Source organism: Mangifera indica, unplaced genomic scaffold (genome assembly GCF_011075055.1).
Source record: "Mangifera indica cultivar Alphonso unplaced genomic scaffold, CATAS_Mindica_2.1 Un_0016, whole genome shotgun sequence".
Taxonomy (NCBI): domain Eukaryota; kingdom Viridiplantae; phylum Streptophyta; class Magnoliopsida; order Sapindales; family Anacardiaceae; genus Mangifera; species Mangifera indica.
In genome coordinates, this window is record NW_025401108.1 from 338,755 (window position 1) to 470,327 (window position 131,573).

Sequence of the window (131,573 nt, forward strand, 5' to 3'; positions counted from 1 at the left end):
TGGACACTTATGAAAAGATTTGGTTTGTTTGAAATGTCAAAGAAATAAATAAATTAATAAATGTTTGAATAAATTAAACAAATATTGCACGTGGTTTCATGCTCATTCAAAGGAAAAGGCCAAGATGATAAAGTTGGTCTTTCACAAAATAAAAATTTGGAAATATACGGCGAGAAAGGCAGAAAATTCTTTGAAGACTTTTTGTCTGACATTGAATTCAAAAATAAGACTGGTTGGAATTAAACTAATTAAAGTTTAAGTTTGAATTTATTTAAATAAATTTGAATTTAAATTTAAGTTCAAAAATTTAATATTCTTAAATTTGAGTTTGAAATTTAAGGGTGTTAACTCGATAAACTCACAAATATAAAAATTTCGATACGAAACAATTAAAATAATTTTGTTTTAACCAATACGTATCAAAACGATATTATTTTAGTATTAAGTCAAACTCAAAACTTGATTCAAATCGAATTTTTCAAATAAATCAGACTGAAATATCTTCAAAACGAGTTTGAGCTTAGCTCTACTCAAATCGAATTGAGTTCAAATTGACTTTACTTGATTCAATTTAAATCTAACCCTATTCAGAAAGATGTGATGATGTGTATCAAAGATATTCATGGGTTACGGAGGCTATGTTATAATATTAGCATACATAAAATGATAACGAAATTAAAAATATAATGAGTAATTTATGAATTGAAAAAATAATGAGAAAATATATGAATTGATATATTTCATGAAATAAAACTATATGTAAAAATATTTATTATTAAATTAATAACAAAAATTGTCAAAAATTTGCAGATATAAAAATATTTTTTGGAATGAAAGATTAATATATATGTTAAGGGTTGACCACAATTGTTTTTTCCTTGGGATATTGGAGTCAATTAATGGAAGTTTTTAGTTATTTTAAAAATTTTGTCAACAATTTAGATAGTGATTGAGAGGGATAGATAGAGGTAATCGTCCCTGGTCTTGGCATATTGCAGCGATTTTTTGAATAGTCGTTGCCGTCTTTTAAAAGAATTAATTATTCTTTGTAGCTCATTTTCAAGCCTTTGAATCTCCACCTTCTTTTTACTAGTAGCCATTTATCAAAAATACATAATGCTTATCAGAATGTAGAAGAAAATGTTTTTTCAACCAGAATTGGAGGGATTTATTACAATTTTCCCAAAAATTTTCCACCAAGGACTTGTCGATGGCAGTTTGCACAGTAGAGTTATCTGACAAATGTTCGATCCACTCCAGTAAACTTCCCTTGAAGCTCTCAGGCGCATTCACCAAATGGGTTGGTTTCTCACCTGAAATCAACGCCAGGCTTCTAGCCTCTCCAATGGAAACTTTGAGCCTCAATGTCCATTCCAAGCTTTTGACCTCTGGTTCCACAGGATGTAATTTGTCGTAAATTGTCCCATTTTCTGTGTACTTGTACATTATCCTTCTTTGCCATGGAAAAACGCGGAAGGGGAACCAAGTTTTGATGCTCAATGCTGCCAAGTATATTCATCTCAGACACAAATTCTTTCTCAAGGGAACCTTTTAACCATAAGGGAACAACCATCGGGAAGCAAATCAGGACACATTGTTCAGGTTCTTCCCCTTCTAATGATGTTCTTATAGCTAAAGTTGTCAGTGGCCTTCATAAGATCACTCAACCTCATTTTCGAAACAGACTTCTTAAACATCGAAACCCGAAAACAATAACAATCTTATTAGTTAATGAATAAGGTGGTGCCATTAAGTATCAAAACTATAGCAAATTCAGTAAAACAAGACGCAGAATATTGAATCCGATAACTTGCCTTGATGCCCCTAGTGCCTTTGATGCTTGTTACCCATCTGTTACCTGTAGGATCATCTACCTTCTTCTTAACTTCTCCACGCAACAAGTAATACAAAACGATACCCATAATGAGAACTGTAAAAGTTACTCCAACAATGGCGGCTCTACAATACCACCAACACGAGACTTCGTGGGAGCACGAGGGCAGGGACTCAAAAGTTTCCTACAAAGTCCATGACTGTTGTCACCGTCTTAATGACAAAACAACTTTGAAAGCAGGGAACTGGCCCTGTCAATAGATTGTTGGCTACCATAAATTCCTTGTTACGGTTAAGCAAGCCAAGTTTCAAAGGAATTTTGCTAGCAAACCTATTGTTATTGAGCTTAAGCAACTTCGCGAAAGTACAATTCTCTAAACTTATGGAGATTTCACTACAGAAGTTATTCGACAAAAGATTACGGAATGTCACAAACTTGAGTCTATTCGAGATATCAGAAGGAACAGTCCAAGTAGATCGTTGTTGGAAAGATCTAAGTCAATCAAGCTTGAACAATTGATGATGCCGTGAGGAAACTGGCCTCTCAGACCCATAAATGAGAGTCTGATATTGAGAACTTTGCTCTCATCAGGGTGCCAACACCCCACACCAGTAAACTTGCAAATGAAACCTTCATTAGCATTGTTGAATTTCATGAATATGTCAAGTAATCCAACGGGTCTTCAGGAGAACTCTTAATGATTTTAAGCACCATGTATAAATCAAAGTGGCTTGGCTTATGCTACAAGTAACCAAAATTACCAACCCAATCAAAATCCTCCTCAAAAAAGCCCTGTAAATGCTACAAAAAATCCTCAGAATCAACCTCCAAATTCCCAAAACAAAGAAAAATGGAGATTTTTTTTCCATAGAATTGGAGCATAAAAGACAACAGAAATTCATTGTCTTAAAAAATAATAAATAAATGCCCACCTTGAGAAAATTGGTAGAAACACACTTGAGAAAAAAATTATAAAGTCATGACGAATTTTATTTGCATATTACATGCGTTTGTTATACTTTTCAAACATATTCTGTCATATCTTTGAACCTAAATAGTGTAAAACACAATTTTTATATATTTGTCATATTAAACCTGTATTAAACATTAGTATTATATGTTGTTATATTTTTTTAATTTTTTTCTTTAACAAAAGATTAAATACATTATTTTACAAAATAGAAAAAACGTTGTTTTACATAAAGTATATAAAACTCAACCCAAACAATGTCAAGTTGCAATCATTTTATTTCAAAATAGAAAATCTCTTACAATCTTATTTTTTTTCTTCCTAATTTATATATTTCACACCAACTTATCATTTTATCCTTTAATTATTTGATGATTGGAAACAACAATTCATATCGTTAACCTGGTCAAGGTAAGAAACTTTTTGCTGTATAAGATTTTTACTAGATTAGTATTGCAATGATCGAATTTGGCTTCATTGTTTTGGTTGTAAAGAAAACTTGAACTTGATTTATATTGGTTTGATAAATTCTAGTTTATCTTTATTATTTGGCATTAGAGCCCAATCTTGATACATATATAGAAAAATGCAAGTTTGATTAATTATATTTTGTAACACAATCATTAAAATTTGAAATTCTTTTCAGCTAGGGAAAATGATGTATGATAAGATATAAATTTTAGAAATATGATATGATTTTTCTAGAATTTTTTTAATTTAGGATTTAGAATTTTTTAATATTTACCGTTAAAGTGTTTTTTTATTCTTGATGATGATATCTATCTTAACTATAAAGGATAAAAATGGAATGTAAATAATCTATTATTATTAAATTTATTCATGTAAATAGAAAAAAAAAAATATTGTGCTTTATCAATTAATTATTCAACCCTCAAAGATCAATTAAGAGAGGAAATTCAAGTCTCAACAAGTGTATCATTGGAATCCAAGTAGGAGATTATTTTCACTTTTAATTTGATATATGAATGTATGAATGATTGAGGAAGTTGTGGTAGATAAGAGTTATGGTATTCCAGGATAAATAATATGATTTGCAAGATCAATATTTGATAACTAAAATGTTTAGATGTTTATATAATTTTTTATGGTATGCATAATCCTATGACTGTTGATAACTACTTGGATTATGAAGAATTCGAATTACGTATGAGATCAAATAGATAATGGTCTCATTTAGGTGTTTTACATGTTGTCATTGTTGGAATTGCACTTTTAGATAATAGGAAATTGTTATTTATTGAATTGGGATTAAAAATTCTGATGAAAACAAAAGATTTTATCAATACAAACTCGATGGAACAACCATTTCAAGGATATGGATGGTTGTTCCATACATATAGATTAGGTTAAAATAAAATGTATATTTTAAATAGAAAAATGACCATTCCATATTAGTAAATTTTGAATAAGGCTACTCTCCTTCAAACCTTTTCCACTTTTGAAGAATCTTTGTTTCTGAGGCGCATTTTCTTCTCTAGAAAACTCTAAACCTTAAAACCTTCAAAATAGCATAACGCCCAGTCAATAAAGTAGAGCGAGAATGCATGTTTCCCAATTGTGAATACCCATTCCATAGCCAAATAGATGAACAATTGTTTTCAATGTATTGATACTTGTTCTACAAGTTGTTCCATAAGTTTAAAAATGACATTACAAATACATAGAAGAATGAAGCATGTTGAAGTTAGTACATGAGTCATGAGCAAGTTATATAAGAGGTGAAAGTGTTAGCAAACTAAAAAGATAAGTTTAATAAGGGCTTGAGCATAAGTTTATGTTTTTATAAAAACATATCAAGTATTTATATATGAGATGATTTAGAAGATCTTACATGTTTTCTAAGTTCATCAGGATGTTGAGCCATATGCAACTTGTTCCTATTGCTATGCATGTTGGACTTAATCCCGTGAGTTATATAGTTTTATGACACTTATGAAACCATGATTTCTTATGAATTCTAAAGATATATTTTCTAAAGGGTTATTACAAAAGAGCACCTGTAAGATTTTTCATATACGTGCCTACAGTAAGGCACACTCCCAGTAATGGTGTTATGATAGTCTAATTATATTGTGTATGAAAAGGGAAACTACAAGAGTTTATGATACTTATATGGCCAGAGTGTCAAACCCCTTCCTCAACTTAGTTTGATTGACATAGTTAGTATAGTATTCAACAAAGTTTTATGAGAAAACTTTCATCAATTTGTAAATTGTTTTTATGGTATGCATACATTACATTCTATGTCATCATAATTTGAGTCAATATGTGTTTCATTGATGACGACTTCATGAGATAGGGATTGTAAGATGATAAGCAAGGAAATGAAAGAAGAGAAAAAGAAATGCATGGTATAATGGTCTTATTCGTACTGAGTGTTCAACACTCACACATTTCCTATCTTTTTTGTGAGTAACAGGTGATTCGTGGTTATGAAGATATGAGTCAACCAAGATCGTGCATGAAGGGATTGTTTGAATTAGTTTGTTTATGTAAAGTGAGTATAAAGGGCAATCCAGTTATTTCATTATTATCTGGTGTTACATTTTTTTTTTTTTTTGCTCAAATTTTGGTTTTTAAATTGTGGGTATGTGCCCATATTTAGAGATTGTGTATGATATGCATATATATATATATATATATATATATATATATATATATATATATATATATAATTATGGGAGATTACGCATATATTATAATTGGAATTTGGGGATTAAGAATCATGATCCCATAAATCTTGCACCTTGATGATCATGACTTCCAAATTAATTTGCGTCAAGATAAATGTGAATAAGGGAGAGTTGCCTTGTAAAGCATCACCTTCAGCTTATATTCAAAAGCAACGGCGCCGGAAGGGGGACTAACGAATATATTTTGACTTACACAACATCCACACTCACAAGGGAGAGAGGGGAGAAGCTATTGTGCACCAACCAGAAAAGTAAATCGTTGAAGAAACCTTTGCCACAACAAGACCATTGTAATCATCGGAGGAGAGGTAGGCCTTCAATCCCTCTTTCTTCTTGTGCCAAATTCTGTGATTAAAATTTTTGTATATCTGAATGCACAGTCCAGTCATATGACGATGATGTTTGTTATGGTTTGTGTGTGTACACTTTTGACATTAGGATACATGTGTAAGATGTTTGTGAATGAACATATTTGGATATGAGATGATGATATATGCGGTGATGAATTGAAAGTTGCATGTTGGGATGAGTCTTGGGTTTACATGAGAAATAAAAGTGACGATCATGTGTTGGAAGCTTATAAAGAAATCTATAATAATGGTTATTCCAAATCGGAATACGAGGGGTGTGCGCTACGGTAGCAACCAGGCATGATAACGCATGGGAGTTGATTGGTCGTGCCTTGGCTGGGTCACCGCCGAGAGTTGGACTCCTAACAGGTGCAAGCTCGGCATTCATATGAATGACAATTGTGCACCTCGATCGTCAAGACAACGCACACTGCCTAGACATAACAGCGTGCACGCTGGATGAACGACGTACACGCCAAGCAAGGACGAAATCTCTGATCAACTTTAAACAAAAATAGCTGCATTTTAGGAATGTGTTTCTTTTAGGATGAGGTGCCATTTGCACAACCACAGGAGCACCTGCGTCATTTGAAACTCATGCAGCTCATAATGCACCCACGCTGAGTATGTCGTGATTCGCCTCAAATCTCGGGAAGGTAATTATCGCTCTATTGATAAGCATGGGACGTATTTGGTGTCCATAAGAATTCGCAAAGGATCGGGCCGAAAACATAATCATGATTTTGCAAAGGTGGTTACAAATTATGTAGAAGGTTAGTTGATAAGACATTCTGATATTAAAAAAAAAAATTACGGCCAATTGTTGAGACGTCTTGATTTTGGGTAATGAAAGCGAAATTAACTTAATAGGCAATGAGGACGTAAGTGGTGCCCGAGACGGGCATCTCTGGGTGGTAAGCAACACTCAAGATGAATGTCCAAGTCAATGGTAATTGATGTAAGCAGTATTTGAGACGCATGCCCTTTCCAATACGAGCGTATAGGAGACACTTGAGATGGGTGTCTAGCCAGTTGCACCTAAGGAACATTTGATGGTGAGACTATCGAAAAAGTTGATAAGGAATAATATTAAAAACATGAATATTTACTAAGTGTTTCTACTCACTGTGTGTTGTGTTTTGTATTTGCATGTAGAAGAAATGGCAGGGCAGACGAGAAGACAATTTGATCGGCATGCTAAGCTGTACACCCGACTATAGTTATTTTTATTATCTTAGTTAATATTTTATGAGATTTAAGCACCTTGGAATAAAAAAATAATAAATAATAATTATAATAAATATTTTTGTAATTATTGAATTTACATTTTTGGACAACTATTGGCACGTTTAATTATTAATAATAAATGTATGCTATTATTCTTCATGAACATTAAATTGGTGTCTCTCTTTAACTTAAGTATTCACAAGTAGCACACCCCTTTGGGATAATTACCGCTAGGGGTATATACCCAGGTGGGGTGTTATAATTTATATTATGTTATGTTTTTATAATATAGATTAGATCTTACATGCTACACATATTTTATTGTCGCTTTGTTATTTGGAACATTTTTTGTATGCTTCCTTTTATACTAGTTATTGATGCTATGAATTTAGTTAAAGGTCGTTTTAATTTCAATTACTATTCATGTTAAGTAGTTAAGAGTATAAAAAGTCATCTCTTTGGAGAGTAGTTTGCTAGAAAAGGGTATTACGTCAGCTAAGATAAAACATCTCTACATTCATAACATACTTATCAAACGTAGAGGTGTTCATGGGCCGCCGACCTAGCCTATCAAGCCCATAGGTTGGGTTGAGCCTAAAGCTTGGTACAATAGCAGACCTTCGAGTTAGACTGACCTATGAGATGTATAAGGTTTACAACTCAGCCTAATATATATGGGGTCGGACTTTAAACAAACCGACCCATTATTTTAATAAATAATTAATTTTTAATATTATAATTATTAATTAATTTTTTAATATTATGTGAACAGTATCATGTCACCCCACGGGCTTTGTGTCTAGGCTTACGACCCCATCTGGAAGGCTTAGAGGTTGGGCCTAACACACTACAGTACGAGCTAGGCCATATTCTTGGGCTTTAGGTCTAGCCGTGGGCTAGTCGGACTTAATTGACACCTCTAATCAAGCAATTAACTCAAAAAAGAGAGAGAGAGAGTGAGAGAGAGATTAAAAAGCTAGACATGCATAATATAACATTAGTTGAGAAAAAAATTCCTAAAGAGGTTGTCTGATGGATATCTAGTTCCTATCGAACCCTATTTTACCCAACTTGACAATATAAACACAGAGAGAAGAATGATATCAATTAAATTGAAGAATTGAAACAAAAAACCCTATAGGTAAGGGAAAATCAATCAATTGATTAGTTGTTGATATGACAAAAATTAAAGATTTTAGATATAAGAATTGTGATGAGAGGTTGATATTAGATTGAAACTTTGAACGAAATCAAACAACTTATATTTTCTTAATAAGCCAAAAGACTTATTCTCACCCAATGTTTAGTCCATTTTAAAAATGCAACTCACAGTGTTTCAAAAACTCACATACTCACTTATCATCCAACTTTTATTAAATTTTTTTGTTTATTGTAAGGGTAAAACTATTATTTTATCACTAATATTAAAATAAATAAAATTATATCTCATTTTCTCTCTAAGATTAAAAACTAACAATTTCTCCTTTCAAAAGTTTAAAAAGTTACATTTTCCTCCTACTAGAGTTTACTTTCTTTCCCTTCGTTCTCCAGTGATTGGACTCTAGCCAAGACTATCATTATCCCATCTTTCTCCCTTTGTCGTTGCCAATCACACTAGATAAAGGCCAACAAAGCCCTAACACGATTAATCCTCAAAACGGATAGGCTTCATCAAATCAGCTCCAAACAACAAGAATCCATCACATTTTCTATTAATTTAGCTTCGAACAAAGACACATTGCACACAAAACCTCCTTCTAGAGCCAATTTGACTGAAAATGCAACAGATATGGAAAAGTTGGCCTCTTCATCTTTGGACTTTGTTGACCTTCGTTTGGCATCATTGGCAGCGACAGAGAGAGAAGGACCAGATGACGAAAATTTCGATCGAAGTCTAATAATCGAAGATCAAAGAAAAAGTAAAGGAAAAATATAATTTTTTAAACTTTTGGATAGAAAAAATTATTAATTTTTTTAAATTAAAGAAGAAAATAAAATATAATTTTATTTACTTTAATATTAATGATAAAATAATAATTTTATCTTTATATCTAATAAAAAAAATTAATAGATATTAAATGATACATAGGTATTTATGTTTTTCAATATCCCGTGGATGGGATTTTGGAAATAGATTAATCATTGGATGGGAATAAATCTTTTGGTCTTTCTTAATATGTTGAATCAATGTCGTTTCTATTGCGGTGAAACGCGTCATTTCAATAAATATGTCACCACTCATTTTGGGTCTTATTTGGCTTTGGGATTAAACAGTCGTAAACATGATGTTCTTATTGAATAAGAAATTTGTCCAAGTCCGTCTCAGGCTCAAATTATGTTTGCTCTGGAATGCTTTGTTCCGGACCCAATAATTGGACCTCAGGTTTTCTGGGTTCAGTCAGGCTTGTTTCTTTCTTCACTGTTCGCTAGTCTTTATGCCTCAAAACTTTACGTACAAATCTAACGAAAAGTGAAAACTTTCGTAAATTTGATTACTAAAATTTCCCATTCTCTTTTCGAGCTCTGAAAAACGGTTAAAAGCTTTGGGCTTTTTATTTTTTATTTTTTGGGTAAATAAAAGTTTTGTGCTTTGAATGTCGATGGTTTCGTTTCTAGGGTCAGTGAGGCCAGCCCCGTTTGCCATGTCCTCTTTTGGACCATATCGGCGCCAAATATCTCTCTATAGCTCTCCTCTTTCCTTTCCACGAACTGGGTTCTTCCCGTTCAAGAGGATTCTCCATGCTTGCTTTCAATCTAGTACGTTCTTTTTTATTAATTTCTTGGTATGTGAATGGTTATTTTTGTCTTTTTTGTATGCAATTGATTAGTTTCTTCATTATTTAGTACATTGCTATATGAGATTTGATTTATCTTTTCTGGTTTAGAATGGTTTCTTTGGATTCGTGAATTCAAATGATGCAACTGGATTTAAAGCTTTAGGGTGACAATGGTTTTGAATTTCATGTGCCTTATATTTCAATTGATTAAGATATTTGAATTCGTCAAGCTCAGGCATTGGCTGCAATAATCTCCTCTTTGGCTATAACTGCATTGTTAAAGAAACATTTCTTCTAAAAGTGTTGCTTTAATTTTTTGTTCACATGTATTCTTAAGCAGAACAGTGTTATTTTCAGGGAGCCTGATGGTATGATTTATTATAAAATGTTATAGAAGCTTGTTGGATATTATGCAGCCATTAGTTGTTATAGATGCTTATAAGTTGACCCCGTACTGCATTACAGATTCAGCAAGTAAGGATCTTGGAGTTCAGTTACCTTCACATCAATCTGAAATCATATTTATTGGGACGGGAACAAGTGAAGGGATCCCTCGTGTGAGCTGCCTAACAGATCCTTTAAAGAAATGCCTGGTATTGTAACAAAATGTCTGTTCTTGAGCCACTTTGCTATATTATATTCATGATTAGATTTAGTGACATGGATGGCAAAGATTTTTATCTCAGGTCTGCACCAAAGCTGTGGAACCTGGTAATAAAAATAGGAGACTCAACACTAGTATTCTCATTCGCTACTCTGGGCCATCTGGAAGACGCAACATTCTGATAGATGCTGGAAAGTAAGTGAAAGATTCTTCTCCTTTGTCCATGCTTATGTTCGAACATGATTAAGAAAGAAAATGAACGAAGTTCAAGGGTTCACTCCTGTTTTTGAAATTTTGTTATCTTTTTTAATTTTGTCGCTTCAACTATTTTTGCAGTGTATTTGTTTTATTTCAGTAGTTTTTCTTATAAGATATGCTAAAATTGTAATATATATGTGTCAATGTTTTTGAAGTTGCAGTTACACTAAATATGTTTTTCTTATTGCTTGTCCAATTTGTTCCTTATTTCTAGGGAAAAATGAATTATTATTCCTTATGACTGAATTTGGCCTCTTGAAATATGGCGAAAGTGTCTATTAACGCAACATTTTTTTTTTTTTTTGCTTCACAATCTCTTTTGCTTATTTTCGAAGTTCATTCTTTTAATCTCATTTTGCAGGTTTTTCTACCAAAGTGCTCTACGATGGTTTCCTGCTTATGGGTTAGTTTTGATCTCATTGATTTAGAATTTTTTAAGCCTCTCTATTCAATCTAGATAGACATCGTTTGACCATTATGTTCAATGATTATATGATTGTAGATGTGAGAATATTTTATGTGGCTATTGAGTCATTGCAAAAAAATTGCATGTGAAGAGAATATGATTTAGGTGTCAGGGCACTTAAGAAAAAGTATTAGAATTGGATTTAAGATCTTGGATTGAACCTGTATAATCTTCCAAGATAATTTTTGAATATTTGAATTCATTGGCTTGAAGAGACACTTGCCCTTACTGTAGCACATTCTTTATCTCTTTCTTAGCATTATGTTGCTGTTTCCTTGAGGTTCTTGGTTTTTCTTATTGTAGTTTCACTATTTCTGTGAGCTCTATCGCGATATCAGCATCCAAACTTGTTCTATGCATTTTAAATTGTATATATAGAAAATATAAATATTTGATTTTTCCTATTAGTTTGTGCAGTAAATGTGCACATGCTAGGATAATTAATTATGCATTTATAATTGGCCCAAACAATAATAACTATCTGTTTTGGAAGCATAACTGAGGAGTAGAAATAAGCTATGTATTAGATCGTGAGATCGATGTTAGCTATAGTCAAGTATCATGCTATGTTAGTATAAGATTTCTCTCAGGTTATAATTTGCTCATTATTTTGATCCATTGTCACAAAACTCTAACCCTGCTTCTAAACTTGATGGGAGTCCAGTCCTTACATTCTATTAACAGTGCCGATAATTTAGTTATTAATGCCTTAATTATCCAAAGAAGGTTGAAATTGTTAAGTTGTACTTTTTTTTTAAATCCCATTATGGTATATTTGTCTATGTCAGGTATTGGTCTTATTGTAACTAGTTGCATTTCTGTCAGGATAAGAACAATTGATGCGGTTATAATTACTCATTCTCATGCTGATGCAATTGGAGGTCTCTGACATGAACACTTTCTAGTTTCATTTTATAGTCAAATAAACAAGTTTGTGATTTGCATTAAACTTTTTATGCCTTCATCTTGTTATTTCTCTTGTTGTAAGGGATTCGCATATTTGATTGTGTATAGAATTCTTTTTCTCTTGTATTCAGGTCTTGATGATCTTCGTGACTGGACAAATAATGTACAGCCTTACATTCCAATTTATGTTGCAAGGCGCGATTTTGAGGTCCAGCCCAAATCCTTCGTCCTATCTCTTATTGCTTTTTGCATTTTAATGCTGCTGGTGCACAAAATGCAAATTATTTGCATGCAATAAGTAATTCATGAAATTAATACATTTTGTGTAAATTTATCATTAGCCTTCATTTCATTTGAACTCTGATAAAAAACGTTGATTGAGAATCCTTGTATATTGAAGCATAGTTAATGAATCCTGCCATGTAACTGTTAACAACTAGGAATCACAACTTCAGTTCAATGGTAATGGATATGACAACTGCAACTAGCAAATCAAGTGCCATCTCATAAATCAAATTATTACATAGCTGCCTTTGATTGTGTGGGTCACAGTTTGTTGTAATTTTGAGTTTTGCCGCTTACTATGACTGTTTATTTTCCAAAAACTGAACTCAAGCTTCTTTCCTCTCATTTTTCTGCCTTTACCATGCCCATTAAATTGTATTGAGTTACATAACATCCTGTTTAGTTTACTGTCTGTCAAATTTTTTACTTATCTGGATAAATTGATAATTAACTGATACTGACGGGCACTGTCTGAAACTTCAATAGTCTGAGCTATTATTTGGTCTTAAAACTATTTCAATTTCAACTGTTAACATGATTTCAGGTGATGAAGAAGACTCATTATTACCTAGTCGATACAAGTGGCGTTATCCCTGGGGCTGCGGTTTCTGAATTGCAATTCAATATCATAAACGAGGAGCCATTTGTTGTTCATGACGTGAAGGTGAATGATATTCACAATTTTCTTTTTCTGTTTCTTTTTTTTTTTTTTTAATTTTAGGATAGAAAGGTGACTTCCATTCACTAATGATTGAAAATCTTTCAACCCTCAAACTTATAAGTTTCTGAATGTGCTTAACCCTATGAGTTTAATATTTAAAAATAAATGAATTAATGCCCTAGCTGAAATAATTCATCAAATTCTTTGACCTAGTTGCTTGATAGCTGTATAGTGAGACTACAGACCAATTTTGAAGATTGTGGATTTGTTTGCTTATATCTGGATTTTGAAGTAGAGGAGGAAAACTTGAAAATAGAGAACTTGAAGCTCTGATGGCTTTGTGGTTTCTACGTAGCAAGGATGTATAATGATCATTTTAAAGGTCGTCTAATATCCAACTTGAATTCTGAAGTCAAATGTCTGGTCTGTAGACGATCAACTTATTTTTGCTTGACTTCAATGGGATATCTCATTAAGAATCATTCATTTAACTTGCTTTGCATAAATAGAATAAAAATGTCTTCATCTAACTTGATAACAGTAGATATAATGATTTAGGCTTTCCTCACTGAAGCATTCAACATGAAATGGAGTCATCATAGTCTGACTTAGTTCTAATATGCATCTTATCTGACTTGACTCAAATGTGGTGTTTCAGATTACACCTCTACCAGTGTGGCATGGCCATGGATATCGTTCCCTTGGGTTCCGTTTTGGCAATGTTTGTTACATAAGGTTGTCTAAATTTGATGCTTATGTTTAACATTATGCTTGCATTTTTCCTAATTTTATCTGGATTTGGAAGTCGATCCTCTCTATACTTATGCTTTGCAGTGATGTTAGTGACATACCAGAAGAAACTTATCCACTTCTTAAGGACTGTGAAATCCTGATTATGGTCTGCTCTCTCTCGCTTTCACGTGTGCACAAACACAAACACATGTCGTATACTTCTTTCCTTATAATTACTTTTAGCTTATGCAAAATAAATTTTCCAGGATGCTTTAAGGCCTGATCGGTCTTCTGCAACACACTTTGGGCTTCCAAGGGTATGAATTTTGACTTCTTCTGAGGATATATACCTCTTATTTTAACTGTTGATTTATACTTTTCTTTCAGGCCTTAGAGGAGGTGAGGAAAATCAAACCAAAGAGAGCACTTTTCACCGGTATGTTAACCTTTTCATTTTGTCATTAAATCAAGTTAATGAGCATTCTCACTTATGAATTTGCCCTTTTAAAGGTATGATGCATCTCATGGACCATGAAAAAGTGAGTGAAGATCTCACAAATTTGATGGACACAGAAGGTCTTGACGTACAACTAAGTTATGATGGATTGTGTGTGCCAGTAATGCTCTAGCCTTTTTCTTTATTTCTAATGTGGCCACAATGAGCTGCAACATCATTTTTATACAACAATATGACCCCATTCTTTCCCCTCGATGTTACCAAACACAAGGTTGAAACTGCAACTCTTACCAAACATTTAAATACATGGTGAAATAAGAAACTCATGACTTTTTGGCAAAGTCCCCCGACTTTGACAACACCAACTTTTGGCTCACCCTTCAAGTTTTACTTTTAGTATATGCTATATATTCTTTTCTTTCTCTTTTCCTGGCATACACATGTTTGAAAACAAGAGAGGGTGGCTTCATTGCCTCACTACATGTCACCGTGGGACCTGCTTAAAACCTTTTCGAAATGCATGTACAATAATTGCGGTAGTAGTCAACACAAGATTCTCCTGCTTTTGGCATGCGTGAAGGCGGTACACATTCACTCAACAAAAGGTGATTGTTACAATTTTTTGGACCATCTACACCAAAGCATGTTTTACAAAATTTTTGGGAAGATTGGTTTGAGTGTCCATTCTGGGTTGAATTTTTTGCTTATGGTTAAATCTGCTAGATTTTGATGATGACAAATAGTTTGTTCAAGCTTGGACGAACTTCCAGAGGGCTGTGTTCATTCAAATATGGTTGAATAAGAGATTGCATCTCTTTCCTTCCATAATTTTGTTTCCCATTGACCACTACAAAATTGGCTGATATGTAATTCACTTAACTGTTTATAATTTCTTGAATTCGAGATAAACTTTGAAGAAATTTATGGAACACCCATATGGAGGGAATGGAGCTGTTGAGTCCCCGACGTTTTGGTTCTAGTTCTTATTCCAAATCGGCTTATCACAAGTGGGTTTTGTTCTGGACCTGGTTCCAATTTTGTAAGGAGCTGAAACTGACCCAGGAAACAAAATCCAAGACAATATTTTAAGATACTTGGATCCGGATTTGGTCATTTCTTATATTTTATTCAAAAGAGAGAGAGAGAGATGAAGTAAACCCAGATATGATACTCGTAATCCTGTTCCTTGATCTATGGCATATTTTTCGTCTTCTCAGCATTAATCATCTACCTTACCAAATGGATATATCATTCTTCGATCATCGGCAAACATCCTCCATCACCACCGAAGCACTCAAATCTTGGAAGCCTCCACCAATTTGGTCTTTACCCGCATCGTTCACTCCACTCACTAGCTCAACGTTATGGCCATCTCGTGCTCCTTCATTCAGGCAGAAAGCGAGTTCTCATCACGGGTATTTGCATGTGAGATCTCATATTTTCAAACAGACAAAATTCACCATCAGTGATAGGATTCTCTATGGTTGCAAGGACGTGGCAGCTGATCTTACAGTGAGTATTGGAGACAGAGGAGAACCATTGTGCACGCCAACTTTTAAGTAATCCAAGAGTCCATTCATTTAGAACAGTCTGAGAAGAAGAAATTGCACCCTTTATCAAGAAGATTGGAACTTGTGCATCATTGTCCTTGTTACTATCAATTAGCATGATTTCAGTCATAACTTTAGCCATTAATTAGCATTCATACTTTATCTATATATAAGAAATCAATTTATTCATATTTTATCAGTCATTGGAAATGAACTTGAGCGAAATGTTCGTCTTGCTTACGGATGGTGTGACTTGTCCGGAGGAAGTATAGTAAGTATAGTGGAGGTGAAGGTGGGAGAAAGCTGAAAAGTTGTTAGGGGAATTTACAGAGCTACAAGGTGGTTTCAATGTGGGGGACTTTGTCCCATGGATCAACTGGGTAAATCTTTTCAATGGCGTTGATGCTACAGTGGAGATAGTCGCAAAAGAAAAGAGTTTGATGAGTGCCTGCACTAAATATGATGTAATTGTCAGGGATTATCCGCGACAGTATGAGGGTTGCCCTCTCCTTCATTTGTTCTTGATTCGATAATTTTCTTCGAATTTGTGAGAGCCGGCTTATGATAGGGAATAAAGAAAATATTATTCTTCTGCATTGCAATAGAGGGGTTGACAGTTATTGGGTTTCACAAACGTGATAAAGGCTCAAATCCAAGACTTGTCCCTAGAAGTTCGAACACTCCAACTACTAGTAGCTATTAACGTTTCTTCCAACTATTATGTTGTGCACTTTTCCTTTATTTTCTTCATTATTTCTCTTTTCCTATTTGCTTCATCTTTTACTCTAAATATTGTGCTTTTTTACAAAATCTCAACATTCATCAATATCAAACTTTGCAACTTTGATTCAAAGAACATCACAAAAGAGACAACCTGATTGTACCCCGAATACAAGTCATCAAGAACAAATCTCTATTATATTAAGGTGTGTAGATATTCCAATTGTTAGACTTGAGGCTCTAGAGCCAATCATTTTAGCTACTATTGTAATTTTACCATATATACATTTGTATATAGTGTATCATGTTTATGAATTAATAAAAATAATATTTCTTCGTTCTTCTTTTACATATGTTTTACGTATGAAATGAATACACTTGGAATGATTAAACCATAACAAGAGTATTCATGTTTGTCTTTCATTATGAGGGTCTTATGATCACATTAGATGACCATTTTGAAACATACCAAAAAGTATTGATAAGTCTTACATGTCAAGATTGTTTGGTGATAATTTGGTATAACTTATGGGTGCTTGTGTTGTTTACCTGACTAACCCACTAAAGGATTTTAAATAGATAACAACTCTAGTGTCAAATGAAATTTATTCTCTAATGAATACTAATGCATGTAATCTTTCGACGTTAGATCATGGGAACATCTTATGCATCAATCGATATAATTTAATACTAGTCTAACATATTTTATGATAATATGTATTATATTCAATAATTTGATCTTGGCATAGAATTTTAAGGTGAAGATCAAAATTTCGTTTTATATACTCATTACTTTCTTCTTATACAAAACAACGAAAAAGTTTGCAAGATCATGCTTCAAGTTTAACACTTAAGCCATTATCACAAGTTCGTTGATAAAGTCGTGTTAAAAGTGTTATAAGAGATGCTTATATAAATTAGTAGAAACTGAAGATCCTAAAACAAAAAGTGAAGTCCTTTAGCAACATATCGGATTGAAAATTTTAAATATATATTAGACATGATTATTCGGTATGATAAGTTGTTTGTTGTTAATACGATTAGCAAACATTTACAATCTAAAAATATGGACATTGTTGTTGCCATAGATCACTTAAAAGGTCTTGTAGGTCTTGCTTCTTTTTTTGAAAAACTATAGTGAAAATGGATTTACATATTTTATGACTTCTGCTAAAGTGGTTATGTAATATTCATATATACATCTCAAGCGCATAATAGTCTTTTTGCTTATAGTTATACTTATGTATGATTGTGGTTTGAGTTTGGTTTGAGAATAAGTAAACTATTAAGTATTTAAAGCAATGTATGACAGTACATCAAGGGTGTGATAGAAATTTTTTTATGTGAGCTAGTATTAATTATGTTTTTTTGATTAACGTAAACTCATCTTGTTAAACTATCTCCACAAAAGCAAGATAGCAAACTATACAAATATTCATTAATTATAATTTTAGTTTAATAAAGCCGGTTTATTGGATAGTCTAATGTGAATTTATAGAATGAGCTTAAGTGGGTAATAAAAATAAATTCAATACACTTAAAAGTTATGATCTAGGTGGATTGTCTGGTATGAATATTTGGGTTATTGGATCTTTGATGAGAGGATCCAAGTAATCTTTTTTATAAATTGATTAGATATTTACTCTAAAACCTAATTGTTCTAACTTTTTCTATTGAAAGTCGTCATAAGAGAAGTTTCTAAAGTAGAAGACCAATCATAATAAATCTTCAATTTCAGGTGATTCTCAAAGGTTTTTTTGATTCAAATTGCATGACATTAGAGGTATTCATATAACTCTGAAGTTTAATTCAATATTTTATAACCTTTGTGTAGATATTGTAAAATTAAGGTTATATGATTTTATTTAGTTTATACAAAATCAATCTTATATGGTGTACATACCAAACGTTTATTTTAAAAAAAAAAGAAAGACATGTTTGCATTGTTTTTAGGATATTTATTGTGGGTTTATTTAGAGTGAAAGAGAGAGTTTGAGTGATGTATGTCTGGTGGTCATAGTAGTCTTCGATGACAGTTTTTCCGAATTTGAAAGTTGTTGCTTCTAGATTTGGAGGCGACTACCCCTTCGTTTTGGATAAAGTTATCAAGATTCAAAGTTTCAACCGTCCAAATCCAAAGCCAAGATCCAAGGCTTCCACATGTTCTAGTGGTGGTAGTATCAGCGTGGTGGTGCTTATGTTGACAGGTGATGCCTGATACGGGTGTAGGAGATAAGTTAGGTGGCTTGTAATTTTGATTTAATACAAGAACATTTTTCTCTTGAAAATTGTCTATGGGTAAAGTAGTCACAACAAATTTTTAGGTTTAATTATTGATTTAATTGAATATCAAAACATTTCTATCCTAAAAATAAAATTATAACAAAATTAAGATATATTATTAATCTTTTAATATATGTTTATTATTTACGGCATTATCTTGGGTATAAAAGATTATTAAAATGTTTTATTATTAAATAAATTATCTTAATATTAAAATAATTCGGTAGCATATATAAGATAAATTATCACATACCCAGAAGATTCCTTCGAATGAAAAGGTATAGTAAGTAAAATAAAAGATTGAATCCAAAATTTAAAAAAAAAAATTTTTAAATTCATCAATTTTACTAATTTTTTTTTAAAATTATAACAAAATTTAAATTTAAAACAGAATTATTCTATTTTTATAATATATGTTATTGAATAAATATTATGAAATTGGATCGTGTAATATGATGGAGATTAATGTGCGTGAGAGTTAAAAAATTTGAAGGGCAAAAGGGGTAGAATCTTGGTCTAGGAAGAGTCATTGTCTGTAGGGGCGGCAGGGTAAGATTTTGTGGGAAGGTCGGCATGACAGGTGTCGAAAGGAATATTGCTGCCTTTTTGACAACGATCTCCTCCAGAGAGAAAAAAATTGTGGAGTCACGCACTCTGCATGAATCTTTCAGACTCTCTCCAATCAGCCACGACTCCTTTTCACGGGTGCTTGCAATTATTTTATGTGAAAAAGAAAAGTTACCGAATATTTTTTAATAATTTATTTATTATTATTTATATTATTTTATTTAATTTATAAATAATAAAAAGTTTTGATAATTTATTATTATTAAAGATAATATAATAGATAATATAAGTGATAATTTGATTATTATTTTTATCTTAGATATAAAAAAATTATTAAAATAATTCTTATTTTATGATAATTATATTTTTTATTAATTTTTATAATTCAAATAATCTTATTTTTAATTAATATAATAAAAAATATTTTAAAATAAAAATATTTAAATAAAATAATATCTTATTACAATAAATCAAATATAATAATTATTCATATCTATTTATCTATATTAATTTTTATTAATATAATAATAATTTATATCTAATTATTTTTGAAATAATTTTGTAGTTTTAATAATCCAACATTACTGAAATTAAATCTATTTTTAAATGCTTTTATAAGTTCATAAAAAAATCAAAAATATAGTTTTATTCCACACAGGTCTTGTTGTACATCAATGAAGTGTTTGTGTACGGATGGGATGATTGTACAGCCGGATGTGCATGGAGGATGATGGAGGTGGGGTGTAGGTGAATCTTTGACAATCGAAGTGGGCCCAAAAAATATTCAATCATTTAGCTGTGGGCCTTCTGCTTTTGGGTTGTCCCTCGTGAACTCTGAGTGCACACATTCACATTTGATAATGATGTTGATTTTGATTTCTTTCATCCATTTTATTTAAAATTTAATTTTCCTTTTTATTATTTTTAATTTAATATAATTTTTTCTTTTGAAAAAATAACTTGACTTGCAATCTGGGGCAACAGGAGAAATTGATATTCCCACAAGCGAAATTACCTATAAATAACACAAACCAATCACAAAATTTCCTCTCATTTTTTATATTAGTATCATTATACTTTTTTTTAAATTTTTTTGACAATTGGGATATTGCCAGAGTTCACCAGACAGATAAATCCAGAATATAATGATCGAACCTATAATTACTTTATCAAATACATCAAGATTTTCATTTGGGCATTTTGCTAATAATTTGATTAGAGGTCACAAAACTAATTAAACTTTAATAATAACAAATTAATGCCTATTATTGCATTGGTTGTTGCCAAATCAAAGCAACGAAAAATTCATGAAATCATATGATTTTGTCTATCAATTTATTTATTTATTTAATTTTCATGGCCAAAAAATCATCATGTGCATGGAGCCATAGTATGTTAATTTAATACCAATGATATTGCATGAAAAATTATGTACGGTTTATACACATAATTAATTATTTAAAACTAATTAATACAAAGATTTTATAACATCGTTATAAAAATATATGAATAATATGATATAATTATTGTATCATGTTTTACATAATTTGGTTAAGTTTCCAAACATAATTTCTATCCTATTTTTAGCGATGAAAAAGGAAGTACCTAATAAATTGACAAATTTCGGTCTTTCTCATAGGAGAAATTATATGAAGGAAAATGCTATGAATACAATTTTTTATGTATAAATAACGACGTGTTATCATATGATTAGATAATTAAAAATTAAAGATAAAATAATATCTAATAATATGATAATATGTCATTATTTATACACAAAAGTTATATGTATAATTTTATTGTTATATCAAATGATACTATTGGAAGGTATGACCTGAGAACGAATATATTCTATTTTTTCTTTTACAAATGACACTTTGTCAACTAAATATTCTTGCTACCAAATATATTATTTTCATCTTTACTAATCACAATATTCACTCAATCCTCACATCTTTCCATCTTCATCGCTTTCTATTTTCATCAGATCTCATGTCTTTCATTACATTTTTTCATTTAAGGTAACATTTTTCAATTTTTATTTTGACGATAGATTTGTTGTTGTGATGTTTATTGTTGATTGAGTCATAAAAGTTAGTTGAAACCCATGGATTAATGGTTTGAACAGTATTTATGGTTTTATTAATTATTGTTTTTAAGCTTGAGTTTTCTAGTTGAAACCCGTGGTTCCAGCTAGAAATTAGGGTTAATGTATGAAAAAAAAAAAAAAGCCAAAAGAGAGGGACCAAACAATTTTCTTTGATAATATAATCAACAAATCCATGTGCTTAGCAATATGATCCCTTTTTGCTTTTTTTGGTTGTATGGCACCTTAAATTTTCTTCCTCCACTTACATACTCAGTATGATAGTTACATGTTGCCTCATCGCTCCTTAATTTATGTGTTGATTTACATATGAAGTATCTCCAACTTATTATGTATATTTTACAACTTTTTGCAAGCACCATTATATTCACTGTGACATGTCTAATAATGTCTCTACTATGCTTGTGGATTGAATGTAATATGAATTAGAATTCCCTATGCAACACAAGAAGAGAAATAAACCCAAAACTTGTATGACGGGTATTAAATTTTGTTTATTTTGGATATATAAAACAAACTATTTTGTTAGAATTCATGTAAAAGTATTTAAATGAAGTTTGTTGAATGTAACACTTACAAGTATGAATTGAAGGTATTTTAAGTCTTTTGCTTTTATTAAATTATTTTCAGTTAAAACTCTTAGGGTAATCGATGTTTATGTAAATTTATGGGTGAAAATCGGTAAGAGGACAAGGAGAGATTGGTTAATTTGCCATATTGTGAAATGAAAGAAAGATTGGTGCTAACTTAAAGGGGTAAATAAAAAAATGAGGGAAATTAAGTCTAGAGGTTTGTGTGAAACTTTCTGAATTGAATTTACAAAGGGGTTTTTATTCACAATAATCTCATAATTCCATCCAATATGATTTTCCTCTCAAACATACTCTCTCACACTTTAAGTTATTTCTGTTCAAGGGTTTTGAATTCTTGAAGTGATCAAAGGAAATTGAAAGTGATTTTGATCAATTAAGGTTCTATATTTATTTTATGAAAATTGTCTCTTTTGAAATAGAATCTAAGAACCTTAATTTTATAATTTGGTGATTATGTTTAAATTGATGGAATTGGTGAAATTGAAGATTAGATCATAGAGTTTTGAGAGGTAATTTAAAGAAATTCACCAAAGGTAAGTAAAATCTTTGCTATTAGGTTGAATTAAGATACATGGTATTTTATCTTGTGATTGCTGTGCTAATTGGGATGCATGTTATCATGGATTGTTGAATTATATTAAAAATATGGAGTATACATCATATTATAAAGGAAATTTTGAATAAAAAAATTGAAAGTTGAAGAAGTTTGTAAATAATGATTTGATTTGGCATTATTGTAAACAAAATAATTTTGTATGCATGAGTTAAGATGTTGAGAACTAATGTTAATTTTTGGGAAATTGGCCAATTGTTCATATTTTGTGGTGTTAGGGGAGGTTATTTTATCCTAGAAAGTGTAGATTTGATTAAAAATTAAAATTTGGTGGTTTAGACTTGTTAGTGCAAGTTTTCATATCAATGTTACGACATGAAGATTTTATCATCATAGCATAAGTTTCCCCGCGTTGGGTAGAATGTCAATGTTTCAACATAAAAAAGTAAATGTTGCAACATAGGTTACCAGCATTAGGAATGCCACAACATTGAAAAACGCAAGTCATAATATTGCCTTTTTTTTATTTTTCAAGGAAACTCATTTGGGGGTTGTTTTAACGCTCCTTACAAAGTAATGAGTGCTCGAAGGACATGAATATGATAAAAAGAAGGCACAAATGTTATTAATAATGATTTTATATGAATTATGGATGTGTTTATAGAAAAGTTTATGGTAGAGATACCATCATGATTTATGCATGTTCATAAAACATTTAATGAAAGGTTTAATTCATGTAAAAGTTAAAGTGAATGCTTTTCAAGTTAACATGAGTGTTTTCATATGTAAAAAGGAAACTTTTTCCCATGTGCTATCTAAGCTTGAAAATTCTCACAAACGCATGTTTTACATGAAAAGTGAATGCTTTAACGCTTTTATGAAGATCATTCTTGTGGGGTAACCATTAGGTATCCTTCATGCACACCACCCTCAATAGGGCAATTTTTTCGCAATCCATATGTTGTGTGCATGAAGAGAGGGAATGCAAATATGAAAGGTCAAACTCTTGGCCCTTATGCCTCAAAAAGTTTAATCGATAGGCAAAAAACCTTTTTAAGAAAATGTTTCAAAGAAAATAAAATGTTTTCTCATTAGTTGCATAACTGTTTTCATACATACATTACATTATAGCATGAATAACTGAGATGTCTAGATGACTTTAAAAGTTAGTTGCAATGAAAGGATATTGCAACCATGCATTAAGGATGATGATTGACATATGATATGAGGTTTACAAGGATCTATTACTTACTGAGTGATTAACATATATTTTATCTTAAATAATGTTTTGCAAGTAATAAGTAATAGAAAACAATAACATACAGTCAATCATGACATGAGAGGACCAAGTCAAGATAATGTTAATAATGTTATAAGTTTATCTTCAAGAGTTTATAATTCTATATGACCAAGAAAAATCTTTAAGTTTTATTTTATGCACTATGTTACTAATACTTCTTGTTTTCACAATTTTTACTTCATTATATTGAACATATTAAATGAGTTTTAAATAGATAAAGTTATTAAAGTTAAATAAAAACTTCTACGCACATAGAAATATTATTATTTCAAGTTATATATGTTTTTGTAATATAAACTTCCCAAACGTGAATCTTCTAAGTTCCCTTTTGGTAACGTTTAAAGGGCACTCAATTGGGAGAGGTTTTACATTAAATTTGGGTTAATTTGGTTTAAACATTCAATTGACCAAATGGACAAACCTTTGTTGGTTTAGTCTAACTGACACCCATTTATTAACTAATTTTTCATACAATTAAACCTTTTTCTTCAATGAAACCAAAGATTTCGACAAGAAAACTTAAGCTTCAAAAACCTGGTTTTCTGGTTGAAACCCATGGATTTAATGAAAAAACATTAAGACTAAACTTAAAACACTCATAAAACATTAATAATGCAAGTGTTTCAACTAGCTTACATGGCTTAATAACCCAAAAAAAAAAACTTACTCATCTTAATCAATAATAAACACCACAACAATAGTCCATATTCATAATGAAAGTTGAAGGATGTTGCATTAAATAATAAAAAAAAGCATGGTAAGAATGGAGAGATCTGGTGAAGATGGAAATATGTGAAGATAAAGTGAATATATGAAGTAAAGATTATAAGGGTTTATGTTATTAGATTCAAAGGTATTTTTTATTGTAAGAATAATTAACAATGGAGATGTAACACTCATGAGTACACCAAAAGGTAATTTTGCCTTTTTCTTTATTGGTTGTTATTTATTTTTGCGTGTAAAAGGACCATTTACGATCGTACACATGTAAATGTACACCCATACATGGGCTGAGAAGAATAGGATGGTTATTTTGTATCTAGCATATGAAATTGGCTAAGTATAAAGAGGAGTATGCCTATACATCCAACAAGTTATAAACAATGCCAACTAAGTTGTGATGTATGCTTGCGAGAAAGTGTACTATCATATATGACATTTGAATAGTGGATAATGATGTTTATGATGATCATAAATCATGATTTTGGCCACAAAACTATTGGTAAACCCATGCATGAGGTTGGCATGACTGTACATGACGTTATTTCATCAAAATAATGAGTTGTTAAGGTTATGTGATTCATTGGTGTGTTTTTATACCTCAGGGCAAAAGAAAGAGAAAGCAAAGAATTATGAGTAATTTCGAGAGTGTTAGAAGAGAATTAGGGGTCACCAAAAACCATTCATAGCCACATGAAGAGTTGTTTTACTTTGGAGGACAAGTAAGTATTGTGATTGTGTTGTTTTCTTATTTGACTAGGAATGAAGCATGATCAAGTGATTTTTTGTTTGTGAAATCAGTATCTAATGTTGATAGCACGTTGAACTTGGATAAAATATGACTTTTTTGGTGAGATTGCTTGGTGGAAAATAACATTAATTAATCTATGATATTTGATGATGGAAATATGTTTTAAAGTGCTAGAGACTTATTTGGCATGATTTAAAAATAGAGAATGTATTGACTTGGCCAGAAATCATAAAAATAGTAAACAACATAGTTATCAGTATCCTATGATATGATACGATATAGGTGAAAAATAATATGTATTATAAAATGTATCAAATTAATAAGATTTAATGAAATATCTTATGATATAGTACATAGTATCGATATAAATCGATACATTTTTTTAAAAAAATAATGATGTTATAGGGGTGTTATGAAAAAAATTTAAATTTTAGAGGTGTTTATGAGATTTTTCAAAATGATAATATGTTAGTTTTTTCTATTATTTTATTTTAAAAAGACATATCATATAATATGATACGATACATCATACATGATATAAAAAATTATGTTTGTGATACATGATACAATACATAATTTGACTATCATGGTAGGCAGATGATGATGTACAATTATACATTGCAGGATGTATGCCTATACATGCCTTAGATAACGAACAATCTTCCTATAAGTTGAGATATGCCTATAAATGCTATATAGAAGAGTCATGTATGATCGTACAATATGGGGTGTACACCCATATATGTGCACACTCAAGAGAGTTGTAGTGCACGACCATGACAAGCAATTTAGGATAACAGACATTAGTCAATGTTAGAGAATTGCTAGTCAAAATCTATGATGTACGATTGTGACCCCAAGGTATATATACCCATTCATAATTCAATAGAGGTACGGGTGTGTAAGGCTAGTCACACCCATGCAAGGTAATTAAAAAACAATTTTACCTCTATGTTGTGTGCTATTACACTCAATTTTTACGCATATTTTACAATATAAACTTATAGATTTATTATCATTTTAAATAAAATCATTAGGGTTTAGGATTATTTTTATTTCATTTTATGTTAATTTTGTGATTTAATATTATTTTCTATCTTTTGTTGAAAAAGCAAAAAAATAAAGGGAAAATAAGCCAAAAATGAGGAAAATGAGAGAAGTATGGATTGCATTAGGAAAGGGGTTGTTGTAGCATGAAAAGAGTACAAATCCGATTAGGAAAACTAATTTGGATACAAAGAGGAAAACATTAGATATCGACAAATTCGTAGAATCAAAATAAATCTAAAATTCTTAATTTTATGTGAGTTGTCACAAGAAGTTATAAAAAGACCACTTAAATGCAAAAAGAGGAGTTTACCTTTACATAGCTTAGACAGAAGACTTGCGCTTTTATCTCTTAAATTTCTATAAGCCACCACGAATTCAAGGTTTATTAAAGTGGTAGAGTTTATTAAGGTGGATGATAAAAACATTATTAAAGTGGCTCCTTAAAATCATGTGATGAGGTTTGAGAGAAAAGCAAAGTTGACTCCAAGGTCTATTAGTTGTTTTGAAGTGTTGAAAAGGATTGGCAAGATAACATATAGGCTTGTGTTGCCAACAAGCATGGATCATATTCATAATGTGCTTCATCTTTTGTTGTTTTATAAGTACGTGGGTGATCCCTCCCACATTTTAAGGATGGAGTAGGTAGAGTTGAAGAATAATTTGACTAAAAGGAGACATCATCCCATGAATCTGATAACTTTATACATATTCAAAAATTTTAAAAAATTTTATCTTATTTTTTTATTGATTTCTAGTTGTCAAAGAAGGAGAGCATGACCGGTGAAGAATCGACATCGAATTCATCAACTTGGAATCAAAGTAAGTAAGAGAGATTTTATTTCTTATGTATTAGAATTGGTAAATTTTATAAGTTAAACATATTGTTCATGAATTAATGAAATTATGGTATGAAATTGATATATTGAATGTGTAATTCATGTATGTTTCATTGCGGTGTTGACTTAACATGAAGAATTGTATGCATTGGATGAGATGGATAAATTAGAGTGAATAAAAATTGAATGGCCATGAATTAGTTCTCTAATAAGTTGATTTAGGTGTGTTATGAATGTCTTTTGGTTTAGAAGTGTTTAAAGACTTAAAACACATGAACTATAGTTACTTGGTTATGAGAATTCCAACAATAACCTACCAATTTCATCCCCTCAGATGCGATAGGACAATCTTTTTCTAATGAAATTAAGATTTTCAGTTTGTGATGGAATGCCCATCACAAGAATAAGTACAATCATTCCTATTTTCCACACTAACTAGCTCACAATGAATTCCCATATTAAAGTATAGCACAACCTTTTATGTAAAAAAAGACTAAAATGCCTTTAAAGAGATTAATGGTCAATATAGAGAATCGATGTAAGCATGTAGGAATAGAAAGTGAACATTGTTTTCCCAAAGTCATGAACAGTTGTTTGTAGGAGAAATGCATGAATGGTTGATCCATAAAGACACCCTTTCCAAAAGTTGTCCCACAAGATTTTTTAAGGATATGTAGAGGCACCAAGACATGCCTAAGATAGTTTATGAGATAAGGCATGAGTAATGATCATGATTATGAGTGGTGAAAATGAAATGCAAGTCCGAGAAAAGTTTATAAAAAGCTTGAGTCTTAGTTCATAATTTACACGAAAAGATATTATAGTATGCATGAGGCTAGTTAAATGTTTTACATATTTTTTAAGTTACTGAGGGTGTAAAGTCATGTAAGATCTAATCTCATAATACACATATGGGCCTAGTGTTCTTATAGTACATGTGAGGGACTTGATCCCGTAATACAGATATGGGCGCAATGTTCTCATAATACATACGTGAGACTTTATTCCATTAGTTTTTAAAAAGTTTGATGACACCAACAAAAATATGTTTTCTTATGAAAGTTTTTAAAGATGTTTTCTAAGAAGGTTTTTGTGTGAGACACCTATGAGATTTTTCATACACATGCCCATGGTAGGGCATACCACCAGTTATGAATCTAATATGTTTGTGTGTATGGAAAAAGGGACTGCATATCTATGTTACTCACACAACCAAAGTGTCAAAGTCTTGTCTCAACTTAGTCTGATCAACACAATGTCAGTTTTTATAAAATAATTTTTTTTTATAAAAATACTTTCACCAAAGTTTAAAAAATGAGTTCTTCATGCATTTCATTTCATATCATATCATCCAAGTTCTTGATTCGTAAGTGTACCCCAGATGAGTAAGTTCATGTATTAGTGGAATGTAAGTTCTATGTATGGAAAGGAATTATGAAAAAAGAAGTGTAAGACCTAGTATTTTCTATTTACTAAATGATTATCACCTACTCATTTTTTTAATGTTTTGCAAGTAACATGTGATGATTATGGCTAGGTCCTTCATGAGGGAATATTTTATGTTCACATTATAAGTTATTCCATGTTATGTTTTATAAGTTTTGATTATGCTACACCTTATGTAAATGTTTGATTATTGAAGGACATCTTTTGTCTACTTTCTGCATTTCATGATTATATGATATGAGCACATTTCGATATATTTAAATGTTTTAAAATTCTTTAGGTATTATGTTAAGTATCCATCATGCATAAGTAGTCAAGTTTAGTAGCATCTTTCTCTGTGAGACAATTCTTTCAAAAAAAGGTGTCACATGGTAGGTCCATGGCAAGATACATATTGGAGAGGATCCTAAGGCATATACTTAGAAAAATTATGTTATTGCCCTTATCAATGAAGTCGAGAGGCAACTGCATGATAAGTTTGAGATCTTAGGACAACCAATTGTTAAGAATGGACTATTGTCTCTAATGATGTTGTGAGAACAACATTATCCAATTGTTGAATTATGGTGTTGATGGTGAAGGTCAAGCCACCAATGGTGTCACGAAGTTGCACCATCATGTCAAGTATGATGTCAAAGTAAGTGGATGTTCAGTGATAATTTTGGTTCCTTTGTGAGAAGGACACCATTTTCAATTTTAGTAGTTTGCTCAGTTAAGACTTTATTTGACTTCTTTTCATAGGGAGGCATGAGAAAAGTTATCAAGTTTGAAGAAAGGACAAAGAAAAGTACACAAGACTAATGGTATAACTATGCGCAGGTGAATAAAAAATGAATAGGAATAATGGTGGTATGATTTTGTATAAGCAAAAAAAATAATGAACAAGATATTAGTAGTTTAACCCATTACACAAGAGTTTACTTCCATTATTATGTTATTTACATTTATAGAAAAATAACAGTAGTTATTACAAATGAGAAAAATTTTTATATAATTTTTTATTTATAAGATAAGATAAAGAGTTAATAAAATAAAACTATATAAGAGATATATCTAAATTTAGTGCATATCTAAAATTGAATATAAAGATCATTATCATCACGTTCAAATGAGATAAATGATGTTGTAATCATTATTTTATATCTATTAGAGATAAAAATAAAATGTGATCACATAATTTTCAGAGATTGAATTTAACATATCAAAGAAATAATGAGATATGAATGATGTTATCAAATTCTGCTCTTCTTGTTATATTTTTAACTAAGAGAGTTTTACTAATATTTTTATTTTTATGTATAAATGACTACTCTGATCATTGCAATGTACTCATATAGTTAGTCGCATCTTTGCATATTTTATTTTTAGTGAGTTTGACCCATAATGGTAATGAAAGATAATTAATAGATTCAAGACAAATTAAAGATGTAATATTTTATTGCATATTGGAACTATTTTAAAACATGTTATAAATAAACTACCGCACTATATAAGATGTCTCATACAAGAAAGCTCTAATTAACATCTTTATCAAAATCTCCAATTTGTTATCATGACTTAGGGTAACTAAAGGACAATAAAATTATAATTACATATTTTTTATATACAATTTATATATAGATGATATGTTATTATTTAATTATATAATTTTAAATTAAAGATAAAATAACATTTAATCATATAATAATATATTATTTGTACGTATAGTATTATTCATTAAAGAATTATAATAAATAAAATTATGTGTATAAATAATAAGTATAATTTTATATACAAATAATAATATAATATCATGTGATTAGGTAATTTTGAATTAGAGATAAAATAATATTTAATTATATAATAATTTATTATTATTTATATATAAAATTATACTTATTATTTATACATATAATACTTCTCACTTAAAATTAGTTGAAGGGTCAAGGGTATCTTAATTATTTAATTTATTGATAACAGTTAATTATATAACTGGTTTGTCTACGTCTACCTACCAAAAAGGACAATATTATCATCATGGATTGGCCGACCTTTAGATGATTGTAAGACTATACAATTATCATGTATTATTTGATGGATCAATCACTCTTAAACTATTCAACCATCTTCAAATTATTTTATATTATATGGTTTACCTAAAATTCTCTCTCTCTCTCTCTCTCTCTCTCTCTCTACATGTATATATATAAAAATAAAATAAAATTGTTTGATGAAGGAAGAACAAGTACAAAGCAATTTGGCTATGCTAGTATGTGAGGCAATATGGCTCACAAAATTTGGACATGACCCTAGCTTGGTAAAATTCACAAATTTATGAGTTGTGTCAAGCCCTAAGAATCTTGGGGTATCACAAGAAAACCCACGAGCTAACACAACAAGACAACAAAAATTGAAATAATAAAAATCAATTATGAAAATTTAAAAAATGTATGCTTTTGTGAATCCACCCGCAAAGCATTTGGAGTAACCTACAAAAGGCTCACAAAGGCACAATCAATCATTTCATGGGTCTTGAGATTTTATGAGTTGGTTTGATGTGTAAAGACATATATTTCCGATCTTTGACATGACACAATTCATGACTAGGATTAGATTTAAACTGAGTTGAACTCGAGCTAAAAATCTTTGACATGACATAATTCATAACTAAGGTTAGATTCGAATTGAATTAAGCTCGAGCTTGAGCTCGGCTCGATTCATATATTATTGGCTCGAGTTCAAGTTCAAGCTCGATCGAACTCGGTTAAGGTCGATTCAAATTCAGTTTGACTCATTTTTCATTATCAAAACTATGTCGTTTTAATACATATTGATCAAAACGACATCGTTTGTATAAAAAATTTTAATTAAAAAATCTGATAAGTAGCTCGAGCTCGACTAAAGCTGGCTTATTTCAGGTTTGACCAAGCCGAACTCGAACTGGCTCGGTTCGAATCCAACCCTATTCATGAGACAATAAACTTTGTCATTTTTTATCTCACATTGTACCATTGAACCACTAATACCTTGGATATTCCAAAATTCACAATCACACTCAGTTTTTAACTAATAAAGGCATAACATGATTTTTTGATTTTTAATTTTGATTTGCTTTGTCTTTCGATAAAGATGTATTAAAAAGGAATTTCAAAACTTCGAAAGTCTATTAAAAAAATAACTTGTATATAATTAGGATTTACATATTTGTTTATGAACCTAAATTAAAATCTTAATATTCTCTTTATGTTTTAAATTTAAATATCAATGGATATAGGTTAATAATTTTTTATTAAATTACATTTTCCGACTCAAAATTTGATCTAATAATAATACTTTTCACTTCTAGATGACATAAATAAAACTTTTCTACAAAAAATGAAACTCTATTTAAAAAAACTAATAATGAAAATGTAAAATAGTAATTTCACTTTTAATTAATTTTGAAAGATAATAAACAACTATTTTACAAATCAAACTTAAACATTTTAAATATGACAATTTAATCTTAAAAGTTTAAAAATTTATAAATCAATCTCTAAAATATTCAGAAAACATTACATCAGTTTTTCACCACCGCTACAATCTCATCATTGTTAGTGTTCACAATCCTCTCTTAAATTGTGATATGAGTTATTACTGACAACAACTTTGATTGATCAAGTTGTTAATGACTTAATCAACTAAAAGTTATAATCGGTGATCACTTGAAATATTCCAACCAAGGAAAAATATGAAAAATGTTGAAATAAAATGGGAGAGAGAAATATAAAAAAAGAAAAAAAAAAAGTGAAATTGACAATGACTTGAAATTAGAAAGAAAAAAATGAAGAATTTATGCTAACAAAAAAAGGGAAATAAGTGAATTCTTACTAAATTTATATATTTTTATTAACCGAATTTAATTTTAAAATGAAAATATTATTTATATTCTTCAAAATTAGAAAAATATATAGTTAACCCAAATCTCGGTGGGAATATGTAATTTACTCGTTATTTTAATAGCGTGTGATCTGGGGGGGGGGGGGGGGGGGGGGTGTGTGGGGGAGTACATTGAGACTGGGGTCGACAAAGATCCCATTTCAAAAACAAAATCATTATTGAGGAATAAAAGAAGAAATGACAAAACAATAACATTTATTTATTTTTGTGACAGGGAACACAAACTCATCGAAATCATGAACAAATAGAAAGGCAATGTACCTCCATCAAGTTGCCACATTATTTTTTTAATTTTATTCATTAATTTATTTTGATCGAAATATTTAACAACTTTTTCAAATTCCTCATGCCCTTAGAGCTATATATTTATTATTAATTAAATTATATTTATTTATTTTAGATATATATATATATATATATATTTATATATATCATTATATAATTAGATAATTTAAAATTTAAAATAAAAATAATATCTAATCCTTTAATAACATATATAAATGTATACATAATTATATATTTAAAATGAATACATATAATATTGTTCATTTATTATTATTTTCATAGTTGTACCTAATTTTCAATTAGTCTTTTTTATATTTGAAGTAAAATAATTAGACTTAAACCAGTGGAACTATTAAGTAAGAGTATGGGGGTCAAATAATTGTGTTAAAGGATCATAATATATAGTGAAAATTGATGAGAAACTATTTCAACCACTGGAATTCATTCATTTTGATTTCATCACTACTTAATTCTCTATTAATTAATTTACTCTATTCTTTATTTCAATCATTACCACAATTATTAAGGCCAAGTTAGAAATTTTTTTATAATAAAAATATATCTGTCTATTTTGAATACATAAATTAGTACATATTTAATGTGTATTATTATATAATTAGATAAAATAACATTCAATTACGTGATAATACACATAAGTGTATACCTATTTATATACTGAAAATAGGTATGCATAATATTACTCTTTTTTTTAATACAACATCCTTAGGAAATTTATGTGTGAATAAATAATAGATGAAGCTTGGGTGGAGTATTAAAACTTTTAGGGAGAATATATGAGTTTAAATCTTTACTATTCTTATGAAACTCTAACTTATCTAATACAGTGGTTGTGGATCTAATTATTATATTTTAGATTTACTCATTCAACTAATATGAGTGGTCCTTGGTAAAAAAAATATATATATATATATATGTATGTGTGTGTGTGTGTGGGTGTGTAGTTACATTGTGTGAATATACTTATGTAGAAGAGAATATGTAGTCATATGAGCAATGAAATGAGTCCAGATTAAAATAGAAAAAAAAATGTAGGAAACAAGAAGAAAAGTAGCTGGTGAAATAACTTTTAGCCATGCCTGTTAAAAAATTTTAATCAATGAATCAATCATATCTCTGTTAATGTAGAAAGCTGTGAATCATGTATGGGTCTACGAACCATAATGTAAATAAATATATATATATATATACATTTATACACCTACGCACAGATCAACATCCAACTCTCTCTTTCCCATTACTTTATGTAACAAGGGAAAGTAGTTTAATCTTGAATAAAAGAGATTACTGCAAAAATGAAAATGGTAATATAATTAAAAAGCAAATAGGTAGAGAATAAAGAGAGAAGAGATTTTTCTGGTGTTGAGGAAGAGAACAAGGGAAAAGACAGAAAGTGTAACGTCATGAGTTAGCAGTAGGGTTTCCCTTTGTTGTGTATGTGGTTTTGGAACTTCTTCAGGATTACACAGAGATACCTTATCATCCCACATCTCTCTCTCTCTCTCTCTTTCTCTTTCTCACTTGTGTGAGAGACTGAGTGATTCTTTTTCTTCTTCGTCTTTTATATTTGTATGGTGTTTTCTTTGACTTTCTTTGGCATGTTTCATACATGAAGATCATAGTTCTAAGCTAGCTAGCTAGCTGTATATAACTTCTACTTAATTTGTTTCTTTATGAGTTTTCAAAAAAAAAAAACAAAATACTGTCTCTTGGGTTGAAGCCAAACAAGGAAGGAACCATGCCAATTTATGATGTAAATTATTGAGAATTAATTTTTTCTTTCTTTCTTCCTTCTTCTTTGTTAAGTTTTCTTGTCTTTGGATCTCATCAGCAGCTTGAAACTTAAGCCAGCTTGTTGCCAAGATCTATATTCAAAGTTTGTCATGAGTTTAGAATTTTTTTAGCTTAGAGAGATGATGAAAGGTTTGATATTCCACCAGCAACATCAACAAGTTTTAGAAGAAAACATGTCTAATTTGACTTCAGCATCTGGTGATCAAGCTAGTGTTTCTTCAGGAAATCATCAGCAATACTTTGCTTCACCACCACCATCTCAAGTTCAACCATCTGCTAAAAAGAAAAGAAACCTACCGGGAAACCCAGGTTAATATGTATATTCAATTATGTTTGTTGTTGTTTTTCATTTGGAAATTGTTTTTACTTTGTATTTTTTTCTTCTTTTGGGAATTTGGGTTAGACCCAGATGCAGAAGTGGTGGCTTTGTCGCCCAAAACACTGATGGCAACAAACAGATTTGTGTGTGAGATCTGCAAGAAGGGTTTTCAGAGGGACCAGAATCTTCAACTTCATAGAAGAGGGCATAATTTACCATGGAAATTAAAGCAAAGAACAAACAAAGAAGTGAAGAAGGTGTATGTTTGTCCAGAAGCAAGCTGTGTCCACCATGACCCTTCAAGAGCTCTCGGAGACTTAACAGGAATCAAGAAACACTTCTGCAGAAAACATGGAGAGAAGAAGTGGAAATGTGACAAATGCTCCAAGAGGTATGCAGTTCAATCAGATTGGAAAGCTCACTCCAAAATTTGTGGCACTAGAGAGTACAGATGTGACTGTGGCACCCTGTTCTCAAGGTAACTAATTATCCAAATTAATGTTAATGTTATTCTTCTCATCAAGCTATGAAACCCCACTTAATGAAAACATTCTAAAATCTTCATTTATTGAGATATCTGTAGACAAAGTGAATGTCTCTTTAAAACTTCTTTAATATCACACTCTTCACTTGCAGCTAGCATATAGTACTGTAGAGAGACCCAGAGAGAGAATATAATGCTTAGAATGGATAAATTTAATTGAAGTTGCCAATGTGGCCAATCTGTCCTTAGCTCCATAGAGTTATACAAAAAAAAAAAAAAAAAGGGCAGAAGGAAAGAGAGAGAGGCAAACGAGAGGAAGAGAGAAAGAAAGTAAAATATTTCTGGCATTGTCATGGGCATACTTTATGACGGTTTTGCTTTTGTTTGTTTGTGTTTGTGTTTTCACATATTCATTTTCTATTTTTCACAGGAGGGATAGTTTTATCACACACAGAGCTTTCTGTGATGCTTTAGCTGAAGAGAGTGCAAGAGCAATCACAGGAACGAACAATCCTGTACTACATCAGCCTGGCTCTAGTTCTTCCCCTCATGTCAACCAATTCGACCCACAAGACCTTCAAACTTTTGCACTTAAAAACGAGCAACAAAGTTTTAGCCTAAGACAGGAAATAATACCAACCTGGCTTGCTACTAAAAATCAACCAATTCCTGGACCACCATTCACACAAGGTTTAGATCTCTCTTCATCATCCTCATCAGTCTTCAACACTCATCATCAACATCAAGAGTTTGTGCATCCAAACCCTAATTCTAGTCTTAGCCCCACGCTTCCTCCATATCATCAAACAGTTGCAGCAGCAGCAGGAGGAGCTTCATCACCACACATGTCAGCAACAGCATTGCTGCAAAAAGCTGCACAAATGGGTGCAACAATGAGCAATAACAAGACTAGTACTCCTGCGCCTTCATCACATTCTCATGGCAGCTTGATGAATGTCAGGCCCCACCACCTCCATCAACAGCAACAAGCTCACGTGTGTGCGGATTCCGCAAAAAACATTACAACAGCTGGTTTTGGTCTCAATTTGTCTTCACGTGAAGGCCTTGGAAGCAGTGGTGGGTCTGGCTCATTTGTCCACGGGTTAACACCCTTTGCGAATAAAGCTGCAACTGCTCCTCCTACTGCAGCAGGCTCAGGCGCCCTTCTTCAAGAAGTGATGAATTCTTTGTCTTCAGCTGTTTCATTGGATAATGTTTTTAAAGCTTCCGCGAATTTCAATGCAACAACAGCAGCAAGTCATAGTAGAAATGATGACCATCATCATCAAACCAGAGATTTCTTAGGGCTAAGATCCCTCTCTCAATCTGATATTCTCAACATTGCGGGTCTGGGAAATTGCATGAACTCTTCTTCTTCTTCTTCCTCTCATAAGCAACAACAACATACTCATCACTCTCAGAAAACATGGCGAGGTTAGGTCATGTTTGTTTATTTATTCGGCTTTAATTAATCACTTTTCCTTCTCACTTCGTTATCTCAAGCATCCAAAATGGAAGGAATCTCTCAATATGATGATAATATTCAATACCCTAGTACAGTTATTTTATAATTTTTTTCGCTCTTTTATTTTTTTTTTAATTATCATTATTATTTATAGCATGTAACTCTTTTTCCATTTATGTTTTGAGTAATACTATGTGTACACATTTTTAGTACACAACTGGGTATATGGATGATGTATCATCATGTGATTGAGTGTCACTTTATCTTTAATTCAAAATCATCTAATCACATGGTAATATATCATTTGTGTATCCAACTTTTCTACAAAAAATGTGTATGCATAATTTTATTATTTTGTTTTATATTTATATTAAATATGTGTGTACCTTAATAGAATCACATGAGATCCAAAATATATGCATTGCAAGATAGATATTAATTAATCATGCAATAAAATAAAATAACAATAAATCTATGCATATCCACTTTAAATACATAAATATGTATACATTTAATACATGTTATATATGATTGGATAGTGTATATCTAATCACGTGATAAGTATATACTTATTTGTGTGCTCAAAGTGAGTATGCATAGTCTTGCTAATAAAATAATCAAAACTTGAAGTCCCTTTTGTTATTCCTATCTAACATAATTATTTTCAAGAATCCTTTTGCAAATTTGGTATGAGTTGATACTATATATGATTAGTGAAATAAACATATTAGCTTTACAACAACTAAGACAAGTTAATTTAGAGTAATTTAACCCTTTTATGCAAAAGGCAAAATCTCCTATGAACAATTTAATATGCACCTGTTTTTGGTATACAATTCGTATACACAGTTGATGTGTTATTATATGATTGGATATTGTTTTATTTTTAATTTTAAATTACTCAATTATATAATGATACATTGTCTAAGTATACAAATTATATACTAAAAATATATGCATATAATTTTATTGAGCTGATATTCTTTGTAATTAACCCACTAATTAATAATCCTTGATATGCTTTGGTGGATCGCACTAAACCATCACAAAAATAGACATTCTCTCTCTCTCTCTCTCTCTCTCTCTCTCTCTCTCTCTATATATATATATATATATATATATATATATATATATATATATATATATATATATGATATTAATCATCTTATAATATGTCATTGAAGAGATGTAATATGAATAAGTGTGTTGAAATGAATTAAAGCATTGGATTCTGAAATGTAAAGGATGTGCATAAATAGAAGTGAAAGTTTTTGAGCTTAGGTATATATGACAATTTTTATTATAAAAAGGAGATGATGTTTGACACCTACTATGGGTGCAAGTGGGACTCAATCCCGAGGGAAGATCACTCAATGTCATTGCCCTACATGCTACACACAGATAACACTATGATGTGAATATAATTAGGCCAAATGAGTATTTCCCACCCAAAGTTTAGTGTAAGCACAAACTTTCACTCATTAATTATCAAAAATTTAAATATCTATTATTATGTTAAATTTTATTACTATGATCAAACGTAAAATTATTATTTATTAAAAATATTTTAAAACTTAAAAATTTATCACATTTTCATCCCTACGTTTAAAAACTAACAAAGTCAACCCTATCGAAACTTTGAAAAGCTTACATTACTCCCTAGGTTTTTGTAGCAACTGCCAACAGCCGGAGACGAAGACAGCGGTGGCATTCTGCCACCCTCTTGGCTTATCTCTCAATCGCGGTCCATTGCTAACTATCATTAGCCATCTTCTCCTCTTACCAACAGTGTGACAAAGATATTGAAATCTAGGTTTCTTCATCACGTCGTCGTATGAAAAAGAGATCTTAGTGTCTTCGTTGCTTCGTCGTGAGACAAAGAGACAAATGCTTCTTTGTCACACAATGAAGAGATCTAGATCTCAATCTCTCCTTCATGACGTCGATGAGGGGAGAAGATGGTTAGAAATGGAGCACAGCTGAAAGAGAAACCCAGAGGGAGAGAGAACGTTGTCATCTCCGGTTGTCGACAACTGTTGCAAAAACCCTAGGAAAAATTTTGATTTTTCAAACCTTGGGTGGGTGAAGGTGGGGTAAAATTGTTAGTTTTAAAACTTGGTGGGGGTAAAATGTAATGAATTATCATTTTAAAAATATTTTTATGAAATAAAAATTTTACCCCTAATAGTAATATTAAAATTTAATAGAAAATTAGGCATTTTAATTTTAAATAGTTAATGGATAGAAAATTGAGTTTGCACCAAACCTTGAGGAGGAAATAGTCGTGTATCCACATAATTATCTAATTTAATTACAACTTTGGTTTTTAATTAAAATTCAATTATAAATAAGTAAATTAATTAGGTGAGCTTTCCTGGAAAAAGATTAAAGAAATGCAAGAAAATACATGAGAGATTAAGAGTTAATTATAATAGTTGATGTGATTTGCCCGTGGGTTAGAGTTAATGACCTAATTAAGAATCTCTCTCTCTCTCTTTTTGTGTTATTTTTGGGATATTAAAGAGAAGAAAAGTGAGGTAAAATGTGTATATATATAAAATTACATTTATAATAATAGAGAGAGAGAGAGAGAGAGATTAAGTAATGAAGTAGAAATGATATTATTATAGGAAAGGTATGATTAGGTTATCATAAGAAAAGGTAGTTCTGTGAAAAGTTATAAAAACCAGAAATGTGAGAAAGAAAGAAAGAAAGATGCTTATCCCTAAGATATTGCATTGTAAGGTCAATTTAAATACATGTGACGACTAACTTTGAAAGTGGTGGCTGGCACCTGTCATTCATTAGTTTTTAAGAAATATGTGATATATATATATATACACACACACACCACAAAACATAAACTTTATTTCCCTTCTAAATATATTAAAAAAATGAAAAATGGACAACTTTGTTGATCAATGGAGTTGTTAAATCGCAACAAAAAAGATGCAATCTTGTAGGAATCACATTCACACCTTTTTGAAAGTAATTCAGGCTAAATCGTACTTAAAAAAAGTGTGATCTAACCGAAATTAAACTTAGAATGGTATGATCTTATTAGCTCACATTTGTATTGTGCAATCCTATGACTTAACAGCTAATAGAATTACACATTTTCAAGTGAGATTTAGGCTAAATGGCACTTAGAATGATGTAATCTCGTCAGACATGTATCAAAAAATGTGCAATCCAATAATATTTATTTATTTTGTGATTCTAACTACTGAATTCGATCAAATTATTCTTATAAAGAAAAATAATAATTTTTAAAAATAAAATAGTTATGAATAATATAATAGTTTACTTTTTTTTACCATTGTGTAAGATCTCATGCCTATTTCGGAATTTAAATTTGTAGTAATAGATTGTCATTAAAAATGTAGGCTCAAATTTTAAAAATATCAAAATGTCTACACCTAAATGTTTTTTTTTATATATATGGTACTCATTTATTTTTTAAAATTTAAACCAATTTCCTAAAGGCTGTGTTGCAATAGAAGATTTTTTTTTTTTAATTTTTGTATGCAATAATGTTGTCTGAAATTATGTCTTTTTAATACATAATTATCTATATACGTAAGTCCAGATTATAAAAAATTATGAACATATGCACTTAAGAATATAAATATACACACACAGATACACACACCATCTAATTTTTGTTGCATAAACGCATGACATCAGACATAACATATCTATACCCATCAAATATGCTTTTTCTTTTCTTTTTTTAACCCTAAGGGTTAACAAAATTGATGGAGAATTTAAAATTTCAATATAAAGGTTTGAAATTGAGTTTTTGTCACACTTGTAAAATTTTTTACTTGATGGAGTGGTGTTCCTCGGATTTATCCATTCAACAAATAATGGGTGAAGTCCCCAGTGCAGTAATTATGAGTTTAATCACCTGGCCCAATTATTAAAAACATTTTTTCTTTTTTTGGGTCGGGGGTATTTGAAATTATATGTGGCATGCATTCACTTTATATATTTGGAGATTGGGAATGTGTCATGTTTATCATAATATTTCTGACATACATGCATGTAAATGTATAGCACTTTGCCTTGTTGGTAATGGAGATGAAGATAAAAAAGATAGGAGTGGTGGGCTACAAGAGAGCAAGAAATCACATGCTCCAAACCCACATAAGTTATTTTTTCTGATATATGCAATATGAATTGCTTTATTTGTTATTGTTGGGAGCTTTTTGTCTGGTGATGGCATCTATATATATCTCTCTCCAAACGCTGGCCAATAAAGGCCAATTAAAGCGGAATGTGTAAGGCTTGAAGGTCTCTCTGTGTTGTTTAATTTGGGTTTACGTATTTTGATAGTGGGTGGTGGCGCATGGCTAAAAACCGATTGACTTGTCATTCCAAAAGATGCTCCTGCCTTTGTGCTAATAACAGTACTGTACCTTTTTCTTTGACTTATCATTTCTCTCTTTCTTCTTTTTGTTTCTGTTTTTACCTTGGTTACTGACTTTCACGTGTTAATCAAAGGTAATTTCTGTACTGGATGTCTTTTATAAACCCTACTTTTCATCCTACATTGAAGTTTTTATGCAAAAGTTTATAAGCATGCTTTTTTTTTAAACCAGAAATCTTTAGGCTTTATAAACCTGAGTTCAAAATTGGAGCTTCCCCCAAACTTTAAAATCTTTGAGAAGTGATAAATGATGATCTTTGATCATATGTGTTCATGACGGGGATACAATGCCTAATTTACAAAAACACTTTAAGAGCATATAACTAATTTTGTAAAAACAAGCAAGACAAAGCATCGAAGTCGATATATATGTACCGAATGTTGCTTGCTTACATCAGAAAACATTTTCCACATATTCTTTGTTTTAGAATATGTTCATGGTAAACAAGTACATAGATTTCTTTTTTTATGTTTTGGTTCTTCCTTTCAGTGGTTAATTAGAGTTCAAAGAATTATCCAAGGAATCAAAGAGAGGATGCAAAGATTTAAAAAAATCCCTTGCCCTTGTACCCTCCTGCTTTGTGGCCAAGTAATGAGGGCATTATAATGATCTAAGGACACATAAGCTTTTTACTTTGCTAAGTCTACGTGTCCATTTGATCTAGGTGATCCATGTACAGTCATGATCAATGCATGCTAGAGGTTGTAAGGTGTTGCGCCACCACATTACACTTAATGCGATACATATTATCTGATCAACTCATCCATTTTACTTTTAATGTGCTACTAAAGTGATGCATCCATTTTGCATTAAATGCAACATAGTTCACTTAGTCCTAATGATGATTAATATGTCTAATTGCATATTTAGACAACTGGAACACCTTGTCCATTGGTGGACACGTGATCATGATCAAACAACTTAGATCTTTTCTCACTTAAAGGGGATGTGTTTTGTCCATTGCTTTGGGATACAAACTCATATATTTGCACTTCCCTACAAAAAAAATTGGCAATAGCGAGAGAAAAATAAATATTCAATTGTTATAAGTACTATGTTTATAATTTTAACAACTAATTATTTATACTCTTGTTAAAAATAAGTAAATTAAAAACTTTCACAAATGAAAAATTATTGTTAAAAGCCTATTTTTTATCGTTAAAAAGTTTTAACAATGAAAAAATCTTATCATTGTTAATTGTTATAGTTTCTCTCATTAAAAATATTTATGTCGTTAATACTTTTAATGAGAAAAGTTATAACAATAAATAATAACGTAAGTTTTTTCCTCATTAAAATTTTTTAACAATGAAAAATAGACTTTTAACAATCATTTTTTTTTTGTTAAAGTCGTAAATTTATTTAGTTATAATGAAAGTAAAAATAATTGATCACTAAAATCATAAGAATAATAATTATTATGACCAAATATTTACCCATTTATTATTTTTCTCTTGCTTTACTAGTTTTTTTTTTTTAGTGGTTTGAGATAACATGTGTCTAGGTTACATGAATTATGCACACAATTCTAATAATTTGTTAACTTGTCAGATTTTTAGGTATATCATCGAATATCTATCTAGTGATAGGTAGACACTACTTAAAGAACAATTCTCGAAGGGTTAAGTTTACCCAAATGATTATTGCCCCTAGGTTTCTACCCAAATGTTAAACTCTTGCGTGCATGGGTAACATTTGGGTAACATGTTACACATTTGTCTTGTGTGGATGTATAACATGTGTATGGCTAAGTCTCATACACGTAGCAATAATGACTCTTGTGAAGTTCCCACTTTGCATTTAATGAGGGGCAAGCCTTGTGGATTGTGTGCTTTTCATATATTTTGGGAATGTGTTTTACAATGGTACATGAATACCCATTTGATCATTAACACTTGATGACGATTTTATTTGGATAGAAAGGATTTTCCCTCACTCAAAGGCCTTTGCCTATAAATTATGCCTTGAAAGTAGTTTTCCACTTCTTTATTATTACACTTTGAAAAAAAAAAAAAATCAACAAATTTCTTGGCTATTCAACTTCCAAGTCTTGCACTTCTTTGATCTTTACCTTTCATGATTAGAAACCTTTTAATCTTGTATTCACACAAGAATGAAGTACCTAGAAATAAATGTCTATTTTGTACATAATAAGATCTCTCAAAAGTAACTACTTTATCTTTTTACGATAGACCAACTTGTTAACGTACTCATAAAAATTTTGTCATAAAACCGATTTAATTAATTGAAGAACAAGTTAAGAATTTTTTTAAAAATAGCTTAATTTGAGGGAGAGTAACGGGGATAAAATTAAGATAACATAATCTTAATTTAAATTATTTGTATTTCAAAAGCATGATAAGATTAATTTTGTTGTAACAAAATCTTTGTATCTATGTATTTCTAGAAGATCAATGATAATAGAAATATAACTTTTTAGTCTAATTCTATATGGTATCAAAACATTAGTCTAACAATTCTCTTTCCATATTTTTTTTGTTCTTCTTTTCTATCAATCTATGAGAACCAAAGTTATCATCACAATTGCTACCTCTGGATCTCTTCTTTCTTCAAATAATTTTTTTCTTCCATCTCCAAATGTTTCTCAAGAACTCTTGATCAAACCCAACTCATCTAATTATCTTTTATGAAAAACACAAACTTTTACCTTTACTAAAAGGCTATAATCTAATCCATCAAATAAATGGTTCTTAAGAGACTCCTCTTATCAATCTATCAAATGGAGATCTAAATCCTACCTATTTAATTTGGTTAAGACAAGATCGAATTAATTTGAGCTGGTTGATTACATCAACTTCAAAAAGCTTACTTACCCAAATAGTTTGAGAGGAGACCACATATTCCTTCAATACCCAATTAGCAACAATTTATGTCTCTGGCTCATGAACACATGTGCAACATCATAAAGGAGCATTGCATAAACTTTCTAGAGGGAATGATCAATTACTAGCTGTATGGAACGTGTCAAAAGCATTGTTGATCAATTGACTACACTAAATAGTCCTATCAATAACAATGATTTAGTTGGGGCAATCCATAAAAGCTTGGGTATGGTCTATCTTCTTTTTGTACATGTTGCGGAAGTGTGCCTTGAACCATTTTCCTATGAATACTTATAATAAATAATTGTAATTGAAAAATGATGGTTTTACTATTTTAGAGGTTGTTCTGCCTATTACACAATATAGAAATCACCAATCATACTTCTCTTCATCTAGAGGTGGTGGTCGAAATTCTCAAAGGGGTGGAAAAGCTAGGGGATGTAATTATACACTTGATAATTACAATTTTGCTTCTTCCGAGAATTTTTCCAACAATGAAAATTAGAGTTATGATCATAGGGGCATAAATTTTTTTTTAATTCCTCTTCCACTATGAATGCAAATTTGATTAAATTCTATAATTGCCAAGGATTTGGGCATATTGCTTGTACATGCCCTAGTCTGAAATTTTAAATAGCTAGCTTCACATCCAATTCCCTTCAAGTTTGTGTCCTATTTAGCGTCAACTACCAACTTTGTTAACTCTCAATCTTAGATTGCTAGTTATGGAATGAATCATCTTTACAAGGCATTGATGAGATCACAACAGGTGATGGTAAAAGAATTCCCATCTCTCACATTGGTTCTTCTATAATTTCACTCTATTGGGTTTGGTCCACCCTAGTAGGTTGACTTGACCCAAGCCCAATCTGCATTTACATTTCCATCCATAGCAGTTGCGAGAGGTTGAAAGCAGTTGAGACCTTATTTAAAAGTCTCAAAACTACCTCTCAACTATCCAATTAATGCAAAATAGACACAAAACCAAAATCAAAGGATTGTTCTTTTCTTCTTCTTCTCAGTTATCTCTCAAAAACAAAATACACAAACTGTGTTGCGGATACGAATTAATACTCCGCATCAAGTCTAATTTGTAGAATAACAATCAAAATCATAGAACTTCAATCTGGGTATGTAATTTAATCTTGTATTTTAATTTCTAACACACTCAATAATAATTCATTTTTTCTTAATGATATCTTATGTCACTACATGAAATTTTTCTTTTAGTGATGAAAAACAATTCGAAAAAATATATTGTCATCATAAAATAAGTTTTTGTGACCAAGGTTGAATGTTTATCACTACATTCATTGAACAATATGATTATTTGAATTGTAATAAATTGTGACATCTATTTGTCATTAGAAGTTGTAATAATAGTATAATAGTAACAAAAATTATTTGCCACAATAATTTTATCTATAGCTTTTTTATGGGAATTTTTCACGCCAAAAAAATTTGATAATATGATAAAATATTTGTCACTAAAAATTATTATGATCAATTAATTGATAACAATTGTAAACACATCACTATAACAATAGTTATTGCAACGACAACTTATGTAGTAATCATGGTATGTGGAAACATGTTGTGGCAAGATAATTCGTCATATGAAATTGTGAAACTATAGTTAAAATAATAAAATTGATATTATCATAACAAGACATGTTTATATGTAGAGAGAAAATTAGACATTAAAACAAAATGGATAATATGACAATTTATCACCAACATACAATTATTATAACCAATAAAGTATGACAATTTTAAACTCGTCATTATAATAATATTTATTGTGACAACAATTTTTCCTCATCGCAATATACTAAACAATGGATGAACTATTTAAGTAGAAATATATTGTGACATGATAGTTCGTCATATTAAGTCATGAAAATATAGTTAAAATTATGAAATTTATATTGTCAAAATAAAACATGTCTACATACAAAAGAGGGAAGATTTGGCGTCAAAATAAAATAGATAATGTAACAAAACTTATCATCAATATACAATTATGATTAACAATTAAATTAATGATAATTGTAAACTCGTTACTATAATAATATTTATTATAATAATAATGTGGTTACAATATATTAAACAATTAATGGATGAAACATTTAGGTGGAAACATGTTGTGACAAAATTATTTATCATACTAAATCATGACAATAAAATTAAAGTGATAAAATCAATATTGTTACGGTAAGACATATTTATTTTTAAAGAAGGGAAGTTTAGTATAAAAAAAATAGTGATGTGACAAAAATTTTTGTTACTATAACATTATTGTATGCATTAATCAATGATGATTGTAAATTTGTTACTATAACAATATATATATTGCAACAACTTAAGTAATCACGGTATGTTATACAATAACAAAGTCATTTAGGTGGAAACATGTTTTGACAATATAATTTGTCATACTAAGACATGAAAATATAATTAAAATGATGAAATTGATATTCTCATGATAAGACCTATTTATATGCAAAGGACGGAAATTTTGACACCAAAATAAAATGTATAATGTGATAAAATTTATCGTCAATTTATAATTATTGTGACAAATAAATTGATAATAATTATAAACTTATCACTATAACGATATTTATTGAGACAACAACTTTAAATAGTCACGAAATGTTACTAGATGAACCATTTAGATGGAAACATGTTATGACTAGTTTATTTGTCATGTTTAGTCGTGACAATAAAATTAAAGTGACACATTAATTGGTAAATGAGAGAAATTGTTAAGATAAGACATATTTATGATAAATAAGGGAAATTGTACAACAAAAAAATAGTAATATAACATAATTTTTTTTCTCATGACATTGTTATTGTTATTGTGACGTATTTATTAATGACAATCGTAAACTAGTCACTATTACAATATTTGTTGAGACAATAATATAGGTAATTACGATATATTAGACAATTAATGACTAAACTGTTTAAAAGAAAACATGTTGTGGCAAAATTATTTATCATATTAAATCATTAGAATATAGTTAAAATGATCAATGATGTTATCATGATAAGACATGTTTATATAAAGTGAAATTTTAACATTAAAATCACTATTGATAAGACATGTTATGGCAAGATGATTCGTCATATTTTTTGGTTAATTAAGTAAAAAATAATTTAATTGGTTGTCTATTATATTATATATATTTTTAATATTTTTTAATTTTTAATTATTTAAAAGTTTTTATTATTTTTTATGAATCAGTTTGCAAGAATTATCCCATAGCTCTCTACACAACCCTACATAACCTGTGAGCTTGGTATAACTCATAATTTTGTTGGTCATGCCCATATGGACTGTGCCAAAAAAGACTCGAGCCATGTTGTACACATCTAAATACAAATTAAAATAAAGTCAAAATCTTATTTATATGCATTCCTTAATTTTTTAATATTTTAATAAGAAATCACATCTAATTGTCTTTATCTACCAACACAAAGTTTTGACATCCCCATCAACATCCCTTATATTAATTAATAAACAAAACCAATCAATCTAACCATACTCGAATAAATTGGTTTTGAAAGGTGAAAGGTGTTTGAACCCTTTTGTAGTTTTATTTAATTTGTATGAAAACTAAAGGTGTCAAAGGGGCAATTTTAGAATGATCCATATGGGTCTGACACAAAAAATTACAGATTGTATTAGGTCCGTGAGTTTAGTGGGTCATGCATCAGGTTATCAGATTGGGACAGCAAGCCACCCAACACAACCCGCTAAAATATATTTAAAAAAAAAAAGTTTTTAAAAAATTAATTAAATATTAAAAATATTAAAAATGACAATTTAATGGGGTGGCCCGCGTGCTTAAGGGCCATGGGGCATGACCTTAGGGGCTGATGAGCATTCTTGGTAGGTCTGTTCTGTTCTGTTCGGTTCTGTTCTGTTCTGCTTCGTGAGGACGAATCTCTGGAGGCTGAGCGAAGCATCAGTATTCTGGGAACAAATTGTGGCCCCTGGCTGCTGAAGTGTTGCCTTAAAAACCGGGAATCCCGTATGTGCTGCACCAACTTTCTTTCATTATGGGACATAATTCTTATAACCCTGTATGCTTCACTCAACTATAACTTGGATTTTTATTTTCCTTTGCTATGATTTTATGCACTATTTTTCTTCTTTTACTTCTTTCATGTCAAATTAATTTGGTTTAATTTTAAACTGAAAACAACTCTTGCATATGATTTCTAAATTAAGAGCAGTGTTAGTTCCCACCTAGCATCCGCTGCCATTCTTTTGTTTTATTTTCTTGAAGAAAGTGAAGGTTGGTAGTCCAAGAGATTTTGGTCATGGAGTAAATATTTGGATTGCCAAATTTTGTGACCCAAATTAGTAATATGGATCATGGTTGGGCTTCCAAGTCATATGTTTTGAGAATGATGCTATTTAAATGTAATCTCAATTATTCTTTCATTCAAATATATTAATTTAATGTGTTTTAGTTGGGAATAAAACACAGTAATTATAACATCCGAATTCAAGTGTGTCAGTAAACTCCACTTCTAAAATTACCCCTAGAGTTGATTTTATAATTTGTTGTTTAAAGAAATTGTAAAATAATTATAGAAAACTACTAAATGAGTAATAATTTTCAAAGTGGGAATTAAAATTGAATAGCACACTTGAAATTATATAGTGGTGCTAAGGGTTTTTGGTAATTGGCTAAAGATAAAATAGTTATTTATGGAAAAGGTTAAGGGTAAATTGGTCCAAAAGGCTTATAAAACCCATAACCTATTCGTTTTCTTCTTCATTTAGCCGAGAGCCTCCATGAATTGAGCTAAAGCTTTCCTTCAAGCAAAAATTCACCAAAAAATCTAGTTAAACCATCTAATTTCTAGAGCCTCCAGTTATAAAAAATATAGATCTGTAAATTCTGGTCAGTTCTAAGATAAAAAATTTAATTTTTAAAATATGTCAAATTTAGAGTTTTGATGAATGATTATATTTTTGGTTGATTAAGGTTGCTAGGAAGAAGAAAAGAAAGAGAATAAGCATAAATTATTTAAGTAAATTTTATTATATAAAATTATTTACACAATGTCTAAATATTCTAAATAAGGTGACAAAATATATTTGTATTTTATATTTTTTCAAATAATGTGATGTAAAATTTTATAAACTCTTATATAAAGTAACTGCAAAAGCACATGAATTATGGCTCTCTTATTTTCTTATTTGCTCTCCTATGTTCTTTGTCGTAGATATAAATTAAAAACAATTTAAAGAGTGAACTGCGTAACCATTTTGTGAGTGAACACTTCCAAATATTTCTTGATTAACTTTACTTGTTTCTCACATATAATCATAGTTCAAAGATGATAATTTGTGTATTTTATTTATGTTAAAACGAAGTGAGATAAATTAAGAAAACATAAGTAAACCACAACAGTACATGGGATGGGTTCAAAATCTTATATCTAACGTTCATTTGAAATGGTAAGGCTCTATCTTAGAAAATTTTGTATCAATTCAACAACTTATTTATTATAACAACCCATATTTTTATTTTTTATGAGTATACTTTTCTTTTTTTGTGCATAAAAATTCTGACTTGACTTTTTAAGTACCCTTGTGAGTTAAAATTATATCACAATTTTCATTTTAAAAATAGTATATGGCTTGATGAAAAGGCAAAGAGAACTTATGTAATGATATTAATTATTTTGTTTTAAAGACATATATTAAATAATTTTTAGATAATTCTCACTTTCTTTGATATCGTCTCTTTATAGGAAAAAAAATAGTTAATTTGTACAAATAGACAAATGAGAATGGCATAGACATGAATGGAAGCTAAATTGTTAAAAAAAATTTGAAACCAAAATCTAGTTATTGTCGTGGATTAGGATATGAGTCAAAGTCAAATACATCAAAATCATTAATAGCATTTTCGTATGAAAGTAAGCTTCAAACTAAAAAGAAATCTTGTAAAGATCTTAATCCACAAAAATAATTAGATTTTGGTTTCAAAACTTTTCCAACAATTTGGCTTCCTTTTATATCTATGTCATCTCATTTGTCTTTTTGTACAACTCAATCATTTTCTCTTATAATGGGACAATTTTAAAGAAAATGAAAATTGTCCAAAAGTTGTTTAATTTAAATCTTTAAAACAAGTTAATTAATATCATTACATAATTTCCCTTTGCATCGTCATCAAGCCATTTGTTATTTTTAAAAAAACAATACTATATATATTCATTTAGAGTATATAAATTATATATATTTATGTGTGTTACTCAATTCTTAATTTAAAATCATTTAATCACATAATAATACATATAAATATATTTATTTACGTATTTAAAATAAGTATATATAATTTTATTATTTTTAAAATACAAACCATGATACAACTTCAACTCACAAGGTTCATTAAGAAGCAAGTCAGAATTTTCCTACACTAAGAAGAAAAATATACTTATCAAAAACTAAACTATGAGTTGTTATAATAAATAAGTTGATGAATTGATATAAAATTTTCTTATATAGAGGCTCACCATTTCAAATAGACATGGGGCATAAGATTTTGAGCCTTCCCTGTTCACCACTTTTGATTTGTTTCGATTTTCTTGATTTGTTTGACATCACCCCTACATAAATAAAATATACAAAATTTCATCTTAGACTATCTATGATTATTAGTGAGAAACAAGTAAAGTTAATTAAGAAATATTTGTGAATTATCTTATGTTTATGATAAAACATTTAGAAATAGATTTCCATTTTGTACATGACACGGTCTTTCAAAAACAACTACAAGTTCTTTATGATATATTCATAAAGGTTTTGTCAAAAGAATAGGTTTATTTCCTTGAAGCATAAGTTGAAAAATTTTGATAAAAATAGTTCAATTTGAGAAGAAATAATAGAGATAAAATTAAAATAACATAATCTTAATTCAAATAATTTGTATTTCAAAAGCTTGGTAAGATTAACATTGTTGTAAAAACCTCTTTGTATCCATGTATTTATAGAAGGTGAATGATAATATAAAGAGGTGGTTGCGGAGTCAGAGAAGCAGCCGAGGCACCCAAGTTCTCCATAGTCCATATGATATTGTGGGCAAATTTATGGTGGATGCACAAAGACTGGTTAGGTTTGACTGTGTACTACAAACACAGGAGCAAGTTACAGACCAAATGTAATCAAGCTAAAAAGGCAAGCAAGTCACAGAGAGACTGACCGTTCATATTGTCTCTATGGATACTCAAATTAAAGCGAGTAACCCTCTCTAGAATTGGCAGAATATGAGGGATTAACCTGTCACTTGGAAGTTTTTATAACACAAATACTTAGGGATATTAAATTTTCAAAAACTAATAAAATCTCCCCTCACATAATCACATATAATCTCTAAATATTTATGAACAACAAACTCAAATTCTGTTCTAGCAAACACAATCTTTAGACTCATTCTTGAAAACCCAAAGTTTATAATTAGAAATTAGGCTGATTGTAATTTCCCACTCGGATTTTGATAAAAAGACATTTCTCACTCTTAAAGTTTGAATAGTTCATTTGGACACTTGTTATCTGTTTTTGTTAATGAAAACTGTTTATGTGAAACGGCAAAAAAGTACTGTTAATTACCTTGACAAACCTGCACTCCCCTCTCCACACAATTTTGGCACCCATCATTGAGCCCCCCTATGCACCCCTTCTCAGGTTTTTCTTGATTTAGTTTGTTGCAGTGACATGGATGGACTTTAAGTAAAAGAGTAATTTTTTTTTCCCCCTTTTTTTTTTCCTGGAATTGGGTTTGCTTTTCCGATGGTAGTTGGTTTTTGTTTGTAGTGGTGAATGTAGGTTTCACTTTAGAGTAATGTTATGTGTACCTATTTTTTATATACAATTTATGTATACAGTGATGTGTCATCATGTAATTAGATGATTTTAAAATATGTGTCATCATATGATAAAGAAACATCCAATCATATAATAACACCTAATTTGTGTACATAAATTATATACCAAAAATAGGTATACATAGTTTTATTGTTCACTTTATTTCTTATTTCATTACTAGATGCACTAACAATATTCATTACAGAAATTAATGCTGAACTTGGGTTTGTCTCACTTCCATTTCTCATCTTTAAATACAATTAACATTTTTTTTTTCTTTAAAAGCAAAAGTGCATTAAGAAAGGAAGAAAAAACACGCGAGCCTAAAGAGGCACCCACCCACAACCTAAGCTCACCTTACCCATCGGCCAAACAACAAGAGAGACTAGAAGGGCTAAAACCAGCAACACCACCCAAAGGGCAACACTAAAAGAAACAAATGGGACACGCAGGCTTGCCCAGGAAACAAAGAAATACAAATATTAAGATAAGAACAGACCACCAACGCTGAAGAAAACAAGAAAAAGAAGAGGAAACTAGAGCAATCGGCTTGGAATGAATTTTGAAATAAGAAAGGGGAGGTTGAATGGGCGGGTCTGGTGTGGCACAAGAAGATGATTCGAAGATATTCCATTATTCTTTTGCTGGCTATTAGACAAAAGTTGACGACAATGGATAAGCTTTTGACGTATGGGATTGTGTCTACTCCAACTTGTGTGCTATGTAATAGACAGGAGGAAGATATCAATCACTTATTCTTCCAGTGTGGGTTCAGCTATTTTATATGAGAAAAGGTTCTTGAAATAAGCAATTTTAGCTATGGGGATCAAAATAGGGAAAGGTATATAGAGGACATTTGCTTAGAGTGAAGGGGAGACAAGTAAAGTTCTTGATGGGGAGGTTGTGTCTTGGTGCTACAGTCTACGTCATTTGGAGAGAAAGAAAAAACTGAACTTTTGCTAGAGGTAGTCAAACTAAAGAAAGGATAATCGATAATGTTAGGAGAATTGTGCAAGATAAGGGCGCTGGGCTTCTTAAGGTTCGGCCAACCATGAGCAATGTGTTAATAGCCAAAATATGGCGATTACCTATGTGCATTTTCAAATGAATCTGCAGACACAATTCCCGGATTGATGGTGCTGGGATGTTTTTTTGCCCTCTTACTGGTGTTTTCTTTTGCAGGTGTTGCCCCTTTTGGCTTTATTTTGCTGGTTTGCTTTTTGGTCTCCAGTGCTTGCTTCTTTGCCCTGTTTTGGAATCCAGTCTGAGATCTAGAGTTTAAGCAAATGGTTCTTGCTTTCAAAGTGCGTTTCCGTCTGCCTGGTCCTGCCTCCAGCCGTTGCTTCCTTTCTGGTCCTGAGCTTCAGTTGCCTCTGCTGAAGTGTCTCTGTGTGGGTTGCTGGTGTGTTGCCTCTGTGCCGAGGGCATCTGGTGTTCATTTTCTTTTTCCTGTGCTGGGGCTTTCCTCCCGTGTGGTATGCCTGGCTGTTGTTACTACAATATCCAGTTTCTGCAGCAAGCTCTCCATTGCTGCTTCTCTCCCTGGTGGTTTTCCCGGTTCTCCTGCCAGGATTTTCTGCAGGTTTAAGCCCTTCCTCTTTCAGAGTGTTCTGACTTCCCTGGGTGCCAAGTTTGGTTATGTGCTCTAAAGTTACCCAGCTTTTTCTGTGCCTCCTAGTTTCAGTTGGTTTATCTCCAGGGTCGCTGCTTCTCCCACAGCAGCTTCTGACCCATTATTCTCCTATGCTTCCGCTCCAGCGCCTTCTTCTGTCCTGCAGTTTGATTCCAGTCTGTGTCTCCCTGTGAACAACAATTAACATTGTTTTGTTAGAGGCAATAATGAGAGAAATTGTGACAATTAAAGTGGGAGGTTTTACCAACTTCATTGGCTCTCATTTTTAACTTCCAAGTGCAAGTTTGAGAAGTAAAGATTGGGTTGAGGTTTCAAACAAAGTAATGGAAGAGGAAGATTATAATGAGGAGTCTTCTACTTCATTGATGATGTTGGCGGATTTCGTGAAGAAATTTGGGGGGGAAATTAATTAAAATAAGAAAAAATCTGTCCGTTTATACGTTTTTAAGCCAATATAAAAAAGTTTCACTAAACTAAGCAAATACTAATTTTTTTATCCTTTTTACCCTTATGTTGAAAAACCAAGTAAAAATCAAAAGTGAAACACTTTGAAAGTTACTTTTGCCAAAAACGGAAAAGAGAAGGGCGAAATCAAAAATATAAAAATACAGAGCAAGAATTACCGGCGAAATAATCCTTATCGATCTGGTATAAATAATCTATTGTGGGTATGGTTTAATGTTGGGATGTTATTGATTGGATGAAAAAAATATTTTTTTCTGAGAATGTGCATCGGTTTATGGTGGTTATGATAGTGGCTACGGATTTTACAGTGAAACCCTAAATATGTCGAATTATGTATATGAATGTTTTTGAATGTTTCGAATAGTATAAAATGATGTAGTTTCGATGTTAATAGATGTCTAAAAGTGTAGCCATTGAGAGACAAAAGCGCGCAAATTTACAGTGTCGCGCAAATCGCACAAACATTGTTCACACCACGTAAATACTGTTTACATTACGCAAACACTGTTCAAACCGCGCAAACTGCTTGCAAAATCGCGCAAAAATCCTGTTCACAGACTATGATATCTGCTTTGCGTGATGTGAACAGTGTTTGCGCGATGTGAACAGTGTTAGCGTGATTTGTGCAGTTTGCGTGTCACTGTAAATTTACGTGCTTTTGTCTCTCAACGGCTACACTTCCAGATATCCATTAACATCGAAACTACATCATTTTATACCATTCAAAAATATTCATATACATAATTCGATATATTTAGAATTTCACTGTAAAATCCCTAGCCACCATCGTAACCACCATAAACCGACGCACATTCTCAGAAAAAATATTTTTACTTGGTTTTTCAACATAAGCGTAAAAGGGTAAAAAAATTAGTATTTGCTTAATTTGATGAAACTTTTTTATGTTGGCCTAAAAATGTATAAATGGACAAATTTTTGTTTATTTTAATTAATTTCCTAATTTTGGGAGATATATGACAGGACCGTCTTGACCCACTAAACTCATAATATCAGAACACCCTCATGAGATTTAGGAGGCCAAGACATATTCTGTAAAGCTACTCAAATATTCTACAAAACACACACGCACACATATATATAAATACATCTTAATTTCCATTCAACATGAGAATAAGTTTTTGTTAGGCCTCTAGCCATTCAATTTTCGCATAAGTTTACAAGATCCACATACACAACAACCTTTCGTAGAGTCATGGCTTGGCACAGCCCTGGAAATGTCTTGAAGGGGAAATTTCTATAAGGATGTGCTAAAAGCTCAGTGAGTAGACAGTTATAAAACAATTCTAGAATAATTGAATGTATATATATAAAAGAATATATAACAGCTTCATAATATATTAACCAACCAAGATGTTAAATTTTTAAGAAGCGTTCAAACCATCACCACTAAAATAAAAATTATTTATTGTTGATAATTTAGTTTTATTAAGAAACATCATACTTAAATTACTGTTGGAGTTCTTACCAAAAATTTACAATGACATTTCCCCAAATAAAATTTTCAAGCTGCAATTACAACTAAACCAAATTGTAGCCACTTCTAGATTTTTCTTTTCTTTTTTTTCCTTTGGCAACATACTCATGACAACAAGATTTGTTAGTGGTTCTATGCATATTAAAATTTTGTGAAATGTCACACTAGTGATAAAAATGTTTGGGGAAGGTCATATTTAAATAAAAAAATTGATTATTAACAACTTATATTTATTTCTTTCTTAATACGAACCCCCCCCCCCCCCCAAACAGTAATTTAAATTGTACACTACTACTTATATTCTTAAGAAGAAATCTGTCATACCTGATGAGTATTTCCTACACAGGCAGAGTGAGGAAAACTGTCATACCCGACATCTTGTAATCTTGCTCGGGTAGGGCACTAAAATCTGTCATGTCTGACATAAATACATAGACAGAGCAATTGTAATCTGTCATACTTGACATAAAACACTATACAGGCACAATAATTGAAATCCGTCATACCCGACATAAAACATTGTACAGGCAGAGCAACTAAAATCTATCATACCTAGCATAAAATACTACACGGGCAAAACAACTAAAATCTGTCATACCTGGTATAAAACATTGTACAAGTAGAGCAACTTATCACATGATATGCATTTGCCGAGAATATTTGAGTGATACCATCTTTTAATATCATGTTCATTATACAATAACTCACTAATAGATTTAAAATAATCATTATCAAGTAGTCACGCTCTCACAATACTGAATTAACTACATTAACTCTACATCAAGTTACAACACCAATTTGATAACATTCAACAATATAACCATTTCATCACTGAGTTAGGCCAACCGCCTAGTCACATTCATTATTGAATTAAGATTATTCGATTCTACAGTTATGCATAATATTAATAATAATTTATTCAACAATTTCAATCATCTATGAAATTGAGTAATATAACCTTCAACTGTACAGTCTCACAAAATATCAATCCAAATAATATTAGCAAATTTCAGTCACTTATAGAACAAAACTAAATATCTAACTCTACAACTACAAGCAATATCAATAAACAATTTATTCAGCAATTTCAATCCTTCATGGAATTGAATCATAAAACCTTTAACCATAAAATCTCATAATATATAAATTCAAATAACATTTAGCAATTTCAATCGCATAAAACTGAACTAAACATCTTTTAGCTCTACAACTACACACAATACCAAATCAATCAACTCTTAACGATTTTCTTTACTCGGCAAACTGAACTAAATATCTTCCAACTTTATAGTTACACAAAATATCAATACATTAAATATCCAAATTTTCATTAAATTATAATTAAATTAAACAACTTTGGCTTCTCAGTCACACATACAACATTAATTAAATTAACATTCAGAATTTATAATAATACACAACATTGGATTAAGTGGTCTTTCACTTTATGGTTACCCATAATCAAAATCAATAACATATATAATATTTTATTCTTTATAAGAGATTCCATGAAATCAATAATATCATTTATTAGAGATTTAAAATAAAAATATAAGATTTGCATAAAATAAAATTTCAATTCAAAGTTTATTTCCCACTCACAGATTTGAGTAGACCCAAAGCCAATATTGAAATTCTCTACGAATCCTTTCTCCTTCCTCACATTTTCACATTAATTTAAAGCAATATGTTAGAATTTTGAAAACCCTCAATTTAAACAGTAATTTAAAACCTAAAACTAAAATGAGGGGAAAATGGGTATCCTTTTCTTCTTTTCCATCCATTCCTCTTCTATCTCCTTCTTTGTCTCTTTTCTTTTTCTTTTTATTTATTTTTTTCTTTTTCTTTTCTTTTTCCTTCTTCTCTTTCTTGCCTCTGCTTCTGTTTTTCGTTCTTTCTTTCCTTTTGAAAATGTAAGTCTGAAGGCTTTTTCCTTTATTTAATGTTTCAATGACAATTTTTCCTTAAACCCCCAGACATTTGCTTAATCTTTTTTACCCCAAACATTTTCACTACTATAAAAATATTACTTATTTTTATATCATTTCTCATTTAAAACACTCTACCAAAAATATTGGGCATTTCATATATGAGAAGACAGAGAGTAGCAGGAGGGAATAAATGTAGTTGGAGAGGATGAGGATTATTTTCATAGGGAGATGGAGTCGCAGAAGAAGCAAATTCTGGAGAGGGCATATTCTAGACGGAGATCGTCAGCAACGATGGAAGAGAAAGACCAAAAAGCAGCTTAAGAGAAAAAACTAAATTAGATTTCTATTATTAGTTGCCAGTATTTCCATGGCTACTCTTTTCAATTGTCACCGTGGCTTCTTCAAACTTGAGTTTGAGTTTGAATTGTGATTTAAAAAATTTATTGGGCTCGATTCAAGGAAATTAATCTCAAACTTAGAAAAATATTTTTTTAATTTCAAAAAATTATTTTTAATTTATGTTTTGTAATAAAAATAATAAAAGAAAGTTAAGTCATGATGAAAAATAAAAAGATGTGAGTAGAGGTGCCAGTGAATTGGGTTAGCTTTGACGCAATTTATTGGACCCATGGGTTAGATCAAGTCTATGGTTTGGACAATAACTATTTTTTATATTAGGCTAAGTCACAAAATTTATAATACCCTGGTCTAATATACAGGGTCAAACGATTATTAATTTTAATAAAAAATAAAAATTTATATTATAATTATTAATTAATTAATTGTTTAATTTTTTATTAATTATGTAAATAAAAGCAGGCCACCCCATAGACCTTGTGTCTAGCTTAAAATCCAAAAGATTCATCAATTTGCCCAATATACTATAGTAGTGGATTGATCTGACCTAATTGACATCTCTAAATGTGGGTTATATTAGAATTAAGTTAGTAATTTATTTATTTGTAAAAGTATTGCATTGGAAAAATACATTTCAACTAACACATTTTATCTATTATAAATCAAAACTCAATCCAATAGTCTCACATCTAGTAAGTGGAATTTCAAGGCATAATCTTTTCATTTTTATTGTACCCCAACTTTCTTTCCTACTTTCTTTTATTAAAAATATAAAGTTAAATTTAATATTATTATGATATTAAATCGAATTTGAATTTGTGCTCAATTTTATCAAAAAGTCATCGAACTTGAATTCTTAAATAGAGTCGAACTCGAATAAATATGAGCTCAACTTATATTTACCTCCATAGGAAATACATTTGGCCTTAAAATTATTTTGATCTTGTGGTCATGCTCGGCCATCGGGTACTCAAATTGACGTCCAACTCTGTAATAGTAGACTAAACTTTAAGGACGAAAATGTTATTCGGGAAAAGATTCTCAATATTTGGAAATTTCTAAAATTAAATTTGAAACATAATTGAATAAATACAAAAATAGTCTTTACCTCAGTGTGACCTTTGAAAATGGCTGGCACTGTATCAGAGTCAATGACAGGGAAGACCAAATTCTCTGCAATCTCGGCAATGCGAAGGCGGCGCACCAGAATAAGAGCGTTCCTCTCCGTTATTATCTTTCTAGTGCTGTTTGGTGGCTTGGTCCCTGTGTTCGCTCCTCTTCCTTCTCTTTCACCTCTTCATCATCGGCACCTACACAAGAGGGTAAAAAGAGTCTCTCATGTTTATATGAATTGTTGTTTATTGATGGATAAAGGCTTCATTTTTATGATAAAGCTTTCTTTTTTTCATTTTCGTTTGGTTGGTGAGAACCAGGGTAAAAAAGATTGAATTTTCGATGGTTCAATTACAGGTTAAACAATTCTCTTTTGGAGAAAATTTTTAATGAATAATGAAAATTTGCTCTTGAGTAATAGATTCTTGCACCGTTATGAAAGTTGGAGTTAAGTTATATTTTTTTGGTCTTATATTAGATGAATGATCGAAAATTTGAGGTTGCTGAGGACATGTTCTGGAAAGATGGTGAGCCATTTCAGATTATTGGTGGCGATGTGCATTATTTCCGGGTGCTTCCTGAGGTATTGTTCTCCCTTGTCCTATATTTGTTTGTCTTCTAAAACTTTATTTTTCCAAGAGAGTTGGATCTCTATGATGGAATCTTATCTCTTTAATCATTTGTTATGTAGTTTTTATTATGAACTTGTTTAAAATATAACTAATCAAGTTTATTGCAATTTTTGCTTGTAAGTTTCATTTTTTTTGGCGACATGATAATGTGTTGAATATATATCTTATGATGCAGTATTGGGAGGATAGGCTTTTTCGAGTTAAGGCTTTGGGTTTAAATACCATCCAAGTTTATGTTCCTTGGAATCTGCATGAACCTAAACCCGGAAAGCTGGTTTTTGAGGGTATTGCAGATCTAGTATCATTTCTCAAACTCTGTCAAAAGCTAAATTTGCTCGTTATGCTTCGAGCTGGACCTTACATTTGTGCTGGTCAGTCTTAACATTTAGATTCTTTTCCCACTGTTAGCATGTTAAATTGACATTTTCGTTTCATGGATTATTAGTAGTAAATTAAATTCCAATATTGATATTGCTATACATCTAGAACAGCTGAAAATTACTATTTCTGCTATAAAGTTCATGTTTGTATATTTTTTTCTCTTTTATAGTTGCCATGATAACAAGTGTTTCCTTTTAAAATATCTTTTTGTTGTAGAGTGGGATTTTGGGGGTTTTCCACCTTGGTTGCTTGCCATAAAACCAGCTCTCAAACTCAGGTCATCTGATCATGTTTACCTTGGATTGGTATGTTCACCTATACTTTTGTTTGCTCAAAATTGTGTCTCATGATTTAATTTTCATACGAAGTATGTGGTAGTTTCTTTTTATGGCTTTAAATGTGACCATTCACCATGCTGTGCATTAATATGATTATGTGACGATGTGAAATGTTGTAGGTTGACAAATGGTGGGGAGTCCTACTCCCAAAGATATCTCCTCTTCTTTATGAGAATGGAGGCCCTATTATAATGGTTCAGGTATGTGGATATTTTACTACAGTAGCCTTCCAATAATGAATTTTGATTGATAAATACTGTGGAAAGTTGTTAGATCAGTATGAGAATCCAAATTCCAATGTGCAGTACTGAACTCATTACAGTTAAGCTAAAAGATGTTTTCTTCTTACGGTTTAAAGAAGCTATTGAAATTTTGAAATTACAACAATATTTTTTATGGATGATGAATCTCCATGATTTGCCAACTTGTGATGATGAATCCTTCTTTGATTGTTATTATTGCCTATGGGAAAGACCTATGTTTTGTCTTGATGTGAATGGGAGAACCTATTTATTTGAAAACTTGAACTTTAAATTCCCCACTTTTAGGTGTCTTAATGTTAATGATATTATTTTCACAGATTGAGAATGAATTTGGTTCATATGGAGATGATAAGGCCTATCTTCATCACCTTGTTACATTGGCCAGAGCACATCTCGGGGAAGAAATTGTTTTGTAAGTTGTTTTATAGACCTCATTCCAGATTATTTTCTTTTTGCGGATTATTTTAATTAACTTGAATTTAGTTTCCATTCCAACTACCTGGGTTTGAATATTTAAGACTTCCTAGTTTAAGTTCTACTAATAATTGTAGGCTATTATGTTAAATTGTTCATTTGGTGTATCTAGTTGGTATTTCTATTGTTATATATGGTAGAAAGGTGTTCCAAGTGTATACTTTGAATGGACTTCTGATACTATTCTTTCCTTATTTGATTATCCATCCTTTCCTTCACTTGATTTATAGGTATACAACGGATGGAGGTACTAGGGAAACTCTCCAGAAGGGGACTATAAGTGGAGATGCTGTTTTTTCTGGTAAAGTCAATAGTAATATATTTTATTTTTTAAGTTCTGAGCATAAGGGGGTGAAACAGTGGGCTTGTTGATTTTGAATAAATTCTGTCACACAATTTTCACTAAACAATGGAGGAATTTATGCAAACAATCTAGGACCTAAAACTAGGAAGTGAAATAGAAAAAGGAAATATGCAATAAAAGATAAAAATATCCCAAAATAAGAAGATTTTCAATCAACCAAATCGACCTTCCAACAGGGAATTGATACTCTTTTAAGACTCAGGAATTGCAAATATCAATCTTTGTTTGTGTTTTTTTTTTTTTTTTTGTGGGGGGGGGGGGGGGGTCTTGTTCTCTTTAGAAGTTATACAGCAGTTGAGATACTTCATAGAAATTTTCCTTTATTTCTCTTCAAAAAGGCAAAAAGTATAGAAGCTTTCCACTGTATAACTTGATTATTACTATTATTTCTAAATTGCATACGTAACATAACTGAGATTTGCACTGGGTGTAAGTTAATATGATCTTATGGTTAAATAATATGATTTGCTATAATCTATTCTGTTTTGTGATTTGTAGCTGTTGACTTCTCTACTGGTGAAGAGCCTTGGCCTATATTTAAGTTACAAAAGGAGTTCAATGCCCCAGGGAAATCACCACCGCTTTCTTCGTAAGTGTCGCAAATTATTATTTCTGATCAATGTTTCATTGCTCATAATACTTGTAATTTCAGGGAGTTTTATACTGGCTGGCTTACACACTGGGGGGAGAAGATGGCAGTGACTAGTGCAGATTCCACAGCATCTTACCTGGACAAGATTTTATCAAAGAACGGTTCTGCAGTGCTTTACGTATATACTATAGTTTCCCTTTTTTGCTGCTATCAAGCCGCTGTTTACTTATTGATAATTCTGACTTAGACTCATAATTTCAGATGGCGCATGGTGGGACAAACTTTGGTTTTTACAATGGAGCAAATACTGGTGTGGATCAGTCTGATTACAAGCCTGATCTAACTTCTTATGATTATGTGAGAACAATATTGACTTGCTTATCAGGAAAAGCAAACTGGTTTTATGCACTGAATTGACAGTCTTATGCCCCTTTATCCTAGGATGCACCAATTAAGGAATCTGGTGATGTCGACAATGTAAAATTCAGAGGTAATTTTAATTTCTTTTTTTCCTTCTGTAGTTGGAACTTGGAATAACCTGTATTTGATTCTTTTTTCCCACTAATCTAACCATGCGATACCTGTTTTTATTCTCATTTGATATGTTTAGGCTTCCCAGATTTTTTCCTTGCCATTAATCCTTTTCTGCAAGATATTTAGTTGACTAAGACCATTCTGCTTTCAGCAATTCGGAGGGTGGTAGAGAAATATAGTGCCACATCTCTTCCTTCATTTCCTCCTGATAATGCAAAGGCAGGATATGGACCAATTCAGTTACAGAAAACAGCATTGTTGTTTGATCTACTTGATACAATAGATCCTGCAGATGTAGTTCAATCTGAAAACCCAATTTCAATGGAGTCTGTGGGTCAGGTGTGTAAGAATTTATGATCATGATTGTAAGTTTCTTTACTCTGCATTTTATAATAATCCAAGGGTGCTGAACATTACTATGGCCACATTTGGATTTCATTTTTCACTCCAGATGTTTGGATTTCTTTTGTATGTATCGGAATATGCTGGAAAGAACTATGGCAGTAGTCTCCACATACCAAAGGTATAGATGTCATTTGATTCATATTTATGCTAAGCAATTCAGTTTCTAGTTTTGTAGCTATGTTCATTATTCTCATATGTGGTTTCAGAATTATGTAGTTAACAGACATTCAATAGATAATGCAAGTATTTTCTTTGCAGGTGCATGACAGAGCTCAAGTGTTTGTATCATGCCCATCTGGAGATAATGGTGGAAGGCCAACATATGTTGGCACAATTGAAAGATGGTCAAATCAAGCACTTAGCCTCCCTTATGCTAGATGCGTCTCCAACATTAGCTTGTATATTTTGGTAACTGGCTTTTATCTTTCATTGAACAGTTTGCTTAGCTAGTTAGGGTTGTGGACTTACTACCCCTTTTTTTATTTAAGAAGATAGTAAACTGGAAGTATTATTAAAGATTCATGAATAAGTTGGGGATGTGAATACATGATTTTCATTTTACATATGATGGTTTTTAAAGCTCATAAATGTAGAAATGCTTATTTATATTGAGTATCAATTATGTTTTGTGGCTTTTAGCACCAATATTGTAAGTTGTAACACCAGTTCACCTTGGTATTCTTGTGTATAAATAGTTATGGAACCTTGGGAACTCATGTGATTGTTTTGACCATTTTAGCGATTTCTGTCTTGGAAAGAAGTTAGCAGAACAAATGCAAACTGATTGTTTCCATGCACATGGACTATACTTGGTGTATGTTAGTTCTAATGGCTTATCTGCTGTCATCTTAATTTTATGATGCATATGATATAATAATTCTTTCCATTCCAATGTGATATATTTTCCTTCTTCAGGTTGAAAATATGGGTCGTGTAAATTATGGGCGATACCTATTTGATAAGAAGGTAAGTTGCTTATGAAGTTGGAAATTTAATGCTTGTTTCTCAAATGCATTAGATCATTGTTCAATATCATTTAGAGACTATATATCTATCTGTCCCAGCCAGCATTGTAAGCTTTGATTGTTCATGTAAGATATATGGTCATGCTGAATTTTCTTGGTTGTAACTAGAAAGTTCCTTTCTATGTCCATCGATTTGAATCTTAGTTGTTTGTGGTTGATTTTCCTGCATTATAGGGTATTTTATCTTCGGTTTATTTGGATGGGAAAGTTCTGCATGGATGGAAAATGTATCCTATTCCTCTTCACAACCTCAATGAGGTGCCAAAAATCAATACCATTCAGGTTGTATCTTCTGGATCCATTCAACAATCTGCTCGCAAAAAATTAGAACATAAACAGGGTATGACTTTAGAGCCTGAAAAGGCTGAAAGAAGCTCTATCATTTTTGTTGCATTCTTTCATTTCTGGTTCTCCAGTCAACAATGACTCTTTGCTGTTTTATCTCCTTGACAGAGAGCCTTTCAAAAGAACCCGCTTTCTTCACTGGCCGTTTTAGTATTGATAAAGTAAACCAAGTTAAAGATACATACATATCTTTCAGTGGTTGGGGTAAAGGGATTGCATTTGTCAATGAATTTAACATAGGAAGATATTGGCCGGTAAAGTTATTCCTTGTCCCATCATCTCTTGTATGTTTTCTGCAGTTGCATTTATATTTATGGTCAATTTCCTCTTTGAATCTTTACTTGGCCTCTTTTGCAGTCTTTTGGACCACCATGCAATCTTTATGTCCCTGCTCCCATCCTTCGTGATGGGGAAAATGTTGTGGTACGAAATGTTAAATATCCTTTTGCTTTATATTTTAATAATTTTGAACTCTATATTTATAATATTTTCACCTATATATTTATGTTGGCATATAAATTAAAATTTTGATTTTCCTCTTTTAGAAGCTTTCTGGTACCTTGTAGAAGTCCAAATGAGCACAACCTAAAACAGAAGTTTTAATATTATATTTCTGGTAATGTTCATTTTCATTATTTGCAGGTTGTATTTGAGTTAGAATCTCCGAACTCTGAGCTCTTGATACACTCAGTTGATAAGCCAGACTTCACGTGTGGTTCAAGTAACTCAAATGTTCATACACTTTAACACTACCCGCACTCGGGCATCCAGTTGTCTCATGCCAAGCTGACAACGCTGAGAAGGTAGAGTTTGACATATATACATTATCAGACCTTCTGAATCTTCCACATTCACAGTATTTTATTACCACAACTATTACATCCCATCCCCGTGGAGAACATATTGGATGATCGACAGTACTTGAATAGAGACAAGCCTGTCGATGTGGAGAAGAATCTGATTTGGGAAAACCGTTGTATAGTCTGTATGTGCACAGTATGACTCTTTTAACATTTTTTTGGCAATCAGTTGATAATGGTAGCTAATATTGTGGAATCTAAACGGGCATATATGATTGTTTTACACCTTTTCTTTTCGATTTTCTTCTGTTACATTGAATACATGTTTGCCTAAGCAGATTTAAGTTGTCTCTGACGGCACCATTTTGGCAACTTTTATACTTGGGCGGAAAGCAGGGCCTTAAGGCAACTTTCGCAGCATTTTCATCATTCACGACTGTACTCAGTGCCGGCGGCCATTCACTATGTAATTTTATGCACGGCCGTGCATCTCTTTATGCATGATAGTACTTCCTTATCTAAATGTTTTGCAATCGTACATCCATGCACGACCACTTCATCTTCAACCTAATGAATGTATAGCCATTCACCTATAAGAGCACAGGCATCATCGACTGTAATTAAATTTCTAAAACTTTCGGCAACTGTTTCTATGCCCTAGCGCTTGGAAAGTAAATCTCTATCCTAGGTGGTTCATGACATCTCATCTTACTATATTTTGCAGGCATGAACCATTCATTCATATATTACAGACATGCTTGTACCCATATTCATCATACTGATTTACAGCAGTACATTCACCATTTTTGTCCAATAGTCAACCTCACACACAGTTGTATTCTTTTTCATGCATGACAACCAATTACGTACTTTTTCCTTTCCATCAACTGTATAGATGTGCACTTTTAATGGCACGACCATACATTGCATCTAAGAATAACATTGTCAAAGCAACCCATGTACGAGCTTACACTCTTATCATGCACGGTCATATAATATCTCAAAACATACAATAAATTATTCTAAATATGAAAATAACTAAAATGTCTGTGGGACATATATGTTGATATAATACTCTCTTTCTAATATCAAATTATTGATGTGAAATAACACAAACGAAAAGAACACAAATTGTAAGGTGCAATTCTATGCGACTAATAGTAATGAACATGATGCTTTTAAAACGACCCAGTGTGTTGCTTGGAATCTTAAATTCATGGTTAAGTTATTAATTTTCAAGTGTAAATTTGGCGAAGTAATTGTAGCAATTACAAATTTTATCCCTAATTCTTCATACAATATTGTATTTTCAAAACAAGAGGAAAGAAAATTTCAATAATCTTATAATCAAATTTCAATATAAAGAATCTAGACACATATAAGTATGTGCATGTTTATGTATCCAAAGCGGATACAAATAGTTTTATTGTTTTTCAAAATTGTTAAATATTGGCATTATGTTATCTTTAAGAGGGCTAAATGGTTAATTCCCACCTAAGGTATAGTGAAAACCCAAAATGACCCTCGTTAACTTTCAAAAACTTAAATATCCACATATCTATTAGTTTTGGCTGCTATAGTTAAGGGTAAAATTATCATTTAAAATTTTTTATTTAAACAAAAAAAGTTACTTATTTTTTCCCCTTTAATTTTAAAAACTAATCATTTCCTCCCAACTCAAACTTTGAAACATTACATTTATACCCCAAAAACTATATTTTATCTTTCTAACGATCATTCTCTTGACGATCCTCTTTGGTGGCATCTCCCCTCCCTCTGTAGTGGTTTTTCAATGCGAAAACCACTAAAATTTTGATCTATTGTAACATATATCGTGTGATTTTTGCACAAATTCGTGTTAAAAAATTCGATCATTTTGATCAAATTTTCGATGGTTTCCATGTCAAGAAACCATCATGGAGGGAGATGAGATGCTGTCGGAGAGATATGTCAGGGCGGGAAAAATAAAATGAAGTTTTTAGAGTGTAAAGTAATGTTTCAAAGTTTGAGGAGGCGGCTATTCATTCAAAGTTTGGGGTATAAATGAATGTTTCAAAGTTTGAGAGTACAAATTTTAGTTTTTAAAACTAGGGGGTTAAAAAATAATATTTTTATTTAAATAAAAATATTTAAATAATAATTTTATCTCTAATAGTAGCTATGAAAACTATCAAATAAGTAGATATTTAAGTTTTTAAAAGTTAGTATGATTACTTGTGATTTTCGCTATACCTTGGGTGGGAATAAGAGTTTTGGCCTATCTAAGAGAGAACCTCCTGTATCAAACGTATTGACCGTAATGTATATTTGCAGTAAAGCTAAAATATAGAGTACCCTAATTATATTATTACTACTGTACACCTTCAAGACACTATCTCGTAGTTTAGCTAAACTCTTCTTCTTCTTCCTCCTCGCTCTTTAATCCGTATATAATCGTTTGATCAAATCCCCCGGTGACCGGAGAATCCCAGTTCCCAAAATGGATCCATATTCGGGTTCCGGGTCCTGGACAATGATCCCCACCATCCAGACCCACGCAAACTCCCCTGCACCCTCGAATCAAGACCATTTATTCCTCTCCCCACAACACCATCAGCAACAATTCTACCAACAACCTCAATTTCCTCAACAACAGCAGTTTCAACAACAACCGCAGCTTCAACATCGTACGATTCAGCAGCAGCAACAGCAACAACAGCAGAACCAGCATCACCAGTCACTCGCCTCTCACTTCCATCTCTTGCATGTGGGCTGTTTTTCATGTCCTCTTTCTGTAAGCTTTTCACTCTAATTAGGTGCTTTTTGTAATTTTGAGTTTCTTCTTTGTGGGGTTTTGGTTTGCAGTTGGTGGAAAATTTAGCCGACGCTATTGAGAATGGAACAAGGGACCAGCACTCGGATGCTTTGGTATATATATTTTAAAAGATTTTTTTTTTTTAAATTTTTCATTGATCCTTGTAATGTTACAGGAAAAATATCAAATATTGTTTGGTAACATTTGGAAGATTAACTTTTAATGGGTGTTAATTTAATTCATGTTTGTATTTATTTGTGTTTAAAGGTTAGTGAGTTAAGCAATCACTTTGAGAAGTGTCAGCAACTATTGAATTCAATATCAGGATCAATCAGCAGTAAGGCAATGGTATGTTTAATCATTTTTACTTTGTATTTTAGATATTTATAATGTTCCAAGGATGGTGTTTAGATTAAGTTTTCAGATATATAATTCCATCGCAATGGTCTGTATAAAGATGACATCTTTATATTTGAAAAATGAAATGGAGGTTTGGTAACAACTACAGAATATCTGACATTATTTGAAGTATCTAAACAACAAACTTTGGTGACACAAGATGTAAGACTTGTAATAAATTAAGTAATACTATATGTATAAACAAATTATACAAACTTATTCATATAACCTGGTAGCATTTGATTGGGTGATTTTGAAGTAAGAGAAAAAGTAAACAATTACATCACCCAATCATTAGCTACCACCTCAGTTTGTACAATATTTGTACACATAGTTTTATTCATAATAAATTATACTAGTAACTTTTTATTGGGATCTAGTCACAAGATATACAAGCGGACATTGAGTGCTACAATTGTGACGTTTCACGTGATCATAAACTTTTTTCTGATAGCATTACCAAGATTGTGCTTCCTGGTCTGTAGTGTGATTTTACCAGGCTCACTGTTGCGATGGTGGAAGTTCCAGTATGATGTAACATTTATTTGACATTTGGAAAAAATGTATATAAGCCTGCCCAATTTAGTAAATGATCTTGTTGATTGAGGCCTTCGTGGGAGATAGTGTTTCAAGGTTTGCTTTTTTTGGGTTTAGATAGAACTAGTTGGGTAGATAGATGATGTACAGCAGAATACTGAGAATTCTTTTTCCCTTTTTGTTACAAAGCATTGTATGTATTCTGATGTAATTAGTTTCTTTTTGGTTGATTTAAAGTTACTTGGTATGATTTGGGGATTTTTTTGTCTTTTTTATATTGGATGCAGACAGTTGAGGGGCAGAAGCGAAAGCTGGAGGAGTGCGAACAACTGCAGAATCAACGGAGGTTGTGCATGGTTTATAGTTTTGTGTTTTGTGTTAAGTTCTATGATTGCTCAGCAAGTGACTTGTTTTATGGTTGAATGCCAGGGAACTGATTGGCAAGTATAAGAATTCTGTGGAAGAGCTTATCAAGTCTGAGCCTTAACTGTTTGTCTGCATTCTGACATCGGGTAAGAAAAGTTATTTTAACCGCTGAATGATGGGGAAGTAAGTTGCAATTTTATATATATATTTTGGGAGTGTAAATCTTTGAACAAGCTGATTACTGGACTCTGTTATTGAAGAGAAGAGTAAAAAATAATAATTATTGAATGATAGTTTCTTCTTAAAAGAAGTTTATATAAATTATTAATCCTATCTGAAGAATGAGCATGTTGTTCAAAAATTAAACTTGGTAACAACAAAACCAGCTTGCAACATTTTGATGCATCATTTACTGGTGAGTGAGGAAAGAGCTTTTCAATCTACTTGCTTTACTGTTTTTTTTTTTTTTTTTCCTTTTTGGCACATCATTTACTGGTGATAGTTAACTAAGTCATTCGAATCAGCTTCCAATGATAAAATTTTCAGTCTTTATTTCAGGTTGAATTCCGCAGAATTCAAAGTTTGAAGTGAAGGCAGCGGTTTCCATTTTTGTAGAATAAGATTGGTTCTGCAACTATTAGTTCACTGAGAAAAAATTATATCTTTTTGTTTACTTCCCTTAAAAACATTTTCAAGCAAGAGACCAGCTTATTTATCTTTTCATCCATGGGATATTTTTATATATTTGTTCATAATGTTTCTTCAACAGAGCTCGAATCCAACATGTGTCAAGTGAAGAAGAGTACCATTGACAATGATAATAAAAATTTTGTAAAAGAATACATCTGAATTACCGATTGATAGATAGGGATGCAAATGTAGATTTGAAAAGGACTGTAAATGGGTTACAAGTGAAGGTGGATTGTATTCGTTTCAATCATTTTATGGTAGTTAAAAAGTCACAAATATACCCAATCCTCAACTTGTCTTATTTAACTAAATGTCTCTAGAGATCATGATTATAATAATACGGTTCTTCTTTTTTTTTTTATACCTAAATCAGAAATCCATCTAAGTAAGTTAGTTTGGGGCCGAAACAATTATATTGAACAGGTAAAATCTTGGATCAATTTTTTTTTTATAACAAGAAATCTTATTTGAGTGTGTCTTCATAAAGTTGAAATAATTACATTGAATAAGTGAAATCTCAAGTCAAATGATCAAATTTATAATCAATGCACCAAATAAATAAAAGATTAATCTTAAAATATGTCATATGAGATTTTAACTCATATGACCTTATACCTTGTTTCCATTGTCAGTCAAGCTAACCCCAGTTGCCACCCTAATGCAGTTGTGTGTAAGTAGCTAACAAGCCATCCATTTTGACTAGATCTAGATAAAGTCCATAATGGCTGAATTGAACTATATTCCCAAATTTCAGCTAAAAAGAGTAAACTCTAACCGATCATATTACAACACTAACTCTATTTTTAGGCATCTCTCCAAAATGTCCAAGTTCCAACCCATTAATATAATAAACAACAATTTGTCTGTCTCTCCATTCATTTCTCTCCATCTCTTTCTCTTGACACTCAAACCATAACAAAAACCTTACCTTTCGACCCCGCCGGCCACGCATCCGAATTCTTCACCCTTCTCAACAACATTAAAAACTACTTCTCCCATCAAATATGACCGCCCTGCCGAGACTTGGCAATATCAATGCCTCCACCAATGGCAGCACCACTCAGGCATGCGCTGCATGTAAATACCAACGTAAAAAATGTGCCCCTGATTGCCTTCTCGCCCCTTATTTTCCTCATGATCGCCAGAGACAATTCCTCAACGCTCATAAATTGTTTGGCGTCAGTAACATCACCAAGATCATTAAGAATCTGCAGCCTGCAGAGAAGGATGAAGCAATGCGCACCATTATTTTCCAGTCTGACGTGCGAGCCAGTGACCCTGTAGGGGGATGTTATAGAATTATAAGAGAACTTCAACGTCAGATTGAGTTACACAAGGCTGAGCTGGATTCGGTCCTTCATCAAGTGGCCATTTGCCGGGCACAAGCTCAGCAACAGATTCAAGAATCTGATGATTCAGGTCTTAGTTATGAGAACATAGTCAACTCTGAGTCCTTTTTTATTAATCATAGGCAATTGGAGAATGATAATTATGTTGTTCCGAATAATATAGAAGATGACATAAATGTTACGGCATGGACCATGCAAGATCCGACCATGGAGGTAGTGCCGGTGATGGAGACGACTCAGCTTGTTGAGATACCGTATGAGAGACATGAGGTAAAGTTTGAGCCTGATCACGAATTGGTTGAGAGGAGGTTTGTGCCGTCGACACAGTTGCTTATATCATCCTAGATTGTGTAATGGGAATTGATGGAAATCAATGAAAATGTATGAGTATATTGGAGATCAAATATTATATAGGTCGTCTTGTTGAGGATAACGGCATTTGAGGAAGGGGAAGTCATGTATGTTCATCAATGTTTAATGATGTGTTGGATTTGATGGCATGTTTTGTGTTAATATGTGATCTCTTTTTGGTTTCACTATTATCTTACAAAAAATAGAATGTTGTAAATCGTAAGTGCTTCCATTGATTATGCAAAGAAAATGGTTACAACTTACAATTGAATGAATATGAGTGAAGACAATAAAATGACCCATATAAAGTTTTAGCCTAGCTTTGAGCCAATCTTCCATGCGCTACCCATTTGCAAATTACATCAAAACAAAGCTCTCTAAACATTAGAGCTCTTGTATTTCAGAAAAAATTGGCGCAGGTTCAAAAGAGTGAGAGCCGGTGACTATTTCTATAACGTGCTCAGCATGGTTTCTTCCTCTGCATCTTCTGCAATGATGTTTTCATCAGTTATATGGCCTTCACTCTCCATTTGAAGAGCCAATTCCTCGAGAATTCCACAAAAATCATTCAAATCCGACTGCATACTTTTCCCTGAAGTAAACATATGAACCTTATTTTTCACCTCAATCCAACTCTGTCCAACAACTTTCTTTAAGCCCTTTGTTTTGGCTGAGACTCTTACCCTCGCAGAATCCTCCCACCTCCCACTTGCAGCATAAATATTAGAGAGTAGCATGAAGTTCCCGGTTGAGTCCGTGTTTTCTCTAAAGATTTGGAAAGCCAATGCATCTGCAACGTCAGTATTTCTGTGCATGCGACATGAGTTCAGAAGAGCTCCCCATACACAAGCATTAGGTTCTATTGGCATGCTTTTAACAATGTCACTTGCCTCTTGCATCAACCCAGCACGACCAAGAAGATCGACCAAGCAAGCATAGTGCTCCATATGGGGTTCAATCCTAAATTCTTTCAACATCATATCAAAAAGCTTACGACCTTCGTCAACAAGCCCAGTATGACTACAAGCAGAAAGAAGAGAAATAAACGTGACTCCATCTGGCTTGAATCCAGCTTCAATCATCTGCTCAAAAACTGCTATTGCAATTTCACCTAGTCCATTCATGCCATATCCAGTAATCATTGAGTTCCATGAGATCAAATCCTTTCTGTTAATTCTCTCAAACAATGTACGTCCTTTCTCAAGACATCCAGACTTCATGTACATATTAAGCAAGCTGTTTACCACTAGAATGCTAGAATCCATCAAAGCTTTAACTACATAGCCATGGATTTCCCTACCAATATTCACTGCAGCTAGCTCAGCACAAACTGATAGAACACTAGATACTGTTACAGAATTGGCCATGACTTTTGCATGCTGCATCTTGCGAAAAAGATACAAAGACTCCTCACCTCTCCCCTTGGAAGCAAAAGCACCAATTACAGCACTCCAACTTATCACATTAGGACTCTCCATAGAACCATTATCTAAATTCTCCAACTGTGAAAATATTGCAAGTGCCTCATCACATAAACCAGTCTCTGCATATGATGTTATCAACACATTCCAACTCACTATATCCTTATATTTCATTTCTGAAAACAATTTCTCAGCCTCTTTTACATCTCCATGCTTCCCATACATACATATAAGTGCATTCTTTACAAACAAGAAATTTTCAAACCCACAATTTATAACACACCCATGAATGACCATACCCTTTTCAAAGGCAACTAAATCAGCACAGACAGATAAAACCACAGCGATTGCTTCAGCACTAACTCTAACTCCTCTCATCCTCATCATATCAAACAAATCAATAGTATCTTCAAGCCGCCCGCATCGAGCATGGCTTGACAAGAGTGAAGTCCATGTCACAATATTTGGCTCCAATCCCTCAAGTTCCATTCTCTGAAACATCTCAAGAGCACCATCACAATCGTGATTCAATGCAAAACCAGAAACCATCGAATTCCATGAAATATGATTTCTCACTCGCATTTTGTCGAACATCTTATAAGAATAGTCAATCCGTCCCATTTTCGCAAACATTCCAATAAATTCATTCACAACATGAACATTACTTTGAAAACCCATTTGCATAACATGATTATGAACAATCCTTCCAAAACCAAAACGACCCGTTAATTTACAAGCTCTTATAGCGAGCGGGAAAGTAAACCCATCACCCAAAACCCCTCGCTTTCGCATTTCAACATACAGTTTAAGTGCCTTCTCAGGGCACCCATATGACACGTTTACTCTCAAGATAGAGTTCCACAATAAAGAGCTCGACAAGCAATGAACTGGAGTTGTTTCAAACACGTTTTGCGCATCAGGAAGAAGCCCAAAACTAGCATAGACCGAAATAACTCTAGCTGCCAAGAAAGCAGAGTTATCGAATCCACTGACAATGACTTGCGAGTGCACTTGTTTAAGGAGGTGAAGTTTCGTGCAATGTTGGAGAAGGTGGTCAAAGACATCAAGAAGATCATTTTGGTGAGGAATTTTTGAAAACCAACGGCGAGACTCGAGACGGAGACAAGCAGCCGTATGGAGCATATGAAGCACGACAGCCAACAAGTGTGTGTATAATTTTCAGTGGCCCCACGAATTTATTTTACATATATATATATAAAAAATAAATTCAATTGGATTTGAAAAAAAATTATTTAAAAAAATAATAATATATTTGAAAAATTAAACATTATTAGAAGAGACTAGTCAACTAACTGAGAAGGGCATTTTCGTTATTACACTAACAAAAGAAAAAATAATTTCAAAGAAAGTATATGACAAATGGAAAATTAAGTACACTTCCCAAATTTAAAAGGCTTAACGCAATTTCAAATGGTAGATTTCTTTCTGATTTGTTTATAGCTACAACACTGTATCTAATCCCATACTTCATAAGTGCTAAGATAATGCAGAGCACTGCGTTTTGATATAATATAAAACGCACCGTTTTACTGTGGTTGATATTTTGCACTTGTCTTGGCGTCCATTGAGATTGAAAGGCAGAAGTCAACAGGTCACTTGCATTTCTCATCTGAAAACAAAAATAGAAGAACGCGTGGGTTATGGCTGAAGATCAGACGGCAGCAAATCGGTGAGTTAGTTAAAGATCGACGATGATAGTTAAGTCTAGTAGTCATGTTAGCTGGCAGTTAGTTTTTATTTTTCTTTGTATAAAAACATCTGGAATTTCTAATTCCATAAAATATAAATATCTGAGGTATTTTTTCAATGAATCTTGGCTCTCTCAATCTTGATCTGAGACTGTGCACTCTAAATAAAGATTTCTTTACATGGTATCAGAGCTGTTGACCTACGTCTGATGTCTAATTTGTATTTTTCTTCTGTTTTGGCTACTTCTGGTGCATCGGAGATGGATCTTGGTTCCAGCGCACGAAATTATAGTGGATCTGACTCACAGTTATCAGGACACAGTAGCTATCCAATCTCCAGTCTTCAAGCAATCAGTCCAAAGCTAACAGAAGATAACTATAGGCATTGGCGAGCTCAGGCTCTTCATTCTGTTGGTGCTCATGATCTCGAGGAGCACCTCACAGGTCTAATTCCTTGCCCTTCACCTTTTGTTATTGAGAAATCTAGTGATGACTTGAGTGAAGTTAAGAAAAGAAATGAATTGTATTCTGTGTGGAAACGGTTTGATAAGATTTTGTTGAGTTGGTTGATGGCCTCCATATCAGAGACCATGTTTTCTCATGTAGCAAATAGTAGGACTGCTAGTGAGGCTTGGTCTGCCCTAGAGCACTATTTTGTGACAGAATCTAAGGCTAGAATAGTCAGTCTTCGAAATACTCTTCAAACCATGAAAAAGGGAAGCTTGAGTGTGCATGAGTATATTCGAAGGATGAAAGATATTTTTGATGCCTTGGCTTCCAGTGGTCAAAATATTGTTGAAGACGAGTTGATTAATTACATATTGGAGGGGCTAGGACCTGAATTTGAACCTGTTCTCATGCATATCATGGCTAGGATAGATGCATCAGTGGAGAAATTAAGTTTACCAGACCGTAAACTGATTTTACAGAAGTATGAAGGGAGACTGAGTAGATTTCCTTATGAGTTGAGTCATAGTACAGCAAATTTGGTAAATCAGAGTGTCAAAGGCCCTAGTAGAGGTTTAGATGTGGGTTACTCTCAAGCTAGAGGAAGTGTTAGTGGTTCTTATTCCCAGATGACAAATAAGAGTTCACTGAATGCAGGAGAATTTGATGAAAATAGAAACATAAGGCCTGGGGTACCTGGTACAGGCTACTCATATCAAGGAAGAGGTAGGGGTAGGTTTGGAAATAAGTCAAAAGTAATTTGTCAATTATGTGGTAAACCAGGACATGTAGTTCTACAATGTTACCACAGATTCGACATTACCTATTTAGGCCATTCTCCAGCTGAGCAGACACTAAATTACCATCAAACCATACCACAAACACACTCTTTACCACAAACACAATACCATTCTTTTCCACAAGTCCCAAATTCTCAATTTGTCACCTCATCATACACTCCACCTTTACCACAAACACAATTCCATTCTTCACATTCACACCAACCCAATCCTAAGTCATCTACTCAGCCCACTGCCCAATTGGCAAATCCTGCTCCTATGTTCAGTGGTCAGTTATCTGGAACTAGTTTACAAGCATTAGTGGCTAATCCCAATACAGTGGAAGATATAAGCTGGTATATGGATTCGGGAGCCTCAGATCATGTCACTTCCAAATTAGAGCAGTTAGCTGTGAAGGAGGACTACTCAGGCAGTCAGCAACTTCAAGTTGGAAGTGGTGAGTGTTTGAGGATTTCCCATAAAGGTTCATCCTTTTTACCCACCTCATTTGCCAATAGATTTTTGCACTTAAAAAATATTTTGTGTGTGCCTAGAATAACAAAAAATCTTCTTAGCATTTCCAAATTTACCCAAGATAACAATGTCATTGTTGAGTTTCTAAAAGATTGTTGTTTTGTCAAGGACAAGGACACCAAGCTGGTGCTGTTGCAAGGGATACTTAAAGATGGATTGTACCAACTCCAGTTCCCTTCTACAGTTTCTAGAGCTGTTGGTTTTCAAACAAATACAATTTCTGATATTTCATTGAGTTCTGCAATAAATGTAAACAAATTTTCAGATTTTCAATCAAATAATATGTCTGATTTTTCATTGAATCATGGAGTGAATATGGATGAATTTTCTGATTTTAAGAGTTTTGGTTTACATGTTAATAAAACTGAAGTTTCTCTTTGGCACAAAAGGTTGGGTCATCCTAGTGAAAAAATCATGAAATGTGTTTTAAATTCTATGCATATTCAAAATGATATTACTAATTTTGCATTCTGTGAAGACTGTCATTTTGGTAAACACAAACAGAGTCATTTTTCAATCTCAAATTCTAAAGCTTCTAGAGTCTTAGAACTAGTCCATAGTGATTTATGGGGCCCAGCCCCAGTTGTGTCAAAAGAAGGCTATAAATACTATCTCCATTTTTTGGATGACTATACCAGATTTACTTGGCTTTTTCCCTTAAAAAGCAAAGCTGAAGTAGGGCAAGTTTTTAGAAATTTTCATAAGTTTGTTGAAAAACAGTTTGACCAAACTCTGAAAAACATTCAAATGGATTGGGGGGGAGAGTTCAGAGCCCTGGTACCATATTTTCAGCAAAATGGTATCAACTTTAGGGTGTCTTGTCCTCATACACATCAACAAAATGGGAGAGCTGAGCGCAAACACAGACACATTGTAGAATTGGGCTTAGTTTTGTTGTCCCAAGCTGGTTTACCTCTTTGTTTCTGGTGGGATTCATTCCAAACTGCAATCTTCTTGATCAATAGGATGTCTACACCTATTCTCGAAAATAAGAGTCCATATCAACTTTTGTTCCATAAATGTCCTGATTACTCTATTCTAAAAGTCTTTGGATGTGCTTGTTATCCCTTCCTTAGACCATACAATAAACACAAATTTAGTTTCCATACTCAAAAGTGTGTACTTCTAGGATATAGTTTGCAACATAAGGGTTATAAATGTCTTAGTAAATCTGGTAAAATCTTTTTGTCAGCATCTGTTAAGTTTAATGAGATTGATTTTCCTTTCAAAACAGATAAGGAATTTACTGAGTTGATATTTCCAGTGTCCACGTCAAAGCCTTCATTTTCTACTTTAAATTTTTACTTGCCTTCTGTTTCAAATGGCTCTAAAAACAGTGGTGGTGTTCCGGTGTTTACAAATTCAGCTACTGCAGCTTCTCACAATGCACATGACACCAATACAACTAACCCTCAACCTTTGTCCTCTATAGATCACATCTGCCCTCATACCTTACCATCTACAGACCACAATCCTACATCAGCTAAACCTATTATCATAAATAATTCTCAACCTTCTACATCTAAGCATCCTGTCAATTTTTTTCCAGATTCTCAATATGCACACACAAAATCATCCTTACCACAGACCATACCTTCCTCAAGCACTCATACCACAGGTCATTTAAAAGTTGCACTCCCTGAGAGTTCAAAATTTATAGCTACTACTCCTAAACATGCTTCCATTCATCCTATGCTCACAAGAGCCAAGACAGGCCATCTTCCAGCTCCTAGAACTTTCTCATTCCTATCAGAAACAGTGCCTAAGGAACCTATGTCAGTATATGAAGCTTTAAATCACCCTAGTTGGTTTAAAGCTATGGAGGTGGAATATGAAGCATTGGTGAAAAACCAGACATGGGAATTAGTTCCACCCACTAATGCTCAAAACCTAGTTGGTCATAAGTGGGTTTACAAAACAAAATTAAATGCTGATGGATCCGTGCAAAAATTAAAGGCTAGGTTGGTGGCTAAGGGGTTCCAACAGACTGCAGGGATTGATTATCTGGATACTTTTAGTCCTGTAGTTAAGGCAGCAACTATTAGGGTAATTTTTACACTAGCAGTAACTTACAATTGGGTTGTTCATCAGATAGACATTAACAATGCCTTTCTTAATGAGGATTTACAAGAGGAGGTATACATGAGTCAGCCTCAAGGGTTTGTTGATAGTTCTAGACCGCATTATGTGTGCAAGCTGAAGAAGGAACTGTATGGACTAAAACAGGCTCCTAGGGCCTGGTATGAAAAGTTAAAAAAAGGCATTAATTGATAGAGGATTTGTGAACACAGTTTCAGATTCTAGCCTTTTTGTTCTTGGGACCCAGTATATTACAGTGTTTGTTCTCATTTATGTTGATGATATTCTCTTAACAGGATCTGATAATGCCTATATTAAGTCTCTGATTTTGGATCTAAATAGCCAGTTTTCTTTAAAAGATCTAGGGGAGTTGAATTTCTTTTTAGGCATTGAAGCTCACAGAAATGAAAATGGGTTATACTTGTGTCAAGCAAAATATGCTGCAGAGTTACTGGTTAAGACACAAATGGTGGATGCAAAGGTCTGTACAACTCCTATGGCTACTGGGGTAAAGTTGTATGTGGGAGACAGTGAGTCTTTTGGTAATCCTACACTTTTTAGAAGTATTGTTGGAGCACTTCAGTACTTGACTCTAACTAGGCCTGACCTGTCGTTTGTTGTAAATAAATTGAGTCAGTTTTTAAAGGATCCTTCATTGTTACAGTGGCAAGCATGCAAAAGAGTGTTAAGATACATTAAGGGGACCCAACATTATGGGCTATTCCTTAAACCTGCCTCTGTTTTTAATATAGAGGCCTATGCAGATGCTGACTGGGCAGGAAGTTTAGATGACAGACGATCTACTAGTGGTTTTGGGGTATTTTTTGCCTCAAACTTGGTTCAATGGGGTTCTAGAAAACAGAGAGTGGTAGCACTCTCATCAACAGAGGCTGAGTATAGGGCAGTGAGTCAAGTGGCTACTGAGATTGCTTGGCTGAAAAGTCTGCTGCAAGAGATCAAAGTTTCTTGGTTCTCCACACCAATAATTTGGTGTGATAATACTAGTGCAGGGCATTTGGCATCAAATGTTGTCTTTCACAGTAGAACAAAACACATAGAGATTGATGTTCACTTTGTTAGGGAGCAAGTAGCTGCCAAAAACTTGAAGGTACAGTATGTTCCAACTCAGTATCAAATTGCTGATATTCTCACCAAGTCTTTGTCTGTTGTAAGATTTCAGGAGCTTAGGAACAAATTAAATGTCTTGAGTTGGCTGAGGTCTTCCTCAACTAAGGCAGGTGATGCTATAGAGGAGCCTTTAGATTCAGCAGAATCAACAGAGGCTGAAAAGTCAACAGTACAGGTCTCACAAACTATGTTGTGTCAGTTAGTTGGTTGAGTGGTTGAAGATTTTTTTTCTGAGAAGCAAGATTGAAAGCTGGTTTAGATTGGTTGATTGAAGTTCAAATTCTTACTTGGTGATGATTTGTTGGGGCAATGGAGTGTCATCTTAGGGAGGATTTTCTAATTAATTTTGGTTGATGGTATTCAGTCATTCGTCCTTGATGATGAGAAACAGAATTTGGGTCCTTTTGTTGACTCGGTTGATGAATTTTGAGAGAAGGTTCTGGTTGATATGAATTTTGAGAGAAGGTTCTGGTTGATTTTTCTTAAAGCTGATGAAGCTTCATCTTAGGGAGGAGTGCATTTTTGGTGGTGTTGCAAATATTAATGAAGTTTCAACTCAGAGAGAAGTGCAAAGCTGCCTCTGGGACAAATATGTTCTACTTCTCTTCCAATTTTTTTTCTACTCTCTTCTTTGATATAGTTTGCATTGCAGTTCCAGACTTGGCAATTAGAATGCATTGGTGAACAGTACTTAATACCAATCAGAGAGCTTGCTGCGTGTTTTTTTTTTGGTTATTGGTGCAGAAGTTTGGATTGGTTTATTCATCAGCAAACCAAATACTCTACAAGTAGAGTTATTAGGTTTGAGGGAGGATGTTCAGACTTGGTAATTAGAATGCATTGGTGAACAGTACTTAATACTAATCAGAGAGCTTCAGAGAGCTTGTTGCATGTTTTTTTTTGGTTATTGGTGCAGAAGTTTGGATTGGTTTATTCATCAGCAAACCAAATACTCTACAAGTAGAGTTATTAGGTTTGAGGGAGGATGCTAAGATAATGCAGAGCACTGCGTTTTGATATAATATAAAACGCACCGTTTTACTGTGGTTGATATTTTGCACTTGTCTTGGCGTCCATTGAGATTGAAAGGCAGAAGTCAACAGGTCACTTGCATTTCTCATCTGAAAACAAAAATAGAAGAACGCGTGGGTTGTGGCTGAAGATCAGACGGCAGCAAATCGGTGAGTTAGTTAAAGATCGACGATGATAGTTAAGTCTAGTAGTCATGTTAGCTGGCAGTTAGTTTTTATTTTTCTTTGTATAAAAACATCTGGAATTTCTAATTCCATAAAATATAAAGATCTGAGGTATTTTTCAATGAATCTTGGCTCTCTCAATCTTGATCTGAGACTGTGCACTCTAAATAAAGATTTCTTTACAAGTATCCCAAATTGTACTTGCAACTTAATTCTCTCCCCTTTACCTGTCAAAATTCAACCTCCTGCATGCAATTCAAGGCTGTGTAATCAAGAATCCAGGTGAGTATTTTAATGCCTCAGTAATGTTACAGTAGATGTTATGTTTAACGCTTCTGAAACTTGTAATCAATAGCCCATGTCATCCATTGCTGGCATACGACTTGGAAGCTTATTTTTGTCATCAGGATTCTCCATGACTGTTGCTTCGGTTGTCGTCAACAGCATCGACACACTGCAATTGGAAAGCACAAGAGTCTGGCTTAAAATACTAGTCTTGTTCAATGCACAACTTTGTGACATTAAAGGATTTTAATTATAACCTTGCAGCATCGACTAAGGCTGTTCTAATGACTTTAAGGGGATCAATGATTCCGGCTTTCACCATGTCAACATATGAACCTGTTGAGTACAGTCATTACAGAGCTCAAGCAATCATGGCATGAAAGCAATAGGGTAATGAGGAAATTATTAATGTTTTGCTGAGAGAGACTACAAAACAAAGAAAGTCTCATTGTAAACTCACAAGGAGTTGAAGAAAAACCACAATTACAATTATGGAAAAATGCATGTCATATTGTATTTCATACAGGAGCAATGCTATGCGTATCTACTTTTGGTATAAAATTCATGTATACAGACAATGTGTCATCATATAATTTAGTGATTTTAAATCATGTGTCATCATATGATAAAACAGCCCTTAATTGCATGATAACACGTCATCTGTGTACATAAATTATGTACCAAAAGTAGGAATACATAGTTTTATTGTCCATACAATCACAAGGAACACACCTTTGGCAGCATCAAAACCCACATTAAGATCATCTTGGTCCAATAATTTTCCAACAACAACTGAACCATCAAATCCAGCATTTGAAGCTATGGTGTAAGTAGGAGCCTACAATACACCAACATATACTGTCAGGAAATATGGATTTGCATCAAAACTATGAAAATTTTGAGAAAAAATAGATCCAAACAAACTAGACCTTAAGAGCATTCTGAATTATCTGGACACCTCTTTTCTGGTCTTCATTTTGAGTTTGAACATTCTCCAGAGACTTGCTTGCATACAAGAGAGCAACACCACCACCTAAAAAGGGTTATGTTATCAGGTTAAAGAAGAAAATATACACATATTAAAGCCTATTAATAATAATGCCATGCATAGGTATTCACAAAACATTAGTCAACTTACCAGGTACAATACCCTCTTCCACAGCTGCTTTTGTAGCATTTAAAGCATCTGTAACCCTATCTTTTCTCTCTCCAACTTCTGCTTCACTCGCCCCTCCAACCTGCAAGAAAATGAATACTTACATAGGAGGTTGTAAGATGCACATATCAGAGGAGGAATTTGGTAAGATGAATATTTAACCTTAAAAACAGCAACACCACCAGATAGCTTGGAAAGTCGTTCTTGTGCTTTTTCCCTGTCAAACATAGCATCACTCTTCTCCATGGCCGTCCTCAGCTGTAAAATATTATAAAGCAAAAGTCACTTTCACAAAAGCATTTGCTTCTCTCACACAATCTAAATTTCCTAATAGATTGAAGAATACAAATTCTATTAATTTGATTGAAGAAGAATTATTAAAGAAAAATCAACAAAGAGAGCATAATCAACCACCAGCATACCTGCTTGCATCTCTCTTCGATCAAATTCTTATCCCCACCACCATGTAGAATAACAGTGTCATCAACAGAGACAGTGACCTGGTACGAACTGTGTCAGCTGTACTACAAAAAGAACTTGTAGCACACATAAGCCTATATACAAACCTTTTTTGCGGTGCCAAACATCTCTACTTTGACTTTATCAAGAGTTAGACCACGATCTTCAGAGATAACCTAAATATTAAATAGTTAATCATGCCATCACAAGCATTACTATATGGGGGAAACACAAATTTAAACCTGGAAAGCTCTGTCACCTCTCCACCAGTAAGAACAGCAAGATCATCTAGATTTGCTCGTCTGTTCTCCCCAAAGCCAGGAGCTTTGATAGCACAGACCTAAAATCATAAAATTATCAGTACAATAGTAAATGTTATTCAATTGGCATTCACCAACAATAGGAAGAGATTGCTTTTGTCTTTTAGTATTCACATCTGCTCTTTATCAATAATTGACAGTGTTGCAATGGGGGATGGCAAATATATTCTTCAAATACAAAATAAGATCATCTGGTTGTGGCTATAAGTGTGGATATATACAAGTACGTATTTATCACGAGAGCAATTTAATCTGTTGAAATCTTCAAACAGTAACATTTTGCACCATCTAATGCTGTATGCCTATATAAGTAACTTCAAAGGAAAGCCAATCAATCACCTTAACTCCAGCATGATGCTTGTTGAGAATGAGCATGGCCAGTGCTTCACTTTCTACATCCTCCGCCACAACAAGGAATTCTCTTTTTTTCTGTATATAATCAAACAGCAAAAGAAGAAAGGAATGAGAATTCTTCCATGAATATCTTAATAATTTACCTAACATTGCTCATAAAAAAAAGAGAGTTAAAAGATATGTGAAAAAGTTAATTACATTTAGAGCCAGCTCCAATATTCTCACAAGTGAGTTCATGTCTGATATCTTCTTCTCACAAACAAGAATGTAGGGATTTTCTAGTTCCTGCAACATTTGAATAACAGTATTATACATTTCAGCATTTTTTAACTTTTATGAAAAGGATCATTTTATTATGTTAAATAAAATTTTCCACATAGTAGTTATATCTAGTGAAACCCCAAACAATCAATGGTATAAGTGAATAGCAATCTTATAAACTTGAAAAGAAAAGGAACAAATTAACAAGAATTATCATTTCACCACAATACAGTGAGAAATTCACCATTAAAAGTAAAAATCATCATTTAGAATGGAATTGTTCTGAACTTACACATTTCTGTGTCTTTTGATCAGTAATAAAATATGGAGATATATAGCCTCTTCCAAGCTTCATTCCTTCCACCACATCCAATTCATTATCCAAAGTATTCCCATCCTATGAAATTTGCATAGTGCATAAGCTTGACCTATTTGTAAAAGTTAATTGGCATAATATAGTTAAATGCATAAGTGTTCTTACAGCAACAGTAATCACTCCATCCTTTCCAACTTTTTCCATTGCTCTTGCTATTAATTCTCCAATCTCACGTTCACCATTTGCAGAGATAGTGGCAACCTATTCATAATATACCAATATATTTGAATTGCTACTGACAGACAAAAGTGAGAATAATTGGGATTCAGGATTCATAGAGTAGAAGCAAATTTGATAAGCAATTTTAATTAAAAATGACTTTGGAACCTAGAAGCATTACTGATAATTATTCATAAAGGCTACATTTTTCAATTTATTATGATAGATAACATCTTTAGCATAATCTCTAAAAAATCTCATTTTCTCCTATATTCACTTCATCATGCTATAACTCTCTAAATGAAGCACAAGAAATCATTTTCATAGCCAGGACCTTTTACCATATTCACAAGAGGATGTTGGGGATTTTGGAACACTAAAACATCATCAATGTCTCCTACTCTAGACTAGGTAAGAATTCTAAAAGTTATATCTTAGCTCAATGCTTCTAGCCATACACAACTTATACGTAGTATTTTAAATAAATTTCATTACCTGTGTAATCTCTTCTGAGGTACTAATCATTTGTGCTTTTTCTTTTAAGTCAGATATAACTGCATCAACTGCCATGTTAATACCACTGCGTAAATCCATGACATTTACACCAGCAGCTACAGATTTGCAGCCTTCTGTTAATATCGCCTGAGTCAAGACAGTTGCACAAGTTGTACCTGCAAAGGAGATAAGTAGCAAATCTCCAGTGACAAGAACAAATTAAATGATGTGAAGGAAACCATATTGAAAAAGATTGTTCGCTTCTGAAGGCTGCTAGTTCATACTGACACCATGGCTTTCACAGTATCATCCTATAACCACTAAACTGGACATCATAAAACAACACTCAAGTTTGTGATTTCAACATGAAAAGTTTGTGCCTAGCTATAAAATACTGGTTTTCTTTAAGTCATGCATGCAAAGAATCTATTAGAGTGTCATCAGAAAAAGAGATATAACTTCCATTCAAAGATACTCATGCATCTACACTACAAGAAGGTCAAAGTCAGGACATTACTCAAGACTCTATTTAAAAAAGAAAGCAAAACCCAAGCAACTTAACGTTGAGGATTTCTTGAGGTTTTGTGATATTTTTTTCTTAAGTTGCTCGGCTTTTTGTTAGGCCCCAACAAGGCAAGTTTACCAAAGAGCTAAGAATAGGAGGGAAATTTCCTAATTAAAAGTCTCAATCAGAGACTAATTCCAATCTCCAAGCAATCAGGAAGTCCATGATTTCCTACTTAATCAATTTAGAGTCAACTATCTTAGTGTCAATAAAAAGGGAATATGGGTATCAACTAGAGGTATTGGATTTCAGAGTGTTATTGGGAGGTGACCTAGCTCCTCAAACTACTAGAAGAGTGTGTTTTCTGTTTTATAATTTCCTCTGTGATAAGAACCTTACAAGATCCCCATTTCTGTAGTAATAGAAAGAACTGTCCTATAGTGACTCAGTTAATTGTGTTCTAGATTCCTATCACTTTTCCCACCTGCCAGCCAAAAAAGTCTCAATCCAACTCATCAACAGAATCATATGAGTCAATGAAAAATCACAGTAGGTAACCACAATAAAATCAAGAAACAATAAGAAGATATTACCATCTCCAGCAGCTGTATTAGTTGCACTGGCAACCTGCTTTACAAGATCTGCACCAATATTTTTGGCTCTGTCCTTGAATTTAATGCTCTTTGCCACAGTGACTCCATCCTTTGTAACCTTGGGATCTCCTCTACTTTTTTCAATAATCACATTGCGACCCTGAATCAATGAACCAGGAATGGAGAACACTAAGAAGAACACAAGAAATTTTCTCAATCTATATTAAGCCTCTATTTATCTTATTATAAGGGATCAAAACTATATTATCCTAATCGTAGTATGATTTTTCAGGAAACATAAGAAAGAAACGTTACCTTAGGTCCCATTGTAACTTTCACAGCCTCTGCAACCTCAGATACACCTTGCAACATTGCTGTGCGGGCCCCAACCCCATAATTTACGTCCTTAGCCACATAGTTCCTACTGGATATAACCCTACTGTACACCTGTTTTTCCATTTGAAACATTAACAGAGATAGGAAAGAAAGTCGAAACTACTTCAGACAGATCAGAGCAATCTTTTCAAAAACAAAAGAAAACATAAAAATTGAAAAGTTTTCTTTGCACCAATTCAATAAACAATGAACAGTAAATAACTTTTAAGTCATTATTCAAAATCCAAAATGAGATGACATTAACTTGAATGTTGACTTTGATTAAACAGAGCCGGATGCAACTACTTTGGCCTTAACAAGTTCACACAATTCTCCTCATTAAACTAAAAGCCCATATCATTATTGAAATTAAGATTAAAATCTTACTTTTCCTTTAAGTTTCTCATATTTTCCCAGGAATGCAATACAGACAAAGCTCATAAGGTCTTACCAGTTTCTTTGATGCAGATGAACTGTAAATAAGATATAAACAAAAAGAACGAAAAGAACCATCAGAATGTATGTATTACATAGCTGGGAGTAACAATTAAATTCCATATAATATATATACACACATATACAAACATACCCGATTGAAGAAGCTAGCTTTGTAGCTGCCCTATACATAATTGGTATATTATGCACTTAAAAATTGTAGAGATAAGGAGAGATGAGCGGGTCTTCCGAGAGAAGAAACGAAGGGCTTTGCTCGGTTTGACCTGAAAATGCGAAACTTTACGCGGTTACAAGGAAATCAAACCTTTCGATTAGAGACTAGTGAAGTTGGTTCTCTGGAATATTAATGTAGGGTTTTAGGCTTAGCCGGGAGGTTTTACACTTGTGGATCATAACAAATATTGGGCCAATTAGGCCCAACGAGCCTCTTTAATGTCCAAGTCTTTGGACCGGGTTTGATGCTGGTCTCCAAAACTGAAAATTTTCCAAATTCTTTCTATATATTATTTTTTAGAACGGGTACATAATTAATTATAGTAATATTATTTTATTTTTAATTTAAAATTATTCGATCATATAATAATATATTATTTATATATCTATTTGTATGTTTTATGTATAATTTTATGCTATCAGTGTATAACAAAAAATTATAAAAGATATTATTTTATCTTTATAAATGTTCTTAAATTCAAATAAAATTAGAAACAATGAAATGATTCATTTCAAACCCATATTGAAAAAGCCTAAAATTTGTCCTTTGTATTGGTTTATAAATTTTTTTTTTTTTTGGTTTAGTTTTCAGCCTTTGTCATGGTTTGATGCCATTTAATGTTACACCCGAATGAGAAAACTTGTCAATAGAATATGATATGTGTGTTTGGTGAATCTGAATTTTTGGGGGCATTCAATTAACTTCTACAGGAAGTGATTCCTTGCTTAGTTTCTTTCCTTCTTTCTTTTCTTATTTTTGTGTCATTATGGGGCATGATGTTTGTTGCCACCTCCTCCAATTCATGAATGGTGAATTAGAAAAAATACTCTCAATTTCATGTGGGCAAGTTTTAAATTTCTTGTTTTATTTACTATTCGATATATTTTGAAAACATATTTACATTAATAGTTTATCAAAGTTTGTTATATAATCAATTGGTTAATTGATTCATGGCAAAAACTTTATTTTGTGACCAAATTTTCCAACACGACTTAAACACATGGGCATATAAATCCTATCAACCTTAGCACCCACCACTATTGTTTCCACATTTTTGAGTGATGTCGTTGCCGAAGATGGCAACCGGAAAGGGAAGAAAAAAACTCTGGGATTGTGAAAAAGTCATTTTTCAAATGCCAAGACTTATTCCCACCCAAAGTATAGTGAAATCCCAAATTGTCACCTTTTAACTTTCAAAAATCTAAATATTCATCCATGAGCTAAAATCTATTAAAATTTTCAGTTAAAGTTTAGGATAAAATCGTCATTTAATAATAATATTTAAAAAACTAATAATTTCTTTCTAAAATTAAGTTTTGAAAAGTGGCACTCCCCCCTACCTAGGGTTTCAAATTTTGTCAACAAATTTTCGGCTAACAATGGTTGATCTCTCTCCTTCCTTGTGATGTCTTTCCCTCCACGCTTTCCCTTCGACCAACAACATCTAGAGGAGGATGACTTCTTGACTAGATCATTATTGTTATCATCCAGAAGAAGTCTACTTAGTTTAGATGATGAAAATCTTGATGAAGAGTTGAAACTCTTTATTTATATCTTCGTTGTCTAGACTAGGGATGACAATGGGGAGGGGTGGGGAGGGGATATCAATCCCCATCCCTGTAGGGGATATCAATCTCTGTCCCCGTTGCGGGGATAAAAAATAATCTCCGTCCCCTCCCCGCGAAGGAAAATCCCCTCCTCATCCCCTCCCTGTCGTCGCGGGGAAAAATCCCCTCCCCATACCCATAAATATAAATTTTAATTCTTTTATATATTTCAATAAATAAAATAAATCATATTTTTTCCAAAATATCACTTGCTACAAGAGTTACAAAATATTCTTTGTTATTTTAGTTCAAATATAAAGTTTTCATAAAATCTAATAATATGCAATAATCTATCTCTTCATTAGTAACTCTTCATGTATGTGATTTAGGGTAATTTTATAATAACATTAAATTTAACACTTTTCATTCACTTTAATTGATTTTATCAAGTTTATAATTTATTATTTTTTGTGTGTAAAACCTGGTGGATTGACTAACTAAGTTTTGAAATTGAAATAAAATTAATTTGGTGCATTTGCATTTTATGATAATGAGATTTTGGGGTTTTTTTAATATATTAGATTAATAGTTTAGAAATTAGTAAAAGCTAATAATTGATAATTCAAAAATTAGTAAAATTAAAGTTATAGTTTTAATAAATCATAATGTAAAAATTTCTAAAACTTAATAGTTTAGAAATTATTATATTAATATATTAGGTTTAAGTGGTGGGGTGGGGTGGGGTGGGGTGGGGAGGGGCGGGGCGGGGACACATGTATCCCCATCCCCGACCCGTCCCGATTACGGGGATTTTTTTCGTCCCCATCCCCGCCCCTTTCCCCGTTTTTATCAGGGAATTCCCTCTCCGTTAAGGTCGGAAAGGGTCGGAGCCCCTAAAATCGGGTCTAAATTGCCATTCCTAGTATAGACCAAGTCAGTTTCATCTGGACAATGACAATGACAATCTAGTCAAGTGAGAATATGTCTTTTAGCCTTTTTCAAAACTGAAAAAGTTGATATTAAGATGAAATTATTAATTTTCAAAATATAAGAAGAAAAATGAGATAAAATTATATTTTTTTAATATTATTGGTAAAATAACGGTTTTACTCTTACTCATAACAAAAAATTTTAACATAAATTAGATGACGAATGAGTATTTGAGTTTTTGAAACTTAATAGGTGAGAGTTTAAGAATTAACCAAACCTTGGGTGGGAAAAACTCATTTGGCCAATCCTTTATTTTGTGACTAAATTTTCCATGGGATTTAAGTCCTCTGTCAACGCAAATTCATTAATCTATGGTAATGATAAGACATTTTTTACCAAAGAAATTTTACATAATTAACAATATGAACTTGTACTTCGACTTTGTTTACGAGACATTATGGATTTATTAGTGTTATCTTATTCTTCAATAATTCCTTGTCAACCTCAGCACCCCACCACTCCACTTAGCACATTTTTGTGTTGAATTGGCCATCCACTATGTCTATCTTTACATAATGGATTTTGTCAATTAGAATATTAGTAGGGTATCATATTCATATCTCATTCTAAACTTTATTTACTTTTGAGTCGTATTATATGTATAATTTTTATGTATAATTTTATATATAAATAATAACGTATCATCATGTAATTAAATAATTAAAAATTAAAAATAAAACAAAACTAAATTATATAGTGATACATGTTGTTCGTACACAAAAATTATACACTTAGTTTTATTGTTTATTTTTTCAATATGATCCCAATCCATCTATTATAGATGAGTAATATTATGTGTATAACTTTTATATATAACTTTATACACAATAATGACGTGTTATCATGTGATTGGATAGTTAAAAATTAATGATAAAATAATACTCAATCACATGATGATATATCATTATTTGTGTATAAAATTATATACCTAATATTATTGATATAGGATTCTCTTATTCAATAATATTGAGATAGGATTAAATTATATATTCAATTAAAAGAAAAATTTTGTTTTATTTTCTCTTTTCTTTGTTATGTTAACATCAAATTAGATTGATTTTTCTTTGGGGGTTTTGATCTTAACCCCTCGACGGATTTACCAAATTACAAAAATTCCCTTAAAATTTATAAACCAACAAAAATCCTCTACTATTGATTGGTTGTTAGAGTTTGTAACGTGATAGGTGAATAAATATTTATTTAATTGTCCCTCTTTTGTTTATGGCCAAACAACTATTTCTCACCCAAGGTTTGATGTTTTATCAAGTTTCCACCATTTAACTATAGAAATACCAAACACCCACCCATGGCCGATTAGATTTAACAAAACTCTAACAGTGGTAAGGGTAAAATCGTCATTTTTGCTATAATATTAAAAATAAACTAAAATAGAATCTAATTTTGCCCCCCTAAACTTTAAAAACTAAAATTTTCTCTCAGCCTAAGTTTTAAAAAATAGCAGTTTCACTCTAGGGTTTGGTTTTGAAATCTCCAGCGACCGTTCCGGCTCCATTGCCGATGGTCTCTCCCTTCCGAAGCAGCCTTTTCTTCCGGCGAATGTTTTCCTCCCATTTGGAGGCTCGATCGGCTTTGTCTTCGCTTTGGGAGACAAAGAACCTCGTCGGGGAAGACGACAAAGACGAAGACGTCTTCGTCTGGGAAGACGAAGACTTCGTCTTCCCCGACGAGGTTCTTCGTCTCCCAAGGCGAAGACGAAGCTGATCGAGCCTCCAAATGAGAGGAAAGCATTCACCGGAAGGAGAGGCTGCTTCGAGAGGGACAGGTCGTCGGCAATGGAGCCGAAATGGTCGTCGGAGATTTCAAAACCAAACCCTAGGGTGAAACTGCCATTTTTTAAAACTTAGGCTGAGGGAAAATTTTAGTTTTTAAAGTTCAGGGGGGCAAAAAGAGATAAAATTTTCAGGCGTTAGGGTTTTGTTAAATCTAACCGGTCATGGGTGGGTGTTTGATGTTTCCATAGTTAAAGGGGGAACATTTGAGAAAATATCAAACCTTGGGTGGGAAATAGTCGTTTGGCCTTTGTTTATTGTAGTACCCAACCGAAGGATATTTTTGTTATTTCCTATCCATAATGTTTAGTTCGGGGTGTTATTGATTATTTTTTTTGTTTGTCATGTAATGAAAAATGTATAGGTGTAATTTGTTTATCATCTCTATATTAGATATTAAAAAATTAGTATATTTACTAATTAAATTTTTACAATAAAAAGACTTTTATTTTTAATTAAAATAATAATTTAAAAAATATATTGATAATTTAATTAATTAATTTTATACTTTGACAACATGAAGAAAATTATAATAAATTACTATCATGAATGATATTTAACAAAAACACAAAACAAATAATTTAACATAAAGTATGTTTATTTATTTAAACACAATATTAATTAATACTTAATAATTTTTAAAAACATTTAAACAAAATAATATTTATTCTTTTTATTAGGGTTAATCAAATACACTAATTAAATCAATACTTATATTTATCAATTTTATTAAATACAATAATAATAATTTATAAGTAATATATAATTTTTTAAATAAAAAATTACTTAAATCAAATATGACATAAAGGGATTATTCTTATTAACCCTTTTTTTTTTTTTGGGATTGGCTTTTTTTTTTTTAAATTTGTTGAATATAGAAGATACCTTTAATATTTAATATTAGAAATAGGTTGACCCACATAATAAAAAACAAAATTGATAATAAAAAATGGAAAAAAAAAATAATTCTTCACTAAAAATTCACATGTCAAAAATTATTATTGAAGATATAAGGCTATGGAGCCATGGCTGCCTTCATGTGCATGCGTCAATCACTCCTCAATACATGCTTCCTTCACACATGCCTTCAAAATTTTTGAAAGACCAACCCCTTTCCTTTCTCCTTGATTAATTTTCCAACTTATAGAGGAAGCACTTCCGCAAGAAAAAGCACTTTCTGAATTCCGAGGGCCCTAATTTTTACCTTCCAAACACACCCACATTTGTACACGCAAGTCAACCACCACAAAATTATTTCCCACCGACACATAAAAATTTGAATGGCAAAAAAATTAAGTTTTTGTTTTATATAGTTATAAGATTATGGTAATTAATTAAAAATATAATAAAAATTTTAAATTAAGAATAATTTATTTAAAACAAAAATTAAATAAAAATATAAATAATTCAAATTTTTACTAAGATTATAATTAATTAGTAGTAGTTTAGCAGTAAGTCTTAATTAATATATATATAACGGAACAACTGGGAATGACATGACAGCCACTATAAGCATTTGACTCAAAAAAAATGGGCGACACACAGAATTTTCCCATCTTTGAATTTATGATTAATAGCCAGCTGGTGAATTATATTATAGTAAATGCATTTTTCCAAATTAATTTTCAACAATTAATGTATAAAAATTCCAGCTAATTAATTGAACATATTTTTAGTTTTACATTTAAAATTAAATTTTAAATGTATAAATCAACATAAATCACCCAGAATATGTTCTTGTTTTCATCTATTCCTCCCCTTTGCATATTTGCTTTTTCAAATGAAAAAGTCCATGTTTATACGCAATGGGTAACAGATTTTTTATATATAATTTAGATATATAAATAATATATTATTAAATAATTAAATATTATTTTATTTTTTAATTTAAAATTATTTAATTATGTAATAATATATATTATATGTATATCTAAATTACATATAAAAATAATAAAATTATATATATTTATTTTAAATATATAAATAAATACATTTATATATATCATTATATGATTAAATAATTTTGAATTAATAATAAAATAACACTTAATCACGTAATAATGTACGTAAATATTACTCAAAATAAATACACATAATATTACTCATATAAAAAATTAATAAAACTATATATACATATTTTGAGTACATAAATAAATACACATTTGATATATATCATTAGGGCTGCACTCAAACCAAACCCGTTCGAGCTTGAGCTCGAGCTTAGTTCGAACGAGCCCAAAACTAGCCAGCCTTGTACGAGCTCAGTCGAGTTTGAGCTACTGATCAAATTTTTCAATTAAAAATTTTGATACAAAATGATGTCGTTTTGATCAATATACATTAAAACAATGTCATTTTAATAACAAAAAATGAATCGAACCGAGTTTAAGCTTAACTTTCACGAGCTCGAGCTCGACTATATATAAATCGAACCGAGCTTAAACTTAACTCGATTCGAATCTAACCCTATATATCATCAAATAATTAGATGATTTTAAATTAAAGATAAAATAATATTTAATCATATTATTACACATTATATATGTATATATTTATATGCTCAAAAATAAATATATATAATATACTTATAAAAAATATATACCCATAATTTTATTATACACATAATATTTGAGAAAATCTATGAAAATTGATATAAATAATAATTTTTTAAAAATAAATAATAATATATTATAATATAATTAAATATTATTTTATATTAAATTTAAATACGATTAATTAAAATAATTTATCTTTGTATATAGACAAATTCTAAATTACATCATATAATTTAAACACAATGATATTCAAAATTGCTTCTTTTCTAGTTTCAATGGCATCATTTTTGGATTAATTATATATTGATAATAACAAAATAATCATTCACCATTAATTTAATTTATTTATAATTAGGTCATAATCTCATTGAAAAGCAAATTAATAATGCAATTAAAAGAATAATCACTTGATAATTCAACAATAAAGTAAAATTATTAAAAATTCTTTATCTGTTTTAACAACCACCAACCCTAATTTCTTCCTTTTACAAAAAAATAAAATAAAATAAAATCACCCCGCAAAAATAAAATAAAAAATATATATATATTGATAAAGAATTATCAAATTAATCCCAAATATATAAAATTAAAAAAATTATTGAACATCACACCTTGAGAATTTTTAAAATTTTGGAATTTTGACTCTTTTTCTCAGAACGTCCATTTCCAGATCTTGATTCTCCAGTCAACCTTACAATTGACATTCGAAGTCGACGCCGCGGTCGCCGTCTTCCCCGTCGGGACCGTCGCTTTGATGCCGTTGCACGAAACCCTAATCCAAACTTTGGGTGACTTGATGGCTCCCATCTTCACCTTCACCTTCGTATCCAACTGTATCTTCAATGGCAAACCACTCTTACTCTTTAAATCACTGCTTAACTTACTGGCGGAGAAGTCGTCGAGTGATTGACCGTTCCCCTTTATGCTCGTTTTCAGCAGCGTCGTGTTCTTGGTGCCATGATCGAAGGCAGGAAACGAACCGTTGCCAATGGGGATGTCGTTGCCGTCGTCCGTGAGGAGCGAGACACTGGTGGGATTATAGTAATAAACGAGTTCCTTGTTCGGGTTCCTCGCCGTTATGTTGAGGTTTATGTTGGTGACAAGAGTCGACGACGAAGTAAGGTTTAGGGTTGTGATTTTAAGGGAGGAGACTGTGAAAGAAGGGCGGTGAGGGCGGTAAAGAAAGTAAACGATAGCGCCAGCGATGGCGACGAGGAAGACGAGTAGGACGATGGTGAGAGTTGACCAGAGACAACAGGAACAGCAACAGGAGCGGCGGTAACTGTGGCGGCGAGGCGTGGGGCGGTAGGCGGGACGGGTGGCGCCGTATAGTTGAGACTTTGTAGCGGGAAAAGCGGGGTTTGCGCCGTTTGCGTTTTGTTTTCCAGATGGATAAACTCTGTCAGCCATTTTTGGTTCAGAGATAGAAAGACAAAAGAGAAGGAGTTCAAGTGAAAACTAAGTAGAGATTTGAAGAGAGAGAGAGAGAGAGTTTGTGCTTCTTCTTGTGGTCGTCAGAACCACGAAATGGAAGGAAAAAAGAGGGCGACAACAACATTATAACTAAAAGACGCGTTTTAAAGCGTGTGGAAATCAATTTTGCTAGTATAATTTCTCTATTATTATTAATATTAGGCTGAATCACAATATTCCACCCAACGTTTGATGAAATGACGTTCACGTCTATTTTGTTTCAAAAAGTCAAAATTTTCTCCCATTCACTTCCCTTAGTGAATATATTTGATTTTCCTAAAAATAAATGTTTTGTCTTATATTAAAATTAATGTTTAATATTATTGCTAGTTTAAATAATTTATTACTTACACTTTCAAAAATTATCAAAACTATAATTAATTTTAAAATTTTATGTCTTGATCAATTTGGTAAGGGTATATAGCTATCACTTTTAAAACTACCAAGTGACATATTAAATTTTTAAAATTTATAAAAATTCTCTCAAACTTTTTTTTTCAAATTTTCAAAACCCCTTAAAAGTTTTATTAACGCCCCTAAAATTATCAGAAAATACAGTATATTCCCAAACTTTTGAAAATAGGACATATAAAAAAGGGAAAATAAAAATAAAATAGAAAGAACAAGATAAAATAAAAAAATTTATACAAAATGTTTTCTTACCTTTTTACTTAATAAAATTTACTAATGAAATTAGTTGGCGAATAAAAATCTGTATTTTGAAATTTAAAGGGTGAGAATTTGTTATTTTAGCAAATTTTATGTGGGAAATAGTGTTATGACCTTATTATCCAAGTTTTTGCAAGAAATTGCCTTTTTTTTTTTATAAAATTTATTTTTTGTTACATTTTTTATAAATAAAACTGCAAAACAGATAGAAATTGCATAAAAGATTTAGAGCATGTTTGGTTGAAAGGAGTTTACCTGCATTGCACTTCTTTTTGGGCTATTTTACCATTTCAAAATTATTTCAATACAAACTGATTTTATGTTTTTGGTAATTTCAGATTATAGTTTTAAATTTTTTTCTAAATTAAAATATTTTAATTAATAATTTCCCTTAAATAACTTTTATCAAACAAACTTATTACTTATAAATATAAGACGACTATCGAAAGTTTAATAAAAACTCATTTGTGGACATGTTTCGTTGTTTTGTTAGGTTGAAAAATGAAAATTGACATGATCCAAATATATTGAAATTTTTATCATAGTGATATTGTTAAGTCTAATGCATTTATACACATAGTTAATTGTATTCTATAATACATTATATAGATCTTATGATATGATACGATACAATAAATATATAATATAATATGATATATATTTTATAATATGACATGTATTATTAATACAAGACGATATATATTTTTAGAGAAAATGATGATGTAATACAGGTATATATGAAAATTTTTAAAATTATAGAAATGTTTGGATATTTTTCAAAAAAATGATGTGTCAATTATTTTATTACTATTTTATTTTTTTAAATATGTAGGAGTGTTCAAAATTATCCGGTAACCGAATCGAACTGATTTTTAAACCGAAAAAAAAATAGGTTATTCAAAAAATTGGTTCAGAGACCGGTTCAAAATATATATAAACCGAATTTTCGGTTCGGTTATTGGTTTGTCTAATTTTCAAAACCGGTTAATTGAATCGAACCGGTTTTTAAAAAATTGAATAAAATATTAATAGAATATTGAATATATTTTCAAAAAATTAGAAAAAAATAATAAAATATGATAATTTTTTGAAATTCCATTCAAAGGGTTGCTTGTGTACAACTGTGGCCTAACTATTCTCCTTCATTAACTAAAAATTTGATTCAAGATTTTTCGACCTTTAAGATGACCTGACAATACTAGTGATCGTATTCTCTTTTTAGGGACCTACCTGGATTGTCTCTTCTACACTATCCTTTCAATGGTTGAATTCACAAAAGCTAGTGGAGACTATGGCTTCCATTATCATTATACGGATTGAACTATAGGTATTCAAACATGTAAAATGGTCAAATTTTCATTATTTAAAACATTAATTGAGATATGTGATAGTGTTTTTTTTTTTTTCCCAAAATTTTTCATAGTGATGTTACTGTTTTGCTTTTATAACGTAAGTTTCTTTTTTTTCACAAAATTTGATTTTGGTGGAAAAGTATGATTTATATCATTAAGGGATAGAAAAGTATTTTGGGCTAAACCTTAGTAGGAAAATGTAAACACTCAAATTCAATGGAATCCTTTTTGTATCATCAACACCCCTTTTTTCTCCTTTCACTTTCACCATATTCTTCTTGATAGATTTTTGTGATTCCATTAAGTTTGTGGTAGATTTGGGTTTGGATGACTAACATATTGTGGCAATTAGAGTTTTCAAATTTGAATGACAAAGATTGAGTTCAAGTTTTTAGACCTATAAAAGGGCCAGTCTATTATGTTTGCGATTCTAATGGGTTTGAGTTTGGGTGGGTGGTGATTTTGGTGGGTGATGGTTCTTGTGGGGGTTTGAGTTTGAATAAGTGACGGTTGTGGCGCTTAGGGTTTTTAAACTAAAATTCTAAAGATTTAATTATAGGTTTTTTAAACTTGTACAATGGTTAAATGGTCATGTTCGGGGTTTAGTGGATTTGAAATGGATGACTATTCTAGCGACTAGGGTTTCTAAACTTAAATTATAAAGACTGAATTAGAAGTCTTTTAAACATGTAAAATGATCAAATTATCATATTTAAAATGTTAAAATGAGATTTGTAAAAAGGTAATTTTTTATTTTATTTCAAAATTTTTAAAAGATGAAACTAATATTTTAACTTTTTATAACGTTGACTTTTAATGAAGTTAAGTTTTGTATTAAAAAAATGTAATTTATGCATTTTCAATGGATGGAAAGGTGTTTTAAGTCCAAACCTTGGGTGGGAAAATATAAATCACTTATTTTCTTAATTAGGGTTAAACTATATTACAATATCATTAGTTTACTTAACCTTTATAATCTATATAAAAAATTCAACTATATTATTGAAATAATTAGATATTGTAGGGGCGACACCCTTTTTTAGGCACGGTCAATAGAGGTATGATTTGTAAAATTGTGAATCGTGCCAGACTTATGGATTATATGAGTTATATTAGGGGTTATAGAGTAAGACCTGCAGATTGGTCTGAACTACTAGACCTACTAATTGATAGACTTAGACTGACTTGGCCTAACCTTTGGACACGATAGGCCATATTGGAGTTGGCTGGACAAGCCCACGAGAGCGTCTAGAGATAATATTATCAAAAAAGTTAAACCATGGCAAGTATTTTCTACCATTCAATTGTGACCCAAGGAGGGATTATTGAAAATTTTAAATTAGTTTTATGAATATGAGATTAAAATGGAAGTTTCATCAAAACTAGTAATCTTTTTAGTAAGGATTGATTTTTTACAACACACAAATCCAAATGTTTGGGTCTGATTTATATCATCAAAGGATAGAAAAGTGTTTTTGGGTTGAACCTTAGTGGGAAAATGTAAATCACTTAAATCCAAATGGAATCCTTTTTGTATCATTAACACTATTTTTTTATTCTTTCACTTTCACCATATTTTTCTTGATAGATTTTGGCAATTTCATTAAGTTTGTGGTAGATTTGGGTTTGGATGAGTGGGAATTGTGGTAGTTAGGGTTTTCAAATTTAAATGAGAAGGATTGAGTTACAAGTTTCTAAACCTATAAAAGGGTCAATCTATCATGTTTGCGACCCTAATGGATTTGAGTTTGGCTGGGTGATGATTTTGTGGGTTTCAGCTTGGATGGTTGATGGTTCTTATGGGGTTTTGAGTTTGGATGGGTGATAGTCGTAGCGATTAGGGTTTCTAAACTAAAATTGTAAGGATTTAATTTAGGTTTTTCAAACTTGTACAATGGTCAAACGGTCATGTTTGGAGGTTTAGTGGATTTGGAATAAATGACAATTTTAGCAATTAGGGTTTTCAAACTTAAATTATAAGGACTGAATTATAAGTTTTTTAAATATATAAAATGGTCAAACTATCATATTTAAAATTTTAAAATATGATTTGTAAAAAGGTAATTTTTTATTTTATTTCATAATTTTTAAAAAGTGAAACTAATATTTTATCTTTTATAGCATTAACTTTTAATGAAGTTAAGTTTTGTGTGAAAAAATGTAATTTATGCATTTTCAATGGATGGAACCTTGGGTGGGAAAATATAAATCACTTATTTTCTTAATTAGGGTTAAACTACATTACAATATCATTAATTTACTTAATTTCTACAATCTATATAAAAAAGTTTAACTATATTATTGCGATAATTAGGCATGGTAGGGTCAACACCCTCTTTTAGGCACAATAAATAGGAGCATGATTTGTAAAATTGCGAGTCGTGTCAGACTCATGGATTATATGAGTCATGTTAGGGATCATAAAATTAGACCTACAAAAAGAGGGCTTCTTCTTGTGGTCGTCAGAACCACGAAATGGAAGGAAAAAAGAGGGCGACAACAACATTATAACTAAAAGACGCGTTTTAAAGCGTGTGGAAATCAATTTTGCTAGTATAATTTCTCTATTATTATTAATATTAGGCTGAATTACAATATTCCACCCAACGTTTGATGAAATGACGTTCACGTCTATTTTGTTTCAAAAAGTCAAATTTTTCTCCCATTCACTTCCCTTAGTGAATATATTTGATTTTCCTAAAAATAAATGTTTTGTCTTATATTAAAATTAATGTTTAATATTATTGCTAGTTTAAATAATTTATTACTTACACTTTCAAAAATTATCAAAACTATAATTAATTTTAAAATTTTATGTCTTGATCAATTTGGTAAGGGTATATAGCTATCACTTTTAAAACTACCAAGTGACATATTAAATTTTTTAAATTTATAAAAATTCTCTCAAACTTTTTTTTTCAAATTTTCAAAACCCCTTAAAAGTTTTATTAACGCCCCTAAAATTATCAGAAAATACAGTATATTCCCAAAATTTTGAAAATAGGACATATAAAAAAGGGAAAATAAAAATAAAATAGAAAGAACAAGATAAAATAAAAAAATTTATACAAAATGTTTTCTTACCTTTTTACTTAATAAAATTTACTAATGAAATTAGTTGGCGAATAAAAATCTGTATTTTGAAATTTAAAGGGTGAGAATTTGTTATTTTAGCAAATTTTATGTGGGAAATAGTGTTATGACCTTATTATCCAAGTTTTTGCAAGAAATTGCCTCATTTTTTTTTTATAAAATTTATTTTTTGTTACATTTTTTATAAATAAAACTGCAAAACAGATAGAAATTGCATAAAAGATTTAGAGCATGTGTTGGTTGAAAGGAGTTTACCTGCACTTTACTTCTTTTTGGGCTATTTTACCATTTCAAAATTATTTCAATACTAACTGATTTTATGTTTTTGGTAATTTCAGATTATAGTTTTAAATTTTTTTCTAAATTAGAATATTTTAATTAATAATTTCCCTTAAATAACTTTTATCAAACAAACTTATTACTTATAAATATAAGACGACCATCGAAAGTTTAATAAAAACTCATTTGTGGACATGTTTCGTTGTTTTGTTAGGTTGAAAAATGAAAATTGACATGATCCAAATATATTGAAATTTTTATCATAGTGATATTGTTAAGTCTAATGCATTTATACACATAGTTAATTGTATTCTATAATACATTATATAGATCTTATGATATGATACAATATAGTAAATATATCATATAATAAGATATATATCTTACGATATGATATATATTATTGATACATAACGATATGTATTTTTAGAGAAAATGATTATGTAGTACAAGTATATATGAAAAATTTTAAAATTGTAGAAATGTTTGTAATATTTTTAAAATAATGATGTATCAATTATTTTATTACTATTTTAATATTTTATTTTTTTAAATATGTAGGGGTGTTCAAAATTATCCGGTCACCAATCGAACTGATTTTTAAATCGAAAACCGAATCAAAAAATAAATTATTCGAAAAATTGGTTCGGAGACCAGTTCAAAATATATATAAACCAAATTTTCAATTCGGTTATTGGTTTGCCTAATTTTCAAAACCGGTTAATCGAACAGAATCAGTTTTTAAAAAATTGAATAAAATATTAATAGAATATTGAATATATTTTCAAAAAATTAGAAAAAAATAATAAAATATAATAATTTTTTGAAATTCCATTCAAAAATCGGTTAATCAAAATTTCGGTTTGGTTAATTGATATTTTTGGTTCGGTTAACCGGTTTTGAACACCCCTAAAAATATGTATTATACAATACGATATGATATACTATAAAAAACTAAGTTTTTGATACACGATACTATACATGATTTTACTATTATGTTTATAAAATAATAGTATTATGTGTATAAATAATAAGAGTAATGTTATGTGTACTTATTTTTGGTACACAATTTATGTACACAGTGATGTGTCATCATATAATTAGATGATTTTAAAACATGTGTCATCATATGATAAAGAAACATATAATTACATGATAACACCTCATTTGTGTATATAAATTATTTATCAAAAATGAATACACATAGTTTTATTGAAATAATAATATATTACTATATGATTTGACAGTTTTAAATTAAAGATAAAATAATATTTAATCACATAATTACTCATAATTACTTATACATAAAGTTGTGTAAATAATTTTATTATTTATAAAATATTAGATATTTAGTCTATCTTAAAATGATTTTTAAAATATTTCTAAAATTTAAATTTTATACAAAATGAAACTCTCTTATTTAGAAAGGATAATTCTCAATCTCATATACATAAATTTATATACAAATAATTATATATTATTTTATAATTAAATATGATTTTATTTATAATTTTAAATTATTTAATTATATAATAATATATTATTATTTATATACAAATTTACGTATATAATCAGTATTTAATGTTTTAAAATATATATATATAAAAAAAAAAAAACATAATCGTGAAAGGTACGGTGAGTGAAACGAGCGTAAGTGAGAGTGAAACTACCATCTGACAACTAGCTAGATGTATCCATGGCACCTACTTTGAGCACCCTCGCCATCAAACACGTGTTTACAATTTCAATTATTAAGAGACGGCCCACACGTTCCAGCTTTGATCACCTGATCACACACTGGTCCTCAATCTAACGGTCAACAATTGTCTGACAGATAGTACGTGTATCACCATAAGAAATAAGCCTTTTCAGAGGCAGAAACAAACAGCCCAACTCTTATCTGGTTCAATCATTGACAGCAAGGAAATAAAAGAAACAGCAAATTGATTCTTCACCCAATTCATTTCTTAAGAATTAAGAATGATTTCCATTTTCCACCCCGGGTTTCGCCATAAAACATTTTCTACCCACCAAATTCATAGATTATTTTTTTCTCAAAATTTAATTCCATCAATATAAAATAATCTTAATATAATATCAAAAACATAAATTATTATATTATCTCTGTTTATTTCATTTTTCAAAATTATTATATCATCCTAAATTAACTAAAATTTCAATAATAATTTATATTTTTTTCACTTGAGGTTTGACCCAAAAACACTTTTTCACTTGCTGATAACATAAGTCATACTTGCTCACCTTGCTTTGTTTGCCTATGCGATGTGGCATAAAGCCAATGGTCACTCACTTTATTCTTGTTATCCATGTTCTCCTTCAGCCCAATCATTGCTAACTTGTTAGCCTAAATACTGGGCCTCACTGCCTCTTAGAGCTTCGTCATTTAACGTTCACCTTGTTTTGTTCTCTTATTGTTAGCATCTCCCCTTGAGCTTCACCATTACCTTCCTGAAATCCTCCCCTGTTCATTTAACATCATTGAGGTGGCTCCCTTTTAATGACTTTATGGCAACATTTAACTTCAAAGGGTTGCTTGTGTACAACTGTGGCCTAACTAATCCCCGTTCATTAACTAAAAATTTGATTCAAGATTTTTCGACCGTTAAGATGACCTGACAATACTAGTAATCGCATCCTCTTCTTAGAGACCCACTTCGATTGCCTCTTCTACACCATCCTTTCAATAGTTGAATTCACAAAAGTTAGTGGGGACTATAATTTCCAATATCATTGTACGGATTGAACTATAGGTGTTCAAACATATAAAATGGTCAAATTTTCATTTTTTTAAACATTAAATTGAGATATGTGATAGTGTTTTTTTTTTTCCCAAAATTTTTCATAGTGATGTTACCATTTTGCTTTTATAACGTAAGTTTTTCTTTTTTCACTAAATTTGATTTAGGTGGAAAAGTATGATTTATATCATCAAGGGATAGAAAAGTGTTTTTGGGCTAAACCTTAGTAGGAAAATGCAAACACTCAAATTTAATGGAATCGTTTTTTAATCATCAACACCCCTTTTTTTTCCTCTCACTTTCACCATATTCTTCTTGATAGATTTTTGTGATTCCATTAAGTTTGTGGTAGATTTGGGTTTGGATGAGTGGCAAATTGTGGTAGTTAGGGTTTTCAAATTTGAATGACAAGGATTAAGTTACAAGTTTTTAGACCTGTAAAAAGGTCAATTTGTCATGTTTGCGATTCTAATGGGTTTGAGTTTGGGTGGGTGGTGATTTTGGTGGGTTTCAATTTCGATGGGTGATGGTTCTTGTGGGGGTTTGAGTTTGAATAGGTAACGGTTGTGACAATTAGGGTTTTTAAACTAAAATTCTAAAGATTTAATTATAGGTTTTTTAAACTTGTACAATGGTCAAATGGTCATGTTTGGGGTTTAGTAGATTTGGAATGGATGACTATTCTAGCTATTAGTGTTTCTAAACTTAAATTATAAAGATTGAATTATAAGTTTTTTAAATATATAAAATGATCAAATTATCATGTTTAAAATTTTAAAATGATATTTGTAAAAAGGTAATTTTTTATTTTATTTCAAAATTTTTAAAAAATGAAACTAATATTTTAACTTTTATAACGTTGACTTTTAATGAAGTTAAGTTTTGTATTAAAAAAAATGTAATTTATGCATTTTCAATGGATGGAAAGGTGTTTTAAGTCCAAACCTTGGGTGGAAAAATATAAATCACTTATTTTGTTAATTAGGGTTAAACTATATTACAATATCATTAGTTTACTTAACCTCTATAATCTATATAAAAAGTTCACCTATATTATTGAGATAATTAGACATTGTAGGAGCGACACCCCCTTTTAGGCACGGTCAATAGGGGTATGATTTGTAAAATTATGAGTCGTGCCATACTTATAGATTATATGAGTTATATTAGGGGTTATAGAGTAAGACCTGCAGATCGGTCTAAACTACTAGACCCACTAATTGATAGGCTTAGACTGACTTGGCCTAACCTTTGGACACAATAGGCCACATTGGAGTTGGCTGGACAAGCCCACGAGAGCGTCTAGAGATAATATTATCAAAAAAGTTAAACCATGGCAAGTATTTTCTACCATTCAATTGTGACCCAAGGAGGGATTATTGAAAATTTTAAATTAGTTTTATGAATATGAGATTAAAATGGAAGTTTCATCAAAACCAATAATCTTTTTAGTAAGTATTGAATTTTTACAACACACAAATCCAAATGTTTGGGTTTGATTTATATCATCAAATGATAGAAAAGTGTTTTTGGGTTGAACCTTGGTGGGAAATGTAAATCACTCAAATCCAAATGGAATCATTTTTGTATCATCAACACTGTTTTTTTATTCTTTCACTTTCACCATATTCTTCTTGATAGATTTTGGCAATTTCATTAAGTTTGTGGTAGATTTGGGTTTGGATGAGTGGGAATTGTGGTAGTTAGGGTTTTCAAATTTAAATGAGAAGGATTGAGTTACAAGTTTCTAAACCTGTAAAAGGGTCAATCTATCATGTTTGCGACCCTAATGGATTTGAGTTTGGCTGGGTGATGATTTTGTGGGTTTCAGCTTGGATGGCTGATGGTTCTTGTGGGGGTTTGAGTTTGGATGGGTGATAGTTGTAGCGATTAGGGTTTCTAAACCAAAATTGTAAGGATTTAATTATAGGTTTTTTAAATTTGTACAATGGTCAAACGGTCATGTTTGGAGGTTTAGTGGATTTGGAATAAATGACAATTTTAGCAATTAGAGTTTCCAAACTTAAATTATAAGGACTGAATTATAAGTTTTTTAAATATATAAAATGGTCAAACTATCATATTTAAAATTTTAAAATATGATTTGTAAAAAGGTAATTTTTTATTTTATTTCAAAATTTTTAAAAGGTGAAACTAATATTTTATCTTTTATAGCATTAACTTTTAATGAAGTTAAGTTTTGTGTGAAAAAATGTAATTTATGCATTTTCAATGGATGGAACCTTGGGTGGGAAAATATAAATCACTTATTTTCTTAATTAGGGTTAAACTACATTACAATATCATTAATTTACTTAATTTCTACAATCTATATAAAAAAGTTCATAATTAGGCATGGTAGGGTCGGCACCCTCTTTTAGGCATAGTAAATAGGAGCATGATTTGTAAAATTGCGAGTCGTGTCAAACTCATGGATTATATGAGTCATGTCAAGGATCATAAAATTAGACCTACAAATCGGTTTGACTTACTAGATCCACTAATTAATAAGCTTAGATCGATTTGACCCAGCTTTTGGACATGATAGGTCACACTGGAGTTGGCTTAACAAGCCCATGATAGTGCCTAGAGATAATGTTATCAAAAAAATTAACCATGGTAAGTATTTTCTACCACTCAATTGTGATCTAAGGAGGGATTATTGAAAAATTTAAATTAGTTTTATAAATATGAGATTAAAATGGAAGTTTCATCAAAACCTGTAATCTTGTTAGTAAGGATTGATTTTCGGCAACACACAAGCTTTTGACAATATTGAAGAATGAATAAAATCATAGAAAATTTATTAATTAAATATTTCAGTATGAGTAATCAATGATTTATTATTGCTAGATGGGTTTAGTTTTAATGAAATGATCAAAATCTCTCAACTTCCAATATAGATTTTTTACGAATCTCATGAAAAACAAGTTTCAACTAATCTTGACTTGTATTATACTTGAAAAACATAAGTAATTCAATAATTTCAAAGGGCGTTGGTTGGTTGGTTGGGAAATCAAAAACCAATTTAATAAGACCAAAGGACTGTTTCCCACCCAAGATTTAATCTACTCCCAAAAATACATCCGTGATATTTTAAAAAACTAAATACTCATCTATGAACTAACTTTTATTAAAGATAAAGATAAAATAATCATTTTATCACAATCCTAAAACCTTACAAAATTTATATAATTCTCCCCTTATTGATAAAACTAACAATTTCCCACAGGATTAAGTTTTCAAAATTTTACTTTTTCCCCTTAAGGTTTCAAAATCTTACTTCCATTTTTGCCGATCGGCTCTAGTTGAGCTATCTTCTTCCTTCGTTGTTGATGATGGATGTTTGCTCCTCACTCATGCAATCTAACGACCTTCGACAATCACAGTCAGGATGATGAATCCTTCGTCGTCTATAAGACCCCAACGACGATGAAGACGTCTTTGTCATCATATGGACGAAGACAAAGATGAAGTGTCTTTTGGGTCTAATTCATTTTCTGAAGATGAAGCTTGTCGTTCTGGATATCGAAGGTCACCGAATTGCATCAGCCCATTGTCGTTGTCGAGAAAGAAGATGGTTTGATCAAAGCCGGTTGTCAGAAAATAGAAGCAAGATTTTGAAACCTGAGGGGGGAAAAGTGAATTTTTTAAAATTTTATCTTAGGGGAAATTTGTTAGTTTTCTAAACTAAATGGGAAAATGATAGAAATTTTATAGGGTTTTAGAGTTTAGTGGTAAAACGACAATTTTACCCTAATCTCTAATAGAAAATTCTAACATAAGTTAGCCTATGAATGAGTATTTAAGTTTTTGAAATGTTACAAGTATGTTTTTAAAATTAGACTAAAATTTTGGTGACAAAAATCCTTTGGCCATCTAATAAATACCTACTTCAATAAAATTATGCGTATACATATTTGGTATACAATTTAAATATATAGATTATGTGTTATCATGTGATTAGAGAATTTTAAATTAAAGTGAGACTTAATCACATGATAACACATAATCTATATACTTAAATTATGTATTAAAAATGTGCATGTATAGTATTACTCTTGTTTTTTTTTTTAAATTTTTTGATTGAAGAGAAAAATCAACCTTATTGAAAATAGTAAGCCGAAGGCCCCCATTTTAGGAAACAAGATTGGGTTTTATATTTTATGCCCATTCCTTACGTTTGGGACAGGCCCAAACATGGCAACATGAGGCGGGCCTCACATGAAGATATAAAACCTAAATGAAGTAAAATTTGAGCATATAATAATGAGAAAATTATAAGTTAGACAAAAGTTGTAGGGAAACACTAAGTTTCATTTTCTAACTATAAATTATTATAAATTTAATGCAACCCAACATAATATAAATTGAGAAAAATTAACAATAAGCACGTGGGTGGTCTGGTTAAAGGTTATTATTGTACAATAAAATTATGTGTATAACTAATGACATGTCATAATGTGATTGGATATTAATTTATCTTTAATTTTAAACTATTCAATCACAAAGTCATTAATTATGCATAAATTTATGCATATAACATTACTCTATTATTATATTACTCAATTTATTGCCACCTTTCTTTAGGGACTAATTATTAGGATAAATAAGGTAGTTAAAATTAGTTGGCTCTGCCCTTATTCTATGTTTAATTTCCCCACATTAATTTTACATATAATATCGATCGTTTGCTATCCCTAAGACGGTGTTTGGTTGGGGGTAGAGAGAGATTATTCTGATAATCTATTTTTTTATTATTTATATTATTTTATTTATCTTATAAGTAATAAAAGATTATGATAATATTCTATTATCAACGAGGATATGATAAATAATATAGGGAGTAATCTCAAACCCATCTACACATTAGGTTTTAAAATACTATTAAGTTAATATTGATTTTATTATAATTATATTTTTATTTATTAATTTTTTAAGATAAAAATGACCACAATTTCAATTAATATAATAAATAATATAAAAATATTTTAAAATAATTATACCTAAGGATATTTAAATAAATTAACTATTTATGACTATTTATTTTTATCAAATTTTATCAAATATATTAATTATTTATTTCTAATAATCCCTTAACATATCTATCTTCAATGTAATCTTTCATTTTTAATAATAAAACTTTATCCAAACAAAAAGTATCTGAAATATCATAATAACTTAAATAAGGTGAATCTTCAAATACTTTAAATAATAATTCTTAATTCAATGGACTTTACCTTGACATTGCAGATGATATTACCTGACTTGGTCTTGAATTAACATTCAAGATGAAATTGATAATAACATTGTAACAATGGTGAAAATAAGAAAAAGAAATAAACAAAGAAGAAGAAGATATGGACCATCTGGGCTCAAACAAGGGAGGGGCCCTACAAATTAAAGGTGGGGGAGAGTAAAGTTTAAACTGATAAATTATAGAAGAAGAGGCAATTTGCTAATCAAACTCACCGACAATTTTAATGTTTGATTGGTGAGTGATTATCAATGGCAGCTGCAGGAAATAATATTATTAGTTTAGCCGATCATTGTTATTTTATCGCAACAACCAAACTCTTTCAATGAATTGTCTCTCATGAGGACAAGATCTGTCGCTTAGCTTTGTCTAAGACTGCCCATGATATGATCTTGTCTCAACATCCTGCATCTAAATGTTCTAAATCTTGTAAAATTGCTAGATATGAAAATCATCTGTTCATTCTCTTCTTTCTTTAGGTGGGATTGTGGGAATGCTTAATTTTAATATATAATAAATTTGGTTGATGGAAAACCATGCATTGAATGTTTAGATATACTCCTTTTTTTTAAGAAAAAAAAAAAAAACTTTTTTCTTATTTGTATTTCAGACATTTGCAGTTCCTTTACACACAAATGAGAAACATTTCAATTTATTTTTATAAAATTAAGATGTTTTAGTTTCAACAAACCCTTAGTTAAGTTAGCTAATGTTAGATATTTTGTAAAATTATTCCCCTGCATGTGGTGTAGTGCCAATGTGAGTGCCTAAAAGAAAGATGGAAGAAAAGGCCAGTTAGGTGGGGGTCCAAGATGACAATAATCTCCTAAATATGATGGCAATGGAGGTGGACTTTTGTTAGAACAGTGGTCAAGCAAGGTAAAATATTGCATTTGGATAGAAAAAAACCATAAACATTTCCCCAACATTTCAAACTTTGAACACAATGATTTTATTTTGCAACCACCCTTTTGACTATCCATGGATCAGCTGACACCACATTTCAATCCTTCATTAAACAATCTAAAGTTTTATCAACTTTCAACAAAGATTCCAAAACAATAATTCTTTTAGCATGTATAATCTTCCTTCTTTCAACCCCACCAAGCCACCTACCATCGCTGCTCAAAAGAGTCCAATGTCCTTCTTACTTGCTTATCAAAGTGTGCTGTTTTGCTTTTTCTTTGATCGGTTTTAGCTTCTGTTGTAACTTTTAGCACCAATGGCAGCAAAAGAAAGTGGGTATTGTGTTAGATTTTGATTAAAGGTCGTGTTTTTGAGTGCTTAATGTGGAGAAAGAAGATGAATTTGGTTTCTTTATTACCCACCTAACATGGGCTTTACATGTTCACTGAGCTGCGTGAGTTCTTGTTACTTTTGTGATACTATTTGTGGGGTTCTTCCTTTTGTGAACTGTTTAGTGTTGTTTGTTACTTCAAGTCATGCCCATTTTTTTGCTTCAGGTTGTTTCTTTTTTCTCTACTCTTCACTTTCTGCTATTTGCTTTGATGTTTGAGAAATGAGAGATCTTGAAATGGGGTTGAAGTTGGCTCTCCTGTTGATAGAAATTTCTGTAATTATCACTGCTTTCTCAGTTGATGGATCTGCAGGTAATGAGATCTGGTTGTTAGTGTTTTAGTTGGTTTCTACATTGAATTGCATTTGCTCCCGGCACTTTTGCATGTTGGATCACAAGTAAATTTTCTTGAAATTTGAAGATCTAGTAATCAAGAAAGTGGGAAAAACTTTAGTTGTATGAATTATAAGTTGAGGCTATTTTGTTCTTACTTTAGAGTGATGCATTTTGAGTGAGTTAGCTCAGAAATTGACTCAGTTAGGACTCTGCACTTAATTTCAAAGAGTAAACTGAAGTTGGCTTCTCAAAATGTTCCAAGTTTGATCTGTCGAGTTTAATTCTGCATAAATTTCCAAGTTGCAAAGTTTATTTCTCTGTATTTCCATAGAGTCCTTAATGCGCTCTCATGGGTCAGTAGTTTTGATCATGATGAGTGTTTGGCCCTAAAACTGACAAGAATGCCATGCCTAATTGTTTGTCATTTACTAAATGATCAATTTATTAAGTTTTTTGGAAACTGACTGTAAACAATTAATTTTCAAGCTCAATGTGCTGATTAAGTGACATAGTATTTCTACTTTGCTTTTATTTTTCTTTTTTTTTTTTTTTATGGGTTGACTTGATAAAGATTTATGTTTCAGTAGCCTTTAAACTCTTTCCCAGAACATGAATTTTCTGTTTTTCACCATGGACATTGTCACTTAGTGTCTCTAATTCTGCTGCAACTTATGCAGTAACATTTGCATTACCTCCAAGGAGACTGCCACAAAACTCATTTCCTGTTCACTCTGTCAGGCCTGGCCAAGCGCCATTGATGCCACAAGGTGAGCTTTACATTGTCACCACATTTCAGTTGCTGGATTTCTTCTTGTGAAGTTCTAATCAATCCAACAATTTCTTCCTAGAAAGTTCCTATTGCTGGCATACATTGATCCTTTGAAATGACAATTGCATGTAAATACTTGAGTGATCATGGTGTCTTATCAATTCATTGTTGTTAAATGACCAAGGAAATTTTCTTTATTTTTGTACCTTCACCTTGATAATTTATTAACTCATTCTTGTTTGGTTCTGCTGTTCATGATGCCTCAGACCACACTTTCCCTCCAAAGGTTAGTCCTTCCAATTATGGAAGGAAACGACATGGAGAGATGCATGCACCGTCTAAAAAAGCATACCATATTTCATCACCTGTGGACTATTCTCCCTCTATTGGAAACCTCAAATGTAGGATGTTGCATTTGCTAAGTTATATGGTTAACTAATATGCGATGCCCAACTGCAAACAATTAACAATTTATTAATTCCTATTGTAGCTGGCCATTCACATCATTCTATAAGGCCTTCAAGTATTGCTCTTGCGCCTTCGATGCCATCTTTCAGAGATCCTCCAAAGAAATGGTTGCATGGCCCTGCTTCTGGACCATCTTATTTTATTCCTTCTGCCACTAACAGATGGCAAGGTATGTCCATCTCCTATGGAATTGCCTCAATAAATTTTGTTACATAACACTATACTGAAGATTTATTTCACAAAAACTATGTTTAATACTTACCTTGAGGGAAAATATGATATGTGCAGGTCCTTCAATCTCCCCGTTTCATTCTCCCTTTGCATTGGCACCAAGCTGGAGTTCACATGCCCCCGCAGCATCGGAGATAATTCCATCAGGCCACTTTAGTAGTATGTGAAAACTGATTTTCTCTTTGGTTTAATTTTGGAGTTCTTTACTTACTGCAGAGTGATTATTGATGATTATAATGTTTGATTGTGCTCTGTTTCTTTTCCAAGTGCCCTTTCTTCAGCCTACAGTTTCTCCTATGAGCTCTTTCTACAAGAAGAAGAAGGCTCCGTCACCATCTATAGTTATGACTCTACCACCTCCTCCTCCTAACGGAGGTACATATATCCTTTGCTTTGCTACTGTTAATTTGAATGGCATGCTGATTAGTTTTGTTAAAATCCTAGTTGGTTTTACTTGCAGATTGTGCCATGGTGACATGCACAGAGCCACTGACCTACACACCGCCTGGGTCAGCATGTGGCTGTGTGCGGCCAATTCAAGTTAAGCTTCGTCTTGGCATTGCGATATACACATTCTTCCCTCTGGTTTCAGAGCTAGCTGAGGAAATTGCAGCAAGTGTTGGACTAAATCATAGCCAAGTTCGGATTATGGGGGCAAATGCAGCTAGTCAGCAGCTGGAGAAAAGCACAGTCCTCATCAATCTAGTCCCACGTGGAGTAAAATTTAAGGATACTACTGCCTTTTCAATCTACAGAAAGTTTTGGAAGAGACAAATGTCCATAAAAGCTTCCCTATTCGGTCCCTATGAAGTATTATATGTCCGATATCCAGGTAATATATATGTTAGTCCTGCTACTCTATATTTTATTACAGTTGCATTGATTATTAAGGCTGCTGGTGTTAGTTTTGTAGGAGTTATTCCTTGGTTCTATGCTAAAATCAGATACTCTGTTTGGAATTTAAAACTTTTATTTTCGACTGAGCAGGTCTTCCACCCTCCCCACCTTTAGCACAATCAGACATTTCTAGTACAAATGATGGACCATATGATAGTGGCGATAACAGTGGACAAGCAATAAAACCATTAGGAGTTGATATCCCCAGGAGGAAAAAAGGTGGGCTTAGCAGAAGCATGATTGTTGTAATTGTCCTGTCATCTTTCACAGCTTTTGTTTTATGCTGTGGAATAGCTTGGCTTTTGCTATTAAAATGTGGAGCATCCAAACAAAATCCTCATGCTTTCATATCCTCTCCTTCAAAACCATCAGGTACCATTTTGATTCAATTTTCCAGTCATTTTGGAAGATTTAATACTTCATTTTTAGTGAACAATAAGGTTCATTCAAATAAATGGTTTATTCATTTGCAAAATATGCCAAACATGTATTTGCAAAATTTTACAATGATCAACCCGCAAATTCCAGTTTATGGTTGTTGTATTATTGTTCTGTGGATCTTTGAGCATCACTTTCATTGTTTATTTTTCAATACATGATGAAATGTATATTGTGCAGGGGCTCTTGAGTCTAGGAAATATCGAAGCATGCTCAGCTCTTCATCAATGTCCTTCAATTCTAGTACAGTGACATACACAGGGTCTGCTAAGACTTTCAGTTTTAATGATATAGAGAGAGCAACTGATTGTTTTGATCATTCAAAAGTACTTGGAGAAGGTGGTTTTGGGGTTGTCTATAGAGGCATTTTAGATGATGGAAGAGAGGTGGCTGTGAAGGTTCTGAAGAGAGATGATCAGCATGGAGGCCGAGAGTTCTTAGCAGAAATTGAGATGCTTGGCCGGCTGCACCACAGAAATCTAGTTAAACTTATTGGTATTTGCATAGAGGACCATACCAGGTGCCTAGTCTACGAACTAGTTCACAATGGAAGTGTTGAATCACATTTACATGGTAGGTACAATTTTAAGATGATTATCCAACTATTTCTATTTAATTAATTGAAGTGCTAAATGTTAATTTTTCGGTTAACATTAATTTTTTGAAAAGAGCTTTGCGTATGTTCTTCCTGTATGCTCTCAGGAGTTGACAAGGTAAATGGTAAACTTGATTGGGATGCTCGAATGAAGATTGCCCTTGGTGCAGCTAGAGGCTTAGCCTACTTGCATGAGGACTCTAGCCCTCGTGTTATACATCGAGACTTCAAGTCCAGCAACATCTTGTTGGAACATGATTTTACACCTAAAGTTTCTGATTTTGGATTAGCTAGGGCAGCATTGGATGAGGGAAACAAACACATCTCAACACATGTTATGGGAACTTTTGGGTATGGAGTCCTTCACCATTATATTTGATAATATTTTCTTCATAACTGATTGAAATATTCTTTAATAATGGAATTTTGATGTATCTGCTGGACTTCTTGATACACAGTTACCTAGCTCCGGAGTATGCAATGACTGGTCATCTTCTAGTAAAAAGTGATGTTTATAGCTATGGTGTAGTCCTCCTTGAGCTGCTAACTGGAAGGAAGCCTGTGGACTTGTCACAGCCACCAGGTCAAGAGAATCTTGTTGTGTGGGCTCGTCCTCTCCTCACAAGTAAGGAGGGTCTAGACATTATCATTGATCCATTCATAAAGTCTGATATCTCTTATGATAGTATTGCCAAAGTAGCAGCAATTGCATCAATGTGTGTGCAGCCTGAAGTATCTCATAGGCCATTCATGGGTGAAGTTGTCCAAGCATTAAAACTAGTGTGTAACGAATTCAATGAAACAAAGGAGATAGGATCAAAAGGTCTTGGTGAGGACTTCTCGATCAATGTAGATAGTAAGATGAATAGACTTTCAGGTAAGCTGTCCGAAGTTTCAGAGGCCTGTCAGATGCCATCTGGCTTTGGAATTGGTCGTGACAACAATGTAGCGATATCAGCATCAGAGTTGCTGAGTATGCCATTGGGACCTGAGCGACAGAACTCCGGGTCTTTTAGGAGGCACTCTATTTCAGGCCCTCTAAGAACATCAGGAAGGCATTTCTGGCAAAGATTAAAAGGTTTATCTAGAGGAAGCATGAGTGAGCATGCATTTTCATCCAAATTTTTGCAAAGATCCCATTAAAATTTTGCTGATATCTCCCGAAGAAAATTAGAATTACTTCTGCAAGTATCTTGAGCAATGCGTCACAATTGGCTTCTGTTCTCTCAAACCAGCAATGAAGTAATTAAAATTTGAAGCATGAGTTGCAGTGGGGAGATCTTTCGAATCTTTTATAAAATTTTCATCTTTTTGAGGTGGTCTGGTTTTTAGCAAAACACTCAACTTTCTTTTGGTCATTTCAAGAGTTGCTTCATCAATAATTTATAATATTCATCTGTAAAATTTATTAACCTCCTATGTAAACAGACACAAGGCCTATTTTTTGCAGCATATAAGCATATTTATTGAGCTTCAGTTCTTATGGTGCTAATTGATTTTACTTTAGCATTGTAATGGAATCTTGAAAATTTTGAAGTGCATGAACGTTACATAACATCTCCCCATACATAAATTTATCCTAGAATTCATTGACAAAAAGCATTGTGTTCTTGAAGCAAGGTTTCAACATATTTTTTTGCAGTGTAGCTAACTAAGATCACTGGATATCTCTGTCCTATGTTCAAAATGGATAAACAGATAAGTAGAGAAGAAGCTTGTCAAATGCACATAGACTTTGTTACCAAGAAATGAATTCTATTTTCCACAAGTAGATTAGCAAAGCTACTTGAGTTAGCTGTAGAAGTGGCAATGATTTTTTTTTTTAAAATCATTTCAATCTGGCTGTAATTTGTAGAAATTGGCTAAGATGCTTTCTTTCCCTCCCTTTTGTCTTGGTCACTACACACCAGCTGTTTTTCCTAGTCTCTCTCTCAAAATCTTCACTCCCATGTACCTGCATATCACAAGAACTCAAATTTTATTGTGTAATATGTTCTTGGAAACAATAATTTAGAAGGTTTTTTAAACAACTGGATCATAGTGTTTAATTACCTTCCCATCATCAGGACAGTGCCTTGTGGATTAGTGCCTGGAGATTCATTAAATGTAGAACCATCGACTACACGAAGCCTGTTGATTCCAAGAACAGCGTGGTCAGGGCTGACAACCTTGCCCACATGGCACCCCCCATGGTAGTGCCAAATTGTGATCACAGTGTCTCTGCAGAACTGCTCCAGGGACTTGGTGTCATTGGTATGTTTAGGTATAAGATTAACATTAGCCTTGATGCTTGCGTTGAGTATCGACTCAACAGTTTGCTTATTACATTTTGTGTAGTTTAAGAAATGTTGTGATTGTACAAGCTTGGCAGCCATGCGAATACCCGCAACACAACGTTTCAGATCAAGTGGATGGCTGAAGTAGTTAAAGCTAACAGATGGATTGTCATCAACATTTGTGTTGACCAAAGTAAGCTTGCCTATTGACAGGGGCTTTGCAATTTTTTCTAGAATAAAGCCTCCCTTGAATGTCTCATGGGGTAATTCTCTCTTCCTTCTGATGTAGGCTTGAACGGCTTCGGGTGTTCTTTGCTTTGGAGGAATGGTAGAAAGCTGTCCAATCTAGTCATATGAAAAAAAGCAGTTCATGAAACAGATATTGACTAATAGTTCACCTAGTTGTTGCATCATTATTACTTAAGCAACTTAGATCATGATATATTTGTACAATTACATTGAAATAAATCGCAACTCAGTGCTTACCTCTGCTGACATGATTCCATGGTGACAATGAATGCTATCTCTGGACTGGCTATATCCACTGCTGGATTCAATGTACACACCAAGCTTGGTGATCCCCACGGTTTGAATAAGTGACTGGTTAACTGATATATTAGAGGGAACAAAGATAGCATTCATGGGATTATCAGCCATGGCTGTGCCAACAAACTCATTGTCAAGTACTACAGGAATTCTGAATTTTTCAAGTTCGGCTTTAGGTCCAACACCACTTAACATCAGCATTTGAGGTGTCCCAAGTGCTCCAGTTGATAAAATCACTTCACTCTTTGGGTTATCTGAAACATACGCCTCATGTTGGTTGCCATTTTCATCCTTGAATAGAACTCCCACTGCCCTTGGCTGCTTCCCTGTTACACACATTACAGAACCTAATAACTAAACTTGAGACTTTTTCTTGTGAATTTTCTCATTTTTATTGTATTCACACAGTTTTCGTTCAAGTTTCCAGCATACCTGATGTATCAAAAATAATTTTTTGGACTGTGGCATAGATGAAGACAGCAGTCTTCTCGGGGTCTGCAGAAGCAAGTAGCTCTGCTGAAGTGTGACGGCGACCAAACCTATCAAAAATGGTGCCACCAACCTTGGTTCCATATAGATGGTCATATGTGAATCCATTAAAAGGTGACACCCCAGCATCCAAAAGACTGTCCTTTAGTGCTTTCTGCCATGGTGCGAGATCAGGCCGGTGGACAATTTGTTTCTCCACCCATTGATATGACTCATTCACTAGCTTATGATCCCATCCCACTCTCTTAATAAACCTGCAAACCAAGAAGCTTCAACATCAACAAGAGTTGCACAAGTTTGTCTAGTTTAGGTTGCAGAAGTTCAAATATGGGCAGGGTTGTGTTATTCTGACCAAAATTGTTGGTGTCCTCTTCTTGTTAATCCAATCTGTAACACCCGAGATCAAATACTTCCAATTCATAAAGATGGAGTGCTTAAGTTGGATCAAACTAAAGCGTATAATGTCATATCATGTAGAAATGAGTCACTCTTTAACAACTCACAACACACACACAAAACAAAAAATTATGAGTTTGCATTGAACACATGAACTATAAGAGCAAGTTTCGATTATGGTTTGAAAACATAGAGCTAAGACATTTGTTGGGAAACATTATGACAAATTTAGATGTCCCATTATTCTTAGATCAAGCTCTCTTCTACCTAACCTCTTCCATTATTGAGAATAGGAACCAGGACCACAAACAAAGCACTTACTATGAAAGAGAAGCCATTAAAACGGAAGGTGGGTTTCATAAATGTTCTCCTATCCTTGTCATGAATGCCATTTGGTCACCGCTATCACAGCTTTTAGCACATGTATATACTTGTTTGATACTTGGAAGATCAATGCCAACCATGAATTTTCACAGGCTTCAAGTGAAATTAGTTACACTAAACCTTATGAGAAACTACAAGTGTGTTATGATAGAAAGAAGAAAGAAAGTTAACTCAAAAGCCGAATGAGATTTATAGAAAGTTCTGGATTACTCTGATTGATACTGATTCCTCATTACATGAAGAAAAAAAGAGATAAGACCAATGACACTGACAATAACAGTGATTTCAACACAAAAGAGAAATAAAACTCCTACCAACACAAAAAAGATGACATTTTCAGGTGCCCATGTGGATTGGTACCTGTAATTTGTGCGAGAATCTGTTGATAGAGGAGGGCTTGACAGTGACTAGATTAACTAGTTTCAAACTTAGCTTTTGTATCACCATTAAATTCAACCTCGCATTAGTAGCTTGGCAGTAACTAAACCCATTAATGTTCTTATAAAAATGTACTTTTCTTCTCTATTATTGATGATAGAGTTGGACAACCAATTAAAAAAATAATGTCTTAATCATAATTAAACCAAAAATAATGTATCAATACACACCCAAACGAAAAATAGAATGTTTACTAATAGTTCTCTTCACTAATTCATTAGAAGCAGCATTGAAATGGAAAATGAAGAGAGATTTAAGGCACATACCGTGCATTTGCTCTGGTGTAGAAGCCAGCATTGATGCTGGAGCCACCACCCAACACTCTAGCCCTTGAATTGAGGACACCATCGGTAGAACTGAAATATTGGGAGGCAGAAGTTGGTGAAGTGTCGGCTAAAGTCAAGTGAAAGTTGCTCAAATATGAGACATTCACATTGTTGAAAGGCACACCACCTCTTTCCAGCAGTAACACACTGAATTTCTGAGAGAGTGTGGCAGCTAATGGGCATCCCGCTGTGCCTCCCCCCACAATTATGTAATCATATCCATTTTCACCGTTTCTCGATGAGAACGACGAGGAGGAGGAGGAGGAGAATGAGCTTGCTGGTTTGATAAATGGGTACCTGTATGGATTGAAATTCTTGCTACTAGCTGCATTAAAAAGGAGATAAAGAGTGTTTGTTACTATCACAAAAAAGAATGCAATTAAGTGGAACACAAACATTCAAACAGGATGATGATGAAGACATATAATGAACAAAATATATGATGAAGACATACGGAAGAAATTAATAGCAAAATCAGTCACAATTAGCTTTGATTTCTCTTTAACATCTCTAGAAAATAAGATTTTGACAGATAACCAGCACATATTCTGCAGATTCTTACTCAATAAATCCCCTAAAATTTAACTCCAAAGCAACGCAACAATTCTAAGTAAGATCCATGGAAAAACAAACCATGCAGTAGAGATCAAGATCTTTGGAAACTGAAAGGAGAGAAATTAAAATAATAAAAAGACCTTGAAAGGAAGAGAGCAAGCAGAGGCAAACAAGTAAACACAGAAATAACTTGTTCAAAAGTGCAGTAGCTTCAGCGACAAGTAAAGCCATCGAAAAGCAGCACACAGAGACCACTAGAAACCACTCAAACTCTATGTGGCTCTCTCTGGTTGGCCTTGTTTTTAGGAATGCGCAGAACCCTTATATATATATAATTAAACAGGGAGATGATGATGATGAAGATGAACGAGATGGAGTTGAAAAGCAACAAAAAATATATGCAGGTCTCAACTGTAATTAAGGTGAGTGCAGAGTCCAAAACGTAAAGTCATTAATGGTGAAATGAATGCTTACAGTTGGAGCACTGCTTCTTGTCTTCTTTTGTATGAATTAACACAGCCCATCTCTATACCACCATAGCTATCTAGCTTAATTTAACAACTCTTCTTTACTTTCTTAATAATGTCTTCTAAAGTTTGAATGAAAGCTTTGGTATATATGTACCATAAAAACTGATATTCTAATCAAACAAAGCATTTGCTTAACGTGTAAGTCTCACATACCCAAAGTAAAATTTAATTACCATAATTCATGCTTATTAGGGTAGTAAGACTGCCACTGAAAAAAGAATATCCTGACAGAATGAAAAAAAATAGAAGATTTGATTATTATATTATGTTTGAAGATAGAATAATTGAGAAAATAAGTGTTGCTGGTGTGTAAATGATTTGTGAACAGACTGCAGATGGGTCAGAAATGAATTCATGAAAAGTAAGAAAACAGAGGTTTTCCAGGGCCATGCAAGTCAGATGTGGGTTCCTCCATCTCCTGATGTAGTCTTTCTTCTTCTAAATGCTTTTACGTTCAACATCATTGCATTCTTCCTTGCCTGCACTCAAACCAATCCCACTGTCTCATTCTTGTTTGAATGCAACCCAATTTTTCCTATATTGACAGCAGAGTAAATTATATATTCTCACCAAGGATTGATTCAAATTTTTTTTTTTTTAATCTCTTAATATGAAGAACACATTTTCACCCAAAATCAAATTCAAAGAACAAAATAGTAATTTCACGCTCTCTATATACTTTTTTAAATTAAGACAAAAAATAATCATTTTATAGATTATACTCAAACTTTAATAACATAACTTTAGGTCTTGATATATTTAGAAACATGTCTTTGGATATCTTAAGTGATGACATCGCTCTTTTACCATTGCCATAATTTCATTAGTGACACAAGCATTAGCCCTCACCTCTGTTTCATTGCAAATTGATTTGTTGTTAGTGAGTCCTTCGTTCGATCAAATCATCGACAATTCAATTGAGTGAAAATTATCGTTGATGACAATATGAAATCATGACAAAGAGAGGGTGGTGGGGGCCGAAAACATATGTGATGGACAGAGAGAAAAGATGGTGGTATGAGAGAAAAGGTGGATTGATGGGTTGGTTGGTAGTGTAGTATTGGTTGTTGCATTAAGTGAGGTGATGATAAAAGAAGTGGGTAAGGATTAAAAAAAAGGAAAATAAAAGGGTTATTCTATAAATTGAATATTTATTTTTGAAAATTTTCATTAATTTGAGTTATATAATAATTTTACAAATAAAATAGTAGAGATAAAATAATAATTTTATTTCTTAACGTAAGGATTTGTTTTCATTACCAGAATTTGATTTTAGGTGAGAAAGTTTTAGTCATGTCCTCATGAGGTGACAAAGTGTTATTGGGTCAAACTTTGGGAGGAAAAATAAAATTTATTTTTAACCATATGATTTCTCAATCAACTTGATGATTTTGATTGAACTGAATATATGTTTGGATTATAAGTTTATCAGCCTCTTAAATACATATCGGTGAGCCGATATTGAAGATAAGCAGGGCCAATAAAATTATCATAATAAAAGTGGAGGGGGCCTCTTTTTTGACCTAGACATGATTTGTTACTGTATCATAATAATAGAGTATGCTGGAACTGATATGACCTATTATCACCTCCAATACTATATCCCACAAGTTCTTAATATGAGGCTTAGTACCCTTCTCCAATTAAGACAATTACAGTAACATATGGGGCATCATCACCCTCCAATTGATGGCATGAACATAATTCTATAATATTAATCTGACATAATTAATTAAGCATAAAATATGTAAATTAATTAAATTTCAAGCACATTATTTATATTGTTAGTTATTGGATTAATTGTTGTTAGTTGGTCATTAAAAAGGAGCGTTTCCCTTAATTATCTATCAATCAACAAGTGATTAGAATGGCAGTTGCATTGCAACCACACATTGAAGAAATTCATATCCTAAAAGGAAATTAGTAAATAAATTATCCATAATATTTTACCATTAAAATAGCTCAATAAAATTACATGTACTTATCTTAAGTATATAAATAAGTATATATTTAATAAATGTTATCAAATAATTGAGTAATTTTGAATTAAAGATAAAATAATACGTAATTACATTATAACATATCATGTATATACTAAAATATTAATACACATAACATTACTCAAAATAGATTGTTCCAATGGTTCTATCGGGTTCTTGTTTAATTGTTATTTTGTGGGATTTTTGCTATGTTGTTTCATGTTTTGTTTAGTTTGTTCTAGCATGTCTATTTTGTAGTTTTTTTGTTGGCCTTTTCTGGATTTGGTCGAGCTTAGATTATCTTCGGATCCTTTTTTGAGTGGCCCCTATTTTGTTAATATACATATTTACTCAAATAAAAAAATGGCAAGTATGTAATAATTGAGTTTGATAAATAAATGCCACTGTTTCTGCTATGTTTTTAATGAACAGATGAAAGAGGTACAGTGTCATTGTTTCATAGCTGAAGTAAGAAAATAACAGCAATGCTACGCGTGTATGTGTATATATATATATATATATATATATATATATATATAAAAAGTTATAATTTAAATATATAAATAATATATTAATATACGATTAAATATTATTTTTTAATTTAAAATTATTAAATTATATAATGATATATATATATATATATATATATATATATATATATATATATATAAAAATATATACATATAATTTTACGATAAAAAAAATCAAATTTAGTTGACATACATATATAACTTATACACTTATTCAACATTACTCCAATAAGTAAATGCATACATTCAATAAATTCCAGAAAGTGATATGATTTTATGATGAGAACAGAGGCTAATTTAATAAGAAAAAGATGGTTCTGTACACAAGTATTAAAATTTTGTACCTCAAGCTTTGATGTGTGCTACAATTTCTTCTTTACCTCACATGAATTTTTATACACCTTTTATTTCAAGTGAAAATTCAGTTTGATTTTTCTTCCTCTTGATGTTATATAAAAGATAATGAAATTATTTCCTAATCCTTCACATTTAGTTTCATTTCAGGTTGTTCCATTTATTTTTTGATTTTAGAAGATTGTTAATGTGTAAGGTAAAAGGTTAATGATAGGTTGTTGACTTAAGAAAAAAATTACAAAACAACCATAGTTTTGCAATTACATATGTCAAGGTGGTTGGATTAGCGTACAACACGGTCTAGGGCTCTTTTTTTATGGTTTGTAGGGACACGATCTACTACTAGAACAAATCGTGCGAAGTTTGTAAACTATGTGGTTTGTGTTAAACCTTGAGACAAGGCTTGTAAGCTAGCTCGATATGATATGTAAAAAAAATATTAAAAATTAAAAATAATAAAAGTTAATTATTGATTAAATTTATTTAATATTAAAAAATATCAAAACATTATAATTTACTGAGTTAACTTATGAAGGTACGATTTAAGAGGTTTTAGATTTTATCACAAGCCTTTTAATTCGAACAAGTAAATTAGGTCTGTTAGATCTATCACGATTCCAAGGCATGATGGATTTTGTCAAAACCAATATGACCTACCACCATCTCTACCTGCATTTATCCTCGTTGACTTTGCAATTGATGTAAAAGAAAATTTTAGAATAATTATAAAATTTATAAACAAATTCTTGAAATTTGAGTGGTGGATAGAGCATTTTTTGGGTGTAAATAATGACAGTTGTTGTTTTTATATAATAAACAAATTTAGGACAGACGGTATTAATTAAATAGTCAACTAAAATTTCCAGTTCTTTATTCCAATAATTGACATTTTGCCAATGGCAAAAAAAATGAAAATGAAAATCAAAAAATTTTAAATTAAATTAAACTATTTTAAGTTTTAAATCAAATTAAAAAATATAATTTGATTTGGTTTAGTTTAGATTACAATTTGAACCTATTAAATATAATTTATTTTTAAATATTTTATACTTAATAAATAATATTAAATTATAGTGATTTAGAATATGAAATAAACATATAAAATAATCAAAATACAAATAAAATAATTATGTAAAAAAACAAAAAATTAAATATAAAAAAGTGATGGAAACACTTAATTTGTTGTATTTTGTTTAATTTGTGGAGGGTGTAATTGTCACCATTGAAACAACTGAAATACATACTGAAATTTAGAAAATTTCAAAAATACTCTCAAACTTTTTTCGAATGTTCAAAAACCCCTTAAAAAGAATCATCAACAACCCTAAAATTTTTTAAAATTACAAAACATCTCCAATGACATAATTATACGTCATTGACACCTTATAATTTGTTATACATGTTAATTTTTTAATTTTTAATTAAAATTAATATAAATTAGGAATATAAAAAAATTATTTAATAAAATTTTGGGGACAAAGTGTCATTTAGCTTTAGGGTTTTTTGCCTTTTCAAAAAATTTAACAAAAATTTTAATAAATTTAACATTTGGGTGATAAATTGTTTTTTTTTTTTGAACTTAACAATTTGCGATTTCATCAAACTTAAGGTGGGAAATAATCAGTTAACCTATATAATATATATAATTTTAAAAATACAGTTTGGCTTGATTTTGAAACTATTCAAATTACAACCAAAAACATAAATCATTCTTTCAAAATTCACCCACCCAAACCAAACTGTTATATAAACTAAACTAAATTAAATTATAATTTTTGAACAACTCGATCTGATTTTATGATTTGAACTGAATTATACGCATTCCAATCTCCAAAAAAAAAAAGGCCAAAGGACTATTTCCCACCCAAGTTCAGGTGCAATCTCAAAGTCACACTTATGTGGTTTGAAAAACTCCAAGTCCCACATATTGACCAATTGGGGTTAAAATTTTCTATCAAGGGGGTTGGATCAGCATACGACACACTCTAGGTCTCTTTTTTTACAGTTTGTAGGGGCACAATCTGCTACTGTAACAAGCCGTGCTAGATTTGCAAGCCATGTGATATGTGTTGGGACCTTGAGATAAGACCTATAAGCCAACTCGATATGATATGTAAAAAAATATATTAAAAATAAAAAATAATAAAAGATTAAATATTGATTAAATTGATTTAATATTAAAAAATTAAAACAATATAATTTGGTGAGTCAACTCACAAAAGTACAATTTAAGGGATTTTAGAATGTGTCATAGGCTCTTCAATCTTATTGGGTTTTTTTTAGTTTGAGGGTTTTTTTTTTTTTTTGTCTTTTCAAAAAATTTAACAAAAATTTTAATAAATTTAACATATGGGTGAGAAATTTTTTTTTTTTTAAAACTTAACAATTTGTGATTTCATCAAACTTAAGGTGGGAAATAATCATTTAACCTATATAACATATATAATTTTAAAAAAATACAATTTAATTTGATTTTCATTCATGTAGATTTAATTAAATTATGTGGTCTAATAAAAATAATATTAATCCAGCTGTGTTGCCAGTTGTTTTGTTTAATCTCTGAATCCATTATTAATTAATTACATATACTTTTAAATGTGAAATTATAGTTAGAGGTGGGTTAGGTGATAATAATAATTATTCAACTAACTAAAGACAATAATAATATTTGATTAGATGATATTATTGTCTTTAGTTATTGTATTAAATGATATTTAATTAAATTATAGTTAGAGGGTTAGAGTGTTAAGTTGAATTGAAGTCTGTTTCTGGAAGGTTTTAAGATTTGATTAGATGATGTAATTAAGTAAATAAATGGACTAACTATATATGTTATTGAAGAATGTATTATGAATTACACACAATTTGGTACATCATAACTATATAATATGCATATAAAAAACATACGTCATAACACTTATTTTTGTCTAAGGTTTAGTCTATTCTTAAACTTTCATTCGTAAGATTTTAAAAATCTAAAATTTTCTATTAGGATTAACGTTAAAATCGTTATTTAATAAAAAATTATAAAAACTAAAATTTTATTTTATTTTTGTTCTTCCTTTTAATTTAAAAAACTAATATTTTTTTCTTATTAATATTTTGAAAAATTGCATCTTCTCCACTCTACCCTAAGGTTTTGTCTTTTCAAGCATTATTTTTTGACGAACTTCACCGTTTATTGTTGCATTTTCTCTTCCTCTTAGTCTCTATTGTCTGCTTTTCCAACCATTTTCGTTTGATGAAGACGACGAGTCTCCTTTATGAGACGATATTATTACATTTATAATGTTTCAAGTTCTTCTTTGTGAACATGATATCAATATTGATACAAAAGTTATATTAAAATAGTTCAATAACATTATTCTGCTGAATTGAACCCACTTAACAAAGCGAACAAGGAGGCATTGAATTAGGAATGAAGTATAATAACAAAGCAATCCAAAATGAAATATATGCTTTGATATGAAAGCAAGATCAACTTTACTATCAGCAGAAAATACCAATTTATCTTTTTTAATAAAACTATATATATGTATTTTTTTATATAATTTAGGTATATAGATAATATATAATTATGTAATTAAGAATTACTATATCTTTAATTTAAAATCATTTAATTATATGATAACATATATTCTATATACTCAAATTATGTATAAAAAAATGTGTATACATTGATATATGTCATTATATGATTGAATTTTGTTTTATCTTTAATTCAGAACTATTCAATTATATGATAATATATATAAATATATACATATTTATATATTCACAATAGATACACATAATTTTATTGTAACTTAATTAAATGTACTTAATTTTACAACTGATTAATTTTCTTGTTACCCTAATAACCATGAGTCGTGCTATGATTAATTAAATTTTGTAACTTTATTAGCCATACTTTAATTAATAATGACTTAATTATTTTCCTATGTGCATTAGCTTATTAAATAAACCTTTAATGGTATTAATTGACATGCATAAATTAAGAATTTATACATTTTTCTTTTTTTACCTCGGACACATCTTCACTCGTTTCAATATCCACTCCTCTCAATTTTCACCAGATCTTTTCATCTTTATCCTTTTTTCTTATTTAAAGTAACTCTTGTACCTCCTATTTTAGAAATTAATTATTGTTATGATTTTTACTATTAATTGAAACCTTTAGATTATTGGTTTCAATAGTATTTAGGGTTTACTCACTATGTTTTTCAATTAAATCCATATATAAATTTTAACTAGAAAAATAGAGTTATTAAGTTTGTATTTTTTAATCAAAACCTATAATTTTAACTATAAAATAGAGTTAATGTAAGAAGAAAAAGTTGGTTAATAGAGTGTGTCAGCTAGATTAGACTAACAAAGGTTTGTTCATTTGTTGAAAAGATGATTTTAGCTAAATTAGTTTAGATTTGACTAATTTTTATATAATACATTTGTATGAATTATGACAAAATAAGGTGTTTTTTTTTTTAAAAAAAATTCTCTTATTGATTCAAAATGCCACAAACTCAATAAAAATACAAATAAAATTATCTATAAACTAACAACTTAAAACCGGGTTACCCCATGGTCATGATTTGATCATCATTAGGTAATGATCAAATTATGTGTCATAATAAGCATAGTATGTATCTTTTAAAAACCAAATGATGTTTTAGGGACTTTACACACATTTGGAGGCTCATTTGTTTTTATGGTGATACGACATGTTTATCGCTTTTGAACACAATGTAGAACAACACAATGGTGATCCACATGTGAGGCACATTCAATCAAAAGTTAGGGAGGGGGCACAAGAGGTCTGTTAGAACCACAAGGAGAACAAAAACATATTTGAGAGTATTTTTGTTGAATTGGCAAAGTTTGTACAATTTACAATATGGTCTATTTATATATAGACTCATGAACTAGCATTCCAAGGCATGGAATGTCAGTTATAAGCGTGATACAATTAACACAATTATATGACATATCATTCAAATGAGCATTCTTAAGGCATGCAAGACCATTTATGCAATGTTGTATAAATTAGCACTAAATCCATGATTGATTTTGGGATATATGATAAGATATTTGAAAAAACCAACTAAGGGATAAGGAACGACTATTCCTCTAGCATGCATGACCATGTACTCTAACTTGACATTAATCTAATATTTAAATCTTTTTTATCTAATCTAGATAAAGTTAACTCTATACTATTTCATTACAACCCTTCCATTTTTGGGTTGTTTTAGTTTTAGTCTCTTAAATTGACAAAGTCACACTTAAGTCTAACAATCTTATGGAGTTTAAAATTATCATCTCAAATTTTGAACAAGATTCACTTTATATAACCTAAGAACTTTTGATCTCGTGATCTACCTTTTTTGTGTGTGCTTCATAGATACTTCACCATGTTGATAGTGAGCAATATTAACTATCCGCACATAAACTAACATTGGACTCTAATAAGGTATCACTTAGATGATGAAGTAACAATGATAAAGATAATAATATATCAACAATATGGTTGTCGTACAATATGATTATTTTATTTACTAATATTTCATCAAAACTAAGACACATAAGAATGTCTACCTAAGATAATGTTTGATTTTCATTGATTGACTTCTATGATGACAACCATATAGTATTGGATTAAACAACAACTTAGTCCTACTATATTCATCGATTTAAGTGATCACTGACATTCATTAATAAATTTAATAAAGATATCTACTCTTGTATCCAAGGGTGATGAACCAAAATCTTCATACATCTCTTAATATAAGCAATCACCATTGTTGGGATAATCTTTTCTCAATGACTACGTTGGATTGGTGTCAAACCATATTAAATTTTATACAAGACGATCCAATGATTTCAAGTCTAAGAATCAAAAGTAGCATTATTTGTCAAAAGATATTTTCTATAAACACAAGGATAACCATTCATATGTAATCTTCTTGGTAGGTCATTTTGGTGAACCAGTCTACTCAATATGCACTCATATGTTGCATTAGATCGTTAGTGAACAACTTTAACAAGTTAGATCTATCACTAACCTTTAATAGGATTGTTTAACACTACAATAATCTTAACCATATTATCTATGCTTTAAGTCAAAGTAATATAAAGACTACGAACATTTTTTGAATGATCATCATGTGTTAATACAAGGTTCTCTCAATCAATGATACACATTATTCCTCTTGTCAGGGTTATACCATTCTAAAGACATTTAATTGATTACATAAAGTAAAATAAATTATGAAAGAATGTCATATTATTAATATTAACTTGATACAAGTTACAAATTAATGTCATTACATTGACCAAATAATTGACTTTAGAGTTTACATATTTCAACAGTTTTAGCAATATCGGTCAGAATTTAAAACTCATTATTTTAGTTAAGGGTATTATTTCTCCTGATATATTTCTCTTCTTGTATACCAAAACAGTTGACAGAAATCTTAAAAAAAATGTCTTTAAAGTACTCTAAAATCACAAAACAAAGTTCAACTAATATTAGAGATGATGTTCAGGTAATTCCAAATGAATCATTACATCCTAACCACCTAATTTGGTTTTATCCAATGAATCAGCACAACTTAACTTCAAAATTGACAGTCGACTTCAATCGAGTGTAATTCTAAAGTAATCATTACAACCTAACCAATTAATTCCATAGGAATTATTACTACCCAACTACTCAATCTAGTTTTATTCCAAATCGATTATTAAAATTTAGCTTCAACCATATATATATAATATATAATATTTCATATATGAAAAATTATTTTAAAAGAATTAAATTTCAAATAGTAATGCAATGTAACTATGAAAGGGTTATAAATTCCCCTAAATAGTAATAGAATGATAGAAAAAATAAAGATGTATGCTACAATAAAAAAATAAATAAATAAATGATTTTTACCTCTTTATAAAATGAGTTTTTGAACATCATCATATAAAATGAAGTTTGCTCAAAATCTTCTAATTAGCCTTTTCTTATATGGTTGTTTCCATATATGAAAAATAAGTTGAATTTTAAAAAATCAAGCACAATCCAACTTGGTCAACTAGTACTTGGTTTATTTTACTCCTGGTGGAAGAATTTCCCGTGCATAATCAATCAAACTAACATTTAAAATCCAAACAAAGTGGAATGCCACACATTAATAATAAAAAGGACCAAATTTAGGATTCACAACATGTCAACTTACCAAAAATTGTCTTAATTTCATGAAGAGAAACGAAGCTTTAATAAAAAAGGAATTTTGAAATTGGCGAATGCAACAATGAAAAATCTGTGTTAAATAGAGGAGAAATTAAAATTGATGCAATCATCAATAAAAAGGAAAACTCCGAGAGAACAAGAGGAAAACCTAAAAGGGTTGAAACTGCCCAAAGGCAAGATAAAACTATTACAAACCAAGAAAAGGAAAAGAAGAAGTTACAGGAAATGATAAGCATTGTAAATAGTTTCAAATTTCCTTAAAACCTTAAGCTGATAGAAGCCAGTGAAGCATTGTGGGATGACCTAGAAGCTCAATGTTGAATAGCTATTAGGACAAGCTTGGGGCTAGTAGAGCTTAGTCAACTAATGCAAAAGTTAGCAAATAGGCTAACTTGGCTTGAAGCTGATAAAATATATTATGAAGAAGAAGAACTTGTGGGAAGATCTGTTCTTCAGAGACAAATATTTCTGAAGACTTGGATATTCAGGGAGATAACAGATTTCAATATGCCTTATTTGAATCTAGTCACCATAGAAACATTAATAGCTCACTGGCAGAAGGAAGAAGTAGATGATCTTCTGGTAGGATTATCTATTTTTATAGATGGAGCTATGAAATTGCACGTTCCTTGGAAACTCTTTAGAAGAGGAAATTGTGAACAACTCTTAAAAAAAGGATGGATAGATGCAATAGAAATTGATGTACAGGAAGCGATGATGGACCCCCACATACCAGACGCAGTGAAGCAAGCATTGTGTGTTTTAGATAGAAAAATTCACACCTTCACTTGTATTGTCACTTCTTCTATTCAAGAGGATGATGATATACAACCTGTACAAATATGAGAGTTTGTTGTAAGAGAACCATAGTATGGATTAATGGTTCGAGAGGACGTCTCAATGGGACGACATGCACTACAACAAATAGCAAAGAACCTTGATAAAGAGGATTGGTATTAGACAAGAGTTCACATAGGAAAATTATTACAAGTCCAGTCAATCCAAGGTTGAAAAACTTCTGCGGAGGGATACTATAGTTCACAAAGATAAAGGAATTATAGTAACCCTACCAAACAAATTACAAAAGTTCAAGATACTTTGTTCAAAGAAAATCGAGCTCAACTTCCAAGAGATTGCTAATGGATTTAAGATCCAAAGTATCTCTCAACAAAGCTTGATGTAAACAACAAAGAAGACTCTTCGACTCATATTAACTCACGAAGCTATAGCCTAACAGAAGCCAAGGTTGAAGCCCAAGTCCTAATTGAGGAAAAAGAAAACGAAGATGCCTTTGGACTCTTTATGGACTCTACAGACAAAATTGTCTAAAGCCTAAAAGAGGAAAGGAGATTCGATCAACCTTCAAATGATTGACACACAAAACGTGACATGTATCCAATACGTAGAATACAAATAGAAGGATGGGATGCTACCGACATTCAATGAATCAACACTCGAGGTGCTACCGACATTCAAATGCTTTACTTCCGTGAAATAAAATATTATAGAACATGTGAGAAACAGAGACTCTAGTGTTTTTTTTATAAAAAAGTATATATATTTATCATTTTGCGTTAGCTAACATGCCTAATGTAAAGTTGTAATATTTATCATTTTGTATCAACTAA

At 31.5% G+C, this 131,573-nt stretch overlaps 10 protein-coding genes and 1 pseudogene across 14 annotated transcripts; 6 read left to right on the forward strand and 5 right to left on the reverse strand.

Annotated features, from left to right (window-relative positions):
* Positions 1-1,089: 1,089 nt before the first annotated feature.
* LOC123205789 lies at positions 1,090-2,548 on the reverse strand (annotated as a pseudogene).
* Positions 2,549-9,413: 6,865 nt separating this feature from the next.
* Positions 9,414-15,207, forward strand: LOC123205793 (putative hydrolase C777.06c). Its single transcript, XM_044622835.1, has 12 exons — positions 9,414-9,852; positions 10,338-10,465; positions 10,559-10,671; positions 11,096-11,137; positions 12,026-12,081; positions 12,238-12,314; positions 12,936-13,055; positions 13,711-13,787; positions 13,887-13,950; positions 14,051-14,101; positions 14,172-14,220; positions 14,295-15,207. Exons 1-12 carry the CDS (start codon positions 9,690-9,692, stop codon positions 14,411-14,413), a joined length of 1,059 nt encoding a protein of 352 aa, XP_044478770.1. The 5' UTR covers positions 9,414-9,689; the 3' UTR covers positions 14,414-15,207.
* Positions 15,208-34,287: 19,080 nt separating this feature from the next.
* Positions 34,288-37,172, forward strand: LOC123205780 (protein indeterminate-domain 7-like). The gene is made up of 3 exons (XM_044622819.1): positions 34,288-35,041; positions 35,136-35,529; positions 35,966-37,172. Exons 1-3 carry the CDS (start codon positions 34,852-34,854, stop codon positions 36,972-36,974), a joined length of 1,593 nt encoding a protein of 530 aa, XP_044478754.1. The 5' UTR covers positions 34,288-34,851; the 3' UTR covers positions 36,975-37,172.
* A 21,972-nt stretch (positions 37,173-59,144) lies between these two features.
* On the forward strand, positions 59,145-65,619 carry LOC123205790 (beta-galactosidase 17-like). 2 transcript variants are annotated; one of them, XM_044622829.1, is made up of 19 exons: positions 59,146-59,376; positions 59,646-59,750; positions 59,975-60,170; positions 60,397-60,485; positions 60,638-60,718; positions 61,099-61,193; positions 61,486-61,556; positions 62,118-62,208; positions 62,272-62,389; positions 62,473-62,568; positions 62,653-62,701; positions 62,897-63,084; positions 63,197-63,268; positions 63,409-63,558; positions 64,066-64,116; positions 64,350-64,515; positions 64,629-64,774; positions 64,878-64,943; positions 65,163-65,619. In XM_044622829.1, exons 1-19 carry the CDS (start codon positions 59,182-59,184, stop codon positions 65,265-65,267), a joined length of 2,130 nt encoding a protein of 709 aa, XP_044478764.1. In that variant the 5' UTR covers positions 59,146-59,181; the 3' UTR covers positions 65,268-65,619. The 2 variants fall into 2 exon arrangements, with proteins under 2 accessions (XP_044478765.1, XP_044478764.1); XM_044622830.1 differs by lacking the exons at positions 64,350-64,515; positions 64,629-64,774 and having other exon boundaries at positions 59,145-59,376.
* Positions 65,620-67,634: 2,015 nt separating this feature from the next.
* Positions 67,635-70,356, forward strand: LOC123205794 (mediator of RNA polymerase II transcription subunit 9-like). Of its 2 annotated transcripts, none has more exons than XM_044622837.1 (6): positions 67,635-68,066; positions 68,165-68,227; positions 68,382-68,462; positions 69,338-69,396; positions 69,480-69,562; positions 69,963-70,356. In XM_044622837.1, the coding sequence occupies exons 1-5, from the start codon at positions 67,800-67,802 to the stop codon at positions 69,535-69,537; spliced, it is 528 nt and encodes a 175-aa protein (XP_044478772.1). In that variant the 5' UTR covers positions 67,635-67,799; the 3' UTR covers positions 69,538-69,562; positions 69,963-70,356. The 2 variants fall into 2 exon arrangements, with proteins under 2 accessions (XP_044478772.1, XP_044478771.1); XM_044622836.1 differs by having other exon boundaries at positions 67,636-68,066; positions 69,975-70,356.
* Positions 70,357-71,004: 648 nt separating this feature from the next.
* Positions 71,005-71,968, forward strand: LOC123205805 (LOB domain-containing protein 22-like). Its single transcript, XM_044622848.1, has one exon. The coding sequence runs from the start codon at positions 71,111-71,113 to the stop codon at positions 71,798-71,800; it is 690 nt and encodes a 229-aa protein (XP_044478783.1). The 5' UTR covers positions 71,005-71,110; the 3' UTR covers positions 71,801-71,968.
* Positions 71,969-72,014: 46 nt separating this feature from the next.
* Positions 72,015-74,401, reverse strand: LOC123205804 (putative pentatricopeptide repeat-containing protein At1g17630). Its single transcript, XM_044622847.1, has one exon. The coding sequence runs from the start codon at positions 74,368-74,370 to the stop codon at positions 72,256-72,258; it is 2,115 nt and encodes a 704-aa protein (XP_044478782.1). The 5' UTR covers positions 74,371-74,401; the 3' UTR covers positions 72,015-72,255.
* Positions 74,402-81,152: 6,751 nt separating this feature from the next.
* On the reverse strand, positions 81,153-87,227 carry LOC123205792 (chaperonin CPN60-like 2, mitochondrial). 2 transcript variants are annotated; one of them, XM_044622833.1, is made up of 18 exons: positions 87,027-87,227; positions 86,889-86,910; positions 86,378-86,509; positions 86,063-86,222; positions 84,965-85,140; positions 84,416-84,511; positions 84,227-84,331; positions 83,872-83,958; positions 83,659-83,748; positions 83,259-83,339; positions 83,107-83,175; positions 82,963-83,040; positions 82,703-82,798; positions 82,523-82,622; positions 82,314-82,417; positions 82,117-82,222; positions 81,642-81,720; positions 81,153-81,553 (listed from the first exon to the last, which is right to left on the reverse strand). In XM_044622833.1, the coding sequence occupies exons 1-18, from the start codon at positions 87,062-87,064 to the stop codon at positions 81,448-81,450; spliced, it is 1,725 nt and encodes a 574-aa protein (XP_044478768.1). In that variant the 5' UTR covers positions 87,065-87,227; the 3' UTR covers positions 81,153-81,447. The 2 variants fall into 2 exon arrangements, with proteins under 2 accessions (XP_044478768.1, XP_044478769.1); XM_044622834.1 differs by lacking the exon at positions 87,027-87,227 and having other exon boundaries at positions 86,825-86,910.
* A 7,169-nt stretch (positions 87,228-94,396) lies between these two features.
* LOC123205803 (NDR1/HIN1-like protein 6) lies at positions 94,397-95,534 on the reverse strand. The gene has a single exon (XM_044622846.1). The coding sequence runs from the start codon at positions 95,397-95,399 to the stop codon at positions 94,641-94,643; it is 759 nt and encodes a 252-aa protein (XP_044478781.1). The 5' UTR covers positions 95,400-95,534; the 3' UTR covers positions 94,397-94,640.
* Positions 95,535-109,589: 14,055 nt separating this feature from the next.
* LOC123205824 (receptor-like serine/threonine-protein kinase ALE2) lies at positions 109,590-115,378 on the forward strand. 2 transcript variants are annotated; one of them, XM_044622869.1, is made up of 12 exons: positions 109,590-110,231; positions 110,335-110,481; positions 111,182-111,271; positions 111,540-111,674; positions 111,764-111,910; positions 112,030-112,131; positions 112,240-112,347; positions 112,433-112,804; positions 112,960-113,241; positions 113,488-113,880; positions 114,010-114,253; positions 114,361-115,378. In XM_044622869.1, exons 2-12 carry the CDS (start codon positions 110,391-110,393, stop codon positions 115,043-115,045), a joined length of 2,649 nt encoding a protein of 882 aa, XP_044478804.1. In that variant the 5' UTR covers positions 109,590-110,231; positions 110,335-110,390; the 3' UTR covers positions 115,046-115,378. The 2 variants fall into 2 exon arrangements, with proteins under 2 accessions (XP_044478804.1, XP_044478805.1); XM_044622870.1 differs by lacking the exon at positions 111,540-111,674.
* Positions 115,379-115,467: 89 nt separating this feature from the next.
* Positions 115,468-119,678, reverse strand: LOC123205825 (protein HOTHEAD-like). The gene is made up of 6 exons (XM_044622871.1): positions 119,453-119,678; positions 118,698-119,082; positions 117,157-117,467; positions 116,665-117,050; positions 115,955-116,523; positions 115,468-115,856 (listed from the first exon to the last, which is right to left on the reverse strand). The coding sequence occupies exons 1-6, from the start codon at positions 119,541-119,543 to the stop codon at positions 115,802-115,804; spliced, it is 1,797 nt and encodes a 598-aa protein (XP_044478806.1). The 5' UTR covers positions 119,544-119,678; the 3' UTR covers positions 115,468-115,801.
* Between the last annotated feature and the right edge of the window lie 11,895 nt (positions 119,679-131,573).

Excerpts from the sequence above, each read along its gene's own strand:
- LOC123205803 (XM_044622846.1), bottom strand. The coding sequence starts at position 95,399 with ATGGCTGACAGAGTTTATCCATCTGGAAAACAAAACGCAAACGGCGCA.
- LOC123205780 (XM_044622819.1), top strand. The coding sequence starts at position 34,852 with ATGATGAAAGGTTTGATATTCCACCAGCAACATCAACAAGTTTTAGAA. Across the intron at positions 35,042-35,135 it reads AAACCTACCGGGAAACCCAG|ACCCAGATGCAGAAGTGGTG; the intron begins GTTAATATGTAT and ends AATTTGGGTTAG. Across the intron at positions 35,530-35,965 it reads TGTGGCACCCTGTTCTCAAG|GAGGGATAGTTTTATCACAC; the intron begins GTAACTAATTAT and ends TATTTTTCACAG.
- LOC123205790 (XM_044622829.1), top strand. The coding sequence starts at position 59,182 with ATGGCTGGCACTGTATCAGAGTCAATGACAGGGAAGACCAAATTCTCT. Across the intron at positions 60,171-60,396 it reads TGGACCTTACATTTGTGCTG|AGTGGGATTTTGGGGGTTTT; the intron begins GTCAGTCTTAAC and ends TTTTTGTTGTAG. Across the intron at positions 64,775-64,877 it reads ACATAGGAAGATATTGGCCG|TCTTTTGGACCACCATGCAA; the intron begins GTAAAGTTATTC and ends CCTCTTTTGCAG.
- LOC123205824 (XM_044622869.1), top strand. The coding sequence starts at position 110,391 with ATGAGAGATCTTGAAATGGGGTTGAAGTTGGCTCTCCTGTTGATAGAA. Across the intron at positions 113,242-113,487 it reads CTCTCCTTCAAAACCATCAG|GGGCTCTTGAGTCTAGGAAA; the intron begins GTACCATTTTGA and ends TATATTGTGCAG. Across the intron at positions 114,254-114,360 it reads CATGTTATGGGAACTTTTGG|TTACCTAGCTCCGGAGTATG; the intron begins GTATGGAGTCCT and ends CTTGATACACAG.
- LOC123205805 (XM_044622848.1), top strand. The coding sequence starts at position 71,111 with ATGACCGCCCTGCCGAGACTTGGCAATATCAATGCCTCCACCAATGGC.
- LOC123205793 (XM_044622835.1), top strand. The coding sequence starts at position 9,690 with ATGTCGATGGTTTCGTTTCTAGGGTCAGTGAGGCCAGCCCCGTTTGCC. Across the intron at positions 13,788-13,886 it reads GGCAATGTTTGTTACATAAG|TGATGTTAGTGACATACCAG; the intron begins GTTGTCTAAATT and ends TATGCTTTGCAG. Across the intron at positions 14,102-14,171 it reads CACACTTTGGGCTTCCAAGG|GCCTTAGAGGAGGTGAGGAA; the intron begins GTATGAATTTTG and ends CTTTTCTTTCAG.
- LOC123205825 (XM_044622871.1), bottom strand. The coding sequence starts at position 119,543 with ATGGCTTTACTTGTCGCTGAAGCTACTGCACTTTTGAACAAGTTATTT. Across the intron at positions 117,051-117,156 it reads AATTATTTTTGATACATCAG|GGAAGCAGCCAAGGGCAGTG; the intron begins GTATGCTGGAAA and ends TGTGTGTAACAG. Across the intron at positions 116,524-116,664 it reads ATGGAATCATGTCAGCAGAG|ATTGGACAGCTTTCTACCAT; the intron begins GTAAGCACTGAG and ends TCATATGACTAG.
- LOC123205804 (XM_044622847.1), bottom strand. The coding sequence starts at position 74,370 with ATGCTCCATACGGCTGCTTGTCTCCGTCTCGAGTCTCGCCGTTGGTTT.
- LOC123205794 (XM_044622837.1), top strand. The coding sequence starts at position 67,800 with ATGGATCCATATTCGGGTTCCGGGTCCTGGACAATGATCCCCACCATC. Across the intron at positions 68,067-68,164 it reads CTCACTTCCATCTCTTGCAT|TTGGTGGAAAATTTAGCCGA; the intron begins GTGGGCTGTTTT and ends TTTGGTTTGCAG. Across the intron at positions 69,397-69,479 it reads CAACTGCAGAATCAACGGAG|GGAACTGATTGGCAAGTATA; the intron begins GTTGTGCATGGT and ends GTTGAATGCCAG.
- LOC123205792 (XM_044622833.1), bottom strand. The coding sequence starts at position 87,064 with ATGTATAGGGCAGCTACAAAGCTAGCTTCTTCAATCGG. Across the intron at positions 83,340-83,658 it reads AGCATCATGCTGGAGTTAAG|GTCTGTGCTATCAAAGCTCC; the intron begins GTGATTGATTGG and ends TTATGATTTTAG. Across the intron at positions 83,176-83,258 it reads CTGTTCTTACTGGTGGAGAG|GTTATCTCTGAAGATCGTGG; the intron begins GTGACAGAGCTT and ends TTTAATATTTAG.